The sequence below is a fragment of the Rhinopithecus roxellana genome, chromosome 19, assembly GCF_007565055.1.
Source record: "Rhinopithecus roxellana isolate Shanxi Qingling chromosome 19, ASM756505v1, whole genome shotgun sequence".
Lineage (NCBI taxonomy): Eukaryota > Metazoa > Chordata > Mammalia > Primates > Cercopithecidae > Rhinopithecus > Rhinopithecus roxellana.
In genome coordinates, this window is record NC_044567.1 from 66,001,670 (window position 1) to 66,123,565 (window position 121,896).

General features: G+C 48.2%; 3 protein-coding genes, 1 long non-coding RNA gene and 2 pseudogenes across 10 annotated transcripts; 2 read left to right on the forward strand and 4 right to left on the reverse strand.

Moving 5' to 3' along the window:
* The first annotated feature begins 9,579 nt into the window (after window positions 1-9,579).
* Window positions 9,580-12,878, forward strand: LOC104677913 (annotated as a pseudogene).
* A 7,344-nt stretch (window positions 12,879-20,222) lies between these two features.
* LOC115894943 lies at window positions 20,223-38,552 on the reverse strand. Its single transcript, XM_030924108.1, has 4 exons — window positions 38,348-38,552; window positions 38,148-38,173; window positions 22,185-22,628; window positions 20,223-20,527 (listed from the first exon to the last, which is right to left on the reverse strand). The coding sequence occupies exons 1-4, from the start codon at window positions 38,550-38,552 to the stop codon at window positions 20,342-20,344; spliced, it is 861 nt and encodes a 286-aa protein (XP_030779968.1). The 3' UTR covers window positions 20,223-20,341.
* A 587-nt stretch (window positions 38,553-39,139) lies between these two features.
* On the reverse strand, window positions 39,140-83,365 carry LOC115894809 (TBC1 domain family member 28-like). Of its 2 annotated transcripts, XM_030923298.1 has the most exons (6): window positions 83,318-83,365; window positions 82,656-82,761; window positions 82,374-82,528; window positions 82,021-82,096; window positions 40,956-41,038; window positions 39,140-39,206 (listed from the first exon to the last, which is right to left on the reverse strand). In XM_030923298.1, exons 4-6 carry the CDS (start codon window positions 82,093-82,095, stop codon window positions 39,140-39,142), a joined length of 225 nt encoding a protein of 74 aa, XP_030779158.1. In that variant the 5' UTR covers window position 82,096; window positions 82,374-82,528; window positions 82,656-82,761; window positions 83,318-83,365. The 2 variants fall into 2 exon arrangements, 1 of the variants encoding a protein (XP_030779158.1); XR_004055001.1 differs by lacking the exons at window positions 39,140-39,206; window positions 40,956-41,038; window positions 82,656-82,761; window positions 83,318-83,365 and adding exons at window positions 79,324-80,005; window positions 81,762-81,844 and having other exon boundaries at window positions 82,374-82,405.
* LOC104677914 lies at window positions 51,427-51,822 on the forward strand (annotated as a pseudogene).
* LOC104655274 lies at window positions 72,526-77,758 on the reverse strand. Its single transcript, XR_004055002.1, has 3 exons — window positions 76,754-77,758; window positions 73,220-75,635; window positions 72,526-72,746 (listed from the first exon to the last, which is right to left on the reverse strand). It is a non-coding gene; the product is annotated as an uncharacterized LOC104655274 (long non-coding RNA).
* Window positions 83,366-88,663: 5,298 nt separating the features above from the next.
* LOC104668265 (tumor necrosis factor receptor superfamily member 13B) lies at window positions 88,664-120,932 on the reverse strand. Of its 6 annotated transcripts, none has more exons than XM_030923285.1 (6): window positions 120,791-120,879; window positions 111,470-111,685; window positions 103,409-103,546; window positions 99,453-99,698; window positions 89,915-90,100; window positions 89,041-89,409 (listed from the first exon to the last, which is right to left on the reverse strand). In XM_030923285.1, the coding sequence occupies exons 3-6, from the start codon at window positions 103,515-103,517 to the stop codon at window positions 89,159-89,161; spliced, it is 792 nt and encodes a 263-aa protein (XP_030779145.1). In that variant the 5' UTR covers window positions 103,518-103,546; window positions 111,470-111,685; window positions 120,791-120,879; the 3' UTR covers window positions 89,041-89,158. The 6 variants fall into 6 exon arrangements, with proteins under 6 accessions (XP_010369232.1, XP_030779145.1, XP_030779146.1 ...); XM_030923286.1 differs by lacking the exon at window positions 120,791-120,879 and adding an exon at window positions 118,198-118,290; XM_010370930.2 differs by lacking the exon at window positions 111,470-111,685 and having other exon boundaries at window positions 88,664-89,409; window positions 120,791-120,912.
* Window positions 120,933-121,896: the final 964 nt, after the last annotated feature.

Genomic DNA, 121,896 nt, shown 5'->3' on the forward strand with positions numbered 1-121,896 from the left:
TGGTTTCAAAGAACTTATTTATTTCTGCCTTACTTTTGTTATTTACCAAGTAGTCATTCAGGAGCAGGTTGTTCAGTTTCCATGTAGTTGTGCAGTTTTGAGTGAGTTTCTTAATCCTGAGTTCTAATTTGATTGCACTGTGGTCTGAGAGAGTGTTTGTTATGATTTCTGTTCTTTTGCATTTGCTGAGGAGTGTTTTACTTCCAATTATTAGTCAATTTTACAAGAAGTGTGATGTGGTGCTGAGAACAATGTATATTCTGTTGATTTGGGTTGGAGAGTTCTGTAGATGTTTATTAGGTCTGTTTGGTCCAGAGCTGAGTTCAAGTCCTGAATATCCTTGTTAATTTTATCTCATTGATCTGCCTGATACTGATGATGGGGTGTTAAAAGTCTCCCACGGCCGGGCGCGGTGGCTCAAGCCTGTAATCCCAGCACTTTGGGAGGCCGAGACGGGCGGATCACAAGGTCAGGAGATCGAGACCATCCTGGCTAACATGGTGAAACCCCATCTCTACTAAAAAATACAAAAAACTAGCCGGGCGAGGTGGCGGCCGCCTGTAGTCCCAGCTACTCGGGAGGCTGAGGCAGGAGAATGGCGTAAAAAACCTGGGAGGCAGAGCTTGCAGTGAGCTGAGATCCCGCCACTGCACTCCAGCCTGGGCGACAGAGCGAGACTCGGTCTCAAAAAAAAAAAAAAAAAAAAAAAAAGTCTCCCACTATTATTATGTGGGAGTCTAAGTCTCTTTGTAGGTCTCTAAGACCTTGCTTTATCAATCTGGGTGTTCCCATATTGGGTGCATATATATTTAGGATAGTTAGCTCTTCTTGTTGTATTGATCCCGTCCGTTACCATTACATAATGTTCTTCTTTATCTCTTTTGATTTTTGTTGGTTTAAAATCTCTTTTATCAGACTAGGATTGCAACCCCTGCTTTTTTTGTTTTGTTTTGTTTTCCATTTGCTAGGTAAATATTCCTCCATCCCTTTATTTTGAGCCTATGTGTGTCTTTGCATATGAGTCTCCTGAATACAGCACATTGATGAGTCCTGACTCTTGATCCAATTTTCTGTCTCTGTCTTTTAATTGGGGCAGTTAGCCCATTTACATTTAAGGTTAATATTGTCATGTGTGAATTTGATCCCATCATTATGATGCTAGCTGGTTATTTTTCCCATTAGTTGATGCAGTTTCTTCATAGTGTCAATGGTTTTTACAATTTGGTATGTTTTTGCAGTGGCTGGTACTGGTTTTCCTTTCCATGTTTAGTGCTTCCTTCAGGAGCTCTTTGTAAGGCAGGCCTGGTGGTGACAAAATCTCTCAGCATTTGCTTGTCTGTAAAGGATTTTATTTCTCTTTCGTTTATGAAGCTTAGTTTGGCTGGATATAAAATTATGGGTTGAAAATTCCTTTCTTTAAGAACATTGGATATTGGCCCCCTCTCTCTTCTGGCTTGTAGGGTTTCCGCAGAGAGATCCACTGTTAGTCTGATGGGCTTCCCTTTGTCAGTAACCCGACTTTTCTCTCTGGCTGCTTTTAACATTTTTTCCTTTGTTTCAATCTTGGTGAATCTGATGATTATGTGTCTTGGAGTTGCTCTTCTCGAGGAGTATCTTTGTGGTGTTCTCTGTATTTCCTTAATTTGAATGTTGGCCTATCTTGCTAGGTTGGGGAAGTTCTCCTGGATAATATCCTGAAGAGGGTTTTCCAACTTGGTTTCATTCTCCCTGTCACTTTTAGGTACCCCAATCAAACACAGGTTTGTTCTTTCCACATAGTCCCATATTTCTTGGAGGTTTGTTCATTCCTTTTCATTCTTTTTTTCACTAATCTGGTCTTTATGCTTTATTTCATTAAGTTGATCTTCAATATGTGATATCCTTTCTTCTGCTTGATCAATTCGGTTATCAATATTTGTGTATGCTTCATGAAGTTCTTGTGCTGTTTTTCAGCTCCATAAGGTGACTTTTGTTCTCTGAACTGATTATTCTAGTCAGCAATTCCTCTAACCTTTTTTTGAGGTTCTTAGTCTCCTTACATTGGGTTAGAACATGTTCCTCTAGCCTGGAGCAATTTGTTATTACCTATTGTCTGAAGCCTACTTTTGTAAATTTGTCAAATTCATTCTCTGTCCAGTTTTGTTCCCTTGGTGGTGAAAAGTTGTGGTCTTTTGGAGAAGAGGCGTTCTAGTTTTTGGAATTTTCAGCGTTTTTGTGCTGGTTTTTCTTCATCTTCATGGATTTATCTACCTTTGGTCTTTGATGTTGGTGACCTCAAAATGGGGTTTCTGAGTGGACGTCCTTTTTATTGATGTTGATGCTATTCCTTTCTGCTTGTTAGTTTTCCTTCTAACAGTCAGGCCTGTCTGCTGCAGGTCTGCTGGAGTATGCTGGAGGTCCACTCCATATTTTTTGCCTGGGTATCAGCAGCAGAGGCTGCAGAACAGCAAAGATTTCCTGCCTGTTCCTTCCTGTGGAAGCCTCGTCCCAGAGGGGCACCAGCCAGATGCCAGCCAGAGCTCTCCTGTATGAGGTGTCTCTTGACCCCTGCTGGGAGGTGTCTCCCAATCAGGAGGCATGGGGGTCAGGGATTCACTTGAGGAGGCAGTCTGTCCCTTAGCGGAGTTCAAGTTCTGTGCTGGGAGATGCACTGCTCTCTTCAGAGCTGGCAGGCAGGAACGTATAAGTCTGCTGAAGCTGCACCCGCAGCTGCCCCTTCCCCCAGGTGCTCTGATCCCAGGGAGATGGGGTTTTATTTATAAGCCCCCGACTGGGGCTTCTGCCTTTTTTTCAGAGATGCCCTGCCCAGAGAGGAGGAATCTAGAGAGGCAATCTGGCCACAGCCAGTTTCCCATGCTGTGGTGATTTCTACCCAGTCCAAACTTCCCAGCCTCCTTAGCACTGTCAGGGGAAAAGAGCCTACCCAAGCCTCAGTAATGGTGAAAGCCCCTTCCCACACCAAACTCTAGTGTCTCAGGTCAACTTCAGACTGCTGTGCCGGCAGTGAGAATTTCAAGCCAGTGGATCTTAGCTTGCTGGGCTCCGTGGCGGTGGGATCCACTGAGCTAGATCACTTGGCTCCCTGGCTTCAGCCCCCTTTCCACAGGAGTGAATGCTTCTGTCTCACTGGCATTCCAGGCACCACTGGGGTATGAAAAAAAAACTCCTGCAGCTAGGTCGGTGTCTGCCCAAACAGCTGCCCATTTTGTGCTTGAAACCCAGGGCCCTGGTGGTGTAGGCACCCGAGGCAATCTCCTCGTTTGTGGGTTGTGAAGACTGTGGGAAAAGCGTAGTATCTGGCCAGAGTGCACCATTCCTCATGGCACAGTCTCTCAAGGTTTCCCTTGGCTAGGGGATGGATTTCCCCCACTGCTTGTGCTTCACAAGTGAGGTGACACCCCACCCTGCTGAAATGTTCAGTTTTCATGTAATAGCTTTAGTCAGTCATAGACCTGTGTTTACAAAAGAAAGGCAACAGTGATCCTCTGTTTCAGCCACAAAAAACATCTATATCTGCTGAAAACTCATTGAAAGACTCATATTTATATAACCATATTTGTCCTTCACTTTCATAGATCACTGGATTTGTGTTCAACAGTTTTAAAAAATCTATCTGTGTATGCATCCATATATGAATGTATCTATCTACGTATGTAGATATGTGTGAATGTTTGCATGTATGTGTGTACCTATCTATCTATGATCTATCTAGTCCCTCGGTTCTCATCTGTGATGCCATGATTCAATCAAAGAAAAGCAATATGGCATCACTGCTATGACACGGTTACTGAACGTGCAGTATAGCGTAGGATTTGGTCAGCCTCCTCAACCATTTTCTTGTCTACTTGATTTTAGAGTCATTTCTTACTATCAGGCAGCTACTAATTAGTTGATATTAAAACCAGCCCTTGTTTAGGCATTTTACTTCAATAATATAATTTTTATTGTTTAGACGTTTTATAAGCTTAACCTTTCTCTTGCTATCTCTCCAGAAAGATGACAAGCCTGCATTTATAGTTTTGCAACTACAGATAATTGTACAAATAACTAAATATATGGAATTGTTAATGTGTCAAGCACTGTACTAGGCATATTATGTACATAATTTTATTTACTCTATATATCCACAGTATAAATTACTTACTATTACAATCCACTTTTTACAGATAAGAAAATGAGGCACCAAATTTTTTTTTTTTTTTTTTTTTTGTTGAGACGGTGTCTCGCTCTGTTGCGCAAGCTGGAGTGTAGTGGCCGGATCTCAGCTCACTGCAAGCTCCGCCTCCTGGGTTCACGCCACTCTCCTGCCTCAGCCTCCCGAGTAGCTGGGACTACAGGCGCCCGCCACCTCGCCCGGCTAGTTTTTTGTAGTTTTTAGTAGAGACGGGGTTTCACCGTGTTAGCCAGGATGGTCTCGATCTCCTGACCTTGTGATCCGCCCGCCTCGGCCTCCCAAAGTGCTGGGATTACAGGCTTGAGCCACCGCGCCGGGCCCAAAAATTTAAGAAATACATATGTTACACTAGTAGGATGTAGCAAAACCCACATTTACCGACATGTTCTCCCCAAAGAGCTTAAACTCCTAACTTTTATGTTATACTGATTTGGTACTTATCACTTTTGAGTTTCAGTTTTCTCATCTAGGAAGTATACTACATCATTTATTCATTAATTAATTCAATTAATTGTCTACTATGTGCTAGGTTATACGGAGGTGCAGGCACAAGGATTAACCAGGACCAAACAGACTGTGTATGCTGTCAAGGGCATAACTTTCCAGTGAGAAGAGTCAGACAGACAGGAAATAAATGACTGTAACATCATGTGGCGACAAGAACTTTCATGAAAAATGAAGCAGGCTAAAGTAGAGAGAAAGTGTTGTATTGGAAGCACCGTTTTATATTGTATGTGGAAAATTCTGCTAAAGAGACATTGGGAAAGCAAGAAGAAGATTCTAGGCAAAAAGTAAGACAAATGTAAGAAGGAGGATGTTCTAGGAAGAATGTGTCCATCAGTGAGGCCAGAGCAAAGTGCACAAGGGGAGGATGGTAGACGACAGTTTCAGAGCAATGCCACGAACTAAATCATGCAGGGCCTTGGGAGACATTGTGGTCAGTTACTGTCCAACCAGGAGACTGAAACTGCACAGTAATTTGAATAAGGAAAATTGAAAGTAAATAACTGTTAACTATTTCAGGGAATTATCTCTTAAAGCAGGGGTGTCCAATATTTTGGCTTTCCTGGGCCACATCGGAAGAATTGTCTCAGGCCACACATAAAATAAATACATGAACACTAACGATGGCTAATAAGCTAAAAAAAAAAATCACACAAAAAATTTCATAGCTTTGTTTGTTTCTTTTGGTTATTTGTTGTTGTTTTTGGTTTTTTGTTTGGTGGTGGTGGTGTTTTTTGATACAGAGTCTCACGCTGTTGCCAGACTGGAGTGCAGTGGCACCATCTCAACTCACTGCAACCTCCACCTCCCGGGTTCAAGTGATTCTCCTGCCTCAGCCTCTTATGTAGCTGGACCTACAGACACACACCACCATGCTCAGCTAATTTTTGTATTTTTAGTAGAGACGAGGTTTCACATGTTGGCCAGGATGGTCTCGATCTCTTGACCTCGTGATCTGCCTGGCTCGGACTCCCAAAGTTCTGGGATTACAGGTGTGAGCCACTGTACCCAGCCTGTTGTTTTGTTTTTTGAGACAGAGTCTTGCTCTGTTACCCAGGCTGGAGTGTAGTGGCATGATCTCGGCTCACTGCAACCTCTGTCTCCCAGGCTCAAGCAATTCTCATGCCTCAGTCTCCTGAGTAGGTGGGATTACAGGCATGTGCCACCACACCTGGGTAATTTGTGTACTTTTAGTAGAGGGAGATGGGTTTTCACCATGTTGGCCAGGCTGGTCTTGAACTCCTGACCTCAAGTGATCTGCCCACCTCAGTCTCCCAAAGTGCTGGGATTACAGGCGTGAACCACTGGCACCCAGCCAAAAAGCTCATAGTGTTTTAAAGTTTGTTGGGCCTCGTTCAAACCAGCCCTGGGCCGTGGGTTCTACAAGCTTGTGAAAGGTAAAGCACACACACACACAAAATAGGGACAGCAAATTCAGGGAGCTGCCACTGCACTCTCCAGGGCTTCAGGCAAGCACTGTAGGAAGAAATAAATCTGGAAGAATCCCCCACACACACCAGAGCTGAGTGCTAGACCTCCTTGGAGAGGATGAGGATGTGGCCTGCTCAACAGCAGAGAATTTTGCTGAGTTTCTACACTGACAAAACGCTGGGAAGCTGCTCCCCTAGGTGCTGCCTGTGACCTGCTCTGTCCCCAGAGAGGTAATGGCCACGGTTGGCTACTGTGCACCACAAGAGCAAGCTGAGGAGCACTCAGAACTAGGAAGAACTCCATCCTTCTCCAGCGACCCTCCAGCAGATGCTGCATAGTTTCACACCATGACACAGACAAGGCAAAGCCGGCAAGTAGGGTAAAGTGGGGAGGTTTGGAACTGATGGTAATCAGCTGAAGAGTGCAAGAAAAATGAGTTCTCACCTTTCGAAGAGTGGAGGGTGGGAGGAGGGAGAAGAGAAGGAAAAAAAACTAATGGGTACTAGGCTTAATACCTGGATGATGAAAGAATTTATACAACAAACCCCCATGATACAAGTGTACCTATGGAACAAGCCTGCATACGTACTCTGAACTTAAAAGTTAAATTTAAAAAAAAAATGAGTTTTGTCCTCATTTAAAGAATTTGAGCCAAAGGGTGACATTTTATTTTTTTTAAAAAATTTTCATTTTATTTATTTTTTCTTTTTGAGACGGAGTCTCACTCTGTCGCCTAGGCTGGAGTGCAGTGGCAGGATCTCAGCTCACTGCAAGCTCCGCCTCCCAGGTTCACACTATTCTCCTGCCTCAGCCTCCAAAGTAGCTGGGACTACAGGAGCCCACCACCACACTTGACTACTTTTTTTTTTGTATTTTTAGTAGGGACAGGGTTTCACCATGCTAGTCAGGATGATCTTGATCTCCTGACCTCGTGATCCACCCGCCTCGGCCTCCCAAAGTGCTGGAATTACAGGCGTGAGCCACCGCACCCGGCCAGGGTGACATTTTAAATGATATTTTTGAAAAATCAACTACATGGCTTCGTGGAAAGACAAACGGAATAGTAGAAGGAGTAAAAAGCATCTAGAAGGACAGGCTACTAATCGAGACCTGAGATGATAGTGGCTGAGCGAGTGGCAGCAGTAGACCTGTAAGAGATGCTTGGATTCACAGTATGTTTTAAAAGAATCACCAACACGATCTACTGATGAATTGGTTTGCAGTATGAGAGGAAGACAGTAGTACCAGAGGATTCCAGATTTCTTATGGAAGAATAGAAGTGACATTTACTAGATGATAAAGACTGAATAAAAGTGAAAAAGAGTGAGTTTCTCACTTCAAGAAAAACTGACAATATCCTATATATCAGTGATAAAATTTAAAATCTGAATTAAAAAAAGAATTTTGGAAAACTTTATCAACTACTTGAGCCAGACTGCTGTCCAAACACCTAAAGATCTTTCTGGTTAGGCTGGCAATGATTTAACAAAGCTTTTGTTTGTTTATTTGACATTGTATAATGAAATGTGCCAACATTTAAAAGATCTGCTTAACTCCGTGAAGCAATGTCTAATGGATGATATTATAAAATTGGGCATGGGTTAAACTTAATTAAAAGTATAAGATGGAACAACAGATTTTAGAGTAAATGTAATCTTTTTTAAATCTTAAGAGTTTTAGGAGTTTTCATATTTAAGTTTCCAGATTCCACATTACAGCTAACTTTTAAGAAACTTCCCCTTTAACATTTTCAGTGTAGTATCAAAGAAGATTGTCCCCCATTACCCGAAAATGTTATTAAAATACTTCTCCCTTTCCAACTGTTTTTCTCTGTTGAGACCAGATTTTCTTCATACACTTGTTTAAACTCAGTAACATATTTTAACAGATTAAATGTGGAGTTAAATATGATAATCCAGCTATAATCTATTAAATCAGACATTAAAGAGGTTAAATAAAACTAAGACAATATCACTCTTCACATTAATTTCTATTTTGTTTTTCATGCAAATTTGTTACTTATGTTAACACACAATGAGTTTGTCATCATTGCTTTGAATCAGCTAACATACTTCTTTCATTTTATCAGATTCAATTTTAATACGGTAAATACCTACACATATAATCGAGGTCAGGAAATCGAGACCACGGTGAAATCCCATCTTTACTAAAAATACAAAAACTTAGCCGGGTGCGGGGCAGGTGCCTGTAGTCCCAGCTACTCTGGAGGCTGAGGCAGGAGAATGGCATGAACCCGGGAGGCAGAGCTTGCAGTGAGCGGAGATCGCGCCACTGCACTCCGGCCTGGGCAACAGAGTGAGACTCTGTCTCAAAAAAAAAAAAAAAAAAAAAATATATATATATATATATATATATATATATAAAATTTCACGCTAACCCTCTCCATTTATTTCAGAATCAGAACATTTTATCTTTGCTGATTATTAAGCAATGTTCTCAGTATCATCTAATATTTATGTTCTTTGCAATGAACACTGATGTTTTAAATAACATTATCTTGTTTTTAAAAATCATGTATCTTTCATGCATCTGTAACCATCTGATCAATGATCGGAAAACGGGAAAGTGAGTAAGTATCACTGGGATTCTCTCAGAGAGGCACATTTAATTGACTGGGCCCCTCTGAATTTCCATCTAGAATCTTCTGAGATTAATGTACAAGTGATCACTCTGCATAAAAGCAGCTTAAAATACTGGACATAGATTCAGTATCAGAACACTTTTCAACTACAGTGTGACGTGCACAATTGCTTTGTCTTTCTTGAATATTTTCTCTCTTCCACTTGGTTAAAAATTAAGCAGACTGTGCTTTTCTGGAGACAAAAAAACAATGTTGGAAACCAAGCTTTATTTAACAAAATTAAGTGATTTGAGCAGAGATAGATTTTGAACTTAATTCTACAGTACATGTTTCACAACAAATTTCCTTGTATTAATGGTAGGCCATTTCACACACAGAGCAAGTTCGAGCATCGCAGAACACAACTAATTTTGCTAATGTATCACAATTACAGAAATACCTGTGCTAAATAACCTTGTCTTATTTTCATGAAAATGAACAGTGTTCAATAACCCTCAAAAATTTTATTTCATGCTGATTCAGATTTTTTCTAACCATTTTTTTTCTGTGACATTGCTTCCACAATGACAGAACGCTTTTAAAAAGACAAATGTTTGTTTTCATGTATCTTTTTCAGATACTCTCTTTCTTAAGAAAGCATGGTGACTTGCAGTTATTACCTTGCGTATTCTTTCTTTTTGGCAAAAAGATATAATTTGTTTTAAAAAGCCAATCCGAACACTGTCCTATGTGTATATAGGGTGGACATGCTGTTAAATTTGCATATAGAGACTGTCAGTGACTGAGAATGACTCAAATTGCAACCTCCTTGTTTTAATGTTGCAAAGGTTGCCTATGCCTGATGCTGTGTTAAATACCCAAAGCTTGCATGGAGGGAACTAACAATGGACCTTTTCACTGGGTGAGTGTGCACAGTTGTGCTTCCATAATCTTTATCCACTTTACTTCACAGTAAAATAACAAGAGAGAAATAAAACAGAAACCACCTGATCTCCAAGAGCTTCTTTAAAATCAAAACCACCATGTGAGACTTAATAATTAAAGATTACAGAATTAGTATAGCATGCATTAGATATGGATGACATATCTGCAGCAAGTCACTGTAAGTCTAGTAAATATCCATATGAAAACATCTATTTAAGAGCAACACTGATAATTACATACGAGGAAGTCATGTTAGTGTTCCACAACAAATTAAAGAGATGAAGTCCATGAAATTATCTATGCTATTCTATATAACAGATTGGAGAAGCTTGGGTAATACTCAGTGTGGATACTGACTTGTGTTCCTGACTCATAAGCAGTGCTCAGACACGTTTAACCCACTGTAAACGTGACAGTATGAATGAACGTACGTGAACTGTAAGTGAACCCCTTTTGGGCAAGAGGTTAATTATTTTCTGTATGAGTACATTAAATAATTTTGTTTTCCAGGTGTAAATGAAGCCTTCAATTTGATCAAATAAAATACAAGAGGTGCACCACCATGCCGGGCTAATTTTTTGTTTATTTTTCTACAGGCAGGGTTTCACCATGTTGCCCACCGCTGGTGTGGGACTCCTGAGTTCAAGCCATCCACCTACCTTGGCCTCCCAAAGTGCTAGGATTACAGGTGCGAGCCACTGCAACTGTCCTAAAATACAGATTTTGCTTAATTTCTACAGTTGATGTTCTGGTACAAACATTTGCTTGGAAATACAGTATAGTTAGCTTAAGCCTTTTCATGGGGAAATAAGATATCAGTAAATACTCCAGGATTTTAAACTAGAATACAAAAGAAAATATTTTTTAAAAAACTATAGTGTAATATGAAATGTATTTACATCATTAAACTGCTTCTTTTACAAGCAATAATAGTTATCATTCATCAATTAATAATTTGTCAAGTTCACCTGTATTAAAACTCAAACTTCTATGAAGTTCTATAACTTAAAATAAAAAAGCAACGTTTAGGTTTAAAATGTATTTTATACAGGCATAACGCAACACCAGCATTACAGGATTGCATTTACAAATTCTCTTGCCTCTAAGCATGAAGTTATGTTAAAACACTAAGGCAATTTAACTGTTTTGGGGTTTTTTATATTAAGGAAATCTAAATTTGTATGAGTGAATTAATTAAATTGAATTAATTTTCTTATACGCATATCAGTTTACCCTATCTCTGTTAAAATAACATGCACCGCCCTACAAAATGAATGCCGTATTCACAATCATGTTTCTGCCACATTCTTAAAGATCTGGGGAAACAAATGCAATCTAAAATCAGAGACTCCATGTTCAATGCCAAAGCTACACACCTCTATTTTCTCCCCAGTGAGCCTTTTGGAAAAGTCTTTTAATTACGTATCAAAGTGCGCTTCAAGGAAATGCGATCTTTTCGTTTATAGCTGGTGAACAGCATGCAATTTGATAGCACCGTCACTAACAATCAGAGACTGCTCTGGATCTAAGTACTAAAAATGACCCACACTGCAATCGCAAAATATTTCGAAGTGGGAATTTATTGAACAAAGTTAGGCCGGGACTGTAAAGCAACACTTGATTCTTTAGCTCCAAGACGACGACGTTTAAACATTAGTATCACTGTTGTTTCTTTTTCCCCCAACTCTTCTCCCACGCTGCCTTCTTCTCCCCCACTACCTTCTCCCACCGTCTTTCCCCGCTTCCCTTCTCCCTCCCTCCGCCCTCCCCTCTTCTCCCAGCACTGTCTTCTCTCTCAGCCCGTCTTTCTGCCTTTTTCTTTCCCTCTCCCCACCTCGTTCCCTGCCTCATCCTCTTCTCTCCCACCGATCTTTTTCCCCTCTCCGTCTTTCCCCAACGTCGTCTTCGCCACTTTCTCCTCCCTTCTTCTTCCCCGCAACCCGTCCTCTTCCCTTCTCCCTCCCCACCCTTTTCTTCCCCTCTCCCTCTCCCCTTTCCAACCGTCTTCTTCCCCACCTTCTGGCCTTTCCCTCCCCTCTCCTTCCCGACCCTTCTCCTTTCCCACCCCTCCCTTCCCCACCTTTTCCCCCTCTCCTTCCTCAACGTCTTCTCCCCTCCTCCTTCCCCACCGCGGTCTTCCCGCATCCTCTGCTGCCCTCTCCCCACCGTCTTCTTCCCGCACCTTCTTCTCCCCCGCACAGTTTTTTTCCCTTCCCCACCGTTTTCTTCCCCTCAGTCTCTCGGCCTCCTCGCAGCACCGGTTCCTGTGGCGGCACCTTTTCCTCCCACCTCCCTCTCCCCACGGCCTCCATTACCCTCCCCTCCACCCGCTCGCTTTCCCCTCCACCTTCCCGCCTATTCCCGCAGCAGCGCCTTCCCGCCGCTCCCTCTTCTCCCCGCCCCTCCACCGTCTTCTCCCGGCCTATTACCGCAACCGTTTTCTTCCTCACCCCGCACCGTTTCCTTCCCGTCTTCCCACCTCCTCGCAGCAGCGTCTGTCTGCTGCAGTCTCTTCCCACCCTCTTCTCCTCTCCCCATCGTCTTCTTTCTCAGCCTATTCTCCACCATCTTCTTGTGGCCTCCATCTCCCCACCTTCTTCTCGCAGCAGCGACTTCCTGCCGCGCTTTTCTCTCCCCTCAACCCCATCTTCTCTCTTCTTCTCCCCACTGTCTTCTCCCCACGCCATCTTCTCCCTTCACCGTCTTCTCCAGGCGCCTTCCCCACAACTGTTTTCTACCCACCTGTTTTATTCCCCCACACCGTTTCCTTCCCTTGTCCTCCCACCGTCTCGCAGCAACGTCTGTCACAATCTTCTTCCCACCCTCTTCTCTCCCTCTCGCCATTGTCTTCTTTCCCAGCCTCTTACTCTCCACCGTTTTTTTCCCCTCCCCACCATTTTCTTCCCGTTTCCATCTCCCCACCTTCTCGCAGCAGCGACTTCCTGCCGCGCTTTTCTCTCCCCGCACCCTCTTCTCCCCGCTTCCTCTCCCCACCGCCTTCTCCCCCTATCATCTTCTCGCCCACTCCCTTCTCCGAGCTCTCCCACTGCCTTTCACTTAGAAGCTCTCCACGCGTGCGCGCGCCTGTGTCCCTGCGCCCGTTGTGTCTCTGCGCCCAGGCAGCCCCTGAGCTGGGCCCCTGAGCTCCGCCCCAGCAGCCAGGTGGAGACCCCGGAGAGTCGCTGCCTGTACGACCGCAGCTGCCGCCGCCGCCGCCACCTCAGAACTGAACAGTGTTGGCTGCGGCCGGAAGTCAGTGGGGCCCAGAAGACTTCGGGGAGAGGGGGAGGAGGGAACGGAGAGGGTGTGAAAGACCTTGGAAAGTGCGAGCGGGGAGAAGGAGGGGAAGAAGACAGTGGGGAGAAAATGCAGGGAGAAGACAGGGTGGTAGAGAAGACAGTGGAAGAAAACGGTGAGAGGGAGAAAGGGTGGGAAAGAAGACGGTGAGGACGAGGCCGGGCGCTGTGGCTCACGCCTGTAATCCCAGCACTTTGGGAGGCTGAGGCGGGCAGATCACCAAGTCAATTCGAGACCTGCCTGGCCAACATACTGAAACACAGTCTATACTAAAAATACAAAAATTAGCCGGGCATGATGGCATGCACCTGTAGTCCTAGCTACTCCAGAGGTTGAGGCAGGAGAATCGCTTGAACCCAGGAGGCGGAGGTTGCAGTGAGCTGAGACCGCACCATTGCACTCCAGCCTGGATGACGGGGGAGACTACATCTCAGGAAAAAAAAAAAAAAAAACCTACAGCGGGGAGAGGGCGAGGGGAAGAAGATAGTGGGAAAGAAGACCACCCAGACAGGGAGAAGATGCGGGGAGAGCTCTGTTGTTTCACTGAACATTCCTCAGTTAAAGTTAAAATGTTCTCATAAGTTATGTATTTTCAACTTTTGCTCTTCTACTTGATATATTCTTTTTCTTCCTCCATCTCCTTAATTTAACACCAAGTTATAACTCCAACGACCTTCTTTTTATTTTCCAATGTTTTTCTTCTAAGAACATTCCTAATGCTAACAATGTTGCAAAGCTCTGAATCCTATTTCCTGTCATCTCTTCATGCTTTCCCATTGAGATATCAGGAGATTTTCATCCTATTATTTTGTTTACACTAGGAACATTTCAGCTTGGCTAGACCTGTTTTCTACTTAACTTTTTTCAACTTCAGGCTTGACAAACCCAAATGTGCTCCTGTTTTTTGTTTTTGTTTTTGTTTTGAGAGGGAGTCTCCCTCTGTCGCCCAGGTTGGAGTTAAGTAGGTTCACTGCAAGCCCCACCTCCCAGGTTCACGCCATTCTCCTGCCTCAGCCTCCACGAGTAGCTGGGACTAAAGGATCCCGCCACCACGCCTGGCTAATTTATATTTTTTTAGTAGAGACGGGGTTTCCTTAGCCAGGATGGTTTCGATCTCCTAACCTCCTGATTCGCCGGCCTCGGCCTCCCAAAGTGCTGGGATTACAGGCGCATGCCACCACGCCCTGTTAATTTTTTTTTTGTATTTTTAGTAGAGACGGGGTTTTGCCATATTAGCCAGGCTGGTCTCGAACTCTTGACCTCAGGTGATCTGCCCACCCTGGCTGCCCAAAGTGCTGGGATTACAGGCGTGAGCCACTGTGCCTGGCTACCATCTGTTGATGTTTTGAGAGAGCTTCAGAAACTGACATTTTTTCCTTTTCATTGTAGGTAGACTAGAAAATAAATACCTAGTGCCTTTTGGGGAGCACTTTGATAACTTTGCAAGGGAAATGATATGAAAACAAGAAAACAAGTGTGACTTAATAGAAACAAACCAGGTATTATGATTTTATTAATACACTGAAATACACTAGTCCTGAAACCTATACTTTGACTTTTGTTAGTAAATCATACCCTCTCTTTGTTGGCAAGTTTAAGCTGGATTTTCTTTTACTTGGAACTTAAATTAGCACGATCACTATATTGGTAAATCCTGACCTATGTGATGTATGTAGAACATCTTCAAAATTAAGGAAGTCCATTCTTATGATGGGGACAAGGTCAAAGTGACTCAACCTATAACCAAAAGAAGTTCATCTTTCTTAACTCCGGTGTGCAGAGTACATAAAAAATGTATTATCAAAGTATTCTTCAATATTTAATGCAAAATACCTTAGTACAAATACATTTTTATTCAGATGTTATTCAAACTCTATTTATATTTCTATAAAGATTACTTTTCGGCCGGGCGCGGTGGCTCAAGCCTGTAATCCCAGCACTTTGGGAGGCCGAGATGGGCGGATCACGAGGTCAGGAGATCGAGACCATCCTGGCTAACACGGTGAAACCCCGTCTCTACTAAAAAATACAAAAACTAGCCGGGCGAGGTGGCAGGCGCCTGTAGTCCCAGCTACTCGGGAGGCTGAGGCAGGAGAATGGCGTAAACCCGGGAGGCGGAGCTGGCAGTGAGCTGAGATCTGGCCACTGCACTCCAGTCCGGGCGACAGAGCGAGACTCCGCCTCAAAAAAATAAAATAAAATAAAATAAAATAAAATAAAATAAAATAAAGATTACTTTTCAAACCAAAAAATTATATAATTGTTGACACTGAATTAAATGTTTTAAATTCTTAAGAGTTTTGAATATTTTTATATGTCAACTCTAAACAATAGCACTAGCATAAAAGTATCAAAATTTAAGGATGAGTTTATTAAAATATTCAGTAAAAGTCCTATATTTTATGATAACTGATATTTTCTCTTTCACATATAATGTGTTTATGTAATTTATTATTCTAATAGCTCGAAAAGCAAACTGATAATCACATTTTCAGGGACCTAAGTCATTGTCATTTGTATGATTCAAAGACCCAGGAATATAATTATCAAATACAATTTCTAGCACATAAAGATAAAAAGGCACACAAGACAAGATACTACAAGGAAAAATCAAGAGAAATAATTGACAACAGAAATATTCTCAAAAAGTGTTCACATTTTAGATCTTTAAGCTTAGATGATTAAGCAAATATGATTTTGTTCTAAGAAATAAAAGCCACATGGACACAGGGAGGGGAACATCACACACCAGGGCCTGCTGGGGTCGGGGATGGGGCTTGGCGGGGAAGGGAAGGGAGAGCATTAGGACAAACACCTAATGCAAGCAGAGCTTAAAACCTAGATGACGGGTTGATAGGTGCAGCAAACCACCATGGCACATGTATACCTATGTAACAAACCTGCATGTTCTGCACAGGCATCCCATAACTTAAAGTAAAATAATTCTTTTAAAAAAAGAAAAGCCAACATAGTAAAATTTGATCATGAAACTGGTTACTTAAAAAATTGAATAACGTAAAAACTTGAAAATGAATAGAGTATAATTTTTACAACTGAAAACTTTGAAATTGTTCCATTTTCAATTATTGAATGGAAGTGATTTCAGATTTTATTTAAATGAAGGAAAAAATTAATGGACCTGAGGAAAAGTCATAATATACAGAAAACAGTCTACAAATGAAAACACAGAAGAGAAGGTAGAAACTTTGGGAATACATTGAGATAGCCTAACATGCATTTAACTGGTGTCACTGGGGAGCTGAGAAAGTGACACAAGCATCACATTTGAAGAAAAATAGTTCAAAAATGTCTGATTTTCCAGAATCAATAAAATATCAACCCAAAGATTTGATAAGACCAATACATCTCAAGCAGGATAAATAAAATATCCACTTTGAAAAATCATAATCTTACTAGAGAAAACCAGGATGCTCTGCAGCAGCAGCCTGGCCTAGGAAACCAAAGCTGTGGCCCTTCCTTTGCAAGTTGGGAAGGGAGAGTCCTGATGTCCTCCCTGGGTCTCTGGGGAGGGTGCAGCCCTGATGACCACTGAGTCACCTTCATGGTCATTCTCTTTTCTTGAATGATACAGCATTCAAAAAAATGTTTGCAGCCTAACAGTTTTACTGTCCTGTCCTGTAGAATCCAAGAAGTTTGACAGTCTTCCTTTAAGTCATCTCACTTTTTAATTCCTCTTTAGTTCAAACTAGCTCTATCTCTGTGGATATAATCCATCTCCATTCTTGGCTTTTCCTGAGATGGCTAATTAATCTATGAGTCACATCCATGATCTCCATCATATGGCTGTTCTGCCTCACCTTTTGTTTTCTGTTCAGAACATGTTTCTTTCCTTTCCTTTTCTTTCTTTCTTCCTTTTCTTTTTTTTTTTTTTAGATGGAGTCTCACTGTGTTGCCCAGGCTGGAGTGCAGTGGTGCAATCTCGGCTCACAGCAAGCTCTGCCTCCCCGGTTCATGCCATTCTCCTGCCTCAGCCTCCGGAGTAGCTGGGACTATAGGCGCCCGCCACCATGCCCGGCTAATTTTTTGTATTTTAAGTAGAGATGGCATTTCACCGTGATAGCCAGGATGGTCTTGATCTCCTGACTTCGTGATCCACCCACCTCGGCCTCCCAAAGTGCTGGGATTACAGGTGTGAGACACCACGGCCGGCCTTTTTTTTTTTCTGAGATGGAGTTTTGCTCTTGTTGCCCAGGCTGGAGTGCAATGGTGCAATCTTGGCTCACCGCAACCTCCGCCTCCTGGGTTCAAGCGATTCTCCTGAGTCAGCCTCCCGAGTAGCTGGGATTGCATGCATGCACCACCATGCCTGGTTAATTTTGTATTTTCAGTAGAGACGGGGTTTCTCCACGTTGGTCAGGCTGGTCTTGAACTCCCGACCTCTGGTGATCCACTCACCTGGGGATCCCAAAATTCTAGGATTATAGGCATGAGCCACCGCGCCCGGCTGAACATGTTTCTTATGTTTTGCAATATAGTTAGGCTGAGGATTTTTCAGATATTCAAGCTGTGATTTCCCTTTTTTTTTTTTCTTGAACAGACTCTTGCTCCATCACCCAGGCTGAAGTGTAGTGGAGTGATCTCAGCTCACTGCAGCCTCCACCTCACAGGTTCGAGTGATTCTCATGCCTCAGCCTCCCAAGAAGATGGGACTACAGGTGCATGCCACCACACCTAGCTATTTTTGGTATGTTTACAAAAATGGTAGAGGTAGGGTTTCACTAAGCTGGTCTCGAACTCCTGACCTCAAGTGATCTGCTCTCCTCGGCCTTCCAAAGTGCTGACATTACAGGAGTGAACCACCACAGGTGGCCTGTGATTCCTTTTTATTTAAGTATTATTTTAATTTATCTCTTTTCTGTTGCACTTTACTATAAGCGGTAAAGAGAAACCACACCACTCATTCATCACTTTGCTTAGAAATCTCCTCAGCAAAATATACAATTTCATCACTTGCAAGTTCTACCTTTCACAAAATATTGGAACATGATACATCCAAGTTCTTTCCCACTTTATAACAATATAACAAGGATCACTTTTCCTCCTGTTTCTTTTTCTTTCTTTTTTTTTTTTTTTTTTTGAGACGGAGTCTCTTTTTTTGTTGTTGTTGTTGTTGTTGTTGAGACGGAGTCTCGCTCTATCGCCCTGTTGCCCAGGCTGGATTGCAGTGGTGCGATCTCAGCTCACTGCAAGCTGCGCCTTCCGGGTTCATGCCATTCTCCTGCCTCAGCCTCCCGAGTAGCTGGGACTACAGGCGCCTGCCACCATGCCCGGCTAATTTTTTGTATTTTTAGTAGAGACTGGGTTTCACCATGTTAGCCAGGATGGTCTCGATCTCTTAACCATGTGATCCACCCACCTCGGCCTCCCAAAGTGCTGGGATTACAGGCGTGAGCCACCGTGCCTGGCCTTTTCCTCCTGTTTCTAATAAGTTGCATCTTATTTCCATATGAGACCTCACCAGAATGGCCTTCACCTTTCATAATTTTACCAACATTCTATTCATGATGATATAGGCATTTTCAAAGCCAATAGATATATGCTTTTAAAAAATAGTTCACCTCTTTTCCTTCTGAAGCAGCACCGTAACTTAATTGGAGGGGGATACAATCCAGTCCGTACCAGTTGGTCACTATGGTTCCAAGCTTGAGTATAACTACAAAATATCTTTTTAAATCCCAAGACATTTAATAAAAAGAAATAATGTTAATGTAGTTAGAGCAGATTACTAGATGAAATGTATGACAGATAAGGAATTGCTATAAGCACTATGTTTCACTCAGGTCATTTTAAAACCACCATAATAACTATGAAATCATTGCATTGGGCCAGGCGCAGTGGCTCATGCCTGTAATGCCAGCACTTTGGGAGGCTGAGGCGGGTGGATCATCTGAAGTCAGGAGGTCAAGACTAGCCTGGACAACCTGGTGAAACCCCGTCTCTACTAAACAAAAAATTAGCCTAGTGTGGTGGCACAAGCCTGTAATCTCAGCTACCCAGGAGGTTGAGGTAGGAGAATTGCTTGAACCCGGGAGGTGGAGGTTGCAGTGAGCTGAGATGGTGACACTGCACTCCAGCCTGGGCAGCAAGAGTGAAATTCTGTCTCAAAAAAAAAAAAAAAAATTATTGCATTGAATTGTATGCTCCAAAATTTTCTTCATTCTCAACAATAAATGGAGATAGGCGATTATAAGAACACAATTCAATATTGCTTGAAAACATTCCAGTAATTTCACTGGAAAAATATTTATGACATAGAATATGAGCTTAATGATAAGAAATTTGTTTGCTCTGTTCAATACTGAATACTCATGTGAAAAGAGTTTCTTGGTTTAAAAAATTTATTTAAGTTGGGCCGGGCGTGGTGGCTCACGCCTGTAATCCCAGCACTTTGGGAGGCCGAGGCAGGCGGATCACGAGGTCAGGAGATCGAGAACATCCTAGCTAACAAGGAGAAACACCCTGTCTTTACTAAATTAGTAAATACAAAAAATTAGCTGGGCATGATGGCGGGTGCCTGTAGTCCCAGCTACTCAGGAGGCTGAGGCAGGAGAATGGTGTGAACCCAGGAGATGGAACTTGCAGTGAGCCAAGATTGCACCACTGCACTCCAACCTGGGTTACGGAGCGAGATTCCATCACACACACACACACACACACACACACACACACACACACACAAATTGTCAATGAGTGAGGGAAAAAATAAGACAAATTTTATGTTATACTACATACAATAGCAATAGAAATTGTGGAACAGATTTTACTTTTTAAATGCCGGTTTTACTTATAATCTATACATAAAAGGAAAATAGAATTAGGTTTTTATTAACTAGAAGCTGTTATGAGAATGTCGACAGAAGTCTGAGTATTTTCAAGTGCAAAGTTATTTACATTTAAGAAACAACTTAGATATGATAAATAAAAAATTTGTTGTGCAATAAAATTAGAGTGCAAGACAAACCGTAATCTGTACAAAGAATTAAAAACCTAAATATGTCAATGGGTCGTAAGTATCAAGTGACAACAAATGAATAGATTAATTTTTATAGGGCTCATGACTTTTGCTTATTACCTTTAAATGACTGTAAAAGAAAAAATAACTCTTTTGGCAGGTTAATATTTGGATTTTATTGATCGTATCACTTATGCCATGGGTCTCCAAAAATGTTCTGGGCTGCATGTATGTTCTGCATATGAATCTTGGAAGAATACTCATTTACTGTCAATAGTAGTTGTTTAAAGGAAAATGACATTTTATGCAGAATTTTCTTCTTTTCCCTTAGCATGCTGTGTTAGTTTCCTAAGGCTAGGAACAGAACAAATGACCACAAACCGCGGCGCTTAAGACGATACAAATTTATTTTTTCACAGTTCACGAGGCCAGAAATTCAAAAGGGAGGTGTGATTATGATTGATTTCTTTGGGAGGCTTTCAGGTAAAATCTCCTTCTTAGCTTCTGGTAGTTTCCAGCTCTCCTTGGCATTCCGTGACTGTAGGCAGCATAACTCCAGACTCTGCCTCCCTTGTCTCATGGCCATCTTCCCTGTAGGTCTCTGTATGTTCCCACAACCTTCCTGTAAGGACACAGCCATTGGCTTTACGGGCCACCCTAATGTATTGTGACCTCATCTTCACCAAGTGTGTATGCAGAGACACTGTTTCCGAATAGCTCAACATTCTTGGGTTCCAGGTGGACATGACTTTCTGCGGGACACTATCCAACATGGGAGATATGCATGTATTTTTTAGAAAATAATGAGTTCTGCCTCTGCTATAAATCCCCTTTTCTTTTCATTAGTGTTGATTATTATAAAATAGCATGGACAGTTGACAGAGCTCTCTAAGTAGTTCTGAACGGCCACAGCGTGGGAAACAAATGGGGGAGTGGGAAGAAATAAGATTTGATAAATAGTTTAGGGCAAGATGATAGAAGGGCATGTACATCATGCTAAAAAAAAAAGTGATTGCTGTTTTGTGGCGAGGAAGAACAACAAAAATTTAGAAATATTAGGTGTCTATTCTGTTGATAATGCACAAAAACATTCTGGGGATAATGAGCTGAAAAAGGTATATGGCTTCATGTGTATCACAGTGCAACAAGAAACTAATCCCTGAGACAGAAACAATTGGTAAAGGAGCACATTGGGGTTTGTCAAGTTTGAAGTTGAAAAAAATTAAGTAGAAAACAGGTCTGGTCAAGCTGAAATGTTCCTAGTGTAAACAAAATAATAGGGTGAAAATCTCCTGATATCTCAATGGGAAAGCATGCAGATGACAGGAAATAGGATTCAGAGTTTGCAACATTGTAAAGTGTTACCAGCCTTAGGAATGTTCTGAGAAGAAAAACAGGAAAATAAGGCCGGGCGCGGTGGCTCAAGCCTGTAATCCCAGCACTTTGGGAGGCCGAGACGGGTGGATCACGAGGTCAGGAGCTCGAGACCATCCTGGCTAACACCGTGAAACCCCGTCTCTACTAAAAAATACAAAAAACTAGCCGGGCGAGGTGGCAGGCGCCTGTAGTCCCAGCTACTCCGGAGGCTGAGGCAGGAGAATGGCGTGAACCTGGGAGGCGGAGCTTGCAGTGAGCTGAGATCCGGCTACTGCACTCCAGCCTGGGCGATAGAGCGAGACTCCGTCTCAAAAAAAAAAAAAAAAAAAAAAAGAGAGAGACAAAGGTCGTTGGAGTTCTAACTTGGTGTTGAATAACGAGATGGAGGAAGAAAAGAATACACCGACTCGAAGAGCAGAAGTTGAAAATACAGAACTTATGAAAACAGTTTAACTGAGGAACGTTGAGTGAAACAATAGAACTCTCCCCACATCTCCCTCTCTCGGTGGTCTTCTTTCCCACTATCTTCTTCCCCTCGCCCTCTCCCCACAGTTTTTTTTTCTTTTGAGATAAATAAAACTCCAGGCTGGAGTACGATGGTACGGTCTCAGCTCACTGCAACCTCCGCCTCCCGGGTTCAAGCGATTGTCCTGCCTCAGCCTCTGGAGTAGCTGGGATTACAGATGGTCGCCATCACGCCCGGCTAATTTTTGTATTTTTAGTAGAGACTGTTTCAGCATGTTGGCCAGGCAGCTCTCGAACTCCTGACCTTGTAATCCGTCCGCCTCAGCCTCCCAAAGTGCTGGGATTACAGGTATGAGCCACCGAGCCCTGCCGTGTCCTCACTGTTTTCTTTCCCACCCTCCTTTCTCCCTCTCCGACTTTCCAAGGTTCTTTCCTACCTTCTCCATACCCTCCTCCCCTTCTCCCCGCAGTCTTCTGGGCCCCACTGACTTCCGCCCGCAGCCAACACTGTTCAGTTCTGAGGTGGCGGCGGCGGCGGCAGCCGCGGTGGCACAGCAGCGACTCTCCGGGGTCTCCAGCTGGCTGCTGGGGCGGAGCTCAGGGGCCCAGCTCAGGGGCTGCCTGGGCGCAGAGACACAACGGGCGCAGGGACACAGGCGCGCGCACGCGTGGAGGGCTTCTAAGTGAAAGGCAGTGGGAGAGCTCGGAGAAGGGAGTGGGCGAGATGATGATAGGGGGAGAAGGCGGTGGGGAGAGGAAGCGGGGAGAAGAGGGTGCGGGGAGAGAAAAGCGCGGCAGGAAGTCGCTGCTGCGAGAAGGTGGGGAGATGGAAACGGGAAGAAAATGGTGGGGAGGGGAAAAAAACGGTGGAGAATAAGAGGCTGGGAAAGAAGACGATGGCGAGAGGGAGAGAAGAGGGTGGGAAGAAGATTGTGACAGACGTTGCTGCGAGACGGTGGGAGGACAAGGGAAGGAAACGGTGTGGGGGAATAAAACAGGTGGGTAGAAAACAGTTGTGGGGAAGGCGCCTGGAGAAGACGGTGAAGGGAGAAGATGGCGTGGGGAGAAGAGAGTGGGGAGAGGAAGAGAGAAGATGGGGTTGAGGGGAGAGAAAAGCGCGGCAGGAAGTCGCTGCTGCGAGAAGAAGGTGGGGAGATGGAGGCCACAAGAAGATGGTGGAGAATAATAAGCTGAGAAAGAAGACGATGGGGAGAGGAGAAGAGGGTGGGAAGAGACTGCGGCAGACAGACGCTGCTGCGAGGAGGTGGGAAGACGGGAAGAAAACGGTGCGGGGTGAGGAAGAAAACGGTTGCGGTAATAGGCCGGGAGAAGACGGTGGAGGGGCGGGGAGAAGAGGGAGCGGTGGGAAGGCGCTGCTGCGGGAATAGGCGGGAAGGTGGAGGGGGAAAGCGAGCGGGTGGAGGGGAGGGTGGGGGAGGCCGTGGGGAGAGGGAGGTGGGAGGAAAAGGTGCCGCCACAGGAACCGGTGCTGCGAGGAGGCGGAGAGACTGAGGGGAAGAAAACGGTGGGGAAGGGGAAAAAACTGTGCGGGGGAGAAGAAGGTGCGGGAAGAAGACGGTGGGGAGAGGGCAGCAGAGGATGCGGGAAGACCGCGGTGGGGAAGGAGGAGGGGAGAAGACGTTGAGGAAGGAGAAGGGGAAAAGGTGGGGAAGGGAGAGGTGGGAAAGGAGAAGGGTCGGGAAGGAGAGGGGAGGGAAAGGGCAGAAGGTGGGGAAGAAGACGGTTGGAAAGGGGAGAGGGAGAGGGGAAGAAAAGGGTGGGGAGGGAGAAGGGAAGAGGACGGGTTGCGGGGAAGAGGACGGGTTGCGGGGAAGAAGAAGGGAGGAGAAAGTGGCGAAGACGACGTTGGGGAAAGACGGAGAGGGGAAAAAGATCGGTGGGAGAGAAGAGGATGAGGCAGGGAACGAGGTGGGGAGAGGGGAAGAAAAAGGCAGAAAGACGGGCTGAGAGAGAAGACAGTGCTGGGAGAAGAGGGGAGGGCGGAGGGAGGGAGAAGGGAAGCGGGGAAAGACGGTGGGAGAAGGTAGTGGGGGAGAAGAAGGCAGCGTGGGAGAAGAGTTGGGGGAAAAAGAAACAACAGTGATACTAATGTTTAAACGTCGTCGTCTTGGAGCTAAAGAATCAAGTGTTGCTTTACAGTCCCGGCCTAACTTTGTTCAATAAATTCCCACTTCGAAATATTTTGCGATTGCAGTGTGGGTCATTTTTAGTACTTAGATCCAGAGCAGTCTCTGATTGTTAGTGACGGTGCTATCAAATTGCATGCTGTTCACCAGCTATAAACGAAAAGATCGCATTTCCTTGAAGCGCACTTTGATATGTAATTAAAAGACTTTTCCAAAAGGCTCACTGGGGAAAAAATAGAGGTGTGTAGCTTTGTCATTGAACATGGAATCTCTGATTTTAGATTGCATTTGTTTCCCCAGATCTTTAAGAATGTGGCAGAAACATGATTGTGAATACGGCATTCATTTTGTAGGGCAGTGCATGTTATTTTAACAAAGATGGGGTAAACTGATAATCCGATGAGAAAATGTAATTAATTCAATTAATTCACTCATACAAATTTAGGTTTCCTTAATATAAAAAACCCAAAAACAATTAAATTGCCTTAGTCTTTTAACGTAACTTCATGCTTAGAGTCAAGAAAATTTGTAAATGCAATCCTGTAATGTTGAGTTATGCCTATATAAAATACATATTAAACCTAAATGTTGCTTTTTTATTTGGCATTATAGAACTTCATAGAAGTTTATGTGTATTAACACAGGTGAACTTGACATAAACTAATTGGTTAATGATAACTATTATTGCTTGTAAAAAAAAGCAGTTAAATGTAAAGGATTTATATTACCCTACATTTTTAAAAAATATTTTCTTCTTTTGCATTCTAGTTTAAAATCCTGGAGTACTTACTGATCTTATTTCCCCATGAAAAGGCTTCAGCTAACTATATTGTATTTCCAAGGAAATGTCTGTACCAGAACATCAAGTGCAGAAATTAAGCAAAATTTGTATTTTAGGACAGTTGCAGTGGCTTGCACCTGTAATCCCAGCACTTTGGGAGGCCAAGGTAGGTGGATGGCTTGAACTCAGGAATCCCAGACCAGCGTGGGCAACATGGTGAAACCCTGCCTATAGAAAAATAAACAAAAAAATTAGCCGGGCATGGTAGTGCACCTCTTGTATTTTATTCAATCAAATTGAAGGCTTCATTTTTACTTGGAAAACAAAATGATTTAATGTACTCATACAGAAAATAATTAACCTCATGCCCAAAAGGGGTTCACTTACAGCACACGTTCATTCACACTGTCAGACAGTGGGTTAAATGTATCTGAGCACCGCCTATGAGTCAGGAACACAAGTCAGTATCCGCACTATTAACCAAGCTTTTCCCATCTGTTATATAGAGTTATATAGAGTAGCATAGATAATTTCACAGACTTCATCTGTTTAATTTGTTGTGGAACGCTAACATGACTTCCTCGTATATAATTATCAATGCTGCTCTTAAACAGATGTTGTCATCTGGATATTTACTAGGCTTAAATGACTTACTGCAGGTATGTCATCCATATCTAATGTGTACTATACTAACTGTAATAAATTGAATTATTAAGTCTCACGTGGTTTTAGTTTTAAATAAGCTCTTGGAAATCAGGCGGTTTGTGTTTTGTTTTCATCTTATTGTACTATGAAGTAAAGTGGATGAAGATTCTGGAAGCACAACTGCACCACCACCCAGTGAAAAGGTCCATTGTTAGTTCCCTCCGTGCAAGCTGTGGGTATTTAACACAGCATCAGGCATAGGCAACCTTTGCAACATTAAAACAGGAGGTTGCAATTTGAGTCATTCTCAGTCACTGACAGTCTCTATATGCAAATTTAACAGCATGGCCACCCTATATACACATAGGACAGTGTTTGGATTGGCTTTTTAAAACAAATTATATCCTTTAGCCAAAAAAAAAAAAAAAAAACACGCATGGTAATAACTGCAAGTCACCATGCTTTCTTAAGGAGAGTATCTGAAAAAGATACATGAAAACAAACTACATTTGTCTTTTTAAAAGCATTCTATGTTATTGTGGAAGCAACATCACAGAAAAAATGGTTAGAAAGAATCTGAATCAGCATGAAATAAAATATTTTGAGAGTTATTGAACACTGTTCATTTTCATGAAAATAGGACAAGGTTATTTAGCACAGGTATTTCTGTGATTGTGATACATTAGCAGAATTAGCTGTGTTCTGCGATGCTCGAACTTGCTCTGTGTGTGAAATGGCCTACCATTAATACAAGGAAATTTGTTGTGAAACATGTACTGTAGAATTAAGTTCAAAATCTATTTCTGCTCAAATCACTTAATTTTGTTAAATAGAACTTGGTTTCCAACATTGTTTTTTTGTCTCCAGAAAAGCACAATCTGCTCAATTCTTAACCAAGTGGAAGAGAGAAAATATTCAAGAAAGACAAAGCAATTGTGCACGTCACACTGTAGTTGAAAAGTGTTCTGATACTGAATCTATGTCCAGTATTTTAAGCTGCTTTTATACAGAGTGATCACTTGTACATTAATCTCAGAAGATTCTAGATGGAAATTCAGAGGGGCCCAGTCAATTAAATGTGCGTCTCCCAGAGAAACCCACTGATACTCACTTTCCCGTTTTCCGATCATTGATCAGATGGTTACAGATGCATGAACGATACATGATTTTTAAAAACAAGATGTTATTTAAAACATCAGTGTTCAGTGCTTGCATTTGCAAAGAACATAAATATTAGATGATACTGAGAACATTGCTTAATAATCAGCCAAGGTAAAATGTTCTGATTCTGAAATAAATGGAGAGGGTTAGCATGAAATTATTATTATTATTATTATTATTATTATTATTATTATTATTATTATTTGAGACAAGAGTCTCACTCTGTTGCCCAGGCTGGAGTGTGGTGGCACGATCTTGGCTCACTGCAAGCTCCGCCTTCCAGGTTCATGCCATTCACCTGCCTCAGCCTCCAGAGTAGCTGGGACTACAGGCGCCCACCACCGCGCCCAGCTTATTTTTTTTATTTTTAGTAGAGACAGGGTTTCACCGTGGTCTCGATCTCCCGACCTTGTGATCCACCCGCCTCGGCCTCCCAAAGTGCTGGGATTATAGGTGTGAGCCTCCGCGCCTGGCCAAAATTATTTTACTTACATTTGTTACCAAATGACTGAGTTCAAAAGTAGAATTGCTGAAGTCACTGGAGTTTGATACTTCAGGATTGATGGTTTTGGTTGAATTATTTAAAAAATCAAATAAAACTATAACTATATGGTATAAACAAACATGTTCATTTGTTTCAATATAAGTTAAATATATGTCCATACAGTATTCTTAGGTCAAATAGTCAGTTGAATGGTTAACAATACTACTTCCCAGTCAATTGCTTTGTCATTGTTAAATCTTCAAAGAGTTTGAATGTACTTTAAAATAAGATTTGACTTGTAACTTACATAAGTATGAATTTCATAGCTATAATTTGATTTGTCGTAAACAAATCTGAATGATTATAGAAAATTATTTCAGTATGTCAAATTAGTTCCATGACACCCGGTGGTTATGTAACTGTTAGTACCTGTGGGGAGGGGTCCTTTTTTTCTTAATTCTCAAGCCCATAAGCAATCATTGACAATACTCAATTCTGATTCCTTTTCTTGGGGCCACATAAAATTTAATCCCTGTCTCTATTTCTAGAAAAATCTAGAAATCTTCCTATCCTGAGAGAGTCTTTTGCCAGACAATATAATAGTTTTTCAGGGATGCAACTGCTTGGATAGGTATTTTCAGTTTGGAGTTGTAAAATCATGTTCTATCATCTCAACTATTCCATATACCAGTAGTTTTTTGGGACTGTGACATAACAATTTATTTTTCATTTTATTCACTTGGAAAAAAATCAAGTAATAACTATGCTGTTGACTTAGGAATCAGAGGTATTTGCTGTTTGATACAGAGTGGGAACACTGCAATTCAAGAAAATGATGACATTCTTCTAGACTGAAAAATGCATGTGTCCTGACCAAATAACAACTCTCTTTCTTGTACAGATTGCCCGGACACTCAGAAACTGCCTATTCAGAACATGGCATATCATAGAGATGAGTTTTTAACGATTTTATTTGCCCATGTTTTCTGATTGTTCTATTTCACTGTGAACTCTCAGTACCAACGATTAATAACATAATTTGGAGGCTGGGGTTTACAACTGATTGATGACACTGGTTACAGATTTCTTTATTCCTTCTCCACTCCATTCTATGCTGTGACAAAAAATAAGACATTTATAAATAGAAACATTTTATTTGCAGTATAGCATACATTCAAATTAGGTACTTGCATAGACATTTTGACAAATATTGCCATTTCTCTTTTAACACATAGGTCCTTAGTAAGCACTGCTTTGTAACACCAGTTTAAAATAGTTCTTCTTTTCATCTAACCATTTACAACATAAAAGTTTCAAGAATGGCACAAAGAAAAAATTATTTGTCAAAACAATATTATCAGACATAATCAAGAACATTTTTATAAGATAACTTTGTGAGGTCGACAGCAAAACAGATCACAAGTGAAAGAAAATTTCAAATATCGTCTTTTATGATGAATAAATGTCAGCCTTAGGCTTCTGATAAAGACAGACTAGATACCCTAGAATAATTTAAATTAGTTTTTGTATGTAAAATCACATTTTAAAACACATCAGATCCAGGCACGGTGGCTCACGTCTATAGTCCCAGCACTTTGGGAGGCCGAGGCGGGTGGATCACTGAGGTCAGGAGGTCGAGACCAGCCTGGCTAATATGGCGAAACCCCGTCTCTACTAAAAATACAAAAATTAGTAGTGGCATGCTCCTGCAGTCACAGCTACTTGGGAAGCTGAGGCAGGAGAATCCCTTGATTCTCGGAGGTGGAGGTTGCAGTGAGCCGAGATTGTGCCACTGTACTCCAGCCTGGGTGACAGTGACAGCAAGACTCCATCACAAAAAAATAAAAAATTAAATAAATAAATAAATATCGGAGGTAATAATATAATTTTTTTTTAACACTAAATTAGTGCACAGCCAAGAATTGTCAGGCTGAGATTTGGAGAGAGACAGCATCTAGAGAAATAAGAGCTGCTTTGCCCTGGAGCCATTTGTTACTTCAGATGGGATATCTACCAGGTTGTGTTAAACCTCTGCTAGTCTTGCAGAGGCCCCGGGTTTGGTCATGGATATTAAAGGCTGCTGGTGCATTAAAGCTGTGAGAAGGAACTAGAATTCACCCAGTCACCACAGCAGGCTGGCTGCTCTCCACCTGAGTGCCCCGAAAAGGTTCCAACTCCAAATTTTTATGAAAGTAATTCAGGACTTGACTGTCCTTATCCTTCTGGCATGAGCCAATAGCAATCATTTGAGAAAGGAAACATTATCTGGGCCTCTAAAGACGGCCAAAACCAGTTGTTCACCCACTATCTTTTGTACATTTGCTCAAAGATACGAAGGTCAATGAAGAAAAAAGACACTGTGAGAAGGAATAAACAGACGCCAAGGAGGAAAAAAAAAATGCCTCAAAGCAACTAGAATTACTATATTCAAAGACATGAGGTCAAGCTTGGAAATTTCAAGAAGAAAGTGGAAATTATAAAAGTGACAGATTAGGGTAAAAAAACAAAAAAATTCTAAGACTAAAAAATGTGAGGAAGAAAAAGGTGACTCAATAGATGAGTTTAACAGCAAATGAGACAACTGAGTAAAGAAGCAGTGGATTATAATTGATATCATAAGAAACTAACCAGAAAAATATGCATGTTTATACATACATTCATAAAGATATGGATACAAGAGTTTAAGAGTCACTGAGGATATTTAATAATAAAATCTAATATACACCGAAGAAAAGAGAGGAAAATAAGAATGGGACAGAAAAATATTTAAAGGCCCAATTGCTGAGAATTTTCTAAAGTTAATGAAATATAATAACCTGCAATTTCAGAAAGACAAACTCCTGGTAATGAAGCTGCAGAAAACCAAGAAGTAGAAATTACTAGAGCTTCGCTGTGATGTAAGATACTAATCGCTAGTCAAAAAATTCCCTACACAACAAAAGTATCTTTTAAAAACAAAGATAACATTAAAACATGTTCAGATGCGTAAAAACTGACATAATTTTTTTTATCAGCAGATAGATCCTAAATGAAATTCTAAAGCGTGTTTATTGAGAAGAAAAAGCAAAATGATCACAAATAAATGTTTTCAAGGATTCAGGGATGAACGGAGAGCAGCAGAAGTGGCAGATATCTTGACAATACACAAATGGACTAAAACAGCAACACCTTGGGGATATTAAATACACAGCACAGACCCAATTCACACACAAGTACAAGTACATGTGAGAAGGGAAAACAGGGCTGGGCACAGTGGCTCATGCCTGCAATCCCAGCACTTTGGGAGGCTGAGGCGGGTGGATCATGAGGTCAGGAACTGAACACCAGCCTGGCCAACATAGTGAAAGCCTGTCTCTACTAAAAATACAAAAATTAGTCAGGCGTGGTGGTGGGCGCCTCTAGTCTCAGCTGCTTGGGAGGAAGCTGAGGCAGGAGAATCACTTGAACCCAGGAGGCAGAGGTTGCAGTGAGCCGAGATCAAGCCACTTGCACTCCAGCCTGGGTGACACAGTGAGACTGTTTCAAAAAAAAAAAAAAAGGGATAAGGTCCTTCCTTGCATTTTCCAGAATAATGGTAAAAGTATTAATAACTATTAAATTTTGATAAGTCAAAAAATATATTGTAATTTCTAGTAAATTTGTAACAAGAGAGTAAGAGTGTATGAATTCCAAACCAAAGGGAATAAAATGAATGTTTAAGAAAATCTACATTCATCAAAAGAAGGCAAGAAATGCCGAGAAAAGGGAACAAAAAGCAGTCAAGACAAAAAGCACCTGAGAAAGTGGTAGGAGATTGCACAGCGACTACTATTGAGGGTAAATTGTGATTGGGGAAATGGCAGATGGGAAATTCTAGACTGTTGAGGAAACTTGATCTGGATATTGAATTTATAGATGTATATTTCATGATGATTTTGACCTGGGTATTAAATTTATAGATGATTGTTTCATTTAAGCAGTATATTCATATTTTTTGCATATGATTACAGTCTAAAACTTAAATTAAGAGTGAAAGTTCACCTTGCTGACTTGGGGGAGTCCATGTTTTTTGTTCTCATTTCCAAGGCATTATGTTATTTTACAAGTTAGGGAAAGCTTAGCGGATGGACGCAGTAGAAATATGAAGATGTTAGGAAATGCATGTGCTCTGAAAATAGGGAAGGACAGAAATTCATGAAAGCCAAATAACATGAGTAGCACAAGGTGGAATACTATACCTCGTAGCAGAAAAAAGAAAATTCTTATTTACATTAAGGCAACTAGACATTTCCTTTCAGAACTTAAACCCATAGTTCCCAAGGGACAAATATTGTGTTTCTATCATTTCTTTCTTTACATTTTTGGATAAATGTGATCCTTGGTAGCCCTTGACGATATAAACAAAATTTGAAAGAGTTGTTAAAGGTACATCTCTGCATGATATTTCCAAATTCAGAGGTTAAGGGAAAAAAAATACAATCGATAATGTAAGTAAGGTTCTTCTAGTCAAACATGACACAAATTTTAAAAGAGATAAATACACATTTTTATTAATTTAGTAATGTTCTCTGTATTGAGTTTATGGTTAGTTTTCAATTTTCTGTCAACGTGAATCTTTCTGGACAGCAAGTATGTAGTCTTGAAAATGGAATAAAAATTACAGTACAAAAGAATAAAGACAAGTTTTCAAAATTTTTGGCATCAGGAACTCTTTAAAATCTTAAAAATTATTGGGGGCCACAAAGTCATTTGATTTATCTGCATTATATGTTTAGGTATTTACCGTATTAAAATTGAGTCTAATAACTTGAAAGAAGTATATGAGTTGATTCAAAGCAATGATGACAAACTCATTATGTGTTAACATAAGTAACACATTTGCATGAAAAATTAAACAAAATAGAAATTAATGTGAAGAGTGATATTAGTTTTATTAAGCTCCTTAATATCTGATTTAATAGATTGTAGCTGGATTATCTTATTTAACTCCACATATAATCTGTTAAAATATGTTATTGAGTTTAAACAAGTGTATGGAAAAAGTCTGGTCTGACAGAGAAAAATAGAAAGGGAGAAGTATTTTAATAACCTTTTCAGGTAATGAGGGACAATCTTCTTTTGATACTACACTGAAAATTTTAAAGGGGTAGTTTCTTAAAAGTTAGCTGTAATGTGGAATCTGGAAACTTAAATATGAAAACTCCTAAAACTCTTAAGATTTTAAAAAGATTAATTTTACTCTAAAATCTGTTGTTCTATCTTACACTTATAATTTTTACCCATGCCCAATTTTATAATATCATCCATTAGACATTGTTTCACGGAGTTAAGCAGATCTTTTAACTGTTGGCACATTTCATTATACAATGTAAAATAAACAACAGCTTTGTTAAATCATGGTCACCCTAACCAGAAAAATCTTTAGGTGTTTGGACAGCAGTCTGGCTCAAGTAGTTGATAAAAGTTTTTGAAAATTCTTTTTTTTAATTCAGATTTTAAATTTTATCACTGACATATAGGATATTGTCAGTTTTTCTTGAAGTGAGAAGCTCACTGTTTTTCACTTTTATTCAGTCTTTAACATCCAGTAAATGTCACTTCTATTCTTCCATAAGAAATCTGGAATCCTCTGGGACTACTTTCTTTCTCTTATACGCCAAACCATTTTATCAGTAGATAGTGTTGTGATTCTTTTAAAACATATTGTGAATACTGCCAGGCGCGGTGGCTCACGCCTGTAATCCCAGTACTTTGTGGGGCCGAGGCGGGCGGATCACGAAGTCAGGAGATCGAGACCATCCTGGCTAACACGGTGAAACCCCGTCCCTACTAAAAATACAAAAAAATTAGACGGGAGCGATGGCGGGCGCCTGTTGTGGCAGCTACTGGGGAGGCTGAGGCAGCAGAATGGCGTGAACCCCGGAGGAGGAGCTTGCAGTGAACCGAGATTGTGCCACTGCTCTCCAGCCTGAGCAGCAGAGGAAACTCTGTCTCAAAACAACAAACAAACAAAAACATACTGTGAATCCAAGCATCTCTTACCGGTCTACTGCTACCACCCCTGCCCATCTGTCATCTCAGGTCTCGATTAGTAGCCTGTCCTTCTAGATGCTTTTTATTCCTTCTATTGTTCCTTTTGTCTTTCCATGAAGCCACCTAGCTGATTTTTCGAAAATATTTAAAATGTCACCTTTTGGCTCTTTGGCTCAAATTCTTTGAACAAGGGCAGAACTCGTCTTTTTTCAAAAAAATTTAACTTTTAAGGTCAGGGTACATACGCAGGTTTGTTACGTAGGTACACTTGTATCATGGGGGTTTGTTGTATAGATTGTTTCATCATCCAGGTATTAAGCCTAGTACCCACTAGTTTTTTTTTCCTGCTCTTCTCCCTCCTCCCACCTCTCCACCCTTCGAAAGGCCCCAGTGTTTGTCATTCCCCTCTATGTGTCCATGTGTTATCATTTAGCTCACACTTATAAGCTTGCCTAAGGATAATGGCCTCCAGTTCCATCCATGTCCCTGCAAAGGACATGATCTCGTTCTTTTTTATGTCTGCATAGGACCCCATGATGTATATATACCACATTTTTTTAATCCAGTCTATCATTGACGGGCATTTGGGTTCATTCCATGTCTTTGCTATTGTGACTAGTGCTGGAAAGAACATACACATGCATGTGTCTTCATAATTAAATGATTTATATTCCTTTGGGTATATACCCAGTAATGGGATTGCTTCATTGAATGGTATTTCTGTCTTGGGTCTTTGAGGAATCACCACTGTCTTCCACGATGGCTGAATTAATTTACACTCCCACCAACAATGCGTAAGTGTTCCTTTTTTCTCCACAACGCTGCCAGCATCTGTTATTTTTTGACTTTTTAGTAATAGCCATTCTGATTAGTGTGAGGTAGCATCTCATTGTGGTTTTGATTTGCATTTCTCTAATGATCAGTGATGTTTTCCAAAAGAAAAGTCATTTTTCTTGCATTGTTGAGCTGATTACCATCAGTTCCAAACCTCCTCCCTTTACCCTGCTTGCTGGCTTTGCCTTGTCTGCGGCACGGTGTGAAACTTCATCTGTAGCATCTGCTAGAGGGACGCTGGAGAAGATTGGGGCTCCTTCTAGTTCTGAGTGTTTCTCTTACCTTTCCCTTGTGGGGGACAGCAGCCAACAGTGGCCAATCATCTCTCTGGGGACAGAGCAGGTCACAGGCAGCACCTAGGGGAGCAGCTTCCCAGTGTTTTGTCAGTGTAGAAACTCAGCAAAATTCTCTGCTGTCAAGCAGGCCACATCCTCATCCTCTCCAAGGAGGTCTAGCACTCAGCTCTGGTGTGTGTGGGAGATTCTTCCAGGTTTGTTTCTTCCTGCAGTGCTTGCCTGAAGCCCTGGAGAGTGCAGTGGCAGCTCCCTGATTTTGCTGTCCCTATTTTGTGTGTGTGTTTGCTTTGCCTTTCACAAGCTTGTCCAACGCACAACCCAGGGCTGGTTTGAATGAGGCCCAACACAAACTTGTAAACTTTCTTAAAACACTATGAGCTTTTTGGCTGGGTGGCAGTGGTTCACGCCTGTAATCCCAGCACTTTGGGTGGCCGAGGCAGGCAGATCACCTGAGTTCAGGAGTTCAAGACCAGCCTGGCCAACATGGTGAAAACCTGTCTCTCTACTAAAAGTACAAAAATTAGCCAGGTGTGGTGGCACATGCCTGTAATCCCACCTACTAAGGTGGCTGAGGCACAAGAATTGATTGAGTCTGGAGGCAGAGTTGCAGTCAGCAGATTTCATGCCACTACACTCCAGCCTGGGTGACAGAGTAAGACTCTGTCTCAAAAAACAAAACAACAGGCTGGGTACAGTGGCTCATGCCTGTAATCCCAGAACTTTGGAAGGCTGAGCCGGGCAGATCACGAGGTCAAGAGATCAAAACCATCCTGGCCAACATGGTGAAACCTCGTCTTTACTAAAAAGACAAAAATTAACTGGGCGTGTGACTGTAGTTCGAGCTACTCAGGAGGCTGAGGCAGGAGAATTGCTTAAACCCAGGAAGCGGAGGTTGCAGTGAGTTGAGATGATGCCACCGCACTCTAGTCTGGCAACAGGGCAAGACTCCATCTCAAAAAAAAAAAAAAAAAAAAAAAAAAAGAATAAGAACAACAAAAACCCAAAACGAAAAAACACTATGGGGTTTTCCTGTGACTTTTTTTTTTTTTTTTAGCTTATTAGCCATCATTAGTGTTCGTGTATTTTATGTGTGACCTGAGACAATTCTTCCAGTGTGGCCCAGGGAAGCCAAAAGATTGGACACCCCTGCTTTAAGAGATAATTCCCTGAAATAGTTAACAGTTATTTACTTTCAATTTTCCTTATTCAAATTACTGTGCAGTTTCAGTCTCCTGGTTGGACAGTAACTGACCACAATGTCTTCCAAGGCCCTGCATGATTTAGTTCGTGGCATTGCTCTGAAACTGTCGTCTACCATCCTCCCCTTGTGCACTTTGCTCTGGCCTCACTGATGGACACGTTCTTCCTAGAATATCCTCCTTCTTAGATTTGTCTTACTTTTTGCCTAGAATCTTCTTCTTGCTATTCAAATGCCTCATTAGCAGAATTTTCCACATATGGTATAAAATAGTGCTTCCAATACAACACTTCCTCTCTAGCCTGCTTCATTTTTCATAAAAGTTCTTGTCACCACATGACATGTTACAGTCATTTATTTCCTGTCTGTCTGACTCTTCTCACTGGAAAGTTATGTCTTTGACAGCATACACAGTCTGTTTTGTTCCTGGTTAATCCTTGTGCCTGCACCTCCATATAACCTAGCACATAGTAGACAAACGACTGAGAGTTAATGAATAAATGAAGTAGTATACTTCCTAGATGAGAAAACTCAGACTCAAAAGTGATAAGTACCAAATCAGTATAACATAAAAAGTTAGGAAGTTAAGCTCTTTGGGGAGAAATGTGGGTTTAAATGTGAGTTTTGCTATGTCCTACTAGTGTAACTTACATATATTTCTTAAATTCTCTGTGCCTCATTTTCCTTATCTGAAAAATGTGGATTATAATGGTAACCAATTTATACTGTGGCTATATAAATACATTATGTATGTAATATGTCTAGTACAGTGCTTGACACAAATTAACAATTCCACATATTTAGTTATTTGTACAATTATCTGTAGCTGCAAAACTATAAATGCAGTCTCGTCATCTTTCTGGAGAGATAGCAAGAGAAAGGTTAAGTTTATAAAATGCCTAAACAATAAAAACTATATTATTGAAGTAAAATGCCTAAACAAGGGCTGCTTTTAATATCAACTAATTAGTAGCTGCCTGATAGTAAGAACTAACTCTAAAATCAAGTAGACAAGAAAATGGTTGAGAAGGCTGACCGAATCCTATACTATACTGCATGTGGAATAACCGTGTCACAGCAGTGATGCCATATTGCTTTTCTTTAATTGAATCGTGGCATCACAGATGAGAACCAAGGGACTGGATAGATCATAGATAGATAGGTACACACATACATGCAAACATTCATACATATCTACATATGTAGATAGATACATCCATATATGAATTCATACATGGGTAGAGAGATTTTTTAAAACTGCTGAACCCAAATCCAGTGATCTATGAAAGTGAAGGACAAATACAGTTATATAAAGAGTCTTTCAATGAATTTTCAGTAGATATAGATCTTTTTGTGCTGAAACAGAGGATCACTGTTGCCTTTCTTTTGTAAACACAGGTCTATGACTGGCTAAAGCGATTATATGAAAACTGAGCATTTTCTTTTTTTTTTGAGACGGAGTCTCGCTCTGTCTCCCAGGCTGGAGTGCAGTGGCTGGATCTCAGCTCACTGCAGACTCCGCCTCCCGGGTTCACGCCATTCTCCTGCCTCAGCCTCCCGAGTACCTGGGACTACAGGCGCCCGCCACCTCACCTGGCTAGTTTTTTTTTTTTGTATTTTTTAGTAGAGACGGGGTTTCACCGTGTTAGCCAGGGTGGTCTCGATCTTCTGACCTCGTGATCCGCCCGCCTCGGCCTCCCAAAGTGCTGGGATTACAGGCTTGAGCCACCGCGCCCGGCCTGAGCATTTTCATTCTGTATCTAGTTTTAGAAATTGAGGAAAATGTCTATTGCGAAATATTAAAGTTTCTGAACTTAGTTTACCTTTGAAAATAGTGTTGTGTGCCCTTTGAAGGTAACTGGTATTTTATTTTGGTTAAATATTTTCTAGCAGAACCCTGAGTCAAGTTGCTTTGATATTTCCATATCAGCCTCCTGAGTAGCTGGGACCACAGGCATACACCCCCACGCAAGGCTAATTTTGATATTTTTTGTAGGGACAGGGTTTTGTCATGTTGATCAGGCTTGTCTCAAACTTCTGACCTCGAGCAATCTGCCCACCTCAGCCTCCATGGATCATGGAGAGAACTTTTCACCATTCTGCATTATTTTGTTTGCTGCCTGGCGTCTCCTCAGGAGCCACCTGGGTTCTGGCCCCAAATGCCCCAGCCCAGCCCAGGGGAATCTGGGAGGTGCTCAATCCATAATGCTGGCTGCTCCCTGGGCAGAAGAGCCCTTGGTGGCTCTGTCAGCCCACCTGGGTGACCCTGGCCTCTGCCCTGGGGAAGCTCCCATCCCTCTGGATTGCCCATCTCCCCTAGGACCCCTGCAGCCCCCGAAACGCCTTGACACTGAATCGTTCTCTAAATACACGTGCCTTGACTCCATATCGCTCTCTAAACATCATGTGGGGACCTCTTGCCCTTCTTCATGACCTGTAGGGCAGGGCCAAGAGGAGGAAGCAGCCTCAGAACACACAAAAGACTCCCTGCTCCAAACGGCAGTCATCCCACCATCAGCACTTCTGGAAGGAAAGGAGGAAGGTTTCCTTCTGTAGAAAGCTCCTTTTTTGCCTTGTTTCTGAAAGCTGGGAGGGTCAGCAGAGCCCAGTGCACCTGTGGTGCCTGAGTCACTGTCTGTGCCCAGGATATGCGTCTGACCACAGCCCCCACCCCCAACCCGGGCTCAATGTTCCCTCCAGCTGGAGTCCTGGGCTCCTGACATGGCCTGACCTGTTTGTCCTGCCCTGGCCCAGTATGGGAGGGCCTTATCTTGTATCCTCCCGGGTTCTTAGCCTTGACTTCCTCAATGTCTAGAAGGAGTGAGCACGCCCAGTCCCTCACCGGTAGGGGGAATTCCTCTGTAAACCCTGCGAGACAGAAACAGACAAAATGCTTTAGTGAGACAGGACATGGGGCAACTCAGGGAGGATCAGAGCCTGAGGGTTCTGGAAGTCTCCAGCCTTTTTCGGGTCCCAGGGAGAGGCAGACCACTCCCTAACAATTGAAAGTGTGAAGAAGCACTCAGGGTTGTGCACTCTGACCTGGACCTATTCCTTTATTCGGGTCACCAGGACACGTCCCTACCCCTGAGCTAGGGGTGGCCCAGGTCCTGGTATTAGGTTTTCTCCTAGAAAGGCGATGCTTGCATGGATGGGCAAAATGCTGGCAGCCAGGCCTGGTGTCCTCTGGGTGGGGACAGGGTGCCACCCACCCGCTGAGAGGCAGACGGTGCCAGGTCACGGCCATGGGCGCCTGTCTCCTGGCTCTGTAGAGAGCAGTCATGGGGCCACTCCCTCCCCATGTTACTTTTTGCCGTTCTTATATTTTGGCCAGTCTCCAAGCATCTTCAGCCACTTGTCAATGGTTTTATTTCCTGATCTCTTTGCTATCAAATGAGCCAGGATGGAGTTAGCGGAGGTGTCTGGCCTCTGGCAGCAGCCTATGGATGCTGGGTCCTGGGCTCCAGGAACTGGAAGGAGCCAGGAAAGGGCAAACCCTGGGGGACTGAGACCCTCTGATAGAACGGGCATCAGCTGCCTGGACTCCTGATAGCAGGACTCAGCATCTTCAGACCACAAAAAGCTTGAGTTATGGTTGTTTCCAATCCTTCAGCTGGGGTCCTGGAATAAGAAGGCAGTGACTTCTGAGCAAGACTGTGGTTCTTAGTTTGGGTTTTGATTGAACCACCATGGAGACAGAATCTTGGGTTCAGGTGGAGCAGGAACTGCCATTTCTCCCAGTGACAGTGTCACTCCCAGTCACCACAACTTCGGCCCACAGGCTGCCCCCTAAGCCTTGCCCACCAGCTCTGATTCCCTGTCCCTGGGGCAGCCTCACACGCAGCAGGCACAGGCTCTTATCTTCACCTCCAGGGCACTGACAGGAACCAGCTTCGTCTCACTGTAAGGCAACTCAGACAGAGGTGAGGACATGCCCGGGCCAGGAACCGTCTCCCTCCCTGAGAGGGCCCCAGCCCCTCCCATCCACCCTAAGTCTCAGCCCAGAGGAAGGCACAGGGAAGGAAGGCAAGGCCTCCCTGCGGAGCTGGGCACATGGTCCCCATGAGAACCCTGGAAAAGAAGGAGTGCGAGGCTGGCCTGGTGGGGGCCACTCGGGGCCCGTGAGGGGCCTCAGGCTGCACAATGGGAATGCCCCTCCTGGGCTGGAGGCAGCACCTTCTGTGGGAGCTGAGAAAGTCCAGTCCTGAGACAGGATGGGTGCCACCTAGGGTGGGTGGCTGAGCCCTGACTAACAGCAGTGCCTTGGGAGTGACCACATCACCTACCAGAGTCCAGGGAGCCTGGCCTGAGAGCTGCCCAGTGCTCAGAGGATGCACCTGGAGCCCGTCCCACCCGACACTCCCCACAGGCCTTGCAGGGTCTGACCTCCCAGTGTGCACCTGTCTCTCCCTGCAGCCTGGCCGTTGACCCTGGCTGTTGCCCATCTTCCCCCATCCTGCCCAGCCCAGAGACCATGACCCTCTCTCCAGCCACCCTGGCCTTCCTGTGACCCTCTTCCTGTCACCGCCTAGGCATGAGACCCCCAGGTGTCTCACTGGGCTTCCCAGCCTGCTGGGGAGAAGCCTGGGTTGACAAGGGTGACCAAGAGCCCTGCCAACAGTGGGGATGGCCCCACCACCCCGCCTCCAGCCAAAGCTGGCTCTCAGGGCAGTCAGCCTTCATCCCTCAGCTTCCTTCCAGCCACTGCAGCAGCCAGGACATGGGGTGCCTGGCTGTCCTACCTGCACTGACTCAGCACCCCCATCTACCCTGCACAGTGCTGACTGAGCCAGCGGGAACTAGAGTCTCTGGAGGGCCACGCAGAGCCTTGGGGACTGACCAAGTCCCCCCACTGAGGGGTCCCAGGTGTGCCACTGTTCCCTGCCCGCCCCATCTGTCATCCTCCCAAGGCTGTCAGCTCCACCCTGGGCTGGCTTGGTTCAGGTGCATCCCGGAAGTGGCAGGTCTCACGGGCTCACCCCACCCCTCTTCCCCCGACTCCTCCCTCTCTCAATCCTGTGAGTCCTGAGGGGCTGACTCCAGGCTGGGCTCCCCTTACCAGGCCCAGATCCCTTCCCAGCACCAATCCCAGGGCCTTCAGCTGCACACTCTGTTGCTCCCTGGCCTCATTGTGAGATGCCAAGGCCAGGCCCTCCCCTTCCTCTTCCCCAGCCTCCCACGGTCACAGCCATTGATGTCCCCATGCCCCTCCCTCCCTACAAGTATGCCTCAGCTGGGTCCCCTGAGCCCTCGGAGACCTGCTACACAATGGCCCTCCGGCCTGGCCAGGGGCCCCCTAGCCTGTGGTCACCACCCCCAGATATCAGGGCAGCCCCCAAGGGGACAGGGCCAGACCCACAGGCTGCCCCCTCTTCTCCTGCTGATGTGGAGACCTAAGTGCTGAGAGCTCAGGGGTCAGACCCAGCCCCCTCTCTGTCCCACTGGCTCTGCCGGGCTCCCTAGATGGGCCTCAAGGCTCTGCCCTAACCCTGACCACTGGCTGGACCTGCAGGAGAGGCAGGGAGGAGTTCTGATTCTGGAGAGGAGGTTGGCATGAGCCAGGGAGACATGTCCTGTCTCAGAGAGATCTTTCTAAAAACAAAACCTGTCCCTGAGGTGAGACCGATGTGTCAGGGGACGGAGGACTCACCATACAATTTCAAAGCGATCAGTGAATTTCCAGATGTCAACATGCTCATGCTCCATGTCCACTGGTGACCCAGCTCCGTGTCCCTATGACCCAGAGGGGGCCAGGGAGAGGGGGGCAAGGTGAGGCGCTTGCGGTCCTGAGGGCGTGGACAGCCTGTCCCGGCCCTGTGATCTTAGGGATCCCAGGAGCCTTTGACCAGGCACAGCAAGGGAGGAGAGGCCCCACCTCTCTTGAGGGAGCGGCCCTACCTGTACCTGCTCATACTTTTTTTTTTTTTTTTTTTTTTTTTTTTTTTTTTTTTTTTTTTGAGACGGAGTCTTGCTCTGTCGCCCAGGCTGGAGTGCAGTGGTCGGATCTCAGCTCACTGCAAGCTCCGCCTCCCGGGTTCATGCCATTCTCCTGTCTCAGCCTCCCGAGTAGCTGGGACTACAGGCGCCCGCCACCTCGCCCGGCTAGTTTTTTGTATTTTTTAGTAGAGACGGGGTTTCACCGTATTAGCCAGGATGGTCTTGATCTCCTGACCTCGTGATCCGCCCGTCTCGGCCTCCCAAAGTGCTGGGATTACAGGCTTGAGCCACCGCGCCCGGCCCCTGCTCATACTTTTAAATAATGTCCCCTCACCCATGCACAGGCAGGGTATCCATGACCTCATCCATCACCATCCCACAAGACCAAGTCATCCAATGGTTCTGCTGTACCCGAGTGCTCCAGACAACACCCAAACCACTCCTGCCACACCCCTAGACACCCTCCGGCCTGAGGAGCCCCATTCTACCACCTCTTCCAGGTGACAGGGGGCCAGACCCAGTGACCCCACTCCTTCCTCAGTCTCTGGAGTCCTTGCATCCCACCTGGAGTGGGCTCCTTCCTGAGGACTTGAGCACAGGGCAACCTGGAAAGAGAGGCCTATTGTCCACAAGTGCTCTTAGATCGATACACACCTGCCCTGGCAGGGCAAACGGTGTCCACCTGTCGAGTGTCAAGGGCTCACGATGAGCTATTCCAGGCACCTGGAGGCAGATGGGGTCAGGACTGGACATCTGTATAAGATCAGTCTCCATGAAGATGCCCAGTTTTCTGTAGGAAGCAAGATAACTGGTGACTGCTCTGTTCTACTCCAGTTCTCACACACTCTGGCCGGGGGAGACACACTCCCCCAGGACCCCATGTGTCCAGTGAGTCCCACAAGGATCATCAGTGACCACACCTGAAGTCTGAGTTGGTGAGACCTCCTCCCAGCTTAAGGCACAGAATTGGACTGAGAACTCCCGCCTCCCCACCACCCACAGGGGGTCCATTTTAGTGCTTCTTCCAGGGCCAGGCTCTGCCCCACTGAAGTCTGGAACCCCAGGGAGATTTGGAATCCAGGGCAGGGAGGCCGCAGAGGTCAGGGCTTGAGTCCAGCACTGCACAGGGCAGGGCTGAGAGCACATCCCAGGCTCACGTCTGGGTCCCTGGGCCAGTATCGGCTCCTCTGACCCTAGACAGCTCACTTGTCAAACGGGTGCATTTGGGGACAGCATCCACCCCACAGAGTTGCTGTGAGGATGCAGGAAACAACTGTCTACACAGTCAGTGCAGAATGGGCACCTGGTGAGTGCTCAGGGATGGCCCTCCTCGGCACCTGCCCAGAGGACAGCACTGTTCACCAGGTAGCAACTGTCCCACGTCAGCAGGGAGGGAACACAGCAGGTCACACTCACCTGAGTCTGCTGATCTAGCTGTGCCTCTCACGAAAACCTCCTCTACGCAGAACCAGACACCGCTGTGTGTCTTGTCTCCAAGAGCTCCAGACACAGAGAGGGCAGGCAGGTAGGCGGGAGGGTACGCAGCACCAGTGACATTGCGGAGTCATGGCACCCATTACAGAGGGCCTCTGCCTGGGTCAGCAGGGCCCGGAGTCAGTATCCTCCCGTCCCTGAAGTTACAACATGCGTGTGTGCAGCGTGTTTGTGCAGGTGAGCGTGCACATGTATGTGAGTGCACTAATGTGTGGATGCATGTGTCACTGCTCTGGCCAGGCCTGGCTGCCCAACTCATGTATGCACCCAGATCCTTGTCACTGTCACCAACCCCACCCCAGGACCCGTAGCTAGCATCAGAACATCTATGTGTCCTCCCCAATCGCAGACCTCCCCATCTGGGGCAGTCCTGGGGATGCAGATGGGGGATGGGTGGCTGATAGTTGAGGGCAGAGGGCGTGCCACTTCCTTAGCAGGGGACTCAGCTAGGGTGTAACGTGCTAGGTCTGCATGGCAGGGCCAGATTCCATACACCTCGTCACCTCCTCCTCCCAGTAACCCTCTGGGGTGCCATGACTTCTCCCTGCTACGGACAGAGGAAAGTGATTGATCTGCCAGAGACATGAAACTACATGATCCTTCTTTCCACAATAAACTGGAGGGTCAAAACAGGCAAGAGTAGGTCAAGGTCTTTTAAAAGCCATACCTGAAAGGTTTCCAATAACAGTTGATTTGGTGGTAACTCAGTCACACAAACAACCACAACAAAAGACACAACTATCAGAGATTTTCAGGATCGCCTCAAAAACACCATCTAACATTAGGGAGTTCAAAAAGGCATGAAGTTTCAGAAATTAAACTTTATTTAAACGTCATTTGTATAAAATGGTAATTTAACAGTATGAATAAATCCTAGAGCAGAAGACAGATTAGAGACCCTGGGGCACAACTGCTGAGTTTGGAAAATTTGGTGCTGTACCCTTTGAAGCTCCCTCGCCTGGTCCCCGCGCCCCTTGCCTGCCTGTTAAGAAGAGCCCGTCCCAGGGAGCAAATCAGGGGCAAATAGCCCAGAAGCCCAGTAGTGGAGAGACCATGCCTGGAAGAGGAGTCCACCTCTGGGAGTAGGAGGAGCTGCTGGAACACTTCCTCACAGGCTCCTTTTCCTGCTCTCAAGCACCTCCAGCTTGCAGATAGACAGCACCAGCACCAGCAGAGTGAAAAGGTCCCGATGCAGCAGGGCTGTGGCTCTGGTAAATAAAAGAGGCCTCTCTTTAGTGAGATAGAGGAACTCAGGCTGCACACCCTGGTCTCCGACACCAAGGCTCGCACCATGCCCAGGACTAGGGGCAGCGTGGGAGCTGCTGGCTGGGTCCTTGCTCACAATCTCCTCTCTGCCATGTCTACCTCCAGCTACGCTCTCAGCTCCAGGGCTGAAGCCAGTGGCTACAGCAGGTGGCATGAGGTCTGGCAGCTCCTTGCTTGGCTGGTCCTTGGCTGTACCGGTGCAGGGCCCGGAGGGCTCTGGAGCTACCTCTAGCTGCAGTGCTGCCTCTGGATGGGGCCCTCCCCATGCTGTGGGCTCTGGCTCCATAGCAGGCACTGGAAGTTCCTCTCTCTCTGCACGTGCGGCAAGAACTGAAAAAGGAAAAAGGGTCACTAACCAGCTTTTCTGTATCTGAGTCCCAGAGTTCAATCTCTGCTGACCAGACCCCCACTGACCAGACCCCTGAGCGGTGGTGCTCAGAGTCCCCTAGCAATAGCCCCTCTCAGTCCACAAACTCCTCCCTCCCCTCATCAGCACCCACAGGTGACTGAGAGTCTTCTCAGGGCTGGACCCCAACTCCAGGACACAGGGAGGGGCAGTTGGTCCCAGGCTCTGGGTGCCAAGCTTCATGTTTGCACCACAAGGTCCTCTGGACCCATCTCAAAGGAGGCAGTGATATGGCCTGGCACACCTGGACACACTGTGTGGGCCTATCCCTGAGCCACACAGCCAGAGGAACAGGAGGATGTTTGTCAACCCAGGCACCCCACTCTGCTGGGTCTCCCAGGGTCCTTCCCATGGAGGCCAGATCCAGAGACACAGCACAGACACCGCAGGGTGATCGGCCCAGAACCCTTGAGACTAGGCCAGGGATGACACAAGGACTGTCCCCAGACAGCCAGAAGACACTTTGCTAGTTTCTTGGTACTTCATTTCTCACCAGCTACCCTTCCCTCACCAGGAATCCCCCTCATGCAGAGTCAGTGAGGAGAGGAAGATGGTCACAGAATCCGTGGAAAGAAAGAAAGCAAAAGATGGTTGGGGAGAAGAGTGGGGAGTGTAGCGTTGTAACGGTCCTACACTATGCGGATTATTTGAGGGTTGGCTGTGATTAATTAAAGGTGTGTCTTGTACACAACCTTTACACACACACACACACAGAGAGAGTCTTGCTCCATCACTCGGGCTGAAGTGCAGTGGCCCAAACACAGCTCACTACAGGCTTGACTTCCCAGGCTCAAGCGATCCGCCCACCTCAGCCTCCTGAGTAGCTGGCACTGCACGTGTGGGACCCCATGCCTGGCTGCTTTTGAAATGATTTCTTGTAGAGACGGGATCTCACTGTGTTATCTAGGCTTATCTGGACCTCCTGCCCCCAAGCAATCCTCCATCCTCGGCCTCTCAAAGTGTTGGGATTACAGGCATGAGCCACCGCACTCGGCTTACACATGTTTTTAAGAGGCGTAAATACGAAGGTCAGTGTTGCCATGAAGTCAGGCAGGGGTTGGCAAACTATGGCCCACAATCCAGATGCAGCCCCACTCCTGTCGTGGTGAATAAAGGTTTATTGGAGTCACAGTTCCTCCCCTGTGTTCACTTCTTGTCTGTGACTGCTTTGGGGCTGCAGTGGCGGAGCTGAGTAATTGTTGAGTAGGTGCAACAAAGACCACAGGGTCCACGAAGCCCAAGATGCTTACTACCAGGTGCTTTTCAGAAAAATCTTGCTGAACTCTGGGGAGAGGGCCAGGTGGCAGCAGGGAGGCCATTGGGGAGGCTGGTATAGTAATCCAGGTGAAAAATGATGGGAGCTCAGATTAAAGCAGTCATGACAAATGGATGGAATCAGGATATGTTTTGGGGGTAGGACCAACAACACATGGATAAAATGGACAGTATTTAGGTATTTAGAGTTTCAGATTCTCTTTCTGCCAAAGGATCCCTCTCAAAAAAAATTATACAAAAGATCAATTAAAAAACTGACCAAAAAAACATGTCAACAAGATTATTAGTGTGATTGAAGCTGGGGTTGAGCCTGGGTACCTTGTGTTTTCAGCACCCCTAACACCCGGCTGTTCCAGAGGCACCCTACAGAGCCCCTTGGGTTCAGACGAGCAGAACTTGAAACTACAGATCGGAAGGAATAGAAATCTGCGCATCTTTCACACAAGCCATAACATTCTAAGCCGCATCTTTGCAGCACACTGACGTGGGGCTACTTCACGCACAGCCAGCAAGGGATTGCACCAGTGCTGGGATTTGTGTCCACCCTGTTATAAGAAGGCAGCTGCTTGCGTGAGGCATGGCGGTGAGGAAACAATGCCACCCGGATCTCACCATTGGCTGTGTGGACTGGCTGTACCATGGGCCAGACGCATGTCTTGGGCAGACACTTTTTAGATGCCAACTTGCCTGTAGACAAAGATGACGCAGAGGTGGCCTCGGGGAGGGCCTGTGTGATGAGTTGAATTTGTCCTCTGAAATTTCTGTGTTGATGTCCTTAGCCCTAGTGCCTGAGAATGTGATCGTATTTGGAGATAGCGCCTTATAGAAATAAGTTAAAATGAAAAATGAGGTCAGTAGGAGGTGCCCAATTCAATATGACTGATGTCCTTATAAAAGGGCAAATTTGGACACAGAGTCACGCATAGAGGGAAGACAAGGTGAAGAGACACAGAGCAGGCCACCTACACGCCAGGAGAGAGGCCTGGAACAGAGCCTTCCTGGACCGCCCTGGAAAGAGACCTACACTGCCGACACCTTGATCTTGGACCTACAGCCTCCAGGACTGCGAGATAGTGAGATTCTGTTGCTGAAGCTGCCTAGTCTGTGGTACTTTAAGGGAGCCCTAGCAAACCAATGCAGCCTGGTAGCCCACAGATGGTGAAAAGATGGAATGAGCGATGGAGACCCAGGCTTCCTGTCTACACCTCCCAAAGTGTGCTACAGGATCCTTTGCTGGGCGTAGGTTTGCAAGATAATTTTGGCGGGGTGCGGGGTGCAGGGTGCATAGTTTCAGTGTACATTATCATGTGTTTATCTTAGTGCGTAAATGCTTGTAAGAATAGTTAACCAACTTATGGTTTATATGCTATTCAAGATAGAGGTTTAAATGCTAATAAAAATGGATGCGAATGAAAACACCGTCCTGCTGTGGTCCAGAGAATCTCAATCTTTCTTTCAGAGAGACTTGCAGCTTTGAGCAGGAGCTGCCCTCTCCTTGCTGCCTACTGCACGCCCCCACAACACACACACATGCACACACACATACCTTTGCACACAGGTGGACACATGCATACTGTGCTTCATGCCCTCATTAAGGAGGCATGGAAGGGAATGTGTGTCTATTAGGAAATGAAGACGGCTCAAGCCCCTCGTTTCCTGGGTGTTTGCACAGTTGTCCTCTCTGCAGACCATTCTTTGGTCTCTTTCTCCTCTTAGTGAAAGGAGAAGCAGAGCCCCAGCGGGTACCCGGCTACTTTGGGCCCAAGCCAAGGTCACAAGCTTCCTCGGGAGCCTGATGAGACGCAGGCACCACTGGTCCTCCCAAACCGAGAGGGCAGCGTTCAGTGGAGCTGTGAGCCCAGGAAGGTCATAGACGGGACGACTCGGTTCATTAGACACAACCAAAATCCAGTGAGGAAAGGCAGTCACCAAAACTTTTATTCTTCAGGAGGAGGGGCTCTCGGGGGCTGTGAGCAGCAGGCACAAGGACTTTATTGCCCATGTGGTTAGGTGATGATCACCTACAAGTGCACTGGAAACTGGGACCCAGAGTGCCCCGACCTGCTCTCTCTCTTCCCTCTCTCCCTTTCTCCCTTTCTGCCTCTCTGCCTCTGTGGCTTCTCTGTCTCTCTTGTCATCTCTTGCCCCTTTCCCCATCTCTCTTTCTCTCTCTCTGCTCTCTCCATCCTCCTCTCCCTCCCAGCCTCCTCTGTTTCTCCCCCATCTCTCTCTACCCATCTTTCGCTTTCCATCTCTTTCTTCTCTCTCCCCATCTCTCTTCTCTCTTTCTCTCTCCCTCTTCCTCTCCCTCCTCACCCTCATTCGTGCTCCCTGGCACCCATCCTAGGCTGCTGCTAAGGCAATGCCAAGGTTGCTGTCCTGTCACAGTGTCCCCACCTCCAGCATCTACACATGAGAAGATGTTCAACATCATTAGTCATCAGGGAAATGCAAATCAAAACCACAATGAGATATCATTTTGCACTCATTAGGATGCTATTATCAAACAAATGGAAAATAGCCAGTGTTGGAGATGTGAAGGAACTGGAACCCTCACGCATTGCTCATGGGAATATATAATGCAGTGGCCCATGGAATGTATAATGTATAATGTGGAAAAGTTTGGCAGTTCCTCAAAAAGTCAACATGAAACTACCATATGACCCAGTAATTCCACTCCTAAGTAAACGTCCAAAACTCCTGATGGCAGGATTGCAAACAGGTACTTGAACTCAGGAATGCAAAACCAAACATCATATGTTCTCACTGATATGTGGGAGCTAAGCTATGAGGATGCAAAGGCATAAGAATAATACAATGGACACTGGGGACTTCAGGGGAAGAGTTGGGGGGGGCAAGGGATAAAAGACAACAAGTATGGTGCAGTGTATACTGCTCTGGTGATGAGTGCACCAAAATCTCAGAAATCACCACTAAAGAACTTACTCATGTAACCAAATACCACCTGTGCTCTAATAACTTATCAAAAAATAAAACACAATTTAAAAAAAAAAGATACTTGTGTCCCAACATTAAGAGCAGCATATTCATAATAGCCAAAAGGTAGAAACAGCCCAATTGTTCATCAACAGATGAATAAATGAGCAACATGTATTATATGTGCACTGGGGGATACTATTCAGTTGTTAAAATGAATGGAATACTTATACATCCTACAAATATGGATGAACTTTGAAGATTTGCAATTCAAATCTAATGAATAAACAGGGTTGAGCATAGTGGCTTATGCCTGTAATGCCAGGAGTTTGGGAGGCTGAGGTAGGAGGATCACTTACTTGAGCCTAGCAGTTTGAGATCAGCCTGGGCAACATAGCAAGACCCCATCTGTACAAAAAAATTGTTTAAATGCCGGGCCTCATGGTGTGGGCCTGTATCTCAGCCACTGGCAGGGCTGTGGAGGGAGTCTTGCTTGCGATCAGGAGGTTGAGGCTGCAGTGAGCTAGGATACCACCACTGCAACTCAACGTGGGGAAGACAGCAAGATTCCTCTCTAAACATAAAAATTATAAAAATAACACATAAAATGGCTCAGCACAGTGACTCACTCCTGTAATCCCAGCACTTTGGGAGGCCAAGGCGGGTGGATCACGAGGTCAAGAGATTGAGACCATCCTGGCCAACGTGGTGAAACTCTGTCTCTAGTAAAAAAACAAAAATTAGCTGGGTGTGGTGGCTCATGCCTGTAGTCCTACCTACTCAGGAGGCTCAGGCAGGAGAATCACTTGAACCCAGGAGGCAGAGATTGCAGTGAGCTGAGATCATGCCACTGCACTCCAGCCTGGCAACAGAGCAAGACTTCGTCTCAAAATAATGAAAACAAAAACAAGTAAGTGTGTGTCTGTGCCCATGCCTTTGAGCATGTGCATGTCAGCGTGCATAGCTGTGTGTTGTGTCTGTCTAAGTAGGCACATGTGCATGCATGTGAGTGTTGGATGCTGGAGCAGTCAGGGTTCAAGTCACTCACAGTCAGCACCCGCTCCTTACTTCCTCATGCCTGGTTCCTACAGGTCCCCCCAAGAAGCATGTAGGGCCCAAGCACCCCCTGCCACCTCTGAACCCCAAGCACAGGCATGAGAGGGTGAGTGTGGCCAACTACAGGGCCCAGGCTTGGAGGACCCTGGAGCCAAATCCTGGTGCACGTGCCACAACCGCCAGCCTGCCCTGGCCTGGCTCCTGGAAAACACTTGCCCTTGGCCAGCTGGAGAGCTGTTGACTTGGGACACAGCCCCACAGCAATCACCACTTTATCCCGCCCCCAAATACTTCCTAAGGCCATTTGTTGCTAGGAGACGGGCACAGGCAGCCTGCTCTGATGGCTTCCTAGACACAGTCTCCCAGGACAGGAAGCCCGTCTGGCCCCCTTCCTATGAGGTGGCTGGGGAGGCTGGTGGTGGGCATTGGGGATGAAGGATAGATTGGGGCAGTTTGGGCATGTTGGGGTGATCAGACTCAACACCAGTCTGTGGGGGCTACAAAGTCCGGCAGAATCAAAGAAATGAGAAATGACAAGAGAGAAAGTGGGACCTGGGGGCCAATGCTAGCATGGAGGCTGCGAAGGCCCCAAGCTCTGGGAGCCCACACTATTTACTGGTGCTCAAACAAAGAAACAAGTGGTGAGGATGTGGGGGTTTAAAGGAAGCAATGTATCCAGTGAATGAGCTACAGCTGTGATGTTGTAGCATTTTCTTTGAAACACTGGGCTACCTGAGATAATGGGAGTGCTAGAAGCAAGGAGCCAGCAAGTCTGGCAGACATGCAAGCCCTGCCTCGGCTTCTCTCCCAGCACTCAGCTTTTCTCCCAACAGGGCAGAATAAGCAGCAGAAAGTCTTATAGCCTTAAGACCAGAGGGGCCCCGGTGCCCCTTGGTCAGGATGCTGAGCCCAGAGAGGGCAAGATCCTGACTTGAGGTCACAGAACAGCAATCCCTGGCAGAACTAGCAATCCTTTTGGAGAAATTCAGAATGTATGGTCTCAGGAGTCATTCATTTACTCATGCATTCATTCAGCGATTACGTATTGAGCATCTACTATATGCCAGATCCACTTCTAGCCCAGCATACAGCAGTGAACAAGGCAAACCAATCCCCATCTCAAGGAGCTGATGCTCTGGTCACAGAGACAGACAACAAGTGAAGAAGATCACATCACATGATGCTAAAGGCTAGCAAATAAAATTACACCACATGGAAGGTTGGAGTCACTCTGTCCAAATGGTGGCCACTAGCCCCATGTGGCTATTTGAGTTTCAAGCAATTGGAGTAATTGAAAATGAAGAGTTTAGCAGCTGGGCGCAGTGGCTCATGCCTGTAATCCCAGCACTTTGGGAGGCCGAGGCAGGCAGATCACAAGGTCAGGAGATTGAGACCATCCTGGCTAATATGGTGAAACCCCATCTCTACTGAAAATACAGAAAAATTAGCCAGGCATGGTGGTGAGTGCATGTAATCCCAGTTACTTGGGAGGCCGGGACAAGAGAATGACGTGAACCCGGGAGGTGGAGCTTGCAGTGAGCCGAGATCACGCCACTGCACTCCAGCCTGGGCAACAGAGCGAGACTCTGTCTCAAAAAAAAAAAAAAAAAAAAGAGTTTAGCAGAGCTGCAGCTGTGCTTGGAGCTTGCAGGTGCCGTGTCACTGTCACCACTACCTCACTCCCATCCCCGCCGCAGCCAGGGGCAAGCTTAGTCACCCCGGGCAGTGTCCCTGCTGCGGCCCCGTGGCAATGGCCACCAAGATTGACAAACAGGCTTGCCGGGAGGCCTACAACCTGGCGCGAGACAACAGCTTGGCCGTCATCTGGGTGACTTTTAAATATGATGGCTCCGTCATCGTCTCTGTCCAGCAAGGAGCGTAATACCAGCACTTCATCCCACAGTGCACAGACAAGGTCTGGTTGCTTGCCTTCGTGTGCATCACCACAGGGGTTGCCATGAGCAGGAGGTCCAAGTTCACCCTCATCAGGTGGATCGGCGAAAACGTCAAGACCCCGGTGAAGGAGATTGTACAGGATTTCACTAAGGAGTTTGTGATCAGTGATCAGAAGGAGTTGGAGGGAAATTTAATGAAGGGTTAACTGAAGAAGACTGGGGGAGCCAATTACAATGCCCAGATGGAGTAATTCCAGCTTCCCCAATGCCTGTTGCTAAAGTCATCTCTCTGCTCCCCAGGGGAGGGGACCTCCAGCCTCAGCTACCAACCCACCAGTCCACCAGGGAGAAAAGAAGCCATGAGAGGCAGAACCCGCCACCCTGTGTCCACAGCCTCCACCTTCCTGCTTCCCTTAGAACACTGCTGTGTCCTATCTCATGAAGCTCATGGAATCACTTTCTTTGATTTTTTTTCTTTTCTCCCCCTCTCTTTTGTTCTAAAGAAAAATCATTTTAATGCAAGGTCCTGCCTGTTATCAGATCTGAGGTGCCTCCTGGCATTTCCCTTACATGGAATGAGGCTGCTTAGTGGGATCTGTGCAACCTCATGTTGCTTCTGGAGCCTGGATTTGTTTTGCCATCTCAGTTTTCTTGGCCCCCCCCCCCCCCCCCCCCACCTATTTACCATTGAGGGCAGCTGGGCCAGGAGCGGCACCTGGTGACTGCAGCTTTCATGAGCACACAAGTCCATTCCAGTAGTCAGGCCCAGACCTCCTGCAATCTGCCCCGGGCTCCCTCATCCCACCTTCATCCAGAGTTGCCTAAGTTGCATCCCCGGCAAAGGCAGGATTGCTCAGTGGTGAGAAGGTCAGGTCTAGCTCTGACCAAATAAGAGAGAAAATTTGCCTTAAAACTTACCTGGCAGGGTGGATCACCTGAGGTCAGGGGTTCGAGACCAGCCTGACCAATATGGTGAAACCCCGTCTCTACTAAAAATACAAAAATTAGCCAGACATGGTGACAGATGCCTGTAATCCCAGCTACTCAGGAGGCTGAGGCAGGAGTATCGCTAGAACCCAGAAGGCAGAGGTTGCAGTGAGCCAAGATTGCACCATTGCACTCCAGCCTGGGGGAGAGGGAGAGACTCTGAAAAAAAAAACAAAAACAACAACAACAAAAAAACTTGCCTGGCAGTGGCTTTGCTGCACGGTCTGAAACCACCCGTTCCCACCCTCTTGACTGAAATTTCCTCATGACACAGAGAAGGGCAAAGGTCTGAGCCCAGAGTTGATGGAGGGAGTATTTCAGGGTTCACTTCAGGGGCTCCCAAAGCAATGAAGGTGTTAGGGAGAGAAGCCCAGGGTGGGGACTGGGAATTTAAGGAGAGCTGGGAACTGATCACTTAGCTTCAGGAAGCTTCTGTGCAAGCAGCAAGGATGGCTCGCGTCAGAGTGCTACTCTACCTGTGGTGCTGGCTGTGAGCAAAGCCCTGGGTTCACAGCACCGCTAAAGCCCATGGCTTCAATCCTACACCTGCACCACACATTCAAAAGGATCGTATGTTTTTTGTTTGTTTTATTTTTGTTTTTGGCTTTGTTTTTTGAGACGGAGTTTCACTCTTGTTGCCCAGGCTGGAGTTCATTGGTACTATCTCGGCTCACCGCAACCTCCAGCTCCCGGGTTCAAGCCATTCTCCTGCCTCAGCCTTCTGAGTAGCTGGGATTACAGGCATGTGCCACCATGTCCAGCTAATTTTTGCATTTTTAGTAGAGACGGGGTTTCTCCATGTTGGTCAGGCTAGTCTCAAACTCCTGACCTCGTAATCTGCCCACCTCAGCTTCCCAAAGTGCTGAGATTACAGGCGTAAGCCACCACGCCTGGCCTGTTTTGTTTTTAAAGAAAGATGAGATTGTCTTTGTTCATGAGACCATTTTATATAGCTCTTTTTCTTTTATTCCTTGCTCATTTCATTTTGGAAAAGAAATCTGTACTGTATTGGGATTGTGAAGAACATCTCTGCACTCAAACAGTTTACAGAAAGAAATTCTGTTTTTCAAAAAAAAGAAGAAAATTAAGAGTTCAGTTCTTCCATCACAATAGCCACATTTCAGGGGCTCGTTAGCTGCACGGGGTGGCTGCTGTGTTTGATGGCGAACGGAGACCATTTCCATCACAGAAGGAACCACCAAACAGGGCTGGTGTGGGAGTGGACAGAGGGCTGGGGGCTCGATGGCCGAGGACAGCTCCATCTGGGCGGTCCTGCTAAGAAGGGGTGGCCACATGGTGACATACCAGGAGGAGGGAGCAGCAGGTACAATGTCAGCTAGATGGGGATGTGCTTGGTATGTTCAAGGGACAGAAAGGACAGAGGGATCGAGGGGAGAGGAGAGCGAGGTGGGGTTGGGAAGGTCAGCGGGGGCCTCTGGGGCCTGGGTAAGGAGTTTCTGCTTTACGTGGAGGGTGTCAGGAAGCCATGGGGGAGAGGGGTTAAGCAGGGGAGTGGCATGGTTTTAACAATATATGGAGAATGGATTTGTGGGGGTAAGAGTGGAAGGAAGGAGCCCTAGGGAGGAGGCTATTGTGTCACAGAGAGGAAGGTGATTGAGACCTGGGTGATACGAGGGGTGGGGAACAGCCATAGCCCAGGCCTCAGGGTTCTGGATCCAGCTGTGCCTGAAGTTGATCCCCCCTATCCGTCCTTCATCCTCTTGGTTACTGGGCACTGACTTGAACACCCCTCATTACTAGTATCCACCTATCCCCTCCCTTACAAAACCCCCGACTGTGTGTCCTCCTGTCCCTCTGCAGAGCACTCAGAAGGGACCTAGGCTTCCCTCAGTGCCCTGGGTCCAATTTCTTTTGCAGAACTTTTCCCCTCTGACTGCATCCCAGGTCTGCTAAGATAGCCCTGTCTAGTCACCTTGGGGTCCTGGGAAGATACCTTAGGCCACCTGGTGTTTCACTGACTTTCCCCACCAGGATGCTTTCCTGGAGCTGTGAGCAGGAAGCAGGAGGAACCAGCTGGCTCTGGGTCTGGGGGGCAGGGGCAACTAAAAGAGAAGGCTCAGCTTCAGTTGCTAAGTCCCCTGGAGGGACTTTGGTTTGTTTGTAGGAAGAACTTCCCCTCTATAAAAGGGCCGATGTCATCTTCGTGCATTCGTGCATTCGCAGTGGAGGGGATCCCCTAGGGCCCTAAGAATGCGGTGGAAAACCTGCTCCCTGTGACAGATCCTACCTGTGTCCACCCCATCCTGTCTGACTGCTTCGGCTCACTCTGTCTGTCCCCGCCAGTCTGGAGCCACACTGCCTTGCAACTCTGCGTCTTCTTCCAACTGCACGGCCTTCCCTGGGCCACTTCCCCTGCCTAGAAGGTTCTTTGCCCGTTGTTTCCATTTCTTCCAGGTCTTGGTTACATGGTCTTGGTTGGAGGACAGTGTCTCTGACTGACACCCCTGCACATGGGACCCTCTACCTGTGGCCTCCATGCTCAAAATGCATTCTCTCCTGCCTCAGGGTCTTTGCACTTGCCATGCCCCAACACAAGCTAGTCTTTCCAGGCCACCCCCTCCAAGTCACCTCCCCACTTCCCCAAACAGACTCCTCTGTCCTTGGCCTGCAGGGCAATTATAGTTGCCTTTGCATGTGGAGTTGGTTCTCACTACATCACGGCCCTGCCTGTAAGCTGGGGAATCCAGCCATTGAGGCGTGCTTGCCAAAAGAATGAACAAGCACTGTGATTCAGACAGGGTCCTGGGCCCACAGGTGTCCAGTGATTCAGTGATTCAGAAAGGGTCCTGGACCCACATGTGTGCCCCAACACAGTGTGTGATGTGTGCCCCAACACAGTGTGTGACCTGTGCCAGCTCCCCCTCTGCATCGCATCTCCTCTGTCCACTGTGGTGGTTGGTCCCCAAGATCCCCAAGGGCCCTGCTGGCCCTCACCTTTGAAGCTCTGGGACACAATTATCAAGGGAGACCCACTGCCTACACTCCCAGAGCTGAGAGCCCAAACAAGCTCTTAAATCAATCAGTGACATCACCTTCCAAGTGAAGAAAGCAGGACCTCTGGCCTAGACACAAGGACAAGGCAGAGGCGGCTGCAAACGCCCTTGAGCGAGCTGGTTAGGAAGGTCACTAGTTGCCTGGACCTGGAAGTTGAGGAACCCACAGAGAAAAGCAGGGAATCTCAGCTGGAAGATGGGGACATCAACCCAGACCCTTCTCTTTGAAACCTCAACCTGGTGAGGGAGAGTGGATACATCAATACTCCTTACACCACCAAAATCAACTCTGGCTAAGTCCAGCCAAGGCAAAGCAATCAAGGAACATGCTGGGAGGTTATAAGTTAGCTCACAGAACCAAAAGAAGAAGCCAAAAACCCCATACTAGAAAGGACTGGTTTGGATATGAAATTTAGATGGCTAAACTAATGCGAAGCCCTTGGATGAATGAATTCCCTCTGCTTCCATCCTCAAGTCACTGTACTCAAGATCCAAATTTCCTTAATATATAGAGAGTTCCTATAGTCAATAAGACAAATGAAACTGCAGCAGAAAAAATGAAATAGAAAAAATGTCCATGAGTGTAGACATGAACAGATAGTTCACAGAGCAGGAAGTAGAAATGGCCCTTGAGCTTATAGACAATGTTTAGCTTTATTTAAACCAGAGAAGTGTAAATGGAAACTATAGTTCAAGACCATTTTTCACTTATCACATTGGCAATTATCCAAAACTGTGATAACACTGTGTTGGCATGGGTGTGGGAGACAAGTTCTCTCATACATTACTGGCAGGAGTATAAACTGGTACAGCCACTATCAACATTTTTTTTTAATGCACATGCCTTTTGATCTGAAAACTTACTCCTAGAGATTTACAGGGACACTTGCAAATGTGCTGATGGCCCTAGTACAAGGATATTTATTGTGGTATGTTTTTCTTGTAATAACAAGATGGGAAGCAATCTAAATACCCATCAATAGAGGTTGGTGAGCTCTATAATAATGTAGCTATTCAGTGAACTCTGCAACTGTGAAAAAGAAGAATGACATAGCTTTACATACTGCAGCCTGGAATGATCTTCCAGATAGACTATCCCATGAAAAAGCATGGTGCATACATATTTGTGAAAGCCTCCATTTCTGGTCTCTGAATTCAGAACGCTCACCTTTGTCTTGTGTGGCTACTGTCCACTCTCCACCAGCAAGTCACAGAAATGTGACCCCTCGCACCTTCCCATGTGCCCCTTTCCTGGCCTGAATGGCCTTGGTTTCCAACTGTCCACACCTATGACTCTGCAGCAAGACTGTCATCAGGCTATTGGAGTCCCTTGGGCCCTTCTGCAGAGAGCTGGAAGTGTCCCCCTGCCACAGGATGGCCCTTCACTAATGACTGACACGTGTATCCTTAGCTCAGGCTGCGAAATGGAGATGTGACTCCACTCCACAGTCCCCCAAGGGACCTGCTTCTGTAGGATTTTGCGTGGGGCCACAGCCTTGCATGGCTTCTCCCCTCTCTGTCTGCTACCCCCTTTACCTTACCGCTTTCCTTGGGTGCCTGTCCTTCATCAGTCACTGCCATACAAATCAGGCTGTGCTTCTGGGGAACGTGATTAAGACAGCTGTTCCCTTACCCTGCTCCTTGCTTTTTGCAGGTAGGGTGTGCCTGCGTATACAAGTGTATGATGCAACGTGGGCACCGTGGTCCTTCCCGTTTCACAGGTGAGGGACCTAGAGCTCCATGGCTTGCCTTAGGTCCCAGGTAGGAAGTGGCAAGCGACTTTGAAGCCAGGTAGTCTGGCTCCAAGGCCAAACTCACATCCACTGTTGTATTGAAAATAACCTAGAGAAGGAAAGCTCCAAGTGCAAGAAAAATCTGCATTCTCAAAGCAGGCCAAGAGGGAAGATCATTTATTTTCCCAAAAAATTCTTTTCTGTGGTCTTCCCTTCATAAACACACATCCCACTGTCAGATGCAAATCCTGGAGCTAGAAATGGGGCATTCAAGGTAGGCAGAGCTCCTGGGAACAGCACGTCTGCAGAGATGGGAAGGGAACCTCCCACTGGTTTGGTTTCTCCATGGCTACGGGCAAAGCCTGCCTGCTCTGCATCCAGGGATCTTGGTCAGGTGTTGGAATCGGTGGGTGGATTTCCGGTACATTTGCACTGTGTCCTAGAGAGCCTCTATGCATTTCAACTCCAATTTGCCTTCACCATCTACCTGCAGCCCACAACCGCAGGACCCTGCCCCTGGCCCTGAATCTCCCGTGTCCTGGCGCCAAGCAGGTGAGTCAGCCCAGGAGGAGGAAGGGCTCCTGGACGCCAAGCCCATGCTGGGGAGCCCGGAAACAACTTTCCTATGCAAGGAGGTGCCCAAGCACCCCCTGAGGATCAAGCCTGAGCCCCCTCACCTCCCTGAAGTGTGGTGGAGGAAAGACAGACCGGAAAGAGGTGGCGGTCTTCACCCGCTGTGGTTGAGTTTCTCACTCATGCCACGTTTTACATAAGCTGGGACCATGTGCTTCAAGGCTAGAGGTCTTGCAGGGCTCAGGGCCTTAGAGGGGCCTGGATGACCAAAGGCTCCAAGGCTTAGGCCCTGGCTCTGCATGGGGAACCTTGGGAAGGTTGGAAGCCCACAGTCCCTACCGAGGAAGGAGCCATGGGCCAGATCTTTTGCACAAATCCCACCTGTGCTCCTTGACCGTCCCTCCCTACCAGGGCCACTGTGACCAGGCAGGCAGGAGCCTCCGTCCATTCATGGGACCAGCATCCTGCGAGGGTCCTGGCCTGAGTGAGCTGCTGCAGGGGACCCTCATGCTGAATAGTCGGCCACTTGGCACCCTTTTCTCTGTGGGGCAGGGATGACATTTGAGAGCCACCAAAGATGGGCAAGAAAAACAAAGGCAACCACAGAGGAAGCTGAAGGTAGAAGGAGATGCAGAGAAAGTGGGAGAAACTCAGCTATGCTTTGTGGGGGCCCTGCAGGGACATTGGCTCCTGAAGGGGTGAGAGACAGGGTCCCCTGAACCTTGACACTCTGTTCTCCTTGAGGCCTAGCCAGCCCTGTGGCTCCTTGGAGGAATCTGGGTGCCTCCTGTCCCGACTATCTGACAAGCCCCAGGTGAGAAGGCCTGAGTTCACCTGTGCTGCTACTTGTAACCTGATGGCCCTGGCACCCTCACGTATTTCAAATAGCTGCCCTTTCCACCTGTTTCCCAAATCTTCCACACCATCCAGAGGCTCATATTCAACCCCACAGCCTACAAGACAGCCAGGGGCCTTTGGCCACATGTACTGATGATGAGAATCGCTAGATTGTAAGCTGCAAAAGGGCCAGGACGGTGTTTTGTTCCCCGCTACCCCCTACACCTGAGGCCCAGCAAGGATTGCTGCTCGGATGAAGGAGAGGGAGTGTTCGTGTTGCTCTTTGCAGAAGCCACGGGAAGCCCTTCCTGCGCCTTCTCAGGTTTAGTTCTCAGACAGCCTCCCTTTCCAGATGAGGAAACAGAGGCTAAGAAAGGAGAATAAACTTTTCCAGAATCCGTGGTGAGGCTGGGATTTGAACCCCATCCTGTTGGACTCAACACTTCCTCTGAAAAGATGGGAAAAGGGAGCTGCCTACTTCTGGCTTCGGGAACTGGCAGAGAGGACCAGAGCTGGGCCAGATGTGTCACCTCCCGAGCTCTGCTGCACTGAAGGATTTCCAGGGTCCTCTTCCGCCATTTGGCTCTTTTCTTCTCTAGACTCTCCCACCTTCAAGGATTGGACTCCTTGCAGGGAGCACAGAGCAGAGAACAGAGGAGGCCCATCTGAGGAGAGTGTGCTGGAGCAGATGGGGCACACAGAGAGCCCCCAAACCTCAGCCTCACCTGGAGAGCGGATCCCTGCAAGCTGAGCCTCTGTGTGCCCAGAAGTGACATAGGCATTCAGGAAAGGGACTAAGGGAGGAAAGAAGGAGCCATTCCTCTTCCTAGGGGCGCCTGCCCTGGGTTCCTGAGGGAGGCTCCGTGTTTACATCTGCAAAGGCCAGTTGCAAACACGCCAGAGTGCAACGCCCTCCCTCAGACCCAGGGCCATCCTCAGAGCAGCTGGGAGGCAGCCTCTACCACAGGCAGGTCGCCCAGGCAGCCTCCTCTTAGAGCTCTGAATTCCGGAGCATCAAATAGAAATGTGAAAAACAGGCTGGGTGCGGTGGCTCACACCTGTAATGCCAGCACTTTGGGAGGCTGAGGTGGGCAGATCATTTGAGATCAGGAGTTTGAGACCAACCTGGCCAACACAGTGAGACCCTGCCTCTACTAAAAATACAAATAAATAAGCCAGGCATGGTGGTCCACACAGGCAGACCCAGTTACCCGGGAGGATGAGGCAGGAGAATCACTTGCATTCAGGAGATGAAACTTGCGGTGAGCCGAGATCATGCCGCTGCACTCCAGCCTGGGCGACAGAGTGAGACTCTGTCAAAAAAAAAAAAAAAAAAAAAAAAGAATAAGAGAGAAAATAAATGCGATAAAATGTTAATAATGGGTGAATGTAGGTGAAGAGTATGTGGCAGGGTATTTTTTATTCTTGCAAATTTTGTGTAGGTTTGAAGTTATCTCAGAATAGCAAATGTAAGAATGATTCCTGCAGACACATGAGTGATTTCAGCTGTTCGCAGGGCTCAGGCAAGAAGCAGATCTCTCACCCTCGCTCTAATCCAGGTCACTTAGTCCAGTCCCTGAAAGCAGTGGATGGACAACCATGCCACCCTCTTTCTTCAAATACGCCTTGTTTTGTATCCTGCCCTTTTTGTGTAGCATTAGATCATGAGCATTTTCCTGTGCTATAAATATCCTCTCAAACATGTCGTTTCTTGTGGCTCCCTAGTGTTCTACCCATGATTTCCTCGGTTGCTCTGCCTTGGTGAAATTCAGTGATTCTTCTGCCTTTTCACCATTGTAAGTGATGCTTTGATGAACAGCTTTGTAAGTTCATCTGTGCTGCACCTCTGACCAGTCTCTTCTGAAAGAGTCTAAGGAAGGAGACAGGGACATGGACCACTGGCGTTTGAAGGCATTCCGTGGGTCCTGCCACACCGCCTTCCAGCATTACAAAGGTGGTCCCAGTGAACAACCCACCAGCACGGGGCCCCGCTCCACGGTGCCCCAGCAAGGCCAGTGTCCCTATACAGCAAAATTAAACCATTTGCCAACTCAAGGCACTCCAGATGGATCTCTCTGTTCTCTTTCATGACTGATGTGTCCATTTTTGTTTCCTTCAGTGCATGAAGACTGCGCATTTTCCCGGGACTGTCAGGGTGGTTTTCTTACCAATGTGTGGTGGTTGTGAGGGTTCAATTGAGTCGATGCCTGCAAAGTGCTGGCCCAGCGCAGGAAAAGCACCCAATGCTTGCTGGCTGTTTGCCATGCCACTGCCCGGGTCACAGGCTGGGTCTGCTGCTCGCTGTCAGTGCCACTGTAGCCAGGCTGCTCACCTCACTGAACCTCAGTTTCCTTCTCTGTGAAAAGGGAGCACCTTCCTCACAGGGCTGTGGCGGAGTGAAGGCAGGTAAAGCACTTAGGAGGGCGCCCTCCGAAGCTTGGCGCTCTACAAATGCTACTGGGATTTGCATAGGAAGGAAATTGACCCTTTGTCTTATTTATTGCCCATAGTTTCCTTCCGGAATCTGAAAGTGGAGTGTGGTGTGGCTGGCAAAGCAGACTGCCCAAGGGAGCCAGGAGAAGGGGAGGAGGGAAGGGGTGGGGGCGGTCTCCTCCAAGGCTGCTGTAATGCTGACCTAGAGAAGACCTCCAGAGTGGGGCATGTCCCACACTCAGCTGGCCCTTCTCCTGCCACCAGGCCTGGCACACATCGGGTGCTCCCTGAGCCATGTCGGGGAAGGATTGTCTAACTCTTGAAAACAGTCTAGAGCCATAAAGATAGTCCTGGTTGGACCCAGACCAAACCTCAAATTGGTCCCAAGGAAGATTTCACAACTTCCTTTGAGAGATGCCTTTCAGTGTCGCCCAGCGCGAGTCAGGAAGTCCTTCTTGAGAACTAACCTCAATCCTTCCTGCTCGCCCTCCTCATGCTTGGGAGAGGAGGCAGCAAGGAGGGGAGGACAGATGGGCCTCTCACCTCAGAGCCCAGATGAGGTCCCGAGAAGCTGAGGCTGGGCCCTGACTCAGCCTCAGCCCACACTATTTCCATTCCCTTCCTGTGACTCAACAGGGGAGGGGCCCTGGGGCCACTCACCTCTGTCTTCTCAACCTGCAACTCCCCCCACCCCTTCCTGGATTCCTGTGATGCAGGAATCCCTCTGGTCTGTGTGGAGGAACCCAGAGCAACTTGAGCCAGAAGTGGATGTCCAAGACGGCATGAGTCACCCCTCAAAATCAGGACCAGTGACGGCTTGAAGAGGCCACACCGTCTCCGGCAACCTGGCCACTTCTCACTTCTCTGGGAAAGTGGCCTGGAGCTCCCATGGCATCTGGGCCCAGCCTCTGCCTCTGACCTGCACTGCCCCCTGTGTCACCCACGTCCAGGGTGACCCTCATTCTGGCATTCAGACAGCTCCACCCACTGCTTCACACAAACCTCTTCCACCCTGGTTCAAACATTAACCAGCTGTGTGACTTTTTAGAAGCCCTTCCCATGTTTAAAAACGAAGCTGGGAGGATGCTGCACCGCTGCCATCATGGTTCTCACTGAACCGTCACAGGAAAAAGCATTTCTTGCACCATGGCTGTGTGCAGAACAGGCTTCCCACGGTTAAGTCCCCCAGCCTCCCAGAGACACTGCCAGTGAAATGCCATTAGCCTCAAGCATGGTTCTTGGTACCCAGCCCTGGTAAAACCATGTGTCTCAGGCCTTCTGAACCACAGTGCCCAGAGCTCTGGCTGGGTTTTGTCCCAGGGGACAAGACTGGCCAACCCCTGGCTGAGCTGGAAGAAAAGCTCCCTCAGTTGGCAGGGACCTGCCCCTGTTTCAATTTGGACTGAGTAAATGCTGACAGGAGCAGCCTGCATGCCAGGCCAGGAGGGACAGAGGCAAACTCTGTACCCCCAGAGAGCTTAGAAGCTAGGATTGGAAAGCATGGGAAAGGGTCAGACAACCAAGAGAGACAAGTGCTGTTGTCCATCAAAAGTAAACTTACTGCATTCTATAAACTAAAAACAAACAAATGTTATCCTGCATTGCATAGCAAAGGAAAAGACCAAATGACTCTGCCATGCAACAACTTAGATCAATCTCGCAGATAAAGTTGGACGAAAGAATCCGGACGCAAAAGAGCATGCACAGTATGGAATTCAAAAACAGGCAAAAGTCATCTATGGAGACAGAAGTCAGGGTGGTGGTTTCCTGGTGGGGCTGGTGGAGGATGGGGTTATTGATAGGAAGGAGGCACCAGGGAGCTTTCTGGGGTCCTGGAAATGTTCCATGTCTTCATCTGGGGTGTGATGACGGGGTGGACACATTTGTTAAAAGGCATTGAGTTGCACACCAACATTTGTGTGCTTTGCTGTAAATTTTGCCTCCATTTTAAGAAGAAGAGGAGGGAAGAAGAACCCATGGGGAGACCAGCGGGGATCCCCTGCTGCTGACTCGCAGGCATTGCCTTTGTGCCTTATGATTGTCGGGCCATTAAGGCCTCCTGGCAGCCTGGTAGACCTAGAAGTATCTATGCCAATAAGACACAGATTGTTGGCTCCACCCCCAGTTTCTGAGTCAGGAGGTCTAGTGGGGGGCCCTGGAATTAGCATTTCCAACAAGCCTGCAGGCCATGCTGAAGCTCTGGCCCAGGAACTGTGCTTTAGAAGAGACAGTAGAATGTGGTACTGGCTACAGCATGTGTTGTGAGATCCCTCCAAGCTGGGAAGGACCCAGGTAAGTTCACAGAGGAGGTGCCCTTGAAAGATCAATAAGATCTGAAAATGCCCAGACAAGCAGGGACTGCTGGTTCCAGGGAAGGAAGTTAGTGTAAGGCAAAGCAGAGAGGCTGGGAAGTGTGGCAAACAGCATTCCAGGCCTCAGGAGGGCAGGGCTGGCAGACAGATGTCTGAGTCCGTTTTGTGCTGCTATAACAGAATACCTGAGACTGGATCATTTATAATAATCAGACATTTATGTGGCTCATAGTTCTGGAGGCTGGCAAGCCCAAGGGTATGGTGCTGGCCTGAGTCCAGCATTTGGTGAGGGCCTTCTTTGCTGCCTCAAACTCACAGTCTCAAGGCCTTTTATAATCAGCATTAATCCAGGCGTGACGGTGGGCACTTCTTAACCTAAACACCTCCTATTAGGCCCCAGCTCCCAATACCATTACACTGGGGATTAAGTGTTGAATACATGCCTTTTGGGGGACACATTCAACCCACAGAAAGAGGACATGGAGGCTTCTGCTTAGGAGGTTTTGTTCTGCAAGATAAAGCTTGAAAATAGGAGGAAGCTCCAGAAAAATGGCCCTCCCCCACCCCCACTATGGGATTATGTTCCAAAGTCAGAAAGTGAGGCAGAAACCACGTGTGGTCGTTTACCTGTGACAGCCTGTGATTGGCCTATGAAGGTAGATAGCCTAGCTCAGGGCTAAAGGGCTGGAGCAGATGCTGAGTTCACTGGCTGAGAGCCAGGTAAAGCCATCCGTGTGCATTGAGTGCTTATATTGGATGATAAACCTGGACAAAGAGCCCTCCAGCCCTTCCCTGTAACAAGCAGGAGCCGGGCAAAGGGGCAGAGGTGCAGCACAGCTGGGTCTAATGTGGGGAGCAATGTGGGGCAGGGCCAGGAAAGGGGCCTGCAGCTGTTGGTAGGCAAGCAGGTAACAAACCCATTACAGTGGAGGTGTGCTGCTGACCGCCTTTCCAGCAAGCTCATGGGCCGCCTTCACAGCACTTTCCCGGCTGTTTTTTCAGTGTAATCTTACAGCTATTCTGTCAAAACACCATGTTAAACACTAGTTGAAAAGTCACTGTGTAGAATTACCATATAATCTAGTAATTCCACTTTTGGGTACATACCAAAAAATATCCCAAAATACCCCCAAAATAATTAAGCTCAGAGTCTCCAACAGATATTTGTTCACCCACGTTTATAGCAGCATTCTTTACAACAACCAAAAGGTGGAAGCCACCGAAATGACCATCAATAAACAAAATGTGGTCTATGCTCACAATGAAATATTACTCAGTCTTACAAAGGAATGAAATTCTGGCACATGCTACAATACGGAAGAACGTGAGGATATAATATTCCGTGAAAAAAGCCAGCCACGAAAAGACAAACTCTATATGATTCCACTTATATGAGCTAAGGGAAGGGGAATGAAGAGTTACTGTTCATTGGAGACAGAGTTTCAATTTGAGGAAGACGAAAAAGTTCTTGAGATGGACTGTGGTAATGGTTGCACAACAATGTGAATGTGTTAAATGCCACTGAACTGTACACTTCACAATGGTCAAGATGGTAAGTTTTATGTGGACAAAAAGAACATGCTGTGTTTGGCGAGGTGCAGTGGTTCATTCCCCAGATTGTTGGCTCTACCCCCAGTTTCTGAGTCAGGAGGTCTAGGGGAGCCCTGGAATTAGCATTTCTAACAAGATTGCACGCCAAGCTGAAGCTCTGGCCTAGGAACTGTGCTTTAGAAGAGACAGTAGAACGTGGTACTGGCTACAGTACTGTGAGATCCCTGCAAACTGGGAAGGACCCAGGTAAGGATTACATGCCTGTAATCCCAGCACTTTGGGAGGCCAAGACGGGCAGATCACTTGAGGTCAGGAGTTCGAGAGCAGTCTGACCACCGTGGTGAAACCTCGTCTATACTAAAAATACAAAAATTAGCTGGATGTGGTTGCGCATGCCTGTAGTCCCAGCTACTCAGGAGGCTGAGGTGGGAGAATTGCTTCAACCTGGGAGGAGGAGATTGCAGTGAGCTGAGATTGCGCCATTGCACTCCAGCCTGGGCGAAGAGCGAGACTCTGCCTCAGGGAAAAAAAAAAAAAGAACATGTTATGTTTGTATTTAGGATCTAGGTTTAGCTACGTCTAACAACAGTGGTTTTAACAAGACAGAGGTTCATTTCTCCAGCACACAGTCTAGGGGTGGCAGGCCAGGGCTGTGGTGGCAACTCTGCTCCATGCAGTCATTCAGGGATCCACCCTCCTCTCTCCCATCCCTAGGGTGTTTCTCTCGTCCATGTAGCTCAAGACAGTGTACCATCAAGTCCACATCCTAAACAGCAGGATTAAGAAAAAATGGAAAAGGGCTTGCCTCCCGCTTAATTTTTTTTTTTTTAAGAGACTGGGTCTCACTTTGTCACCCAGGCTGCAGTGCAGTGGCACCATCATAGCTCACTGCAGCCTAGCCTGGGCTCTAGGAATCCTCCTACCTCAGCTTCCTGAGTAGCTGGGACTATAGCCACATGCCACCATGTCCAGCTGAATTTTTTTTTTTTTTTTTTTTTTTTTTTTGTATTTTTCGTAGAGATGGGGTCTCGTTATGTTGCCCAGGCAGGCTTGAACTCCTGGCCTCAAGAGATTCTCCCACCTCGGCCTCCCATAGCTCTGGGATTACAGGCATGAGCCACTGTGCGCAGCCAGCTCCCACCTCCCTTGAAGCACTGTCATTTGGGGCCTCTGTTCTAGAAGGGGGTGCAGTTGCTGCTTGTTGTGTTGTCCGTCCCCTCCACAGGATGGCAGCTGCATTTAATCTCTGGTGGTCGCCACGGAGGTGCTCTTCTCAGGTCGGCCTTCAAGAGAGAAGACTCTGCAGGAAGTGCAGTCAGCTGACAGCCTCTAGCTACTTGGGGATCCTCCTCCACATTCAACTCATCCTGCCCAACCTGGGACCCCACTACTGGCCATCTTTGCTCCAGAGACCCCCTGGGGCTGGCTGAGGCTCCCCCGCCCAGCTCTTCAATGGCCCCTCTCCTTCACAAGCATTGTGCTTGGTGTGCTCCAGGCTCTCCCTGACTGCTCTGCCCCTCGCCCCTTTCTCCTTTACAGCTCCTTCTCCTAACACAGTTCTTGCATTTCTAACTCCAATCTGTTGTCTACTTCCCAGGTGACCTGAACTGACACTTTTGCCCCAGGTCATACCCCCAGCACACAGATGAGTGCCTACCACATAGTAGGTGCTCAACAGAATTTCCAAGTGAGCACAAAAAACACAGTGGGCAGTCAATACGTGTATGTTGAACTCAGCAAATTGCAAAGCAGCTGGGAAACAGCCGTCGCCGGCTCCCCTGAGCGTGGCGCTCCCGCAGCCCGTGTCAGCTGCGGTGCTTTGCCAATGCGAACGGGAATGGAGAGTTAGACCCAGGCCCACTCCAGCTGCTGGGCCCCTTGCTCAACGAAGCCCCTTCCTGCCACCTGCAGAGTGGGGTCTTCCTGAGCCCACAGAGGGCACAGAAGGAAACATCTGCTCCCGGCCATGCAGGCCTCCCTGGCATGGGCACCCTGAGAGTCCCGGTCCCGGGAGCCAGGAATAACAAAGAGGCTGCCAGGGCCAGGGCCAGGCCCCTGGGACTCTGGCTGAGGGCAGAGCATGCCTCCCTGGTTCGCTGGGCAGGAGGCTGATTGGGCTAAATGGGTTTTGTTGATGGTGACCCTTTGTTCCTCCATGGCGGCTCCATCTGAGGAGTGTTTTGGAGGCTGTTCATTCTCCCTGCTTCCCCTACTGCCGCCCCAGAGACAAGGAGAGCAGCCTCCCAGGGGCCTGCTGGTTTGTAAAAGAGTCAGGTGTGGGAGGTTGCATCACGTGCTCCTCTGGACTCATGGTCTGCAAGGATGTGTGACAAGTGTGGCTGTAGGTCGATGAGCTGTGTGTGGCTGGTAACGAGCAGTGGATGAGCCAGCGGGAGCAGCAGGTGGTCCGGGCCTCAGAGATGAACATGGGGGAGCTGGGTCTGGTGTAGGCAGGAAGGAGACATCAGCAGCAGCAGCCCCGGGGCATCGGGGCACGGGGTACGGGGGTGGGGGCAGAGACAAGCCAGAGATGCCTAGATGATCCATTCTGCCGAAATAACAACCTTGAATCCAGGGCTGGGCCTGGCTGTGGCTTGGCCTGGCCAGGGCTGGTGAGCAGCAGGTGTGCTGACTGCAGCTGAGAAGCCATTGGTGTCAGACTAGAGTCCCCGGGCTCTGCACCTGAGGCTGCTGCGAGAGGAGAGCAATAGGGGCTTAGGCATGTTGAGGAGGTAGGTGGGCACGTGGAGGTGGGGCTCCAGGAAGGGGACATGAACACAGCAGGTCTTGGAGCTTTCTCCTTCAGGGGCAGGGGCAGGGGCAGGAGGACGTCCACCTGGCTTCACCACAAAAGGGCCCGAGAGCATGGCATGGAGGGAGAAGCAGATCTAGAGAGAACGCCGGCTAGTCTGCGTAGGAAGGGGGAGGAACAGGTTGAAGAGGGAAGAATTCCTGACGCAAACTCTGAAATGACAAAGGGAAAGAATGATAAATCCGATTACACAAACATGAGCAACTTCCAAAGACCAATTACAAAAACAATCACAAAGTCCCCACCAACACGGCTGAAAGTAAAACAATTAGTGGAGAAGAAATGTTTGTCACCTGCAGACCATGGCAGACAGAGGATTTTATTTTAAAGCACGCTACAAATCACTAAGAAAAAAGCCCCAAAGAAACAGCAATCTGGAAAAGGACACAAAGAGGGAACGTGCAGAAGAGGAAGTGCCAGCAGCTGCCAAACCGACGGTCCACAAAATCCTGGATCAAATGGGCAGGAGACGACATGACAAGGTGCCACTCTCTGCCCATCGGTTTGGCACAGATTTAAAAACAAGGACCTGGTATTTCCAAGGGAAAGAACCCTGTGGGTGAGGGCATCAGTTGGACAATGCCTGTCAACTTCTAGAATAATCATGTGTGCTTCCTTTTGATCCAAGAATCCCGCTGGAGTGGATTATTCCTGTAGAAATGTTTGCTCAGGTGTGCGAAGATACCTGTATAAGACTTTTCATCTCAGCATTGTGTGTGATGCTGATGCCACAGCATGGTGCCAAGATACCTTCTGGAGAGGACCGAGAAGGCCTGGCCAAGTTGGGGGCCGTGGTGCTGTGGTCCCTGCCTAGAGGATGCCTGGCTGGTGCAGGGCAAGAGGGAGGTGGTCCTGGAGGCAGCGTTGCCTTGATCTAACCACAGGAGCGCACTGGACAGGGGTCCTGTGCATGTGGGATCGGGGTCCCCCAGGCCCCATATGCCCCCTCGTGCCCAGCAGCATTCAGCAGGTGTCTTAGCCACTCTGACCTCCATATCCGATATCCTCTGTGAAATGGGGTGTGACAGAACTCCCTCTTGGACTCCTGAGATCCTGGCATGTGTAGCGCTGTGTCAGGTGCAGTTCTAGGCCCTCTACCTTCACTGGGCTTAGGTAGCCTCCTACCAAAGGAGCATGAGAAGACACAAAGAAGCCGAGCAATTGCCTGAGGTCACACAGCTGCCCAGTGGCCGCAGAGGACACAGCTGGTGTCCCATCCATCAGTCACCAACCCTCCCCATGCAGGATTCGCCTCTTCATGTCTGGGACGCCCGAGCAGGATCCTTGGGCTGCTTCTCCCAGCTGCAAGGACGGGCAGGCTCCACAGCTGGAGGCCTGGAGAGTCCCTGCCCCAGGAGAGGGTCTCAGCCAACAGTGGCTGTGGTGGTGGTGGACAGCTACTCCAGCCCTTGCTCCTCAGTGGGGCAACCTCTGGGGCCTGCTCCACACTGTCTCCCAGGGCTCCCCGCAGCACGGAGCCTGGCGCTTCACTGGTAACTGCCTTGATAACGCATACTTTACTCACTTCTTCCCTTCCCTGCCTCTCGTGCCCTCCCCTGGGGCTTCCTGCATCTCCTAAACCAAGCACTTGCTCTGGAATCCTTGTCCTGGGGTCTGACTCTGAGCCGTCGCCCGAGACAGTGACAAAGCCAGAGTTGGGCCAGAAAGTCGGGTTCCAGAACCTACTTTTTAAAATTTTTTGTTTTTGTTTTGATTTGTTAAGTAAAGAGGCAACGGGATCTTGCTTCGCTCTGTCATTCAGGCTGGGGTGCAGGGGGCAGGCAGCCTCGAACTCCTGAGCTCAAGCCATCCTCCTGCCTCAGCCTCTCCAAGCACTGGGACTGCAGGTGTGACCCACTGCAGAATCTGTTCAGTGGGGCGGCTGGACTGGTTTCGACCCACTGGACTGGTTTGCAAAACTCCCTACCCGGCACAGTCTCTGGACATTTTCCTAGATTGTGACAAGGGGCTGCTGCCAGGGGAGAGTGAGGGACCCTTAACCACCTGTGCCCCTCTGTCCCTGGGTCAGAGCCTGAAATTTATCGCACCCACCAACCCCAGGGACAAAGTCCTCTGCACAGGGCAGGCAGCCACCCCTGGACCAAGGCCTCAGGAAGGTAAAGAAGCTGGGTCCCCCCGTGCTCATCACCTGACTTTGGTCCCGGGCAATCGGTCCAGGGCTCCTCCCACCTAAACTGGTTCCTCCCAGCCCCATCTAGAACCTGGGGGGGGGGGGGGGGCGGGGCGGTGCAGAGGAGCCTAGTGCTTAGGTCAGCGGCGCCACCTGCTGGTGACCATCAGGAGATGCTGGCACATGGTTCTCTGCTGGATGCCAGGCATCCACTCTGGAGTATCCAGGGCTGTCACCCAGGAGGGCTGTCTCGCAGGAGGGCTCTCACCCAGGGAGGCTGTCACCCAGAGAGGCTGTCACCCAGGAGGGCTGTTACTCAGAAGGGCTGTCACCTAGGGGGCTGTTTCAGGAAGGCTGTCATCCAGCCGGGCTTTCACCCAGGGCTGTCATCCAGGGGGTCTGTTACCCGGGACTGTCACCCAGGAGGCATGTCACCCAAGAGGGCTGTCTGCCATTTGGGTTGTCACCCAGCAAGGGCTGTCACCCATGGCTGTTAACCAGGAGGGTTGTCACCCAAGGCTGTCACCTCTGGCTGTCACTCAGGAGGGCTGTCACCCAGGAGGAGCGGCTGCCCACCTACAGGTGCCTAGGGGCCCTTAGATAAGATCTGCTTCAAGCTGCTGGGGTGTCCTACGGCAGTCATCACACAGTGTTACAAAGGGGGTTTAACACAACAGAAGTTTATCCTGTCAGGCCAGAGTCCAGGATCGAGGGGTCGGCAGGTTCTGGCCCTCCTGGCCCCTTCCCTGGCTTCTGCTGGTGGCTGGAAGCCCTCAGTGTTCCTGGGCTCTGGATGCAACCTCTGCCTCCGTCTTCACGTGGTCTTCCTTCCTATGTCTCTGTCCAAATATCTCCTGCCTTATGATGATACCAGTCACTGGGTTAGAGCCCTCCCTAATCCAGCAAGACCTCATCTTTCCTTGATCACATCTGTGAAGACCCCATTTCCAAATCAGGTCACGTTCACAGGTGCTGGATGGACATGACTTTTGGGGAGGTTGCTACTGAACTCAGTACAGAGGTCAGTTCAAACACAGCCCTCTCCCCTCAAAAAAAAAAAAAAAAAAAAAAGGAAAATTTCCCACCAGAATGCAGATTTACAGCTTATGCTAGAAAATCAGAGCTGCCTAATCAATCAGTGTAATCCATTGCATTACAAGAATGAAGGGAGAAACATGATTTTTTTTTCTCTGTTTTTGAGACAGGGTCTCCTTCTGTCACCCAGGCTGGAGTGCAGTAGTGCGATCTCAGCTTGCTGCCACCTCCACCTCCTGAGCTCAAGATCCTCCCACCTCAGCCTCTTGAGTAGCTGACACTACAGGCATACACCACACCACCATGCCTGGCTAATTTTTGTATTTTTTGTAGAGACAGGGTCTCCATGTTGCCCAGACTGGTCTCTAACTCCTGGGCTCAAGTTACCTGCCCATCTTGACCTCCCAAAGTGCTGGGATTACCGGTGTGAGCCACCACACCCAATTGATAAAGCACATTTATTAGTTTATAGTTTATACTTTAGAACAAAGATGATAACAGCCCTTTCCCAAAACAAACGTCCTTCTCTCCTGGGGACTAGACTGCCTTTGTAAGACTAACAAATTAGCCACAAGATTAGAAATTATGGTTTAGGACTCATGCAGCTGGAGGCTACAAGATTCTGCCCTTCCCCAAATTGCTCCTGGGAATTACATCCCTATTATAAAACCTAAGATTAGTGCTTGAGAGATTTGCACTTGATGGATCAACTGGCACCACCCAGATTGATAAACTGACCCATCTGATTTTATGGCTCTTACCCAGGAACTGACTCAGCTCAAGAAGACAGCTTCGACTCCCTGTGATTTCATATCTGACCCAAGCAATCAGCACTCCCCACTCATTGGCCTTCCCCACCACCTACCAAATTATCCTTCCAAACTCTGATCCCCGAATGTTGATGGATCATGCAAATGGAGACTGATTGGAGTATAACTCTGGTCTCTCCTACAGCCAGCTCTGCATGAATTACTCTTTCTCTATTGCAATTCCCCTGTCTCAATAAATTGGCTCTGTCTAGGCCACGGGCAAGGTGAACCTGTTTGGCAGTTACAGGGGCACCCCTGCTTTCCTGGGGTGTCCACCACAGAGTGTGGAACACAGGTGTGTGGGCCTTTCTGGCAGCTGCCTGTGGTTTGGCCAAGCCCTGCCTCCCCCATGTCCCCCTGGGCTCCATCCTGTCTCCACTTGCATTTGGGGTGGCTGCTGCTCTGGGAACATTAGAATCCAGAAGAGAGATGGAGCCACATTAGTTTTTCTCAGGCATCTTTCTAAATGTTTGTATCCAAGTGAATCTCCCTTACTCACTGTGGCATTGCCTTTCTAAGCAATTACCTCTGTGCCTGCTGCTAAAGAACTTCTCACAGCAGCCCTGGGCACTACCATGGGCATTAGGTCCTGTGTTTGATGTGCTTTTGTGATTTTACTTTGTTAGAACCAAATACTTACATGATGGGTTTGGGAATCTCTCTTCTTTTAGCTCCCGATCCAATAAGAAATTCAGGAAACCAGTTTGTGACAAACTGCATCTGGCCACTAAGGGAGCCACTGGATGACCCCAACACATTCACACCAGTGTATGAAAACTTGCCTGCATTTTGGAGAAGATAAATGGGCTTTCCCTCTTCAGATGCTTGAAGGCAGCGCTTTGAGCCGAGTGGAACGTGACCTCCCTCCAGCCCCGGGGCCCTCGGTGGACCTGGGCTGCCGGGCAGGCACTGGAACCTCCCTGGATGTTCCCTCCTGCACCAGCACCACTGCAACATAGAGACCCAAGTGTGATTTATTTTGGCTTGGTGTGTATGCTTTTCATTGTGTAAAACTGCTGTTCTTTTGACAATTCAGAAGACTGTTTTGTTTACTATAACTTTGAAAACAAAAATTGTAACAAAAACATTCCTATGACTGTGCTGTGGTTGGAGACTTTATTACCAACATATTTACACCTTCCTTTCCCCTCTCATTTTCAGGAGCTGTTTCAGGACTCCTCCTCCTCCCCTAATAACTTTGAGTCTTTCTCATGTCATAATAAAGCTACATTTTCTTCTGAAAACTGGCAGGTTCTCCCTTCCGAACACAGACAGCTGAGGAGAGGGTGGCAGGAGGGAGAAGAGCAGCCAGGGCACACCGGCCTGCATGGGGCCGTTTCTGGTCGGAGTCAGTGGCCAGAGCTGCAGCCTGCCTTTGTGCCCAAAGTCTTGTCTGGGTGTCAGGAAAGCCACGCACTCACATTTCACCCCTTTCCGTGACCGGCTCGCTGTTCGATGACCCTCGTTCCTTCTTTTTTGAGCAGGAAGGTGTCATCTAGGACTCTGTCCTTGGGTGTGCACGAAAGTCACCTGAGGCCCTTGACCTACAGGAATCCTTGCCAGCCTTGGATTGCAAGACCCAGGCTATGGCACAGCAATGTGCATTTTGTAGCAAGCTCCCTGCTTGATTGGAGAGTCACAAATGGAAAGAAATACTGTAATCAGTGGAGAGAAGATGTGCACAACTATTCAAGCGCACAGTTCTCTGACAGATCACAAGGTGAGGGTGGACCTCTATGACGTTGTCTCCCAGCCACCCCCACATACTTCCCCTCCCCTCAGCAGGTCAGGAGTCTCCTGCTTGGCCTCATCTTCGATTCTGAAGCCTCTGAGTTCTGAATAGTTCTGCCCCCTCCTTTTTCAGATGCCTCTGTGGGAATACTTTGTTATTTGACTTTCTTTGCATGAAAACACCAAGAACACCAGAGAACACCCTGGGTTTCAGACTTAGCCCTGTCTCCTCATATTAAATAGAGCCATTGTTGTATTCCCCTGGGGGAAGCTTCACTCTGCCTAGGTCCTCAGACCTTCCAAGCAGCAAAGCTCCATTTCTTCAGGACAGGCATAGGAAAACTTTGCGACTGAGACATTCAGTGCAATACTGAACATTGTCCACTTTCACACCTTCACTCTCAGAACTACACCTTCTGGCTGTCAGAGAGTCAGCACTGGTATACTGGTGTACTGGTTTCCAGTAGAAAGCGTAACATTTATCTTGTAAGACAAATCATCACTTCAGGGTAACTGAGCGATCCTAAGCCCAGTTGCTTCCAGGTGGCGGCTGATGTAGTGAGAACAGTTAGTTCCCTGATCAGGGGCCATGGCTCCATGTCCCTCACTGTGAATAGGGTACCCTGGTCACAAGCAATGCCCTGTGGGCTGCTGTGATGGCAAACAGGCAGGGCCAGCGAGTCTGTGTCCAAGTAGGGGCTCCCTGCAGTGAAGGCCGATCTCAGCCCTCTCCACAGTGCGGACAGCCTGCCCACAGGTGGCCAACCGGTCCTCCTGGGAAACAGTGCCAGCCCAGGGATCGACCAAGTCTCTCATCAGCAGATGGGGCACTTGGCAGTGGTGTCAGCCCGGTCAGCCTGGTCAGGGCACGAGCAGGATGCTGAGTCTCTTGAGTCTCATTCCTGTCTGATGGCCACTTTGTGGGCCCATCCAGCAAGCATGGTGGCCAGGGAAAGGAGCTGGCTCCATCCACCTGGCGTGCCATTTTCCCCACCTCAGGATCAAGAGCATCCTCTGCAGGGATTCTCTTTGGTGGGAACATGGGAATGTAGATGAAACTATCTTCACAGTCTGAGCTGCTGAGGCAATGACTGCAGGGCGCCCCCGCCCTCTGGGAAGCCGAGCTGGATGGCGCTTGGCAGTGCTGCCTGCTGTGGCTGCGACAGGGGCTAGGCTGCAGGACAATGCTTCCAGGAGGGGGGTGGTGCAGCAGGAAGGGCTGGGAAGCCTCCAGGTACCATGTTGGCATAGTGGACTAGGGCACTTGGGGCGCTGTTGGGCCAGGCTCCGGGGTGCAGACTGCCTGCACTGCAGCAATGAGGCCGGGAAGAGGCAGCAGTGTTCACAGCTGTTGACCCCCTTGAGCCAGCCCCCCACATCCTCATCACTGCACGGACTCAGTGTCTCTGGCCTGGCTTGCCCAGGTTCTCTGATGTGAATCCTTAACGGCATCAGGGCTTGAAGTGCCCTGGTCCCCTGCGTGGTCACCTGGAGGCCTACGGTGCCCCTCTCCTCCTAGGACTCGGGTTGAAGCCAGGTCCCACTGAGCCTGGGACTTGGGCCCTGGAGGAGGGACTCTGACCCACAGGTGGGGTCAGGGGCCCCAGGGCATGCTGTTGGCTGGCTGGGGCTGTGGGAACCCCATGCTCAGCCTTCCCCCCTGAGGCCTTGATGGGACCAAGTCCCCCATTGAATGGGATTTCTCAAGGCCCACAAGCCAAAAATATAAAATAAAAATAAAATAGCAGTAAAAACCAAGGTCCAACAGCCATCTGGGGTTGTAAGGCAGCTGGGCGGGTACTGCCTGGGCTCCTTCCATTCCAAGTTCTTCTTCTACCAAGGGGAGTCACAGGCAGGTGCCACCTTGCTGCTGGGGTGTCTCTTGACCGGCCTCTTCTCTGTTATAAGCCAGGGCAGGGCCTGGTGTCAGGGTCCCAGTGGGCTCGCTGGGTGGGGTCTGTCTTTTTGTTCCAGGGCTGTCCACAGATGATGGAGAAGTGACAGAGTCCCAGGAGCCGTGCTCAAAATGGCAGCACAGGAAACACGGACTCCCGACATGCGGGTCTGTGTGGAGCTGTGGCATAGCGTTCCCAGACAAGTGTTTCCCTGTAATACAAAGCCTGACCTCACCAGGGGACAGGCTGCCCTCATCTTGAGCTTCTGGGCCCCTCAAAGAGTGGCTTGCTGCCCTGGGTTCTGGGGAAGCCCCCTTGTGCTGCTGGGCCTTAGCCTCGGTCTTAGGGATAGTCCTGTCCAGCCAGGCTGGGGGAGGACAAGGCTTTTGTCCCAGGGGGACTGATGGCATGAGCTCCTGGAGCTGAGCTGGTGGGGTGGGGACAGCCAGTCTGTCCCCCTCACAGAAGGGCCCAATGCCAGGGGTCACCCTCGAGGACCCTCACTCCATCTTAGCTGAAAAAAAGAAACAACATCTTCACCAAGCCCATCAGGTCCCTTCAGGGTGGGCCCCACAGACCTGGGCCTCTGGAGTCCTCGGGGTCCCTGTGTGGCCCCCTGGCCTGACACTGAGGATGCCCTTGCAGGCTGCTGATCCCAGGGCAAGGGCTGTGTGTAGCCTGGGGTGGGGGAGCTTTCAGAGCACCTTGCATGGGGGCCTGTCTCCACAGCAGGTGAGAAGTAAATGGCCACAGCTTCCCCTCTGCCCTCCAGTCCGTCCACCCCATGCCAGGGCTGGACCGATCCCATGCCCAGCTGAACTCTTGGTGCTGGCTCTGCGTCAGGGCTTCCCCCATCCCCTCTGCCCAAATCCTCTCTGGGTCAGGGACACTGATTCTCTTGTCCCCCTGGCTTGTTGTCCTGACACCCTTGGAGGGGCACTCAGGAGTGAGGGGCCCTTGCTGCTCTCTGAGGTTGCTTGGAGGTGGGAGTAGGGGCTTCCACAGCTGGATCTCACTGCCCCAGTGCCCTTCAGGGCCCTTTGAGGGGGTGAGGGGGACAATGTGGAAAGTCGGGGAGGGGTGTTATGGGGTCCTGCCCATGACCCCTGCCTGTCCGCACAGCATGTCCAGCACACACACACACACATGCTCTCAGAGCCTGCCCTGAGGACCGGCAGACCCATTTGAGTTTCTTAGAGTAGAGGAGGAAGAGGAGGAAGAAGAGGTGCAGGAGGAAGGCCAGGTAGGAGGGCTGGTGGGGCCTGGGCACTCCCCACCACTGACTGTCCCAGAGGGTGACTTGGGAGGGGACCCGGTGCTGGGGCTCACCTGGGGGTGGCAGGTCCCAGTGTTTCCTTGTGAGTTCCTTCATGGAGGTTTGAAGGTTCCTGAGGACTGTGTTGTCCTCCAGGGCCCAGCTCTGAGAGAGTCGCTCCTGAAACTCCCAGATGGTGCTCCAGGAAAGCTTCATGGGGCACTCTAGGGACAGGGCGGGCATCAGGCCAGGAGGATTCCCTGGGGGGATCTGTGCCTGCACCCAATTTCAACCAGGCCCACCTCCCACTAGGTGGTGCCTGGTCCTTCTTGGCCACCCTGGGATCCAGCTGTGCACAGGAGGTGACAGCTGGGGAAGGCTAGGCAGGGAAGTGCTCACCACACTCCTGACTTTCATCTGGGTCATGTCGAGGGTGGACTCAGTATGATCATGCCTTGCCCAGCCCACCAGGCCAGACCCCCCTATCAGGACAGAGGAGAGAGTCATGGGGACAGTGGGAGGACACTTCCCTCAAGCCAGTTGGGAACTGTCCTGTGTGTTCCCTCCCCTGGTCACCCTTGGGCACACAGGACTTACCCCTGTGAATTTTGAATGATGCATGCTCCAGGGGCGTCAGTACCCGCTCGCCCTCCCAGATAAACACATCCCACAGTTGCAGGGTGAGCCCGAAGGATTTCTGTGGGGACAGCAGGTATGGGAGGACCTTGCCTTTCCAGGCTGGGGCTGGTGGCCTGAGCAGGGCCCACCCTGGAGTCCTGGGGACCCCTCTCCATGGGATGAGACCCTCCCATAAGACTGAGTCAGACAAGGTCCTGTAGCTCCTCATGGGGGACTCATCTCAGCAGCGCTGCGGCTTCCGGAAGGAGGGACTTCCTGAGGATTTGGGGCTTCCCAGGGTCCTCCCAAGTCGGGTCCTGCCCTAGTCTTCCCACGAGGCTGGGCCTGAGTCCTGGCCTCTGCCGTGGGATGCCCCTCTTGGGCAGGGCCTGGCTTGTGAGCCCTGCAGGAACCTGCCTGTGCCTTCTGCGAGCTGGGGGTGAACCAGCTCCTGGAGGAGCTGGACCCCTGGGCTGAGGGAGCCGGGCACTGCATCCCTGGGCTGGGACAATCAATCAAGCGGTGAACGCAGCTTGCAGCTTTTACTTGGATGTCAGTTTTCAAATCAGTGTGGTCAATATCTGTGACACTTTGGGGATGTGTGGTATGAGGCCACCGAACTTTGTGAGCCACGGCCCATCTGACCTCCAAAGTGGCTGTGCCCTGTCGTGTTCCCACCAGCCATGGGTGAGAGTTTCCAGGGCCCCACATCCTCCCTAGTATTCTGGGCTGTCAGTGTTGCCTGGGAAGGCTCCCGAGTCCCATCACCCCGCCACCTTCCTGGGTAGTTGTGGGTTGTGGAGAGCACTTTTCACCATTTTGCATAACATTTTTTGCTGCCTTCCATCTCCTTGGAAGCCACCTGGGTTCTGGCCCCATATGTCCCAGCCCGGCCCAGGGCTTAGAGTCCGGGAAGTGCTCAGTCCATAATGCTGGCTGTTGCCTGGGCCAGGAGAGCCCTTGGCAGCTCTGTCACTCCTCCTGGGTGACCGTGGCCTCTGCCCTGGGGAAGCCCTCATCCCTCTGGATCACCCCATATTTCCTGGGACACCTGCAGCCCCCATAGGCCTTACTTGACTCTGAATCCTTCTCTAAACATTGTGTGGTTCTGTAGGGTGCTGCTGACATCTAGCTGGATGCGGTGGGTGATCCTGGAGGACCTCTTGCCCTTCTCCTTCATGACCCGTAGGGCAGGGCTGCGAGGAGGAAGCAGCCTCCGAACAGACCAAAGACTCCCTGCCCCTGACGGCAGTCATCCCACAGTCAGCACTTCTGGAAGGAAAAGAAGGTTTCCTTCTGCAGAAAGCTCCTTTTTTGCCTTGTTTCTGAAGCCAGGGAGGTCAGTAGAGCCCAGCGCACCTGTGGTGCCTGAGTCCCCATCTGTGCCCAGCATGTGCATCTGAGCACAGCCCCCACCCCCAACCCGGGCTCGACGTTCCCTCCAGCTGGAGTCCTGGGCTCCTGACACAGCCTGGCCTATTTGTCCTGCCCTGGCCGAGTGTGGGAGGGCCTTACCTTGTATTTCCCGGGTTCTGGGACTTGACTTTGTCAATGTCTAGCAGGATTGACCACGCCCAGCCTCACACCGCCAGGGGAATGCCTTTGTACATGCTTTGAGACAGCTACAGACAGAAGAACACTCCAGTGAGACAGGACGTGTGGTGACTGGGGGAGGAAAGCCGGCAAACAGTCCTGCCGTCCTGTGGTGAGGACTGGGTGCCAACCACCTGCTGAGAGGCAGATGGTGCCATGTCATGGCCATGGGCGCCTGTCTCCTGACTGCAGAGAGCAGTCACAGAGGCCACTCCCTCCCCATGTTACCTTCTTTTCCTTTTGAGATGAAGTCTTACTCTTGTCGCCCAGGCTGGAGTACAGTGGCGTGATCTTGGCTCACTGTAACCTCCACTTCCTGGGTTCAAGCAATTCTCGTGCTTCAGCCTCCTGAGTAGCTGGGATTACAGGTGCCCGCAACCATGCCCAGCTAAGTTTTGCATTTTTAGTAGAGACAGGGTTTCGCCATGTTGGCCAGGATGGTCTCAAACTCCTGACCTCAGGTGATCCGCCCACCTTGGCCTCCCGAAGTTCTGGGATTACAGGTCTGAGCCACCAGTCCCAGCTGTTATGTTACCTTCCTGCTGTTCTTATATTTGTCCAGTCTCTGAGTATTTTCAGCCACTTGGCAGTGCATTTTATTTCCTAACATCTTTGCTGTCAAATGAACCAGGATGGAGTTAGTGGAGCTGCCAGGCCTCCAGCAGCGGCCCATGGATGCTGCGTCCTAGGCTTCAGGGCCCTGAAGGAGCCAGGACACAGCAGACCCTGGGAGCTGAGACTCTCTGAACTAACTGGAGCTGGTGGTCTGGACTGGTGATCGCAGGACATACCATCCTCAGGCCACAAACACCCTGAGTTTTGGTCGGGCCCCGGCCTTTAGCTGGGGACTTGGTGCAAACAGGCAATGACCTCTGAGCCAATATTGTGGTTCTTGGTTTGGGATTTGGTCAAACGCTCATGGGAACAGAGTCCATCAGGAAAGGCTGCCAGTCCCAGGGATAGCCGTGGCCCACTCACCACTGCCTGGGCCCACGGGCCACCCCCTCTGTCTCACCGACCACTCCTGATTCCTGGTCCCTGGATCAGCCTCCCACGCAGCAGGCACTGGCTCTTACCTTCACCTTCAGGGCACTGACATGGGCAGCTCTGTCTCACTGTAAGGCAACCCAGGCAGAGCTGAGGACCTGCCCGGGCCAGGAGCCATCCTTGTCCATGAAAGGGCCCCAGCCCTGCCCATCCACCCTAAGTCTCACCCCGGGACAAAGCACAGGGAAGGAAGACAAGGGCCTCCCTGTACAGCTGACGCCCACGAGGCACGAGGACCCTGGAGAAGAGGGAACTCAAGGCTGGCCTGGCAGGGGCCACTTGGGGCCCGTGGGGTACCTTGGCCCACACAATGGGACTGCTCCTCCTGGGCTGGACGCAACACCCTCTGCGGGAACTGAGAAAGTCCAGTTCTGAGACGGGATGGGTGCCGCCTAGGGTGGGTGGCCGAGCCCTGACTAACAGCAGTGACTTGGGAGTGACCACATCACCCACCAGAGTCCAGGGAGCCTGGCCTGAGAGCTGCCCAGCGCCCTGAGGATGCACCTGGAACCCGTCCCACCCGACACTCCCCACAGGCCTTGCAGGGTCTGACCTCCCAGTGTGCACCTGCCTCTGCCTGCATCCTGGCCGCTGACCCTGCCTGTTCCCCATCGTCACCCATCCTGTCTGACGCAGAGACTGTGACCCTATCTCCAGCCACCCTGGCCCTTCCCCGACTCTCTTCCTGTCAGAGCCTAGGCATGAGACCCCCAGGTCTCTAACTGGGCTGCTCAGCGCTGCTGGGGAGAAGCCTGGGGTGACAAGGGTGACCAAGGGCCCTGCAGGCAGTGGAGCTGGCCCCACCACCCCACCTACAGCCTCAGTGAGCTCTCAGGGTCATTGACTTTCAGCCCTCAGCCTCCTCCCAGTCACTGCAAAAACCAGGACATGGGATACCTGCCTGTCCTCCCCCTACTGTCCTACCTGCCCCAACTCAGCCCCCCATACCTGCACAGTGCTGACTGAGCCAGCGGGAAGCAGAGTCTCTGGAGGGCCACGCAGAGCCTTGGGGACTGACCAAGTCCCCTCACTGAAGGGCCCAGGTGAGCCGCTGTTCCCTGACCACCCCACCTGTTTTCCTCCCCAGACTATCAGCTCCACCCTAGGCCAGCTTGGTTCAGGTGCGTTCCAGAAGTGGCAGGTCTCATGGGCTCACCCTGCCCCCCTGCCCCAGGCTCCTCCCTCTCTCCATCCTGTGAGTCCTGAGGGGTCGGCTCCAGGCTGGGCTCCCCTTACCAGGCCCAAGTCCTTTCCCAGCACTACCCCTGGGGCCTTCAGCTGCACGCTGTGTTGTCCCCCTGGCCTCACTATGAAATGCCCAGGCCAGGTCCTACCCTTTTCTCCCCCAGCCTCCCAGGGTCACAGCCCTTGCTGTCCCCATGCCCCTCCCTATAGGATGCCTCAGCTGGGCCCCCTGAGCCCTTGGAGACCTGCTACACAACTGCCCACAGGCCTGGCCAGGTGTCCCCTTGCCCTGTGGCCACCACCCTCAGATCTCACCAGGGCAAGCCCCAAGGGGACAGGGCCAGACCCACAGGCTGCCGCCTCCTCTCTTACTCATGTGGAGACCTCAGTGCTGAGAGCCCGGGGGCTGACCCAGCCCCTCTCTGTCCCACTCACTCTCCCGAGCTCCCTAGATGGGCCTTGAGGCTCTGCCCTAACCCTGACCCCGGGCTGGACCCGTAGGAGAGGCAGGGAGGAGTTCTGATCCTGGAGAGGAGATTGGCCTGAGCCGGGGAAAACTGCCCTAACTCAGAGAGACCTTTCTAAAAACAAAACCCGTCCCTGAAGTGAGACTGGTGGGTGGGGGGACAGAGGACTCACCACATAACCCAGAGGCGACCGGTGAATTTCCAGATGTCAACATGCTCATGCTCCATGTCCACTGCTGCCCCAGCTCAGAGTCCCTGTGACCCAGCAAGGGCCAGGGAGACAAGGGCAAGGTGAGGGGCTTGGGGTCCTGAGGGCATGGACAGCCTATCTCCACCCTGTGATCCTGGGGAGCCCAGGACCCTCTGACCAGGCTCTGATCAGTAGAGGGAGTGAGGCCCCACCTTCCTCAAGGGAGCAGCCTGACCTGTACCTGCTCATACTTAGTAATGATGATGTTGCCTTGCCCCTGGGTGGGCAGGATATCTGGGTCCTCATCCATCTCCATCCTGCAAGACAAAGTCATCCAAAGGCTGTGCTGCACCCGAGAGCTCCAGAGAACACCCGAACGGCTCCCACCAGACCCCCAAATGCTGGCCAGACAGGTAAGCCCCATTCCACCATTGCTCCCTGAGACAAGAGGCTAAACCCGGTGGTCCCACCCCTGCCCTAGTCTCTAGAGTCCCTGCCCTGGACCAGGAGTGGGCTCCTTCCTGAGGACTTGAACACAGGGAGACCTGGACAGAGAGGCCCATTGTTCCCAAATGCTCTGAGACAGGCACACACCTGCCCTGGCAGGACAAACAGCGTCCACCTGCTGAGGGTAAAGGGCCCACGATGGGCTCTTCCGGACACCTGGAGGCAGTTGGGGTCAGGAACCAGATGTCTCTTTAGGATCAGCCTTCTGGGATCCTTCTGGGACCACGAAGATGCCCAGTTTTCTGTAGGAAGCAAGACATCTGGTGACTGCTCCATCCTACTCCAATTCTCACGCACTCTGGCCAGTGAAGCCACTTCAGGAACAACGCCAGCCAAGCAGGAGGGTGTTTAGTTTGGGGAAAAAATGACCTATTGAGTTCAAAGCAGCCTCTTTGCTCGTGGAAACCCCATCTGAGGTGGAGGACAGCAGACTCCGCAATTCCCAGCTGTCAGTACAGGAGGGGGCTTCGTTTTCCTGGATCACCAAGAAAAAAAACAAGAGAACTCTGGGGCCTGGAGGACACCCAGGGGGACCATCCTCCTTGGGAATACCTGGGACAAAGGGAGGACAAGGTCTCTAGAGCATCAGACAGAGAAGGTTCCAGTCTCCAAGCCCCTTTGACCAGGAGAGACAATCGTCACCCTCCAGGCAGCCCTCTAGAGCTCCTTCATTTTCCACAACCGCCCGAGGGCAGAGAGCTCCCCACCCCACTCCCAGATGAAGGACCCCATGTGTCCAGGGGGGCTCATGGGGACCATCAGTGACCGCACCTGAAGTCTGAGTTGGTGAGACCTCCTCCTGTGGGGACCCAGCTTCGGGCACAGACTTAGACTGAGAATCACCCCCTCCACCCCATGAAGGTCCAGAACCCCAGGGAAATCTAAGGGAGGGAGGCTGGGATCTAAGGGAGGGAGGCTGCAGAAGTCAGGGCTTGAGTCCAGCATGGCACAGGGCAGGGCTGAGAGCACAGCCCAGGGTCACATCTGGGTCTCTGGGCCAGTCATTACCTCTCTGACTCTAGACATCTCACCTGTGGAATGGCTACATTTGGGGACAGCATCCACCCACGGAGTTGCTGTGAGGATGAAGGAAAAGGCCATCTATAAGGTCAGTGCAGAACCTGCACCTGGCGAGTACTCAGGGATGCCATGACTCATCCCCACTATGAATAGAGGCAAAGAGGCTCCAAGGACAAACCCTCTGTCTGAGGTCATCCAGCGGCCAGCTGGCCAGGCCTCTGCTAGCCAGGCCCTGCTGGGCAGGCCCCTTGACTATTTCCCCACTGATCACACTTTCACTAAGCCCCAGTGTCCAAGTCTCTGCTGACCAGGCCCCCACTAACCCGACCCATGACGACCAAATCCCCCACTGACCACGCCTCCCTGGCCAGGACTCTGCTGACCAGGTCGCCACTGCCCAGGTCCCAGAGCAGCAGTGCTCAAAGTCCCCTACTCAACTGCCCAAGGGCAGAGGGCTCTTCACCCCACTCCCAGACAAGGGATCCCATGTGTCCAGTGGTTCCCACAATGGCCATCAGTGACCGCACGTGAAGTCTGAGTTGGTGAGACCTCCTCCTGCGGGGTCCCAGCTTAGGGCACAGACTTGGACAGAGGACCACCCCCGCACAGACTTGGACAGAGGACCACCCCCTCCACCCCACCCATAGAAGCTCTGTCCCAGTGGCCCTTCCAGGGCCAGACTCTGCCCCTTCAGGGGCTGGAACCCCAGGCAGATTTGGAATCCAGGGCAGAGAGGCCACAGAGGTCAGGGCTTTAGTCAAGCACAGCACAGAGCATGGCTAAGAGCACGGCCCAGGGTCACATCTGGCCAGTCACTGCCTCTCTGACCCTAGATCTCACCTGTAGAATGAGTACATTAGGGGACAGCACCTACCCCCCAGAGTTACTGTGACGACGAACGAGACAAACATCTATACCATCAGTGCAGAACGGGCACCTGGTGAGTGCTTAGGGATGACCCTCCTCAGCACCTGCCCCGAGGCCAGCACCACCCACCAGGTAGCGACTGTCCCAGGTCAACAGGGAGGGAACACAGCAGGTCACACTCACCTGAGTCTGCCGATCCAGCTGTGCCTCTCACTTAGGAAAGCCTCCTCTGCGCAGAACCAGACACCGCTGTGTGTCTTGTCTCCAAGAGCTCCAGGCACAGAAGGCAGCCGGGTAGGCGGCAGGGACTCAGCACCAGTGACATTGAGGGGTCACGACACCCATCACAACGGGCCCCCGCCCGGGTCAGCAGGGCCCAGAGTCAGCATCCTCCACCCCCGAAGCATCAACATATGTGCATGCAGTGTGTTTGTGAACGTGAGCGTGCACACATATGTGGGTGAACACGTGTGCATATGGTGTGTTGCTTCCATGGCTGGGCCAAGTGGCCCCATTCATGTACACACTCAGGTCCTTGTCACTGTCATCCCCGGCCCTGGGCCTGTGGCCAGCATCAGAGTGTCCACAGGTGCTCCCTAACCTAAGCCCTCCCTAGGTGGGGCAGTCCTCTGTGTGGGGGGCAGAGAATTGAGGGTGGAGGGCAGAGGGCAGGCCCTCTCTTTAGCAGGGGACTCAGCTAGGGTGTAAAGTGCTAGGTCTGTGTGACAGGGCCGGATTCCACACATCTGCTCACCTCCTTCTCCCAGTAGCCCTCTGAGGTGACGTGACTCATCTCCACTACAGATGGCAACAAGCTAGTTCCAAGGACAAACCCCTGCATGAGGTCACCCAGAGGCCAGCTGGCCAGGACCCCACTAACTAGGCCCCCACTGACCAAGCCCCTCCAACAAGGCCCCTACTGACCAATGCCCCCCCCCCCCCACAAGGCCTTCACTGACCAGATCCTGACTGACCAGGCTCTTGATGACCAAGCCCCCAGTAATCAGATCTCCACTGATCAGGGCCCCACTGACCAAGAACACCCACTGACCAAGCACCCATGACCAGGTCCTCACTGACAATCCCTCAATGACCAGGGCCCCTGACCAAGTCTCTGATGGCCATGTCCTTTCTGATCGTATATTTTTGTGACCAAGTCCTAATGTCCAAGTCTCTGCTGACCAGGCCTCTCCTGCCCAGGTCTCTGAGCCATGGTGCTCAAAGTCTTCTTTCAATGACCCCCCTCAGTCCACAGAGCCACCCTTCCCCACACTGGCACCCACAGGCCAGGCACTGGGGGTCTTCTCAGGTCAGGGGCCCTCCTCTGGGACACAGGGAGGGACACTGGGCCCCACGCTTTGGGTGCCCAGCTTCATGCTCACCCCATAAGACCCTCTGGGCCCATCTCAAAGGGACCGGGGAGGTGGCCTGGCACCACCTGGACACACCGTCTGGGCCTATCCCTGAGCCACACAGCCAGAGGAATGGGGGGACGTTTGTCAGACCAGGCATCCCGCTCTGTTGGGTCTCCCAGGGCCCTTCCCTCAGAGCCCGGATCTAGAGACACAGCACAAAGGCTGCAGGGTGACCGGCCCAGAACCCTTGAGACTAGGCTGGGGACCACACAAGAACTGTCCCCAGACAGCCAGAAGACCCTTTGCTAGTTTCTCGATACCTCATTTCTCACCAGCTACCTTTCCCCAACAGGAATCCCGCTCATGCAGAGTCAATGAGGAGAGGAAGATGAATCCGTGGAAAGAAAACAAAAGATGGGTGGGGAGAAGAGTTGGGAGTGTAGCGTTATAAGGGTCCTACACTATGCGTGTTATTTGAGGGTTGACTGTGATTAATTAAAGGTGTATCTTGTAGACAACCATTACACACACAGTATTTTATCTATACACACACACACACACACACAGAGAGAGAGAGAGAGAGAGAGAGAGAGAGAGAGAGAGAGAGAGAGACAGAGAGAGTCTTGCTCCATTACCCAGGCTGAAGTGCAGTGGCCCAAACACAGCTCACTACAGCCTTGACTTCCTAGGCTCAAGCAATCCTCCCACCTCAGCCTCCTGCGTAGCTGGGACTACATGTGTGGGACCCCATGCCTGACTGCTTTTGAAATGGTTTCTTGTAGAGACAGGATCTTGCTGTGTTACCCAGGCTGGTCTGGACCTCCTGGCCCCAAGCAATCCTCCAGTCTCAGCTGGAAGTGTTGGGATTACAGGCATGAGCCATTGCACTCGGCTTACACATGTTTTTAAGAAGCATAAATACAAAGGTCAGTGTTGCCATGAAGTCAGGCAGGGGTTGGGAAACTATGGCCCACAATCCAGATGAAGGCCCCCTCCTGTTGTGGTGAATAGAGTTTTATCGGAGCCACAGTTCCTCCCGTGTTCACTTCTTGTCTGTGACTGCTTTGGGGCTGCAGTGATGGAGCTGAGTAATTGTTGAGTATGTGCAACAAAGACCACGGGGTCCACGAAGTCCAAGATGCTTACCACCAGGTCCTTTTCAGAAAAATCTTGCTGAGCCCTGGGGAGGGGGCCAGGTGGCATTGGGGAGGCCATCGGGGAGGCTGGTACAGTAATCCAGGCGAAAAATAATGGGAGCTCAGATTAAAGTGATCATGACAAGTGGCTGGAATCATGATGTACTTTGGGGATAGGACCAACAATACATGGATAAAATGGACAGTATTTAGTTGTTTAGAGTTTTAGATTTTCTTTCTACCAAAGGACCCCTTTCTAAAAAAAAAAAAGTACAAAAGATCAATTTAAAAATCTGACCAAAGAAACACCACCACAAGATTATTTGTGTGATTGGAGCTGGGATTGAGCCTGGGTACCTTGTGTTTTCAGCACCCCTAACACCCTGGCTGTTCCAGAGGCACCCTACAAAGCCCCTTGGGTTCAGACCAGCTGAACTTGAAAACACAGATCGGAAGGAATAGAAATCTGCACATCTTTCACACAAGCCATAACATTCTAAGCCGCATCTTTGCAGCACACTGACGTGGGGCTACTTCACGCACAGCCAGCAAGTGTCTGTGCCAGTTCCGGGATTTGTGTCCACCCTGTTATAAGAAGGCAGCTGCTTGCGTGAGGCATGGCGGTGAGGAAACAATGCCACCCGGATCTCACCATTGGCTCTGTGGACTGGCTGTACCATGGGCCAGACGCATGTCTTGGGCAGACACTTTTTAGATGCCAACTTGCCTGTAGACAAAGATGACGCAGAGGTGGCCTCGGGGAGGGCCTGTGTGATGGGTTGAATTTGTCCCCTGAAATTCCTGTGTTGATGTCCTTAGCCCCAGTGCCTGAGAATGTGATCTTATTTGGAGATAGCATCTTATAGAAATAAGTTAAAATGAAAAATGAGGTCAGTAGGGGGGCCCCCAATCTAACCACTGGTGTCCTTACTATAAGAAAAGGAAATGTGGACAGAGACACACAGAGGGAAGACGAGGTGAGGAGACACAGGGAAGGCCACTTACACACCAGGAGAGAGGCCTGGAACAGAGCCTTCCTGGACCACCCTGGAAAACGACCTTCCCTGCCGACACTTTGATCTTGGACCTACAGCCTGCAGGACTGTGAGACAGTGAGATTCTGTTGCTGAAGCTGCCTAGTCTGTGGTACTTTAAGGGAGCCCTAGCAAACCAATGCAGCCTGGTAGCCCATAGAGGATGAAAAGATGGAATGAGCGATGGAGCCCCAGGTTTCCTGTCTACACTTCCCAAAGTGCGCTAAGGGAATCTTTGGTGGGTGCAGGTTTGCAAGATAATTTTGGGAGGTGCAGGGTGCATAATTTCAATGTACATTATTATGGATTTATCTTACTGTGAAAATGCTTCTAAGAATAGTTTACTTAAGGTTTACATGCTACTGAAGATACAGCTTTAAATGCTAACAAGAAGTGGATGCAGATGGAAACATTCTCTTGCTGTGGTCCAGGGAATCTCGATGTTTTTTTCAGAGACTCGCAGTTTTCAGCTAGAGCTGCCCTCCCCTTCGTGTCCACTGCAAACCCCCACAACACACACACATACCTAAATACATGCACAGACACACACATGCACATACATATACATGCATGCACACACATACATGCACACCCATATGCATGCACACACCTGCACATACACACACACTGTGCTTCATGCCCTCACTAAGGAGGCATGGAAGGGAATGTGTGTCTGTAAGGAAATGAAGACAGCTCAAGACCCTGGTTCCCTGGGTGTTTGCACAGGCACCCTCCCTGCAGACCATTCTTTGGTCTCTTTCTCTCTCTTAATGAGAGAGTAGAACCCGAGTGGGTACCTGGCTGCCTAGTGCTCAACCCAAGGTCACAAGCTTCCTCGGGAGCCTGGTGAGATAGGGGCATCACAGGTCCTCCCAAACCGAGGGGGCAGTGTTCAGTGGAGCCTTGTGCCCAGGAAGGTGATAGACAGGACGTCTTCGTTCATCAAAGACCCAACCACAATGCAGTGAGGAAGGGCAGCCACCAAAGCTTTTATTCTCCAGGAGGAGGGGCTCTCAGGGGCTGTGAGCAGGAGGCACGAGGACTTTATTGCACATGTGGTTAGGTGATGGCTGCACTGGGAACTGGGACTCAGAGTGTCCCGACCTCCTGCTCTCTCTCTCTCCCTCTCTGCCTCCTCTGTCTCTCTCCCTCTCTCCCTCTCTCCCTCTCTGCCTCTCTGCCTCTCTCCCTCTCTCCCTCTCTGCCTCTCTCCCTCTCTCCCTCTCTCCCTCTCTGCCTCTCTGTCTCTCTCCCTCTCTGCCTCTCTTCCTCTTTCCCTCTCTGCCTCTCTTCCTCTCTCTCCCTCTCTGTCTCTCTCTCCCTCTGTCTCTCTCTCTCTGCCTCCTCTGTCTCTCTCTCCCCATATCTCTCTCCCCATCTCTCTCCCCTCTCCCCACCTCTCTTTCTCTCTCCCCTTCTCTCCATCTCTCTCCCTCCTCCTTTCCCTCCCTGACCCCCATTTATGCACCTGGGCCCCCTTCCTGGGCAGGCACACACACAATGCCAAGACCACTGTCTGGGATATGGGGGCAAGGCTGCAGGACTGTGGTCCTGGTGTGGCGCCCCCACCTTCCAGCACAAGTGGGGTCGGGGGTCCCAGGCATGACTGCACTCTCCTGGGTGGGCGCCCTGCACTCGGGGAAGCAGAAGCTGCAGGTCTCCACTGGCTCAGGGGATGTGCCCACAGGGCTGCCGGCTTCCATTGTGTGATCTGCAGAGGCAAGAGTGGAGTGTGTGGGCCAGGCCTGGCCCTGCACCAGGGTAGGGGTGACAGTGTGGGCAGCTGCACTCTCCTCCGACCCAGGAGCTAAGGGCAATCACCCAGGCCAGTGTCAGTGTCCCCCAGTTGCCAATCAGAACCTGTGCCTGGGCAGGGGTGGGCAGGCAAATCTTGACTCTCATTTCAGTCCAGTACCAAGCCTGCCACACCCCCACAAGGGGACACCTCCTCCTGGGCTTAGCCCTAAAGGCCCTGCATCCTGAGAATCCTGGGCCCAGGCAAATCTGAAGGCCGGCACCCCACACCCACCCTTCCTGAGTGCCACTCTCCTGGGTATCTGCCTGCCAGGATGTCTTAAATTGATTTTATCAAGCTACAGCAAATAACAGGGATAAGCCCTGGGCCTCTCCACTTAGAAGCAGGGGCAGTGACAGGACGGAGGGATGGCCCGAGGCTTGTCACGAGAAGGGCGAGGACCCCAGTTTCATGCACTCACCCTGGGAAGACTTGGCCGGACTTTGACAGGATCTTGAGCGAGGCTGGCAGGAGCAGGGATCCCCCCTCTTCTTGAGGAAGCAGGCCACTGTCACCAGGAAGCAGCAGAGGACGGCACACAGGCAGAGCCCCAGCGTGCTGTAGACCAGAGCCAGCTGATCCGCACTCAGTTTCAGTCCCGGGAGAGCTGCAAGACAGCGTGAGACCCCTCTCTGCAGTGCCTTCTCCTCTTCCCCTCATTAGGCTCAAGTAATCCACATCCCCCCATCTCCCTGCTGCGAGCCTTTCTGGCTCCTGGAGAGACTGGGCTCCTTTCCTGACCCTGAGGCTGCTGGGATGCTCTCTGGATCCTGGAGGAAGTTGATCCCTCCCCACCTCCTGGCAGCAACTTCCTAAGGCCTCGAAGCTGGAAATATGAGCTGGGCCTTCTTGTTGTCTCCACTTGCTAGGGCTGTAATTGGGACAGCGCTGGAGATGGGCTGATGGGTAAATGTAGAGATGAACAGACGGGGCTACAGGGAGCATGTCTCTGTGCATCTTGAACTGGGCCCTTCCTCCAAGGAGAAGCCTTCCTGGGTGAGCGTTTACAGTTGTCCCTAGGTATCCATGGGGGACTGATTCCAGGATCCCCCACAGATACCAAAATACATGGATGTCCAAGTGCCTGATATGAGATGGCCTTGCATTTGCATACAACCTACACACATCCTCCTGTACAGAGTCATCTCTAGATTACTTATAATACCTAATACAATATAGATGCCATGTAGATGTGTGTTATACTGTATTGTTTAGGGAATAACGACAAGAAAAAATGGCTGCAGAAGTTCACTACAGATGCCACTATCCACTTTGTTTTCTGAGTATTTTCTAGCTGCTGTTGGTTGAATCCACAGACATGGGGTGCACGACACAGAGGGCCCACTGTAGTTTGAGAGTAGGACAGGCAGTGTTACACTAATGAGACCAGGACAGCAGGTGCCAACCAGGAGGTCCCTGGGCATCAGGGCACCTGGCCACCCTGTGACTCAGGACTTGCACCTCCAGGTTTGGATGCTGGAGACAGACCAGACCAGGCGAAAGCCCTCCCCTTGGAAGTGCTCCTTATCCCAAAAGCTCTTCCCTGTCCCTGGAGTTGGGCATCCTGTAGGCACTGGGTGGAAGGACAGATGAGCCAGATTTAAGACAACATGTCGAGAAGAGCGAGCCCCACTTCGTGCCGGGCACTTCCCCTACAGCAACCCCCTCATCCTCCCGCTCTGATGGTGGACAACTACTCCCATTAAAAAATTAAGGCTGATGGCTGGGCGCGGTGGCTCACACCTGTAGTCCCAGCACTTTGGGAGGCCAAGGCAGACGGATCCCGAGGTAAGGAGATGGAGACCATCCTGGCTAACACGGTGGAACCCCGTTTCTACTAAAAGTACAAAAAATTAGCCGGCCTGGTGGTGGGCGCCTGAATCCCAGCTACTCAGGAGGCTGAGGCAGGAGAATGGCGTGAACCTAGGAGGCAGAGCTTGCAGTGAGCTGAGATCGTGCCACCACACTCCAGCCTGGGCAACAGAGCAAGACTCCATCACAAAAAAAAAAAAAAATTAAGGCTGGCCAGGCACTTCCCCTATAGCACCCCCCTTCATCCTCCTGCTCTGATGGTGAACAACTACCCCCACTGAAAAAATTAAGACAGAATTTGTATACCATCAAATTTGCCATTTTAAAGTGTACAATCAATGGCTTTTAGCACATCACAAGCTTGTGCAGCCACGGCAACTATCTAATTGGAGACCATTTTTATCACCAAACAGAAACCCTGTCTCATCAGCAGTCACTCCCCAACCCCTCTCCTCAGCCCCTGGCAACTGCCCATCTCCTTTCTGTCTCTATGGATTTGCCTATTCTGGACATTTCATATTAATGAAATCGTACAACACGTGGTCTTTTGTGCCTGGCTTCTTGCACTTGGCTTCGTGTTTTCAGGGTTCACCATGTCCTGCCGTGCTGTGTATTAGACCTTCGTTCCTCTTTAGGCAGAACGGACAGACCACATCTGTTACGCATTCATCAGGGAATGGGCATTTGGGTTGCTTCCACTTTCTGACTATTGTGAATGACACTGCTGTGAACATTCACATCCACATGTTCGTGTGGACGGATGTTTTCTGTTTTCTTGGGTGTATACCTAGAAGAAGAATGGCTGGGTCACATGATAACTCTGTTTCATTTTTTGAGGACCTGCTAGACTGTGTTGCACAGCATCTGCCATTCACACTCCATTTTGCAGATGACAAAATGGAGTCTCTAAGATACTGTTCCCAGTCTCAGACCTGCACCTGGGAGCCGGTCTGACCAACTCCCAGGCCAGTGCTCCAAGCCCATGGGCCACACAGAGGCCCCAGGGCTGGCACTGCCCTTCTTCCTCACATACACTCTTAGATTTAGGAATCTCATAAAGTGACAGAGCTGCCAGGACTCTTAGGGGTCATCAGTGTCACTCTGACATTTACCGGGGAAGATGGGAACTTGGGGTGAGCTGCTGTCACTCCACCAGTCAGTGGCTGTGCTTCCTGTCCAGTGCCCAGATCTCAAAGAGGCCTAACGGAGGAAAGCAAGACCCCAGGACCTGCAAACTTGGTGCCACATATCCAACGCTTACCTGCTCCTACTTGCCTCTGGAATCGAATGCAAACAGTGCCCTGGAGGCATGAGCAGGTAAGACCTGCCAGCCCTCAGAGCACAGACAGAATGCCGGGCTACAAGTTGTTACTAAGCGGAAATGAACTGCATTGATTTAAGGAGGAAAACAAAACATTTGTGCATATTTCAAACATTTCAACATGAGATTCTGAAACCCAACTGTTCAGAAACCATGCAAGTGTTCAGAGACCATGCCTAGAGCACAGTCACCTGACATTACACCCTGTGGACCATCTGGGCTGGGCTGGGCCTCATTCTATCTAGGAGAGTGCCATGGGGGCGAGGTTGTGCCACTCTGGGCCTCCGCCTCAAGAAGACCTGACAGCCTCGGTGTTTGCTCCCTTGGGCCTGAGCCACCACTCAAGAAGTCCAGCTGGCGAGTCCTAGTGGAGAGGGGCAGGCCCTGAGATCAACTGGAGGAGAAGCAAAACCTGAATATCCCAGCATCAGAGTCGAGCCTCCAATAGCTTCCTCCCCAGCACCATTTGCATGAGAGACCCCAAGCAAGAGCAGCAGAACACCCACCCAGCTGAGCCCCGCCTCCCCACAGAGCCACACAAGGTCATAACATGAAGATAAGAATCTGGGGATGAGTGTCCAGATCCAGTGACAAGTGTCCTTATGCAAGAAGAGAAGGGAGGAGACACAGGCACGGGAAAGAAGCCATGTAGAAGAGGCAGAGATGGGAGTGATGGGGCCACAAGCCCAGGAGGCCTGGGGCGGCCGCCAGAAGACGGAGAAGGCAGGGAAGAATCCTACCCTGGAGCTTTCAGAGGGAGCAGGGCTCTGCTGCTGCTTGGATCTCAGACTTCTGGGCTCCAGACCAGAAGACAGAAGATCAGTTTGTGTTGTTTTAAGAACCTAACATGTGCTCACTGTCTTAGCAGCCCCAGGAAGCACAGCCTATCCTAGGACAGAACCCACCCAGCCAGGGTGACAACCCCTTCAGTCCTGGGTAGGGTTCTGAATGCTCAGCAAACCCCAAGTCACTGAGGCCCCACAAGAGCCTTGTGAGGTCAGAGTCATTATGACCATTATAGGTGGGGACAGCAAGGCACGAGTAGCCCAGATGCACATAGGTTAATTCTGATGTCGCAATTTGTTCAATATTTAGATTTCAGCACCAGTGTTTTTTTCCTAACCTTATGTGCTTTGATGCATTCCAGAACCTTATTCCCAGAAGGGGTCACGGGCACCCCCAATGTCTGCAGGACACAGAGGCTGAGCAGTTCCATGGCTGACTACCTCCAGTTCTTTTTTTTCTTTTTTTTGAGACGGAGTCTTGCTCTGTCGCCCAGGCTGGAGTACAGTGGCGCCATCTCAGCTTACTGCAAGCTCCACCTCCCGGGTTCATGCCATTTTCCTGCCTCAGCCTCCTGAGTTCCTGGGACTACAGGCGCCCGCCACCACGCCCAGCTCATTTTTTGTATTTTTAATAGAGATGGGGTTTCACCTTGTTAGCCAGGATGGTCTTGATCTCCTGACCTCGTGATCCACCCACCTTGGCCTCCCAAAGTGCTGGGATTACAGACGTGAGCCACCACGCCCGGCCTCTCCCTCCAGTTCTAATCTCATGCCAATGCATTGTCCCTCTGTCCCTTCCTAGGTCCTTGTCATCTCTGGTTCCTATTATTGCCAGAAATAGCCTCTCACAGGGCCCCTGATGCCATCACCATCATCCAGAGGCAACAGGGCACTCTCCCCATAGCCGTGCTCTGACCCCTTCTCCCGTGGCTGCCCCTGTGCCCAGCAAGACATCGGCCTCCCAGTCTGGCACATGGGGCCCACTGTCATCTGGCATCTGGTCCCTCCTGGTGCCATCTCCAACCACCCCTGAATGCTTGCTCTTCCCAACTCAGTCCTCTGCAGCCCCCACATTGGGGGACAGGGTCCTGCCCTTGGTGCTTTTCCTCCTTCTCTGCTGGACAGATGAGCAGCCCCACCCACTGGGGCAGGCTCCCTGGGCCACCTGTTCCCCTCAGGGAGACGCAGACACTACATGCACCTGCCCCGGAGCCCGGGCAGGGAGCTCCTTGCATCGGCCTGGAGTTGTCACAACAGAACCCCACGCCAGACTCCTCTCCTGCTCAACATCTCAAGCCATTTTCAGTCCAGCTTGGGAGCCTGCCCTGCTCTCCCCACGAAGCCCCATGTGTGAGCAGCAGGGCCTTCTGTGCCCGCTTGGTGAGCATGTGGAGTGGTCAGTCTCCACCTTCAAAGCAGATCTGGGGTGGGGTCCCTCCTGTTTCCGTGGAGTGGCCACCACACTCCTGCAGGCTGGAAGCCTGAGAGGAAGGGATTTAGCCCGGTCTCCAGCACAGAGCCCCTCACAGCCTCCCAACAGCCCAGTTCACTGCTCCTAGCAGCACCTGTATGTGCTGTTGCCTCTGCCTAGAACCCTGTCCCCACCGTGTGGCTTCAACATAGTTGCTTTTTGAATGAGCAGTTCCAGCGCACAGAGCACGTGCTCCCCCAAAAACGTATTCTCCCAAATCACCCTCACAGCAACTCTATAAAGGTGAACAACTCCACTCTCACAGAACCAAGGTTCAGAGAGGGTCAGTAGCTTGCTCCAGGTCACACAGCTTGTGAGGGACATAACTAGGGTCTGGCTCCATATTCCACACCCCCACCCCAGCCTGCCCTAAAGGCTCCTCCTCCAGGAAGCCTTCCTTGTCCCCATGTCACCTGCAGCTGGGTTACGTGGCCCCCATGCACTGAAAGGAATGTGTCATCTGCGTGGCTTGTCCACTGCCTGGCCTTCCACAAGATGGTAAGCTCCATGGGTCTGGGACAGGAACTGCCTCATTCTCCCCGCTACCCATGCACAGCAAGCCTGCCACAGTTCCAGGTTCAACTAAGGAGGGGCAGTTCTGAATGGGATGCAAGAGAAACCTGGAGTCAGGGTGAGGCAGGGCCTGGCAGGGTTGGAGATGGGGGACAGCAGATTTTGGGGAGCCCACGAAGAGGGCAGAGAACAGGTCAGCCCTTCCGCCAGTGCAGCTGCACAACTTGGTCGCATGGTGTCCTCGGCTCCCTGCCCTTAAATAGGTCCACCTCTGGGTCCCTCCCCTCGCCATGTGGCTCTGTACTTCCTATTTGCAATCCACAGCAAGCTCCCCTCCTGCCCCACCAGCTCATGCAGGCATCAGAGGTCAGAACAGAACAGACCTTAGCCCTGGACCTCTGGAGAAACACAGGGCAGGGCAGTGCACAGCGACAGTCACACAGCCACCAAAAGCCACACCATGGCACAAGTGTGGCAACTGATGCAGGGTGAGGCGTGGTAATGCCGACCCCACTGGCACCAACAGGTCCTCACACAGCCCCCAATGCTCACAGCCTGGGGCTCCATCCCTGGAGCCAAGATGAGGCTCCGAGGTTCTGCCCAGTGGTCTCTGGGAAGGGGGCTTGGCTGATGGTCACACACAATAAGTGGCTAACCTTGTCCCAGGGATGACAGTTCACCCCCAAGGAGCAATAGCCCTGTGGACGCCATTTTGGGTCATTTTGCTCTTGCAGAGAAGACAAACTTTGGAACCCCCAGACTGTGCTCAAATCCCAGCTCAGCCATGCACTCGCTGTGTGACTGTCAGCGAGTCACTCTAAATTTGAGACTGTCTCTCGATCTGTGAGGTGGGTAGGAATGACCCACAGGGAAATCTATTACATCAGAGGTGGGCAATGTTCCAGGTTTGCAGGAAGTTTCAAATGCATCACTGGATGCAGGGAAGGTATGCAGGTGGCCAGACACCAGGGTGACAGGCATGGCCACTTGCATCGGTGGCTGGGCTCTTTAGCCCCTCTGTATCCACACCCCCTCCATGTGAATCTGCACATCCCCTCAGAAGACGCTGTGCTAGATTAAAAATGGCCTTGAATTCACCATGACTACAAGTTTCCTCCCTCCCCTACTTGCTCCTTCTACCAAGAGGTGGCATCTGTTTCCCCTCTCCTGAATCTGCTGGCACTGTGAATGGAAAGAAACGCAGTGGCGGTGATGAAATGCAAGTTCCCAGCCTAGGTGGCAAGAGGCCTGCGTGCTCCTGTCTGCTGCACTCCTGTATTATCATGAGATGGATGCACCTGGGCAGCCCACTGGTCCCAGGACGGGGATGAGAGGCACATGGAGCAGAGCCAGCCTGGCATAGCTGAGCCCAGCCAAATCCCTGACTCTGGAGGAAGCCCACACCTCCACATTTGGGGATGGCTTGTTAGGCAGCAGCAGCTAACTGGCAGGAGAGTAGGAGATGCCAGGCTAAGCAGGGACAACGGGGTGCTGGGCAACCTCCATCATCAGGCACACAGGCTCTGCCCATGGGACCTTGGCCCTGGGGACTGGCCTCATGGAAATGAGGTTATCACAGGAAAGTCACTGCAAAGGAAAGGAACCAATCAGCCTCGAGAAGAGCAGGCCTGCTGTCTCTCCAGGACAGGCTGAGAGCAGGGCAAACTCCATCGCTAGTGCTTATGGATCCACACAGCATCCCTCTTCCGTCCTTTCTGATGCCACAGAGCAGGGGAGGTGCACCAAGAGGTGGTTGCTGGGAGGACTAATTAGATCATTTCTGATGCCTGACACTTAGCAGATGCCCAGCTCAACAGGACCCTTCTTCCCATGTCCAAAGTGGCCATCTCCAGCCATAAGTTTTTTCATTTTCTTTTTTTATTTTTTATTCTTTTTATTTTTATTTTTATTTATTTACTTATTTTTTTGAGACACAGTCTCACTCTGTCCCTCAGGCTGGAGTGCAGTGGCACAATCTTGGCTCACTGCAACCTTCACCTCTTGGGTTCAAACCTTTCTCCTGCCTCAGCCTCCCAAGTAGCTGGGACTATAGGTGTGCACCACCGCATCCTGCTAATTTTTGTATTTTTGGTAGAGATAGGGTTTCCCCTTGTTGATAAGGCTGGTCTTGAACTCCTGACCACAAGTGATCCGCCTGCCTCTGCCTCCCAAAGTGGTGGGATTATAGGTATGAGTCACCATGCCCAGCCTTTTCTTTGCACAATTTTTTTCCCTCTGGCAATGGCTAATGAACCACAAAAACTTTTTTAGTGATACCTTTCCCTTCTCATTCTTAGGAAGCTTCTTTTGCCTCTAAATGGAATCTGATGGATTCACAGTCAGATTCTATCAGAAGCACAAAGAAGAGCTGGTACAAATTTTACTGAAACTATTCCAAAAAATCAAGGAGGGATTCTTTTAACTCATTCTGGAAAGCCAGCTTTACTCTGGTACCAAAACCTGGCAAAGACACAACAACAACAACAACAAAGAAAACTACAGGCCGATATCCCTGAGGAACATAGATGCAAGATGCAATTAGAGATTTAAATGTAAGACCCTAAACTGTAAGAATCTTAGAGAAATCCTGGAAAATACCATCCTGGACATTGGCCCTGGGAAAGAATTTATGACTAAGTCCTCAAAAGCAATTGCAACAAAAACAAAAATTGACAAGTGAGACCTAATTAAACGAAAGAGCTTCTGCACTGCAAAATAAACTCTCAGTATAAACAGGCAACCGACAGAATGGGAGAAAATGTTTGCAAACTATGCACCCAACAAAGGTTTAATATCCATAATCTATGAGGAAGTTAAACAATTCAAAAATCAAACAACCACATTAAAAAGTGGGCAAAAGACATGAACAGACACTTTTCAAAAGAAGACATGCAAGCAGCCAACAAACATGAAAAAATGTTCAACATCACTGATCATCAGAGAAATGCAAATGAAAACCACAATGAGGGACCACCTCACACCAGTAAGAATAGCTATTGTTAGAAAGTCAAAAAACAACAGATGATGGTGAGGCTACAGAGAAAAGGGAACACTTATACACTGGTGGTGGAATGTAAATTAGTTCAGCCACTGTAGAAAGCAGTTTGGAGATTTCTCAGAGAACTTAAAACAGAGTTACCATTCAGCACAGCAATCCCATTACTGGGTATACATCCAAAGGAAAATAAACCATTCTACCAAAAAGACACATACACACGTGTGTTCATCACAGCACTATTCACAATAGCAAAGACATGGAATCAATCTAGGTGCCCATCAGTGGTGGATTGGATAAAGAAAATGTGGTACATATACACAATGAAATACTACACAGCCACAAAAAGAAAAAAAATCATTTTTTTGCAGCAACATGCATGCAGCTGGAGACCATTATCCTAAGTGAATTAACGCAGAAACAGAAAATACCACATGTTCTCACTTAAAAGTGAAATGTTAAGCACTGCATACAGATGGACATAAAGACAGGAACAACAGACACTGGGGCCTACTAGAAGGGGGAGGTAGGGAGGGGCTAAGGGCTGAAAAAGTACCTACTGGGTGCTATGCTCACCACCTGGGTGACAAGACCATTTGTACCCCAAACCTCAGCATCAAGCAACATACCCATGTAACAAACCTATACATGTACCCCCAGATCTGAAATAAAAGTTGAAATTATAAATAAAATAATAATAGAAATAAAGGGAGTCTGCAGCATTGGTAGAGGGCAGGTGGTGGCTCTGCTCAGGTGCTCACACACGTGGGTCTGCTGCTTACTCATACCTGTGCTTCGAGAACTGGCGCAGTCTCGGCAGCCTCCAGTACAAGGCTCTTCCTCACATGGCAGGTCCTTTCTCCTGTTTTCTTCTTGTCCACAGACTTCCGGAAATGTTGTGTACATTGTTTTTTATCCTGGGATGATCTCCCTGGCTTCTGCCCATTTGCCTGTACTCTGGGCTTCGTGCATAGTTGACTCTCCTGTTCTAGGCCTGGCATCAGGCCTCCTACCCTTTCTGACCCTGCGTGACACCATGCAGATTGGCCTGGGGTTGCTTACCTGGACTTGCTTCTGAGCCTCTGTGCTCCGATCCTTGGTACCTTCCCGTGTTGTCTGAATTGTTTTCAACTTCTCCACTCCGCTGTCTCCTGAGCTCTGGTGGGAGGTTCAATGGGCTCCTGAGCTTGTTCTCACAGAAGTATGCACACTGCTTAGGGTGCTGTCCACAGATGGAGGCACAGCTGATGCAGTCCCTCAGGAGATGGTCATAGAACCTGCCTTGCTCCTTGCGGCAGTTGAGTGACCCTGGGAGACAGAAGTGCGTAATACTGCTGGGTAACAGACTAGCAGGAGTTGTAGGTTTGACCACAAAGGACATCAAAGTTAAAAAAAAATTACGGTAAAATTCCAGCAAGCAATTCCAGAGTAAGCCAAGTACTTTTACAATATACACAATGAAGACTGTGCATTGTCCTGTAAGTACTATTTTAGCTGCATTGCATTTTGATGTGTATTATTTTTCCTCTACCTAGTTCAAAATGTACTTATTTTTCATTATTATTTCTTCTTTGACCAATGGGTTATTTACAAGTGCATTTCTTAGTTTCCAAACGTATGAAGATATTCAGTTATCATTTAAAATTGAGATCTAGATTACATTGTTACATAAGACCTTTACTTGCATTTTTCAAGCCTCATCAAGGAGAAATATATTTCAAATTAGCATAAAGAATGAAGGGGAAGGCCGGGCGCGGTGGCTCAAGCCTGTAATCCCAGCACTTTGGGAGGCCGAGACGGGCGGATCACGAGGTCAGGAGATCGAGACCATCCTGGCTAACACGGTGAAACCCCGTCTCTACTAAAAAAAAAATACAAAAACTAGCCGGGCGAAGTGGCGGGCGCCTGTAGTCCCAGCTACTCGGGAGGCTGAGGCAGGAGAATGGCGTAAACTCGGGAGGCGGAGCTTGCAGTGAGCTGAGATCTGGCCACTGCACTCCAGTCCGGGCGACAGAGCGAGACTCCGCCTCAAAAAAAAAAAAAAAAAAAAAAAAAAAAAAAAAAAAAAAAAAAAAAAAAAAAAGAATGAAGGGGAAAAGTCAGAATCCTCTTTGACAAGTTGGGGCAGGGGGTTGGAAGGAAGGTGGAAAAGTTCACATGAATAGTGTTTCTTCTCTCTTAATACTAAATAAGAATTACAGCAGCTTACACAAGTATCAGTGCCAAGGCCCAGAAGCCAAGGAAACTAAAGCTCAGTCACACTTGCCTTAAGAGAGCACAGTGGACCCAACTTTGAATGCATAAAGAAATCTATTTGGAACAATCAATTATCTTATCTAAAGCCTCAGAATATTTCTTTCTAATTTTTTTTTTGTTGTTGTTCTTGAGATGGAGTTTCGCTCTTGTTGCCCAGTGAAGTGCAGTGGCACGATCTCAGCTCACTGCAACCTCCGCCTCCCAGGTTCAAGAAATTCTCTTGCCTCAGCCTCCCGAGTAGCTGGGATTACAGGCGACCACCACAACACCTGGCTAATTTTTGTATTTTTAGTAGAGATGGGGTTTTGCCATGTTGGCCAGGCTGGTCGTGAACTCCTGACCTCAGGTGATCTGCCTGCCTCGGCCTCCCAAAGTGCTGGGATTACAGGCAGCATGAACCACTGCGTCTGGTCTAGCCTCAGAATATTTCTACATGAAAGTTTTTATGTGAAAAAGGCAAGTTTCCTTTGTCTTTAGAATAAGGTATTTATGTGAAAATGTGGCTCACATATATATTTTAAGGACACATTTCAGAGGCAGTGCAGGATAGTGGATAAGAACCCAAATAACAGAACCAAATTTCAATTGGGGTCATCCTCGGCTGTACCACTTGCAGGCAGTGTGGTCTTAGCCTTTCCATACCTCAGTTTCCTCATTTCCAACATAGGGAAAATAACAGTACTGACTTCTTCTTAGGGTTGTTGGCAGAGTTGTAGGACCCAACACAGTGCCTGGTGCATACTAAATGCTCACTTAATGGAAGGCTTGAGTAGAATATTCATTTGAGCCTCTTCACAAAGCAAACACACACCTGTTCTTGTGTCTTTGACAGAGTAAAGGAAGGAACTAAAAGATCACGGAATTGGGACCTTGGGGAAAACTCAGATGGCCCACATGGGGCCAGTGACCTCCCCTGTTCTGGCCCTGCCCTATGCCCGGGGCTCCCCTGAACCGCACAGAAACTGACACCTCCACTCTGTGTCACACAGGGTTAGTCCAGCATTGGTGTCCTTGGGGCTTTCTGTGACCTCTTCCCCTGTTGCAGGTGGTGCCTGAGCACCCCAGACCACTGACCCTCCCTGCCTGACCTCACACCCTATCCAGCCACCCCACCCCAGGACTCAGTCCTCCCTACTGTGTTTCCCACCTCTGCACCTCTGCGCATACTGCCCTCTTTTCCAGACATCCATCTGATTTCCCCATTCTGTGGCCTCTTAACAATCCACCTCTGATGGTGCTTCCTGTAGGGACACCTCCCCACCCTACAGCCCTTCAGCTGAAGGTGGTCTCTCCCAACTGCGGCTTTCTACCTTGACACATAGTCATTTCTCCCATTAGATGACACTGTCTTTGAAGGGCCACGCCAGATTCCTGTTTCCATAGGGCTGGAGCACTCCATCTATGTTTGTGGGATGAACCAATGAATGTTCTAATTCATTAATGGGTAGTGGTTCAGGTCATGATTTAGGAGTGGGAGTCCTGGGTTCAAACCAGGATGTCGCTGTGACATCTCCACTTTTAAACTGGGTGATCTTGGGTAAGTCACTCATCCTCTCTGAGTTCCCCTCAACAAGTATTCATGAAGGACTTACTATGTGTCAGGCACTGTGCTAGGCTCAAGTCAGACATGGTTCCTCCCCCCAGGGAGCTCCCAGCCTAGTGGTTGAGTCAGACATAAAACACATACACACGAAAGAACAAAACAGCAAATCGTGGTAAGTTCTATCAAGGAAAAGAACAGGTTATGAAAAAGAACAGCAAGCAATGAATAGTTTTCAAGACAACCAGGGAAAACTGAATATGGCCTGAGTATTAGATGATGTCAATAAAGCATTGCTAGTAGTGACAGGATATTTGGGTTATGTTTGACAAGTCTTCGTGGTCCAGTATCTGCAGGTAAAATTATATGAGATCTTGGCTGTGCTTTAAAATACACAAGGCAGGCTGGGCGCAGTGGCTCACACCTGTAATCCCAGCACTTTGGGAGGCTGAGGTGGGTGGATCACCTAAGGTCACATGGAGAAACCCTATCTCCACTAAAAATACAAAATTAGCTGGGCGTGGTGGCACATGCCTGTAATCCCAGGTACTCGGGAGGCTGAGGTGGGAGAATCACTTGAACCCAGGAGGCGGAGGTTGCAGTGAGCCGAGATCACACCATTGCACTCCAGCCTGAGCAAAAAGAGCGAAACTTCATCTCAAAAAAAAATAAAAAATAAAAAATAAAAAATATATAAAATAAAATAAAATTCACTAGCCAAAAAAATTGGTTGGGAAAATACAAGGCAGAATTTAAACAATTTGTGAAGCTGGTGATGGGTGCAGAGGGCATCATTGTGCTATCCTATCTGTGTACATGTGTGATAAGTTCTGTAATAACAAGTTTCAAAAGAATGTAACAACAGACAGTGACAAGGGAGGGCCTAGTTCTACTAGGTGATCAGAGGAGACCCCTGATGTTTGGGCTGAGACCTGAACGTTGAGTAGGAGGGAGCTGAGGGAAGATGATAGAGGGAATGCATTCCAGGCAGCAGGAACAGCATGTACAAAGGACCTGAGACAGGAAAGAATGTACTATGTTTGAGACACTGAAAGAAAGTTGTGTGACCAAAGCAGGAAGGTGGAGGGGTAAGAGGTGCCACACTGTACATCTCCTCCTGCCACCCTTTCCTCAGCCACCTGACTGTGGGGCCAGAGGGTGCTCTAGGGAGGAAGGAGGAGGGAGATTGCACTGTCCCCTGGGCTCAGGCCCCAGAACTCACTGCAGAAGGTTGCACAGGTGCGCTGGCTCTGATGGTTGCAAATGGCTTTGCAGGACATGCAGGTGCCCAGCAGGGGATCCCAGTACTGCTCTTCAGGGCAGGATCTCATAGCCACCCCTGTCCACAGGCCCTGTGGAGCTGAGAGACCAGGAGAGTGAGGGCAGCTGGCAGGCGGCCACAGCCCAGCCTCTTGTCCCTGATGGGAACCCAGACAGCCTCTCCTGTCCACATTCCCACAGACAACCTTTCTGTCTCAGGAGCAGAGAGGGCAGACAAAGCTGGCTTCCAACCCCCACTGCACTTGCTGGAGGCTTGGGGCAGCCACTTCCCCTCTCCAGCCTCAGTTTTCCCATCTGCACATGGTTGTTTTCAGGTCCTTTGCTCTCTGACATCAGCAGTACCCTGCTGGGCCCTAATCCCTCCTTAATGTGCCACGCCTCTCCCTGCCACAGGGTCTTTGCACATGCTGTTCCCTCACATGACGTGCCCTTCTCCCCAGCCCCTGCCCCTCAGCTGCTTATTCCTTCTCAGACTGAGACCTCTGTTTAACCTGATCTCCCAGGGAAGGCTTTCTGACTCACCCCCAGACTAGGACACGGTCCTTCTTCCACACACTCGCACTGCCCTTTATTTGTTGCTGTGGCCACTTTCCTTATTTGATGTTGGCTCCTACACTAACTGTGAGCACCATCTGGCAGGGGCTGTGCCTAATTTTTCCTGTTAATTGCTGAGTCCTCAGAATCTAGACAGTACTTCGGACGTAGTACGTGCTCATGAAATGAATGATTTCTTTAAAAGCAGACCAAGTCAGGGCCTAGCACACAGCAAGAACCAAGAAATGTCAATTTCCTTTCCATTTTCTTTTTTAACTGAAGTATAAAACAACCACAATGATGTGTGTGTGTGTAAGGTGCGCAAAAAGCTGAAGAATACAGCTTGGTGACATTTGATGTATGTATACACCTGTGTCATTACAGCCCACATTGAGATGTAGAATATTTCCTGCACCCCTGAAGACTCCCTGGGGTCCCCTCCCACCCAATGCCCACTCCTAGAGGCAGCTACTGTTCTGTTGTTACCCCCATAGGCTAATATTGCCCCTTCTGGAACTTCCATGTCTGGTTTTGTCCCTTTTGAGTCTTCCACTGTGTGCAAGCGTCACCTTCTCTATCCTTTTCTGATTTCATGACATTTGTTTCCCCCAATAACTTCTCCTTAAAAATGTTTAAAAGCGGCCGGGCACGGTGGCTCACGCCTGTAATCCCAGCACTTTGGGAGGCCGAGGCAGGCGGATCACGAGGTCAGGAGATCGAGACCATCCTGGTTAACACGGTGAAACCCCGTCTCTACTAAAAAATACAAAAAACTAGCCGGGCGAGGTGGCAGGCGCCTGTAGTCCCAGCTACTCGGGAGGCTGAGGCAGGAGAATGGCGTAAATCCGGGAGGCGGAGCTTGCAGTGAGCTGAGATCTGGCCACTGCACTCCAGCCCGGGCGACAGAGCGAGACTCCGTCTCAAAAAAAAAAAAAATGTTTAAAAGCATTTTGCAAGACATGTATTCATGTATTTGTTCTTTTTTTTTTTTTTTTTTTTTTTTTTTTTTTTTTTTTAACCTTCTTGAGAACAAGCAGGCTACTCATAAAACTCTGTTAGTTACAAAGTCAGGACATCTCAAAAGCAATCCTGGGATGTGAGGAGTGACATGGAGGAAAGCAGTAGAGTGGCAAGCTCTGGGAATCTGTGCCTCCTGCTAAATAACTACGGAGCTACGAGCCACCATCTGAAGTCACTATTTGGGAACTCTGGAGTTGTCCAGGGGAGAGCTTGATGGTAAATTTTAGGAATGTCAGCCTATCACATGGTTGTGGCTACTATTCCACAGCAGTGCTGCTTGCTGGAGCCAGGATAAGCAAGAAGGACCCTTGTCCTCCAAATATTAGGGTTGTGGGTTCTGACTGCTGATGGCTGCCTGTGACCACTGAGGGGCCAGCACAAAGGACATTGTTTCAACCCCCAAAGACTGAAGTGGCTTCCAGAGGATTTAAAGAGAAAGTATCCTTCTCTGGTCTGGGAGCCAAACACTTAAGGAAATCTTTGTCAGGTCACTATTGACTGCAGAGATAAAAGAACAGAAACTTCAGTGACTACACACAACAAGGAATACATACTGTGCAAAAATACAAATTAAAGTTGGGAAAAAACAAAGCTTAAAACTAAAAGTTTGGAAAAGTCACAAACAGATGGCTTCAGCCCTTAACAGGCAAGGTTCAGCAATCCTTGAGGAGTTTGGTAAAGTTAGATTTCCAGTCACCACAGCATAATACTCGAAATGTCCAGGTCTCAAAAAAAAATTACAAAGCATACAAAGCAGCAGCAGTTTTGCCACATTTACAGGAAATACAGACTATGACAGAAACCATTTCCAGGAAAGTCCGTATATTGGGATTACTAGTCAAACGTGTGAAATCAAGATTTGTGCTAAGTATGTTCAATGAGCTTAAGGAAACCATAGACAAAGAACTAACGGACGTCAGGAAAATGTTGTATGAACACAACGAGCGCATGGTAAAGAGACAGAAGTGGTAAAAAAGGAACCAAAACTTGGAAGCAACCAAAATGTCCTTCCGTAGGTAAATCTATAAATCAAGTGTGGTATACTCAAACAATGGACTGTTATTCAATACTGAAAAATGAGCTATCAGGGCATTAACAGACATGGAGTAACCTTAAATGCATATTACTAAGTGAGAGAAACAAAGCTAAAAAGTCTACTGTATGATTTCAACTCCATGACATTCTGGAAAAGTCAAAAACTATGGAGACAATAAAAAGATCCGTGATTCCCAGGGGTTGGAGGACGGGAGGGATGAGTAGGTGGAGGATGGGAGGGATGAGTAGGTGTAGGACAGGAGGGATGAGTAGGTGGAGCACAGTGAATTTTTAGGGCAGTGAAGCTACTCTGTAAGCTACTCCAATGGTGGACATATGTCCATGTACATTTGCTCAAAGCCATGTACCACACTGAGAGTGAACCCCAATGTAAACTTCAGACTTTAAATGATAATGATGTGTCAGTGTAAGTTCACTGATTGTAACAAATGCACCATCTGGTTTAGGATGTTGATAGTTGAGGAGGCTGTGCCAGGGGATGTGGGAACTCTCTGTGCTTTTGCTAAATTTTTCTGTGAGCCTAAAAATGCTCTAAAAGTAGGTTTTTTTTGTTGTTGTTTTTTTTAAGAAAAAAAGAAAAAAAAAATACAGAAGTTCTGGAATGGACAAGTCCAAAAAGTGAAATACGAACCTTAACAGACGGGGTTTATCAGCAAATTTAAGCAAGCAGAAAAAGGGGTCGGTGAACTTAAAGATAAAACAATTGAAGTAATTGTCTGTGTAGCGAGAATGAAAAAAGATTGAGGAAAATTGAACAGAGCCAAATGTACTCACATATGCTCGTAGAAGTTACAGAAGTTGAGAAGAGACAAAATGGCAGAAAAAGTATTTGAAGGAATAATGGCCCCAGACATCCCAAATCTGAAAAACATGCAAATATACTCATTCAGGAATCTCAATAGATCTGATGCAGGAAAACCTCAAAGAAACCCACACCAAGACATGTTACAATAAAACTGAGGAAACCCAAGGCCAGACAGAATTGCGAAGGCAGCAAGAGAGAAGCAGCTTCTTGTGTACAAAGGATCCTCAATACGGTAACAGCTGATTTCTCCTAAGAAACCAGCCAGAAGGTAGTGAAATGATATATTTAAAGTCCTGAAAGAAAACAATAAGCTGTCAACCAGGAATTGTATATACTTTTAAATCATCTTTCAATAATGAAGGAGAAATTAAGACATTTCCAGGTAAACAAAATCTGAGGACTGCACTACAAGAAATGCTAAAGGGAGTCTTTCACGCTGAAATAAAAGTACTCTCGGCCGGGCGCGGTGGCTCAAGCCTGTAATCCCAGCACTTTGGGAGGCCGAGACGGGCGGATCACGAGGTCAGGAGATCGAGACCATCCTGGCTAACACGGTGAAACCCCATCTCTACTAAAAACTACAAAAAACTAGCCGGGCAAGGTGGCGGGCGCGAGACTCCGCCTCAAAAAACAAAACAAAACAAAACAAAACAAAACAAAACAAACAAACAAACGAAACTACAGATCAATAGCAGAAGGAAAACTGGAAAATTCACAACTATGTGTAAATTAAACAACACGCTCTTCAACAACAAATTGGTCGAAGAAGAAATGACAAGGGAAATTATAAAATATCTGAGACAAATGAAAATGAAAATACAACATACCAAAAGTTGTGAAATACAACAAAAGCAATGCAGAGAGGGAAATTAATGCAAATACATACACTGAAAAAGAAGAATCATAACCTGATCATAACTAAATCATAACCTAATTATATACCTTGAGGAAATAAAAATAGAAGAACAAACCAAATCCAAAAATAGCAGAAGGAAAGAAATAATGAAGACTAGAGCAGAGATCAATAACACAGAGAATGAAAAAACAATAGACAAAATCAACAAAACAAAGCTGGCTCTTTGCAAAGATCAACAAAATTGACAAACCTTTAGGTAGATTGACTATGAAAAAGAGAGATGACTCATATTATTAAAATCAGAAATGACATTAAGAACTTTATTACTTATTTTACAGAAATAAAAAGGATTATAAAAGAATACTATGCACAATGGTACACCAACAAATTTGATAACATAGATAAATATGGACATATTCTTAGAAACACACAATCTACCAAAACTGACAAATGAAGAAATAGAAAATTTGAATACTCCTATAACGAGATTGAATCAGTAATCAGAAACCTATCAGTGACAAGCTCAGGACAAGATTGCTTTACTAGTGAATTCTACCAAAACATTTAAAAAGGAATGAACACCAATTCTTCTGAAACTCTTCCCAAAAATCAGAGGAAAGAACATTTCCTAACTCATTCACCAAGTCAGGATTACACTAATACAAAATCACAATAAAGATTTCACAAGGAGAGAAAATTACACACCAATATGCCTTATGTATGCAAATTGAACTCAATGGCACATTAAAAGTTTATTCACCATAACCAAGTGGGATTTATTTTTGGAGTGCCATGGTAGTTCAACATACATTTTATCAACTAGTAAAATGCACCACACTAAAGAAATGAATAGTAAAACTAAATGATCATCTCAATTGATGCAGAAAAAGTGCTTAACTAAATCCAAACTTTTTTAATGATAAAAACACTCAAGAAACTACGAATACAAAGTAACTTTCCTATCATGATAAAGGCCATATTTGAGAATCCCACATTCTCAATGGTGAAAGAGAAAGCTTTCCCCTAAGATCAGAGCAAGGCCAGGATACACATATTTGCCACTTCTCTTCAACATAGCACCAGGAGCACTAGCCAGAGCACTTAGACAAGAAAAAGAAATAAAAGTATCCACAGTGGAAAGGAGAGCATAAGATTATCTCTTATCACAGATAACCCAATGTTATATGTAGAAAACCCTAACAATTCCATTCAATGGGGAAAAGGACAGTCTTCCACAAATGATACTGGAAAAATCTGATAATCACATACAAGAGAATGAAGTTGAATGCTTCCCTAACACCACATACAAAAAGTAACTCAAAATGGACTAAGGGCTAAAACTATAAAACTTTCGGAAGAAAACATAGTGGGAAATCTCCATGCACTAAATTTGACAATGTTATCTTGGACACAGCACCAAAGGCATAGGCAATGAAAGGAAAAAACTAGATAAATTGGACTTCATCAAAATTTAAAACTTTTGTGCACCAAAGGACACTATTGAGAGAGTGAAAAGACAACTCACAGGATGGGAGAAAATATCTTCAAATCATATATCTGATATGGGAGTAATATCCAGAATATATAAAGAACTCCTGAAACTCAACAACAAAAAACCAAACAACTCAAGTCAAAACTGAGCAAAAGGCTTGAATCAGCATTTCTCCAAATAAAACATTCAAGTGGTCAATAAGCACAAGAAAAGATGCTCAACATCATTAGTCATTAGGGAAATGCAAATCAAAACCACAATAAGATATCATTTCACACCCATTAGAATGGCTATTATTTAAAAATGGAAAATAAGCAGCATTGGAGATGTGAAGAAAGTGGATGTGAAGGCACTGCTCATGGGAATGTATAACAGAGCAACAGCTGTGGAAAAGTCTGGCAGTTCCTTAAAAAGACAAACATAAAACTACCACATGACCCAGTAATTCCACTCCTAAGTAAACATCCAAAAGAACTGAAACAGGGATGCAAACGGGTACTCGTACCCCAACATTCAGAACATCATATTTGCAACAGCCAAAGGTGGAAACAGTCCAATCATTTATCAGCATATGAATGGATGAAGAAAATATGTTACAGGTACACAGCAGGATACTATGATGCTATTAAAATGAATGGAATACTTATACATGCTACAACATGGATAAACTTTGAAGATATTATGCTAAGTGAAATAAGACAGTCATATAGAGACAAATATTGTACAATTCCCCTTATCTGAGGGAAGTAGAAGAGGCAAATTCATAGAGTTAGAGAGTAAAATAGAGGTTAGCACAGGCAGGCTAATTGATTAATGGGTTCAGAATTTCTGTCTGGGGTCATAAAAAGGTTTTGGACATAGATAGTGGTGCTTGTGCATGTACGTAGTGCCACTTAGTTGAATATGTCATCATGATTAAAAAGGTCAAAATTTCATTATATATGTTTTACTGGCAAAAAGTGGAAATAGAAAGCGGAAAGTAAGCAGAAAATGGAGCAACGCCTTAAAGTTTATGATAGAAAGTTATTTTCAGTCTAGAACATTGTTATCTATCAAGTGCGAGGTAGAATAAAGACTTTCTCAGACATGCAAGATCTTGGAAGCTACTGGAGGACTTGCTCCACTGAATCTGGGGAGCGGACAAAAAAAAAAAACCAGCGGTGGTGAAGAACAGGACCCCTCTCAGCGGAGAGGGGAAGGTGAGCATTCTTGGCATGATGGTGAAGGACTTCCCCAGTGACAGCTGCTTGGAGGTCTAGAGGGCACTCTATTCCAGCTAAAATGGGAGAAGGGTAAATGTCATCAGAGAAAACATAGAAGTGATAGGTAAGTGAGAATGTCTGACCAACTGACAGGGTGGATGTGTCCCAGAGCTGGAGATGAATTACATGCATAGAAAACAGAGGAGTTACCAACTCCAGGGAAACAGAAGACATCACTAAGAAAAGAAAAGTAAGCCAGGTGTGGTGGCTCATGCCTGTTATCCAAGCACTTTGGGAGACTGAGGCAGGTGGATCATTTGAGGTCAGGAGTTCGAGACCAGCCTGGCCAATATGGTGAAACCCCCGTCTTCACTGAAAATACAAAAATTAGCTGGGTGTGGTGGTGCATGCCTGTAATCTTAGCTACTTGACAAGCTGAGGCAGGAGAATCACTTGAAACCAGGAGACAGAGGTTGCAGGGAGCTAAGATTATGCCACTGCGCTCCAGCCTGGGCCACAGAGTGAGACTCGGTCTCCCCCCACAGAAAAAAGAGAAAGAAAGAAAGAAAGAAAGAAAGAAAGAAAGAAAGAAAGAAAGAAAGAAAGAAAGAAAGAAAGAAAGAAAGAAAGAAAGAAAGAAAGAAAGAAAGAAAGAAAGAAGAAAGAAAGAAAAGAAAGGTAATCACAGGACATGAATAGCAGCTCAGCTGTGGGCAATATTTACATTGTCATAAATAAATGAACCATCCGAGTCAATGAATAAGGTGGAGACTTGGAATTATTCCTTCTGTAAAAGAGGTTACTCACTGTGAGAGCCATTAGACCATTGTCAGTGAACAAAGGCAAAAACAAGTTTTCTAGGAGAGAGGAAGGAGAGCGGGGAGAACAGAACTGCAGAGGAGTTGACTTTCTGGGGCAGAGCCGGCAGCCAGCAGGTCTATCTTGACTCCAACTGAACACGTACCCCTACTTCACTGGGGACCCGGGGAGGGGAGGCTGCGTGCACGCAGATAGTGACGTCCAAGTTAAGTTCTCACCTTAGAAAGTGGGAAATCAATCCAGAGCGTCTAAAATGAACAAGTCAAGGACCAGTAGGAGGAGTGGACCAGATTCTGAGCCACTTTGGGGATGAGCCTGAGGAAAGCCACCGGGCAGCCCTGCTTGGGAACCCTGGGCTGTGAATCATGGGGCTGGTACTCCTCGCTGTGTGACCTCGGGCACAACTTCCCCTCTTGGAGACCCAGCGTTCTCCCCTGTAAAATGAGGATGCTGTTGTTATTCACAGAATCACTGTGAGCAGCATATGCATGGCAGGTGCCTAGTGCAGTATTGAGCACATTAGTAAAGATAACCCCCTGAGCTGCTGCCCTTGTTAATATTGCCGCTTCCAGTGATAAGGAGTACTGTGCTGGACAAGGCCCACACCTGGATCGAGAAAACAAAAATTTTAGGGGCCAATTCCTGTGTGCGTGGGCCAACTCCATCTTTTCCTCCTTGGTGGGAAGGGTTCTGTGCAGGAGTGAAGGAGCAGGGTTGAGGGGATGCGTCGGCCCCTCGTTCTTGCCCTTTACAATTTCACCAAGAAAACCTGTAGATGTGACTGGAAGAGAAGGAACAGTAAAAGCTTGGCAGATAGGAGGAATTTCTTATCTAGTTTTTTGTTTTTGTTTTTGTTTTTTTGAGACAGAGTCTCGCTCTGTCACCCACGCTGGCGTGCAGTGGCGCCATCTCTGCTCACTGCAAGTTCCGCCTCCCGGATTCACACCATTCTCCTGCCTCAGCCTCCCAAGTAGCTGGGACTACAGACGCCCACCACCACGCCCAGCTAATTTTTTTGTATTTTTAGTAGAGACGGGGTTTCACCATGTTGGCCAGGATGATCTCGATCTCCTGACCTTGTGATCCACCTGCCTCTGCCTCCCAAAGTGCTGGGATTACAGGCGTGAGCCATAGCGCCTGGCCTTTCTCATGCAGTCTTTCAAGCAAACACTGATTGCAAACTTGGGCTGGGGGCTATGAGTTGAGCTCACCAGTGGGGTGGGGACAGGAGAGGATCCCAGCGTGCAGAGACAGGGTGTGTGCCCCGATGAGGCTGCAGCCTGAAACCTGAGGGACGTGCATGGGAATGGATGGTGACCTTACAACCTGGCTTCTGCTAACCAGGAAGGAGGAGGAAGAAGAAATGGAGGAGGAAAAGAAGAATGAGGAAGAGGAGGCAGAAGAGGAGAAGAAGGGAAAAAGAAGAGAGATGAAGAAGACAGGGAAGAGAAGGGGAGGAGAAGGAAGGAGGAGGAGGAAAAGATGGTTTTTGGTTTCTGTGAGCTGTATTTTGAAATAGACCACTGTGGCTGCTCCCATCTCCACTCAGAATGAACTTTCAGAGATGTTCAGGGTTGACAGTACACCATCCCCATGCTTTTTTGTTGTTATTTTTTCTTTTTTGAGATGGAATTTCACTCTTGTTCCCCAGGCTGGAGTGCAGTAGTGAGATCTCAGCTCACTGCAACCTCTGCCTCCTGAGTTCAAGTGATTCTTCTGCCTCAGCCTCCCGAGTAGCTGGGATTACAGGTGTGCACCACCACACCCAGCTAATTTTTGTATTTTTAGTAGACGGGGTTTCACCATGTTGGTCAGACTGATCTCGAACCCCAGACCTCAGGTGATCTGCCTGCCTCGGCCTCCCAAAGTGCTGGGATTACAGGCATGGGCCACCAGGCCCGGCCTCCCATGCTGGTTCTAAAGGAAGAAGAACTTAGTTAGGTCCTGGGAGAACTGGTCAAGTCACCTTCTCAGTTTTCTGTTTGTGAAATGGGGACAGCCACTTCCACCCATCATAATTTTCACCTCCTGTCAGCTCATGTTGAAAACAGATTCGTCATGGTTCAGTGACCCTGAGTGTGCTGGAGTGAAGTGCCCACGGTGGGGAAAGCACGGCTGAGTCATCTTGGGAAGGACTCAGGCTGTGCACAACCTCAGTTTTCCTGACCTGTCAAATGGGGATTCTAGGCTTTCTTTTGTAGATCTTCTCAAGGGTGTGTACATGACAAGCATGTAACTGGCCCAAGATATGGCTGCTAGTATAAATATAAATAGTGTGAAATATAATGGGTTAATATTTATCATTTTATAATAATGTAAAATAATTTTAATATTAGGGATAATTAAATTTTCTTTTATAGAGACAGGGTCTTGCTCTGTCTCTACAAAATTACAGTGGTGCAATCATAGCTCACTGCAGCCTTGAACTCCTGGGTTCAAGTGATTCCCTCCCCTCAGTTTCCCAAGTAGCTAAGACAACAGGTGTGATCCCCTGTGCCCAGCCAATGATAATCATAAATAATGATAGTAGCATCAAATTAGTGCTCTGGGCCAGGGGAACTATTCCCAGAACCTGAACTCCCAGCACCCACTGCTGGGTGACATTTCTTGTTGGTAATGTGACATTTCAGGGTGTAGCCATTCTGCCTCCCCCTACTGCCTCATTTGTCTCTGAATCCAGTGCCTTCCATGACAACAGGCACACAGCAGGTGCTGGATAAATGCTAATCAGTAGCTGGATTCCTTGTATATAGTTGTCCTCAGTAAAGACCTGTGGAAGAAAAAGGAAGCCACATTCTTGCACTGTGCTGATAGACAGCTGGGCAGGGATCATATTGAGTTTCAGCAGCAGCTCCCTCCCTGCCTGCATCTCCTCCATCCAGGGAGGACACAAGGAGAGGTGCCCTGATGAGGAAAGGGGAAAGTCCTAGCTGTTGCTTTCAACCCTTAGAAGAAAGGATTCTTGGCACAAAGTGACTGGGCCAGAAACGAGCACGGGAAATAATTTCCCTCGTATCAAAAAGCAACCCAATAAAATATTTAAATGTGAAAAGAATAAAAATATGTAAATTTAATAGAGAAGAAACCATTTCATAATTGTTTTCCGTCATCAAAGTGTGAAAGGCCTTTCTAACTATGACCCAAAATCCATAAAAGAAAAGATGCATAACATAGAATCCACAAAACAACAGGCAAACAAAAAAACTTTTTATGGCTGGACACGGCAGCTCATGCCTGTAATCCCAGCACTTTGGAGCCCGAGGTGGGTGGATCACCTGAGGTCAGGAGTTCCAGGTCAATTTAACCAATATGGTGAAACCTTGTCTTTACTAGAAATACAAAAATTAGCTTGGCATGGTGGTGTGCACCTGTAATCCTAGCTACTCAGGAGGCTGAGGCAGGAGAATTGCTTGAACCCGGGAGGGGGAAGTTGCAGTGAGCTGAGATCGCACCACTGCACTCCAGCCTGAGTGACAGAGTGAGACTCCATCTCAAAAACAAAACAAAGCAAGCAAGCAAACAAACGAAAACAACAACAAAAAAAACTTCTTTATGACAACAAACACCCAAGTCCAAAGGCATATGAAAAGCAGGCACAAAATCTTTGCAACTGAGATCTAAAGATCTAAAGAATAAACAGAAAAATAGGCTGGGCACGGTGGCTCAAGCCTGTATTGGGAGGCCGAGACGGGGGGATCACGAGGTCAGGAGATCGAGACCATCCTGGCTAACACGGTGAAACCCCGTCTCTACTAAAAAATACAAAAAACTAGCCGGGCGCGGTGGCAGGTGCCTGTAGTCCCAGCTACTCGGCAGGCTGAGGCAGGAGAATGGCGTAAACCCGGGAGGCGGAGCTTGCAGTGAGCTGAGATCCGGCCACTGCACTCCAGCCTGGGCGACAGAGCAAAACTCCGTCTCAAAAAAAAAGAATAAACAGAAAAATAAAGATCAGCTACTCATGAGAAAAACGGGCAAAGGACATGAATAGACAGTTCAGACAGGGAAATAAAACATAAGAATGTCTCATTCAAAAGAGACAGGCAAATTCAAACTACACTGATACCATCTTCACCCTGAGATTGGTAAAACTCCAAAAGCTTAATAAAACCTTCTATTGGCAGAGCCTGTGGGGAGAGTGGCGTTCTTATTCATTACGGAAGGAGAGTAAATAGAAATAACCCCCATGGAGGGTAATTTGGCAGCGTTTGTCAAAATTACTGATGGATTTACCCACTGACCCAGTGATTAAATTTTGAAATTTATCCTGAAGTGTGAAATTATAAATTTACTGCAGCAACTTTTTTTTTTTTTAGTATATGTGCTGTCAAAGCGAGCACAACATTTGCTTTTTGTGTGTTTTTTTCCTCTTTCTTTCTTTCTTTTTTTTTTTTTTTTTTTTTTTTTGAGATGGCGTCTCACTCCATCTCCCAGGCTGGAGTGCAGTGGTGTGATCTCAGCTCACTGAAACTTCTGCCTCCTGGGTTCAAGCGATTTTCCTGCCTCAGCCTCCCGAGTAGCTGGGATTACAGGCACCCGCCAGCATGCCTGGCTAATATTTGTATTTTTAGTAGAGATGGGGTTTCACCAGGTTGGCCAGGCTGGTCTGGAACTCCTGACCTCTGGTGATCTGCCCGCCTCAGACTTTCAAAGTGCTGGGATTACAGGTGTGAGCCACCACATCTGGCCAATTGCAGCAACATTTGTAATAGCAGAAGATTAAAAGTAACCCAATATCCATCAGCAGGGAATTGACTGAGTAAATTACAGTACATTTATACACTAGATTGTTATGTAGCTATCAACAAAAGTAATGAGGAAGCTCTCTGTATGTTGCTATGGAAAGAACAGCAAGACATATTAACTAAAAAAACAAAAACAAAACAAGGTATATAATGGCATGGCTCGTAGGCCCTGTTTTTGTTTTGGAGGTTATTTTTGAAAAAAGGGGAAAGTTCTAATTATATTTGTAAACGGTCATGTATGCATAAAAAAATTCTGTTAAAAATAAGAAACCAGGCCAGGCACAGTGGTTCACACCTGTAATCCCAGCACTTTGGGAGGCCGAAGCTGGCAGATCACGAGGTCAGGAGATCGAGACCATCCTGGCTAACACAGCGAAACCGGTCTCTACTAAGAATACAAAAAAAAAAAAAAAAAAATTAGCCAGGTGTGGTGGCGGGTGCTGTGGTCCCAGCTATTCGAGAGGCTGAGGCAGGAGAATGGTGCAAACCTGGGAGGCAGAGCTTGCAGTGAGCAGAGATCGCACCTCTGCACTCCAGCCTGGGCAACTCTGTCTCAAAAAAAAAATTTAAAAAATAAATAAATAAGAAACCAAAAACACTATTTTAAAGAAAATATTTAAGAAAAAAATTAATAAAAGAAATGAGAGACATGCATGAAAACTAAAAAACATTGCTGAAGGAAATTAAAGATTTAAATAAATGGAAAGCCATCTCATGCTCATGGATTGAAAGAAAACAAAGCATAGTTGGAAGACTCATGGTTCCCTACTTCAAAACTTATTGCAATACAATGCTAATTAAGATAGGGTGGTACTGGCATCAAGACAGGTATAAATCAATAGAATGAAATTGAGAGTTCAAAAATAAAGCCTAACAGTTATGATCAATGGATTTTCAACAAGGATACCCAGGCAATTCAATGGGAGAAAGAATAGTGTTTTCAAAAATATTGCTGGGTCAACTGAGTATTCACGTACAAAAGAATGAATTTGGACTGTTATCTCACACCACACACAAACATTAACTCCAAGTAGATCATAGACTTACATGTAAGCGCTAAAACCACAGAACTCCTAGAAGAAAACATAGAATTAAATCTTCATGATCTGGGGCTAGGTAATGACACCAAATTTGCATGTGATAGAAGAGAAGATTGGCCGGGCGCGGTGGCTCAAGCCTGTAATCCCAGCACTTTGGGAGGCCGAGACGGGCGGATCACGAGGTCAGGAGATTGAGACCATCCTGGCTAACACGGTGAAACCCCGTCTCTACTAAAAATACAAAAAAACTAGCCGGGCGAGGTGGCGGGCGCCTGTAGTCCCAGCTACTCGGGAGGCTGAGGTAGGAGAATGGTGTAAAACCCGGGAGGCGGAGCTTGCAGTGAGCTGAGATCTGGCCACTGCACTCCAGTCCGGGAGACAGAGCAAGACTCCGCCTCAAAAAAAATAAAATAAAATAAAAAATAAAAAAATAAAATAAAATAAAAAAAAAGAGAAGATTGATCAAAATTGAACTTAATCAAAATGAAAACTTTCATGCTCCAAAGAAAATCATGAAGAAAGTAAAAAGACAATCCACAAACTTGGAGAAAATAGTTACAAATCTTATACCTGATAAGGAGCTTGTATCCAAAATATATAAAGAATGCTTATAACAGAATAATGAAAAGACAAATAACCCAATTTTTATAGGGACTAAATATTTCAATAGACATTTTCCCCCCAAAAAATATAAATGGCCAAAAAGCACATGCAAAAGATGCTCAACATCATTTGTTACTAGGGAAATGCAAATCCAAACCACAGTGAGATACCACCTCACACCCCCGGGATGGCTAGAATGAGAAAGACGGTCAATGACAAGTGTCAGTGAAGACGTGGAGAAATCGGAACCCTCGTGCCTAAAGTGAATTATAAAATAGTGCAGCCACTTTGGAAAGCATTTGGCAGTTCCTTTAAATGTTAAACATAGAATGTATCATATGACCCAGCAATTCCACTTGTAGGTATCCATCTACTTAAGAGAAAAGAAGACATGTTCACTTAAAACTTAAACCCAAAAGTTCATAGAAGCATTGTTAATAATCACAGTGACAAAAAGTAGAAACAACCCAAATGTCCATCCACCGATGACTGGATAAGCCACATGATATATCCGTAAAATGGAATGTGATTTAGCCACAAAACTGAAGGAAGTACTAATACCTGCTACAACTTGGACGGCCCTTGAAAACATTATGCCAAGTGGAAACAGCTAGTCACAATACACCACATATGATTCCATTTATGGAAAATGTCCAAAATAGGCAAATCTATAGAGACAGAGAGTAGATTAGCCTGGGGCTAGGGAGGAATGAAGACTGACAAAGTTTCTTTTTGGGGTCATTGAAATGTTATAAAATTAGCTTATGGTGATGGTTGCACAACTCTGTAAATATACTAAAAACACAGACTTGTACACTTTACACAGGTGAATTTCACAGCATGTAAGTTATATGTAAATAAAGCTACTTATTCTAGGGGAGGTGGGAACTTGGCAGATGGAGGACAAGGAAAAAAAAAGACTTTCTATTATAAATCTTTCAAGACTTTCTGGGTTTCAAACCATCTGACTCTACTATCTATTCAAAAGCAAATCTAAAATCAAAGGATCAAACAAAATTAAAGACAGACCCCTGATTCTCCCCATATTTGGGTGGAGGAGCAAAGAGGGAGAAAGCCGCCACCCACCGCATATCACCATGAAGGGTTGGTTGAGTGGAAGGTGGGCAGGAGGTTCTATGTGACAAGGGCAGCCTTGGAGAGGTTCCAAGACCCATTCATTGCCTGGAAGCCACCAAAGCCACTGGACCTGAAGGAGAGACAGAGCCTGACTGACCAGATGGCAGATACCAAGCTGACCAGAGGGCCTGTCCCTGCCCCCTCCTCTACCACCATATGGACCTACATAAAATCCCAGAACCATCATCAAGTGCCAAAGGAGGGTGGGAAAACCCCATGACTGACGCCAGCCAGGCAGAATAGAAGCTTGAGAGAGAAGCTCCATTGACAGAAAGGGAAGAAAGGGAACTCCTCTCTGACACTAGCTCTGTGGGCTGGGCTCACACTCTGGGCCACCACAAATTTGGATGCAAGATGGAAACTCTCTCCTACATCCCGAGACCAGACAGCAGCCAAGGAGGGTGATTCTCAGAGCCCTCTGCTTGTCCCTCCTTACGTGCTTGGCTGGTTAACAGGTGCTATACCAAGAAAGATCTCTGTGATAAAATTTGTTTGAAAAACACTGGGTTAAAGAAAGTCAAGGCATTTTTTTAACTGCACGCCTTCTCAGAGCCTTTCCTTGTGACTCCCCAAGAGGGGGTCTGGCAGTTTCATCAAAGCACTTTTGTGTTTTTGAGGGATGTCTGGTAGGAAAGACAGTCTTCTTCATTTTACACTGAGGGGAAGCGGCTCAGCCAAGGTCCCAGAGTGGGTCAGGGCTGATTCAGCAGCACCAGACAGCTTCTGCCACTGCCAGGTCACAGTTCTAGCTGCGTCCTGACTCGTGGTGCCAGAGGCCTGGGCAATTTCATCCTGTGTCAACGCAGCCTCTGGTCACTGCCTTGTCCAAGTCTCTCAGAAACTTTATGTATTTGAGCCCCTGGCTTCGTAGATTCTGGGGACGTAGTGGCTGGACACAAAAGAGGATGGGAGAACAGATTTGCTCCCTGCCTGGTGTGTAGGACAGAGCAGCAGGGAGAGGCTGTGAATCTAGGCTGTGCCCCGGTCCATCTGGCCATGGGTTCTGTCTGCACAGTGAGGGACCTGGGGCCCTTTCATAAATCCTTAGAAACTCACTCTGATAAAAATGCTATAAGGTCCGGGCACCGTGGCTCATGCCTGTAATCCCAGCACTTTGAGAGGCTGAGGCAGGTGGATTACCTGAGGTCAGGAGTTTGAGACCAGCCTGGCCAACATGGCTAAAGCCTATCTCTACTAAAAATACAAAAAATTAACCGGGCATCGTGGTGAGCACCTATAATCTCAGTCACTTGGGAGGCTGAGGCAGGAGAATAGCTTGAACCCTGGAGGCGGAGGTTGCAGCAAGCCAAGATCATGTCATTGCACTCTAGCCTGGGTGACAGAGCAAGACTCTGTCTCAAAAAACAAAAAAAACTATAGGACAAATAGTCCAATTTTGTCAACAAATAAATAACCGAGGAAAAAAATGGGTGGAAACTGTTATAGATTAAAACATAGCCAAAAGTCTAATGTGGGCCAGGCTGATTTGAACAAATCAACTGAGAAAGACATAGATGAGACAGTCGGGGCAGTTTGAACCCTGGCGGGCTATGTGATGATGTTCAGGAATTGTTGTTGCAGCAGGGGTGATGGTATGATGCTTAGTTTTTTGTTTTGTTTTTAGAGTTTGTGTTCTTAAGGAATAGATCCTGTGGTCTCTACAACTCAAACAATCTGGTGTTTGAGATTAGCATTAAAATGGTCCAGCGGGCATGTAAGGGGGAAAATGGGGGGTGTGCGGGGGCCATGGTGACAAAGGGAATTCCTGCTGGTGTGGCCAACCCTGCAGCCTCGGTGGCTTCTCTCCCGCAAGGCAAGCCCCACACCCCAGAGGCATCCAGATCCAGGGCTCTCCATGTGCCCGGGGCTTGGGGAGGCTGGGACTGCCCTAGTGCGTGGATCTGCTGTGGTCCTTGCACCCACCGGACCCTGCCAACCCCTACGGCGCTGAGGCCCAACCCTCCTCACACCTCACACCTGCCCTCCTGCCCTCCTGCCCTCCTGCCCGGCTACTCACACCGCTCCTCCTGGTCCACACGGCTCCGGCCACCTCGCCTGCTCCGGCCCAGGCCACTCATTACTCAGGATGCTTCTTATTAGTCTTAGATTTGATTAGTGCCTGGGCTGCACTTCCTGGGTTTTCCCCTCAACCTGTTGGATGTAAATCAGCCACACCCACTCCCGCCCCCATGCCTGTGCACTGGGTCTAAGGAGCCCAGGTGGGTGGCGGCAGCCCAGGCTCCTGGCATCCCATGGGGTACACACAGAGCAGTGGAAGGCCTGCTGGGCCTTGCGATGAGGTATTGACTATGGGATAGCCCAGGCTTTTCTAGATCTGACCCTGGCCATCCCTTGGTCCTGATCGCCTGCCCCCCTGGCACACACCCCAAGCCAGGCCAGCTCTCCAGCCCCCCCCAGCAACACTCAGGCTTTTCCCTCTTCCTGGTTATACTTATTCTATTCATTGCCTGGTCAGCCCCTCCTGCTCTTCCCTCAAGGCTCCATTGAGGTGTCACCTCCTCCAGGAAGCCGTCCCTGACTGTCCCAGTCTGTCAGGTGGTGCTCATTCTCTGTCTTGTTGACCCTGTCCAGCACCTAGCAGAGCACTGGAGAGGCTGGACCCCAGGGCCAGACAGCCTGGGTTTGAATCTTGACTCTGCTGCACACCAGTGGAAGGCCTTGGTGGCAATTTATGGAACTCCTCTGTACCTCCATGTTCTCTGTGTAAAACAAGGATGAGGTCGGGCCTGATGGCTCACGCCTGTAATCCTAGCACTTTGGGAGGCCAAAGTGAGTGGATTGTCTGAGCTCAGGAGTTCGAGACCACCCTGGGCAACATGATGAAATCCCATCTCTACTAAAAAAAAAATACAAAAAAATTAGCTGGGTGTGGTGGCCTGTAGTCCCAGTCCGTGCCTGTAGTCCCAGCTATTTGGGAGGCTGAGGCAGGAGAATGGCTTGAACCTGGGAGGCGGAGGTTGCAGTGAGCCAAGATCGTGCCATTGCACTCCAGCCTGGGCAACAGAGACTCTATCTCCAAAAAAAAAAAAAAAAAAAAAAAAAAGGAGGAGAACATTGCCCGTCTCACAAGTGTTTATGAGCATGAAGTAAGGGAGCACAATT

Coding starts and splice junctions, on each gene's coding strand:
- LOC115894943 (XM_030924108.1), bottom strand. CDS start 38,552: ATGGCCGTGACCTGGCACCGTCTGCCTCTCAGCGGGTGGGTGGCACCC. Junction 38,174..38,347: donor GAATAAAGGAATAGGTCCAG/GTCAGAGTGCAC, acceptor TCTGTCTCGCAG/GGTTTACAGAGGAATTCCCC. Junction 22,629..38,147: donor CAGAGGAATTCCCCCTACCG/GTGAGGGACTGG, acceptor CTTCTTTCCCAG/CCTCTTATTCTCCACCGTTT.
- LOC115894809 (XM_030923298.1), bottom strand. CDS start 82,095: ATGGAGATGGATGAGGACCCAGATATCCTGCCCACCCAGGGGCAAGGC. Junction 41,039..82,020: donor TCATTACTAAGTATGAGCAG/GTACAGGTCAGG, acceptor TCTGGGTCATAG/GGACACGGAGCTGGGTCACC. Junction 39,207..40,955: donor GATCGCTTTGAAATTGTATG/GTGAGTCCTCCG, acceptor GTTGCCTTACAG/TGAGACGAAGCTGGTTCCTG.
- LOC104668265 (XM_010370930.2), bottom strand. CDS start 120,851: ATGAGTGGCCTGGGCCGGAGCAGGCGAGGTGGCCGGAGCCGTGTGGAC. Junction 99,699..103,408: donor CACCTGTGCAACCTTCTGCA/GTGAGTTCTGGG, acceptor TCTGTCTCCCAG/GGTCACTCAACTGCCGCAAG. Junction 90,101..99,452: donor AGGCTCAGAAGCAAGTCCAG/GTAAGCAACCCC, acceptor GCTGTCTTGCAG/CTCTCCCGGGACTGAAACTG.